The sequence below is a fragment of the Clarias gariepinus genome, chromosome 19, assembly GCF_024256425.1.
Source record: "Clarias gariepinus isolate MV-2021 ecotype Netherlands chromosome 19, CGAR_prim_01v2, whole genome shotgun sequence".
Taxonomy (NCBI): Eukaryota; Metazoa; Chordata; class Actinopteri; order Siluriformes; family Clariidae; genus Clarias; species Clarias gariepinus.
Genome location: NC_071118.1, coordinates 12,711,018 through 12,855,196, shown reverse-complemented (window position 1 = coordinate 12,855,196; position 144,179 = coordinate 12,711,018). Strand labels below are relative to the sequence as shown.

Here is a 144,179-nt window from a genome sequence, read left to right as displayed (position 1 = left end):
AAAATACCTTATTAATTATTTCCAAGACTTTTATCTGTATATTTGCGGTGGATCTATAAATATTTCTATTATGATTTTATAAAACAAATCTATTCTTACAGTTATATTTTATATTATTTTTATTGACAGATTACAATATATGCTGGTGTATTGAAATGCTCTGCCTGCTCAACTGCATTCCAGAAAAAATAAATTGAAAATATAATGCAATATTCAATAACGTGTGTTAACATTTTCTTGTACACTGTTTTGACATCGCGTACAGTAGTGTAAAGTATTTTAACTGAAATAGTATACTCATTCTAACCTTTACTGAAAGAAAATCTATTTTCTTTAAGTTGAAATCTGTGTAGGCAGCATGGTGGTTATCATTGTGGCCTCACATCTCTGGGGTTGAGGGTTCGATTCCTGCCTTGTTCTCCCTGTCCTTGGTGGGTTTTCCCATGCAGTCCAAAGACAGGCAGATGAGGCTAATTGGTGTTCCCAAATTGCCTGTAGTGTGTGTGTGTGCCCTGCAATAGATTGGCATTAAACCTGGTCACTTGGGCCTGGAGCCTTTCCCAGTCTCCTGGGATAGACTACAGACCCAAGCCACCCTGCACAGGATAAGCGTACAGGAATATTATTTTAAAAATATATATAAATTTTTTTATATAGAAGATAAATAGATGAAATCTTTGTCTTTCGGCTGCTCCTGTCAAGGGGTCGCCTCAGCGGACCATCCTATCCGCACACAACTTGGCACTGGTTTTGTGCCGGATGCCCTTCCTGGCACAACCCTCCTATTTTATCCGGGCATGGGACCGGCACTGCATCCAGTGGCTGGGATTTGGGCATTGACCCTGGGCCTTTCGTATGGTGAGAAACCTAACACTGGGCCACTAATGCCCTTTAATGAATGAAATCTCTGTACTGAATAGAATAATTAAATTAACATTATTCTCTTCATAAAAAAACACATTTCACAAATGAATAGTAATAATAAAAATTAAAATACAAATAATACAAAAAGCATCCCCCCTGTGTGCGTGTGTACGCGTGTGTATATGTTGTCCACTAGGGGGGGGTGTTTTCCCCTCAGTGGGTTTGACCCCCCTCCCCCCAGCCCCCCCTCTCCCAGAGGAATGGTTTGAGCCAAACGCGCAGAGTGACACAACGGCCGTCAAAACAGACACAAAGCGCGCGTGCACGCACACGCACGCACGCACGCAACGCGCGTGCACGACGCACCATCCAGAGCCGTCGTCTTTGTCTCTCGTGTCTTTATAAGTGAAATACAATCAGTTTATTATTAATATAATGAATGACACCGTGTATGAGTCTTAATAAAAGAGAGAGAGAGAGAGAGATAGAAAGATGACATTAATATGAAAACAGTGACCTCAATTGATTTAACTGCAGCTTTTTGCTCTGGAGAATCAACTCTCTCTCTCTCTCTCTCTCTGTCTCTCTCTCTCTCTGTCTGTCTGTCTGTCTGTTACCCTCTGTGTGTGGGTATTGATTACGAGTGACACTATGTTTGCATGTTTAAGAATGTTGAATTTGAAAATGTAAAAAAGTTGTAAAGACTAGCCGAAGCTGCTAGCTCCATGCTCAGCGCTGTTGGCACACGACTGGCTGATTAGATAACTGCTTGGATGTGTAGGTGTACAGGTGTTCCTAATAAAATGCTAGATGAGCTTATACTCACTGAACACTTTATTCGAAACATCTGTACAGCTAATCACTCTTGCGATATCTAATCAGGCAATCACGTGCCAAAGGTGGAATGCATAAAATCATGCAGATACAAGCCAGGAGCTTCAGGTGGTGATCACCAGAAAGGGAGTAATCGCAGTGATTTTGATCATGGCACCAAATGGGCTGCTTTGAGTTTTTCTGTACCTGCTAATCTCATCTCATACGGTGCAATAAAGAAAAAACATCCAGTCAGAGGCTGTTCTGTGGTTTGGAATAACTTGTTGATGAGAGATATCAGTGAAGAATGGCCACACTGGTTTAAACTGACAGTAACTCAGATAACCATTCTGTACAACCGTGGTAAGCAGAAAAACACATCAGAATGCACAGCACATCAAACCTTAAAGTAGATGTGCTACCACAACAGATTCCACTTCCGTCAGAAAGCTGAAGTCACAGTGGTCACACCAAAACTGGACAGTAGAAGACTTGAAAAATGTAGTCTGTTCAGAAGACTGTTGATTTCTCCTGAGGTAAATATAGGTAGTCAGGATTTGGCACCAACAGCGTGAAACCATTGACCTAACCTGCCTTATGTCAACAGTCGAGGCTGGTGGAGATGGTGTAATAGTGTGGAAATGATTTCTAGACACACACTTGCCTCATTATTATCAGTTATTGCTCATTAAGTGTATTTACAATAAGGATTGTGTATCCCTTCATGACCACAGCTCTGTTCTAATGGCTACTTTCAGCATGATAATGTTTAATGTCACAAAACAAATATCTTCTCAAATTTGTTACATGAACAAGACAACGAGTCTAGTGTCCTTTGGTGGCCTTCCCAGTCACCAGATATGAATCCAATAGACCACCTTTGGGATGTGTTAGAATGGCAAAATAAAAGTGCACCTGGAAAATCAGCTTGAATTGCATACTGAAATCAATTCAACATGAAACAAAATCTTGTTCATGTTTTGAACATCTTGTGGAATCCATGCTGTGAAGAACTGATCTTGTTTTGAGAACAAAATGAGCATTACCTAGTAATCCCCTACTCTGATGCACTTATCCCAGCATTTCACTAGAGCTGTGAAAGTATCAAGGTGGAAAGTTTTCTCAGTATGCCAGAGCCATGACCAGTCTGCCGACTTAATACCGGAAATGCTGGCCTCCCAGGAACCCCTTTAATAGTCCAATACAGTGGGGCATAAAAGTATTTAGACAGCCACCAATTGCAAATTCTCCCACTTAAAAAGATGAGAGAGGCCTGTAATTTTCATCATAGGTATACCTGAACTATAAGGTTTTTAAAGAATTTATTTGCAAATTATGGTGGAAAATAAGTATTTGTTTACCCACTGTACAAACAAGCAATATTTTTGGCTCTCACAGACCTGTAACTTCTTCTTTAAGAGGCTCCCCTGTCCTCCACTCGTTACTAGGGGCAATTTACATTAGCCCATGGTTAACCTGCGGAAAGGTTGCTGTCGTCATCATAATCGGCGGACTCCTTTTTGCTACGGTTGGTATGACCGGGGCTCGGCTCATCCACACCGATAGAGCCAGCTGTTGTCCGCAAGCTGTCAATCAGGGTGCATCCCTCTGCTTTTAAGTTAATTCCGTGTGCTCTCAAATGTTTCATTAGATTTGACGTGTTTCCCCCTTTACTGCTGTAAAACATTTGCTGCATGTAAATTTTTACTAGTGATCATGTGTGTTGATGAATCTGATGCTTATTACAACTGTTTCATTCAATCGACAGTTCAGGCATTTAAGTGGCACCGAAATGAGGTATCGAAATTCGCGTTCTGTTTCGGTCCGGTGCCGTATTGGCACTGTTTTTTTGATACCCAACTCTACTCTTTACCTGTATTAATGGCATCTGTTTGAACTCGTTATCAGTATAAAAGACACGTATCCACAACCTCAAACAGTCACACTCCAAACTCCACAATGGCCAAGACCAAAGAGCTGTCAAAGGACACCAGAAACTAAATTGTAGACCTGCACCAGGCTGGGAAGACTCAATCTGCAATAGGTAAGCAGCTTGGTGTGAAGAAATCAATTGTGGGAGCAATTATTAGAAAATGTAAGACATACAAGACCACTGATAATCTCCCTCAATCTGTGGCTCCATGCAAGATCTCACACCGTGGGGTCAAAATGATCACAAGAACTGTGAGTAAAACTCCCAGAACCACACGGGGGACCTAGTGAGTGACCTGCAGAGAGCTGGGACCAAAGTAACAAAGGCTACCATCAGTAACACACTGCGCCGCCAGGGACTCAAATCCTGCAGTGCCAGACGTGACCCCTGCTTAGGCCAGTACATGTCCAGCCCTGTCTGAAGTTTGCTAGAGAGCATTTGGATGATCCAAAAGAGAATTGGGAGAATGTTATATGGTCAGATGAAAACAAAATAGAACTTCGTGTTTGGAGGAGAAAGAATGCTGAGTTGTGTGCAAAGAACATCATATCTACTGTGAAGCATGGGGGTGGAAACATCATGCTTTGGGGCTGTTTTTCTGCAAAGGGACCAAGACGACTGATCCATGTGAAGGAAAGAATGACTGGGGCCATGTATCAGGAGATTTTGAGTAAAAACCTCCTTCCATCAGCAAGGGCATTGAAGATAAAAAACGTGGCTGGGTCTTTCAGCATGACAATGATTCCGAACACAATGAAGGCAATGAAGGAGTGGCTTCGTAAGAAGCATTTCAAGGTCCTGGAGTGGCCTAGCCAGTCTCCAGTTCTCAACTCCATAAAAAATCTTTGGAAGGAAGTTGAAAGTCTGTGTTGCCCAGCGACAGCCCCAAAACATCACTGCTCTAGAGGAGATCTGCATGGAGGAATGGGCCAAAATACCAGCAACAGTGTGTGAAAACTTACAGAAAACGTTTGTCCTCTGTCATTGCCAACAAAGGGTATATAACAAAGTATTGAGATGAAACTTTGTTATTTACCAAATACTTATTTTACACCATAATCTGCAAAGAAAGTCTTTAAAAATCCTACAATGTAATTTTCTGAATTTTTTCTTTCTTTCTTATTTTGTCTCCCATAGTTGAGGTATACCTATGATGAAAATTACAGGCCTCTCTCATCTTTTTAAGTGGGAGAACTTGCACAATTGGTGGCTGACTAAATACTTTTTTGCCCCACAGTATGTGTAAGCTTGGAGTGAGGTTAGGACTGTACAGGGGATATGACAATAACTCCCAGTTGAGTTCCTGTGATGTGCAAGTGTGGTTGGGTTATCCATTGATTTTCATGGAGCTGATGTTTCATTCGCTGAATGTTCACAGGAATGATTGCAGCGGGCTATGAGCCACCTCAGCCAGGGTATTTATAGACGTAAAGCCTTTTTTAAAACATTTGCAAAATTCAAATATTTTATCGGGACTAATAAAGTAGTCTCACCGCCGTACTGTGCTTGAAATCTTCTGTACATGTAAATTATTTTTGTTCATAAGAAATTTCATCACAAGTCCCCAGTAGAACACCCCTACTAGTTTACAAAAATATCACTGAGTATTCTTCCGAAAAACAATGATATAGTTTGACTGGTAGTCTGATGGGGAAATCCCTGTTGTAGGGTTTACCATAGAACCTTTAAGGGTTCCCTCGGAGGTTAGTAAAAAAATTCTAAAAGAAAAAAACTAAACTTGTATACCTGGGAAAGAACCTAGGAGCTTAGGCATCTGGAAAATGCGAAAACTGGATTTTCTTCCTTTTCACTGTCTGAATTTGACATGAAGGACAAAAAGCACTGTATTTATCTAATCTAGTTTTGATTTGAATCGACTACAGAATGATTACTTTACATAACCATGAATAATTATCAATATTATTAAATATCAATATTAAAGAATGATGATTAAAAGATAAAACAGCAGCCGTAACAGTGTTATAAATCAAGAGCTGTTCTGAGATCAGTGTTCAAACAGACTACCTGTCGGGTATTTTTTATTATTAATATTCTGTCTGTTTTCCCTCGCAGCGGCGAGACATCAGAGTCTCAGTAGATAATAAAAATAAGAAGGAGCTATTAATCTGAGGAAGATTACCGGCAAAGATTCTTTTATCCTGTTGGAATATGGGCAGCAAGTGAACATTTATTTACACCAAAAACCTCTTCAATACAAAAAAACAGACAAACAAATCAGGCATGTTTGTTTTATATATATGTATATATATATGGGTTTTTTAAATATGAAAACGTAAGAATCTACTAACTGTCGTTTCTCATTTCCTATAGTATTTGATTTGCGTGAGTATGTGTGTGTTTGTTCCATGCAATGGGTTGGCACCCCACTCAGGGTGTACCCTGCCTTATCCCTAAGTTCCTTCGGATAGGCTCCAGGCAAACTTAATTTTGTATAAAAACTATAATAATATAAAATTCCAGCAGATAAGAAAGTTGATATTTTGGCTTAGTGCTTAGGTTTGGGAGTTCAAATCTTACCTCCAGTCTCTGTGCAGGGAGTGGGCATGCTGTCCAGGTGCTCTGGTTTTCCCCAAAGACATGCGTTGTAGCCTGATTGGCATTACCAAATTGGCTGCAGTGTGTGTGTGTGAGTGTGTGTGTGTGTGTGCACATGGAGGTTGCAAGAAAATTGGGGTCTGCAAGATACCTTCCCCTTACAGCATTGATCAATGATGTGAAACCATAGGTCATTACAGCCAACCATCGTTCATCATGAAGGTTTGAATAGATAGAGCAGATAAAAATACAATCAAGTTCTTGAGGAAACAATCTTGGAGACTACATTTACGATAAAGGGCACTTCTTACATCTAGAGAGACTAGGGTTATGGTAAGCTGAGTATGTAGATGTTACAAACTTCTATGTTCTAGCAGATGACATTGTAAAATTGTTTGGAAACCAATTGTTAGCACTGCTTTTCTCAGCAGAAGACCCAGGCAGTTCCTTTCCTTTAAGCAGAGAAAAAAAGGGGGAAAAAAACTGATAAAAATGGTAGGATGGTTACAATGGGGAAACATTGCATGCTATTGCCTATTCTGTGAGTTTTCCTGCGCTCTAAAGCCTGGCTGAATGATAGGCATGTCTGTTTTTGAAAGGTTGGAGATAAGAAAGTGCCCTTAGGTATTAGATGTCATTCCTTTTTTTATTTATTTTAATTTTTTTTCTCAGTCAGGAGGAAGCAGTTAGAGGAGCTTCTGCAGAAGAAAAGAGAATTTCGCAACAACAAAAGCCCTTCGTTTCTCATTAATTCGCTCCGGAGAGCAGCGTATCTCAGACGCGTAAATCCCTCCTGCTCAAACCTCGCACTGCGGCAGAATTTCAAATGTCCATAATAAGCCAAGTTCAAAATGAAGGGCACACCTTCTCACACACACACACACACACACACACACACAAGCACAAACAGACTAGAGATGTATAATAGTAATACATTTCAGGTATGATATTCATCCCATGCAGAATACCATAGAATCTATTTACAGTTTTTTCTTTAAAAAATAAAACAAAATAAAATTTCAAAAATTGCAACATTTTATTCCGTTCATAAAACAGAAATCAAACTAATTTTAAAATAACATTTTGTTTGTTTTTAAACCTAAATTGTTTTTTTTTAAATAAACCAAACAAAGGGTATGATGCTGAAAACTTGTTAAGGTCAAAAAAGAACTTACTATTGGTCCTTACTAACTGGCTAAAATGAAACAGGAGGTATTTGCTGTAGTACCCGAGTAATGGTCCCCCATTATTTTTTTTTAAATGGAAAAAGAGAAAACGTACCCCATGAGGTATTAGCATATCAGAAGTTTACACAGACGCATCAAGAAAAAGAAAATCATTACAATATCGGGGAAACTTTTTTTTTTTTAACTGGTTTTCTCTTTGGCTAAGATCAAATGTACAACAACCTTTAATAAGACGAAGACCCCAACAATTTACTGCACAAGTTAAAATTTATTTAGCATTTTCTTAAATCAAAATGCAGGGTCAAAAAGATACATACAGCATTAAAATACAGCAAAAAATATTTACAGCACACATACTATTTGGTTGAATGCTGCTTGCATTCCTACCTACCTACTGTATCTTGGCAGGTTTGAGCTTCAGCAGATGCTTTTGTTTGTCATCAACAAGCTTCTGGAAGACTTGGTAGTGTAGGTAGTTTGGCATTTTATTCTGATGTCTTTTTTAGTTTTGGGTCCAAGAACTGTTGAGGCTTGTATTTGTGGTTTGGCCTGAACATTCCTACTTCCTGAAATACTTGATTTTTGGGACCTTCATACCTGCCCTTGGAGGTTGTTGACAATATCACTGATTATATAGAATTTCTTTTGCAGTTTTTACATTTTTTTTGTTACCAAGTAATTCTGTTTTTATCTGTTACATGCCTGGTGTTTAGTACAGTCCCAGTGTTTTCTTTCTTCTTTGAGACATTCCAAATTGTTGTATTTCTACTGTATGCTCAATGTCTGTATAAAACTTTCTTTTTTCATTTTTTTTTTTCTTTTCTCAGCTTCCAAATGGCTTGCTTTGCTCCCATAGACAGCCCTGTGGTCTTCATGTTGGTTTATGCTTCTTTTGTTTTTAAATTAACAAATGCAAATTTTACAAGAAAAAACTCAGGGCTCAAACCAAGGGTAGAAATTTAGAGCTACCATATACATTCTAACAGTTGCACCTGTCTAAAATCAGTCTAACAGATTTCACACAGGGGCAACAAGAAGCACAGATCAGTCCCATGGTTCACTATTCTTTTTTTTTTTCTTTCTTCTGAACAGTTAAAAATGGGTGAATTTAAACAAAAAGTACCATTAAATCAAATATCAGCAAATGAAAGCAAGAATTCGGACCCATTGTCTCATATTTATCTTCTGATCCCAAACTGTGTTTTTACTTATTTAACATATTTCACACCCAGACCTACATTAAGCTGCTGTAAGTGTTCCCAGATTGAGCGTATCTTGTTACAAGTGCCCTAATACTTGACCTGGCTTGTAATAGTCTGTGGAAGGGACGGGGCACTAGGGGCTGAGCCCTGGTTAACTGTCTCTCGTGCCAGTTGCATGATTGACAACTAAGGGTAACCAAATTATAGCAATACAATATAGGAATACCAACAAAGTACCTAATAGTTTCTAAATACTGATATTGCTCTGTAAGATTTCTACTGTGAATATTTTCCAAATGGGCATACAGCCTCACCTTACCTCACCTGTTTCTATTCCAATAGATCAAGAGAGAACACTTTTCTAAACCGCCTTTATTTAAAAACTTTGCTTGCCATCTGCTATTCTTGGACAGGAGAAACAGAGCCTCCTGAAGCGCATGTCCATGGAATGTGCCATGGTTAGAGATATGGATTATGAAAAGATTTTATCTTCTTTAAAGACCATGAAATGCAGCTAATAGAAAGATGCTGTACAGCACATGTTAAACTCACGTCCCTCTGCCTAAATCGTTTTGTTTGGCCCAAGCAAACTTAAAAAAAAAAAACTATTGAAAGAATTCTTTAGTACACCACAGCTGAACATTTTCATACCATTTGCTGAAAATCTGAGTAAAACTATACATCAATTTGCTGCACCTGATGCAAGTCACACTCACATCAAAAAATGAATCGGTGTGAGCAGAGCCTGGGAATTGATTTCAAGTGGGATAAGGAATTGTATTAAATAAAATCACTGTGCGATCTGGACAATTCAGTTGTTGAGAAGTGTGACCTGTTAGATTTTGAGAAGAAGCCACACAGAAATAAGAGCAGTGATAAAAGGATTTTTTTTTAAACTCATTCATTGCATAAGCTATTGTCAACCAATTTTACCCTAACATAATATATATATATATATATATATATATATATATATATATATATATATATATATATATATATATTATACATTGGAAGTTTAAATATATATGAACATTAGTCAAATATGGAATGTAAAAATGATTTTGTCAACCTTTTATGGATGTTATTACAGCAGTGCTACAGTGCAAATATTATGCATTTTGTTAGACCTGTTTTTCTGTAAACAGCATATTCTAGGCCTACTGTAGTTTCAGCACCTGTGGGGATTGGCTATTGCTAATAAAGCCTCAGTACAATAATTCATTAGTAGGGTGTAGGGCCTCCTTTTGCGGCCAGTACAGCATCAATTCGTCTTGAGAATGACAGATACAAGTCCTGCACAGTGGCCAGATGGATTGCAGAATAGTGGCCAGGTCACTACATGATGCTGGTGGAGAAAAACGTTTCCTGAATCGCTTCTCCAAAAACAACCCATAGTGGCTCAATAATATTTAGATCTGGTGACTGTTCAGGCCATGGGAGATGTACAACTTTACTTTCATGTTCATCAAACCACTCAGTCACCAGTCCTGCTGTGTGTATTGGTGTATTATCATCCTGATACATGGCACCGCCTTCAGGATACAATGTTTGAACCACTGTGTGCACATGGTCCTCCAGAATGGTTTGGTAGTCATTGGCAGTGACGCACCCATCTAGCACAAGTATTGGTCCTAGGGAATGCAATGATATTGCAGCCCAAACCATCACTGATCTACCCTCATGCTTCACTCTGGGAATGCAACAGTCTGGGTTGTAAAGGTGGACTCATCAGAGAACAATACATGTTTCACATTGTCCACAGCCCAACTGGATACAACTAGGGTTAGCACCCAGACCTCCTTTTCAGACAGCTTCCTCTTGCGTCCACAGGTACTCCAGTTGGATGTGGTTCGTCCTACTTGGTGGTATGCTGACATTACCATGGATACAGTGGCTTGATACATTACAAAGCCTTGCTGTTTAGGTCACAGATGCGGCATCGAGTCACGCAACAATAATTTGTCCTCGTTTGAACTCTTATATGTCACCCATAATGTTGTGTGCATTGCAATATTTCAAGCAAAACTGTGCTATTAGTCTGCTAATTAAACCTTTACACTCTGCTCTTGCTGGTGGAATGTGGTGGAATCAATGGAAATTTAGCTATGAAACCTCCAACATTAAATTGGCCAGTGTTTTAGTTTCATTGTCCAACCCCTGTATGTATATATACATATTCAAAAGTCTTGTCGCCTATACGGTACAAGTTGTAAGAACAACAAATAATAACTTAGTTTTTAGTAGATCATTTGGAATTAGAAGTGGCTTATATGAAAGGCAAAGGCCTTTAGATTATGCATATTTTACCAAAATAAAATCTTATCATGCCATGATTTTTAATTATTTTATTAGGACAGACAGATCAGACTTTGCTTAGACAAAGGTCTTGTCACATCTTTAAAGAATTTAACCAATCACAGATTAGAGCATGACCTATGATAAATACTGTAATTAACACATTCCCAGGAATGTAGATGAAGAACCCCAGCACACCCAACCTTCACTTAAAATGCATCCTGACCTGACAGCATGCCAAAGATTCAACCACAGACCAAAGTGCTGATCATCAAAAGCCTGAAGACCAAATCTCCTGCTGAGGTGGCAGACATCTTTAATGTATCTAAACATCAAGTGGAGAGGATAAAAAAGATTTGAAGAAATTGGTGAAGTTCATGATAGGCCCAGGTCAGGCCCATAAGACAACTGTTTGAGAGGATCATTTGTTAGTTAGACAGTCCTATTTTAACTGCAGCAGAGCTACATAAAAACTGGTCACCAGAAACCCCTGTATCTACAAGAACAGTTTGTCGACTTCTGTCATGCAGTGGTGAATTAGTGCTCAGAAACCAACATTAAACAGAAGACAACAAAAAAATTGTGTTGCATTTGCCAAGGCCCACAGCTTGCAGGAAGGATGGACTGTGGAAAAGTGGCAGAAGGTTGATTTTTCCGATGAATCATCTATTGAACTGAATCCTAATCGTCGCAAAGACTGCAGAAGACCTATTGGAACCCGCATGGACCCAAGATTCATACAGAAAACAATCAAGTTCTGTGGAGGAAAAATCATGGTTTGGGGTTCCATGCAGTATGGGGGCATGCGAGAGATGGATGGCAACATCAACAGCCTGATGTATCAAGACATTCTTGCTGCCCATTACATTCAGGAGAAAGCAAATTCTTCAACAGGATGGCGTTCCTTCTCATACTTCAGCCTCCACAACAAAGTTCCTGAAAGCAAAGAAGGTCAAGGTGCTCCAGGATTGGCCAGCCCAGTCAACATTATTGAGCATGTCTGGGGTAAGATGCAGGAGGAGGCCTTGAAGATTAAACCAAAGAATCTTGATGAACTCTGGGTGTCCTGGAAAAATGCTTTCTTTGCCATTCCAGGTTACTTTATTAATAAGTTATTTGAGTCATTGCCGAGACACATGGATGCAGTCCTCCAAGCTCATGGGAGTCATACACAATATTAATTCTTTTTCCACTGCACTATGACTTTATGTTCTGTACTGTACATTATTTCTGTTAAGTGACAAGACTTTTGTCTAAGCAAAGTCTGACCTTTCTGTCCTAATTAAATAATTAAAAATCACAGCATGATAACATTTTATTTTGGTAAAATAAGCATAATGTAGAAGCCTTTGACTTTCATCTAAACCACTTCTGAGTCACTAAGTAGCACAACTTAAATTGTAGCTCCAGTGAGGTGTGCAGATGATCAAGAAATGATTCTTTAGTATTTCCTAAGAGCTTGTTGTTATGGAAACAGAGATAACAGGATTTTCTAGTTGTTTATATGCATTTAATATTAATTTTATGCTGATCAACAATCATCTTTGTCTTTTTAGTCATTGTGATGGATGATGATGGGATTTTACATGTGTGTAGCTGATTTATATTGTAAGGAGACAAGACACAGGTGATGGCAGCAACATGGTTTCAGGTAAGAATAATTTAAAGACGATTTTTTAAAATGGATAATAGGTCCCTTGCATTTGTTTTGAGTATGATTTAATTATATTATTTCAACAAGGTTGTTTTTTTCCCATTCATGTAAGTAGAAAATTTAACTGAATGTGTTTTAACCCATCTTTTTTTTTTTTTGATACCAGTAATTTACACACATAGTGTGTGTGCGTGTGTGGAAAAGAATTGAAATAAAGATTGCGCTGTAGGATTGACCTTGTGTGATGTTTCGTTTCATCATGCCAGCGCCTGTCAAACCCTCCACTGAATCTACAGCATTAGTGTGTATATGCGTGTGTGTGTGTGTGTGTGTGTGTGAGAGAGAGAGAGAGAGAGAGAGAGAAAGTGCGTGGAGCACATGATGAGAGAGGGATGATGAATAAGAAGAAGAGATATAGGGAGGGGGGAGGAAGAGAGCAACGATGTCCTTGAGGTGGAGATTCCTCTTGAGTGTGTGTGGTCTTCAGGATTCAAGCTCTTTGTGCTGCTACAAGAAAGAACTCTCTTCTGTGTAGATTTAAAACAATCCATATTTTGGCACCCACCCTAGTTCTCCATGAAGGTACCTTATAAAAAGAGATCTATATTTTCTCTAATCAGGCTGTAAAATTTTCCCCGTGTCCCTGGTTGCCACCTCAAAGTCTCTGTGCTCAAAAAGCAACGTTGTTCTTTTATGTCAGCCATTATGCTGCTCAGTTCTTAATTTATTTCAAATCTTGAAAAATTGTACATGATTAGGAGATATTAGACGCCTTGTGTTAATACGAGTTGGTATCAGAAAGTTTAGAGGTTAGCTCTGTTTAAAAGATCTGTTTTTTCGTCCTCAGGCAGATGCCCTTAAAACCGAGCAGTAGAATTCCTTATGGACAGTTGCCGATGATCATTATGCACAATTAGCCGAATGGTTTCATTTTCAGGAGGTGTGCTTATGAAGGTCTTACTGATCTCTTGTTGTGTTCCACTGATGTTCTTCCGCTACTTAAAACACCTCAAGCGATTCAATGCAGCATCACCATAAACTTGTCAAATGTCTCTGTGGCAGATTTGCCCAGTTTCATGCCAAACTTCACGTTCGCTCTTTATTCTTGTTCTTGTTGTCCATGATGAAATAGCAGACATGGTCAGGATATCACCAGTTGCTCAGCTCCCAATGTACACAGGACGATATTATTTGGCACACTGACTTCTAAAGGTTGGTGCTCCATGTGACTGTGCGTGCAGCCATGTGATGGCATCTGTTGGTGTGTCACAAGACTATAATTGAAGCTTTTTGTTACCACCTTATACAAGATTTTTCTTTTTACATTGTACATAGCTAGCAAGTAGGATCTACAGGAAATAAGGAAAAATACGTGCACATCATTTCACAATGCATAATTTATACAATTCTTTGAACAGTTTTATGTTCACTTCTCATAAATAAGCAATTGGAAATGCCATAAAATATTTTATGTAGCTATGGCTCTGGTTAGTGCATACCCTAAAACATATAGTTCCTCTGTCCTTTTAATTATATTTAAGCACAGCATTATATAATTACGTTCTGCTACTTTTTAAGTGATTACAAAAATGTTAATCAAGTATTTATGTCCTAAGAATTATCTAAATAAAAAAGTAAAATAAAGTAAATAAAAAATTTAAAACACTTTGTTTTTACCACTTCAATGTGAATTCTCTTTTTGCAGCAATTACAGATTTCAGCTGTTTCGGGTGTGTCTCTCTGAGCTTTGACATTTACTTTTAAGATTTTCTTCCATTCCTTAACACAAATATTCTTCAACTCTGTCAAATTAGATGGAGAATGTTTGGGAAATTATATATTTGTTTTTTATATGTATATATACGGTAAGATGAATAGGTATTTGATCACCCTGCGATTTTGCAAGTTCTCTTACTTAGAAATCATGGAGGGGTCTACAATTATCAGCATAGGTGCATTTCCACTGTGAGAGACAGAATCTAAAAAGAAAAATCCAGAAATCACATTGTATGATTTTTGAACAATTTATTTGTGAATTATTGTGTCAAATAAGTATTTGATCACTTTCTTATCAGGCAGATTTCTGACCCTCAAAGACCTGTTATTTTGCTTTTAAATAGCTTTTAATCATCCCAGTAATACCATACCTACAGTGAAGCATGGGGCTGGAAGCATCATGCTCTGGGGGTGTTTTTCTGCACAGACGACTGCTCTGTATTAAGGAGAGAATGAACGGGGCCATGTATTGTGACATATTGGGCAAAAACCTCCTTCCCTCAGTCAGAGCATTAAAGATGGGTCGTGGCTGAGTCTTCCAGCATGACAATGACTCAAAGCACACAGCCAAATAACTGGTCTTTGAGGGTCAGAAATCTGGCTGATAAGCAAGTAATCAAATACTTATTTGACACAGTAATTCACAAATAAATTGTTAAAAAATCATACAATGTGATTTTCAGATTTTTGTTTTGAGATTCTGTCTCTCACAGTGAAAATGCACCTATGCTGAAAATTGTAGACCCCTCTACAATTAGTAGATTGTAGATTGGCATTTAGTGTGCAAATATAGATTGTAGATTGGCATATAGTGTGCAAATATATATATATATATACTGTATATACAGTGGTGTGAAAAACTATTTGCCCCCTTCCTGATTTCTTATTCTTTTGCATGTTTGTCACAAAAAAAGGTTTCTGATCATCAAACACATTTAACTATTAGTCAAAGATAACATAATTGAACACAAAATGCAGTTTTTAAATGATGGTTTTTATTATTTAGGGAGAAAAAAAATCCAAACCTACATGGCCCTGTGTGAAAAAGTAATTGCCCCACTTGTTAAAAAATAACTTAACTGTGGTTTATCACACCTGAGTTCAATTTCTGTAGTCACCCCCAGGCCTGATTACTGCCACACCTGTTTCAATCAAGAAATCACTTAAATAGGAGCTACCTGACACAGAGAAGTAGACCAAAAGCACCTCAAAAGCTAAACATCATGCCAAGATCCAAAGAAATTCAGGAACAAATGAGAACAAAAGTAATTCAGATCGATCAGTCTGGTAAATGTTATAAAGCCATTTCTAAAGCTTAGGGACTCCAGCGAACCACAGTGAGAGCCACTATCCACAAATGGCAAAAACATGGAACAGTGGTGAACCTTCCCAGGAGTGGCCGGCCGACCAAAATTACCCCAAGAGCGCAGAGACAACTCATCCGAGAGGCCACAAAAGACCCCAGAACAACATCTAAAGAACTGCAGGCCTCACTTGCCTCAATGAAGGTCAGTGTTCACGACTCCACCATAAGAAAGAGACTGGGCAAAAACAGCCTACATGGCAGATTTCCAAGGCGCAAACCACTTTTAAGCAAAATGAACATTAAGGCTCATCTCAATTTTGCTAAAAAAACATCTCAATGATTGCCAAGACTTTTGGGAAAATACCTTGTGGACCGACGAGACAAAAGTTGAACTTTTTGGAAGGTGCGTGTCTAGTTACATCTGGCGTAAAAGTAACACAGCATTTCAGAAAAAGAACATCATACCAACAGTAAAATATGGTGGTGGTAGTGTGATGGTCTGGGGTTGTTTTGCTGCTTCAGGACCTGGAAGGCTTGCTGTGATAGATGGAACCATGAATTCTACTGTCTACCAAAAAATCCTGAAGGAGAATGTCCGGCCATCTGTTCGAAAACTCAAGCTGAAGCGATCTTGGGTGCTGCAGCAGGACAATGACCCAAAACACACCAGCAAATCCACCTCTGAATGGCTGAAGAAAAACAAAATGAAGACTTTGGAGTGGCCTAGTCAAAGTCCTGACCTGAATCCTATTGAGATGTTGTGGCATGACCTTAAAAAGGCTGTTAATGCTAGAAAACCCTCAAATAAAGCTGAATTACAACAATTCTGCAAAGATGAGTGGGCCAAAATTCCTCCAGAGCGCTGTAAAAGACTCGTTGCAAGTTATCGCAAACGCTTGATTGCAGTTATTGCTGCTAAGGGTGGCCCAACCAGTTATTAGGTTCAGGGGGCAATTACTTTTTCACACAGGGCCATGTAGGTTTGGATTTTTTTTCTCCCTAAATAATAAAAACCATCATTTAAAAACTGCATTTTGTGTTTACTTGTGTTATCTTTGACTAATAGTTAAATGTGTTTGATGATCAGGAACATTTTGTGTGACAAACATGCAAAAGAATAAGAAATCAGGAAGGGAGCAAATAGTTTTTCACACCACTGTATATATATATATATATATATATATATATATATATATATAATATATATACTAAATATATTTGCACACTAAATGCCAGTGTTTGGCATACTGAAATATGTTCTACTTAAGAATTTTCCTACACAGTATTTAACATCACCCTATAGCATTATAGTATTACCACAATACGTGATCACATAAATGTTGTTACTTGTGTGTTGGCCTGTATTTGGTGTGTGCTAAACATTATTTTGTATGTTGGGACCAAAAAGTGTAAATTTTATCTCATCAGGCCTAACAATATTTTTCGAAAAAGATTTCTGATTTTCTCAGAACATTCTCAGGTTGCTCTGCCTTAGAAGCTGAATCTGTGAAGAACTGACACTATAGTTGGAGTTTGCACAGTTTCAGACAGAGAGCTCAATAACTCCTTTCCTGCTGTAGGTGGATTCTTAAACACATCTCTGTCAACTACCCTTCTCGCTAAACACCTCAGTCTGGGCAGTATCTGGATTCTCCCATACTTTTCCAGTTTGACATAATGGATTTAACAGTTCTTCCGAGCTTTTGTTAATGCTCTAATACGCTCTAAGTCTCCATTTTTTTCCTTTAACAACTTAATTTTGGAGCTTCATGGGAACTTCTGTGACCTTCACCACAAACTGATCTGATAGGCAATTTTAGCTGTGAGTCCTTAGAAATCAGAGATATTTAGAGTGCAAGCATACAAGTGGACACAAGGGAACTTAAAGTGAGTTGTGCCCTGTTTGACAAATGTAGAATGGACTTTATGGGTGATTTAAATACTAGTCTTAATTTTGATTTTAAAAATCAATTTATATATATATATATATATATATATATATATATATATATATATATATATATATATAAACACACATTGGTTTTCTTTCTTTTGATATTTTTTTTCAATATTGACTGAAGACATGCATACTATGAAAGAACACATATGGAACTGTTTAGTATATATATAAATATTTGGACTATATAATCAATATTTTATATTTATGTTAAATATATATTAGGTTTTAGGTTATCCAAAGTAGCTACATTTAGCTTTTATAACAGCTTGAAACACTGATGGCATTCTTTCATTAGACTTATGATTTCCAGTCACCTGAAAAGCTTTTCAGTTTACAGGCATGCATTGTTTAGAGTTAATCTGTGAAATTTCTTACCGTTTTATGACCACCAGTTGTCTTATGCAGAGGAAGGAAGGTACAGAGTCAAATTCAAATTCAAATTCAAATTTTATTTGTCACATACACAGTCATACACAGTACGAAATGTAGTGAAATGCTTACACGACCGCCAGTGACCTTAAAAAGAGAATTAAAGCTTATAATAGTAATAAATATGAATAAAAGAAATACGATAGAAAATTTTAATAATAAAAAAAAATAATAATAAAATTTAACTAGGAAAAATAGAACTAAAAATAGAAACTGAAAATAGAAATGTACTGTACAAATAGAAATATAATGGTGTGCAAATATGCATAGAAAAAGTGACTTTGTGCTAAGGTTATTAAAGTGTGCAATGGTCCAGAGTGTAAACGTAAACATGTAGTGTAGATGTGCGTGAAGTTGTCCATAGTGTCCATGGATGTAAAAAGATTGATTGATTGATTGTGAAAATTGTGAAAATATTGTGTTAATTCTGCATAGTGGTGTGGTTGAGAGACCTTATCGCCTGCGGGAAGAAGCTCCTCCTCAGTCTCTCTGTGTTGGCCTTCAGGGAGCGGAATCGCTTCCCAGACCGCAACAGAGAAAACAGTCCATTGTTGGGATGGCTGAGGTCCTTCACAATCTTCCTGGCCTTGGTCAAGCACCGCTTGCTGGAGATCGAGTGCAGGTCAGGGAGCTCGATGCGGATGATTCGCTCAGCTGATCACACCACCCTCTGTAGAGCTCGTCTGTCCTGCATGGTGCTGTTTCCAAACCAGGTCGTAATGTTTCCCGTCAGGATGCTCTCTATGGTGCAGGAGTAGAAATTCCTGAGCACCTTGGAGGGCAGTCTAAAGTCTCTCAAGCGTCTGAGGTGGTACAGACGCTGCCGGGCCTTTTTTATCACGGTGTTGATGTGACAGGACCATGTCAGGTCCTGCGTGATTTGAACACCGAGGTATCTGAAGCTGTCCACTCTCTCCACTGGGCTCCTGTTGATGATGGGGGTCTGGTAGTTCCTCACCTGCTTTGTACTGAAGTCCACTATCAGCTCCTTTGTCTTGCTGACGTTCAGGAGGAGATTGTTTCTCTGGCACCAGTTCTCCAGATTTCCAACCTCCTCCAGGTGGGCCGTCTCTTCGTTGTTGGTGATCAGGTCCACCACGACAGTGTCGTCAGCAAACTTGATGACGGTGGTGGAGTTGGTAGTGGCCACGCAGTCATAGGTGTACAGAAAGTACACCAGGGGGCTCAGAACACAACCCTGGGGGGCTCCAGTACTGAGAGTGATGGAGGCTGAGACATGTCCGCCCATCCTTACTGCCTGTGGTCTGCCAGTCAGAAAATTGGAGATCCACTGACACATGGATGAGCTGAGTCCCAGGTGCTCCAGCTTGGTGGTGAGTGTGGAGGGAATTATGGTATTGAATGCAGAACTGTAGTCGATGAAGAGCATTTTCACATAATTCCCCCTCCGAGTGTCCAGGTGAGTAAGAGATGTATGGAGGAGATGTGAGATTGCATCGTCCGTAGAACGGTTTGGACGGTATGCAAACTGTAGTGGGTCCAGTGTGTTTGGTAGTGAAGAAATGATGAAGTCTCTGACCAGGCGTTCAAAGCACTTCATCACTACTGAGGTAAGAGCTACAGGGCGATAGTCATTGAGGGAAGCAGGATGAGGTTTCTTTGGGACAGGAACAATAATGGACTCTTTGAAGCATGTGGGGATCACCGACTGAGATAAAGAGAGGTTGAATATCTCAGTGAACACAGGTGCTAGCTGGTCTGCGCAGGCTCTGAGGATACGGCCTGAGATGCCGTCTGGTCCTGCTGCTTTCCTGGTGTTTACTCTCTTGAAGGCTCTCCTCACGTCATGCTCTGTGATGATGAACGCGCTTCTGGTGCTGGCAGCCTTTGTTTGTATTTTAGCATGAGGAAGATGGCGGCGTGGTTGGATTTACCAAACGGTGGACGAAATTGTACCTTGTAGCCGTCCTTGACTGTAGTGTAACAGTGGCCCAGTGTCCTTTCGCCCCTGGTGGGGCAGGTGATATGCTGATAAAAGTTCGGCGCTGCGCGTTTGAGGTTGGCACTGTTAAAGTCCCCCGCCACAATAAGCGCAGCGTCCCGGTGTTGTGTTTGGTGCTGTGTGAGTGCCTTATGCAGCTCGCATAAGGCAGTGTCCGTGTCCGCTTGTGGTGGAATATAAATGGCACTGATTATGACCGATGTAAACTCCCGAGGTAGATAAAAAGGACGACACATGATGGACAGTAGTTCCATATTTGGTGTGCAGGAGTGTGTGAGAGGAACAACGCTCGCGCTGTTGCACCAGCTGCTGTTCACCATTAAACACACGCCGCCTCCCCTTGACTTCCCCCGAGTCCAGCGTTAGGCAGAGGTGTGCGGTGTGCATGGGCTCTCAGCCTGTTCCTGACGCCGGCTCGTTTCCCTCGGGGACGCCGCTTCGCGTCGCGTCCTTTGTTGTCCCTCAGGATCTCACTCGGCCAGCTCGTTCTGGAGTTAAAAAACGTAGAATTGTGAGTACATTGTATACCAATAGAAACAAGAGTGTCTCTATCATAACTAATGTACTCCATGGTGGTAATTTGACTGGTTTTAAAACGCTAAAAACTAACTTAAAGAACAAAAACAAAGAAAAGGTGGTCGGAGCAGTCGTGACGGCAGCCGACCTCATCGGCGCCATCTTGGACTTCTTGGAGTCTATAGCCTTATTAGAAGATTGAAACAGGCTGAGAACTATTCAAGGAATGGAAAACCAAGATCAGCTGCAGAGGATAAGTTTATTAGAATTCCCAACCTCAAAAACCACTAATGTATAGCACCTCAGATTAGAGCCCACATAAAAGATTCACAGACTTCAAGTGGCAGACATATTTCAACATCCACTGTTCAGAGGAGACCGTGAAAATCAGGCTTTTATGGTTGAATTGTGGTGAAACCATTACTTCTTCTTTTGGTCTGATAAGAAAATTGTCCTTGTTGGAAGTAGAGAAGGTGAACGGACGGTTTCTCAATGTGTGGTTCCCACTGTGAATGCATGGAGGAGGAGGTTTAGTGTGGAGGGGGGCTTTGCTGGTGACATTGGTGGTGACTTAGTCATCCAAATTGAAGGCAAACCTAACCAGCATGGCAGCACATGATTTTGCAGTGACATGCCATCTGGTTTGCACTTATTGGAACCATCATTTGTTTTTCAACAGGACAATGACCTCAGACACACATCAAGGTTATGTAAGAGCTATTTGTCCAAGAAGTAGAGTGATGGAGTGTTACTGTACATCAGATGACCTGGCCTCCACAATCACCCATACTAAATCAAATTGAGATGACTTGGGATCAAATGGTGAAACCCTTTCGAAATTGTTGGAAAACCTTTTCGGATGACTACCCCATAAGGCTGACGGTGAGAATGCCAAGAGTGTACAAAACTATGGAAGTATATTAGTGCCAAAATTCTTCAAAGCAAAATTGCAGGTTGAATTACATGAACTGAAAAAAAAAAACGTGTTGTTACCTGAATTTTGTTACCTGAATTTTGTCTACCTGAATTTGTAAGATTGAAAAATAATGAAGATTGTATTTTTAACACTTGAAAATATTTTTGAAGTGCAATTTAGTAACTTGATTTTTTTTTTGCATTGAATTTTAAATGCTTAAATTACAGTTTCACTTGAAATATACAACCACAATAAATTGCAGTGGCAAAAATTTCAAACATTGTAAATGCTCTACGGATTTTTTTCAATTCAGATTAAATTGCAATGCAGAAAAATTCAAACATTTTTATTGCAACGCGTTTTATTCAGTTCATGTAATTCAACCTGCTATTTTGCTTTGACAAATTTTGGCACTAATATACTTCCATAAACAGCTGTCATCAAAGAAAAAGGTGGCTACTTTTTTGGGGTATTTCATTTAACATGTATTTGTTGACTGGATAACTCTATATTTGTTCTGTCATAATTTTTGTGTCCTCAGTATTAATATACAATGTTAGAAACAATAAAAACAAAGAAAAAACATTGAATAAGTGTGTCCAAACTGGCTTTTGACTGGTAAAGTGTTTGTATCCATATTATTCAGCTTTTCCCAGTGTCTCTTAAGTCAGTTAAATTTTACCTACACTCGCCTCTCTTTAGCTACAACAAGCTAGACTTTTTTTATCCCCAGTATTCTAAAGGGTCTCCAGTATTATTACCCAGGAAAACCCATGCAGCCCATCTCGGCTGGGAGATTCCAGATCCTCCACCCCCTCTGCTGTCTCTAGAACATCAGAGGTTGGGATTTCCTCAGATATTGCCTATATATCTTTCCCATGCTGTCTTTTAAGGGCACTGTCAATTTTTGACACACAGTGACCACAATTTTCTCTGGAAATGTGAGCTGCCTTCTTAAGTCCACTTTCATCTCCCTGTCCCTACCCCCTCCCTGTGGCCACAGCCCATGGCACTTTAGATGCTTCTTTTTGCCAGGTCTTAAAAAAAAAATAGAGAAACCATGGTCAATTTACTAGATTTTTTTTTTTTGTTTATACCTGTTCTTGACTTTTTCCAACCCAACAGCACATGGCACATCCACTACCAGAATGCCCGATCTTTCTTGCTTGTTTGGTAGGAACAGAGAATGAGCTTCAGATTGTCTGTTTGCCTACAAATTGTGCGGCCAGGACTCCCCACCAACGGAGATTTGGTAGTATGTCATACATCATACAGAGTAAAAAAAACAAAACAAAAATCCTGCACACTTCCTGCCAGTTTAGTGACCTCTCCTGTGCATTTTCCCACTGAGTCCAGCTTCCCTGGTTACTGATCTGGAATGCCTTATTTTCTTTGCTCCCTATCTGAATCTTCCTTAGCACTCCTCTATGTCTCTCAATGCATTCCAACTTTTTTGCCTATACAAGATTTTAATAGGTGCCTAGCAAAGGGATCCTTCTTAACGTCATGAATCATTATTAAATGTCCTGCTTTAGCCACCTTGTATTCATTCACCACATACGTTTTTGGAAGTTACAGCCAGAGGAGCCTAGAAAGGATTCCAATCTGAACAATGAACTCAGTCCTGTATTACTTCAGAAGCTCTTCATAGACATTAAAAATAGAAATAGAGTGATTACCAATTTTGAATCACAACAGACTGAATTTTGATGTTTGAAACTCCATTAAAGCCTCTCTTTCATGATTTGACCCACATCTTCCAAGAGCGACCTGCTTCCCAGGACTGTCCTTTCTGTTATTCTCAAGACATCTGTAAAAGCCATTTTGCAAGCTTGATGTACATCACTTGCGACTTTAACTCTGTGTCTTGTTTTTTTTTTAACTGACTTAAGGGAAGAGGATATTTATTACTGCAAAGAAATGAATTAGTCAGACTGTGCTGCCAGTGACAAATACAATCTCCAGGCTCTGCCAGTCTGTAATAAAGTTGCTGCAGGTGAAATGTGTCTTATACTGGTAGGGGTAGGCCTGGACAAACTGCCCAAAATGGTGAGGTATGCATTGTTTCCACATGCTTGACTCCAGCTTTTTGGACTGCTGAAGTGTTAATGTAACTGTTGAGCAGCAGGAAGGTGGTCTTAGCAAGGATTCCAAATAAGATTTTCCTTTTCACATTCAGCAGCGGGATGGTTGCATATTACTATATTGCACATTCAGAAATCTTTAAATTTTGCTAACTTTCTTGAATGCCCAGACTTTGCACTCAATACTTGCTTGTACCATTGTTGGTGATGGGTGTCGTAACAGTAATCTGTAATAGAGGTTACTCCTTATGCTTTGGCTTGCCCACCCTCTGGACTCCCTCTGGACTTTCCCAGATGTCATCATCCCTCCTTAACGTGGCCATTCCTCCATGTGTGTCCCTTTCTAATAGTCACTGGACCTCCAGATGGGAATGTTTAAAATGCAACGGGCCATCACGCATTAAAAGTACAGATCAAGTTTAATGTTAAATTATTTGATGGTCATGAAGTGATTATGTATATGTGTGGAAAGGTGTTGAACACTAGAGTTTTTAACTCAGTACATGCCATAGACAATTGTTGTTTTGTTCACACTAGTAATTCTTTTTGAATTGTTTGCAAATAAAATGTGTCTAATAAAAACTAATTAATTCATCACTGACAGCGTATTACTGCAGGGTAAAATTCGTCGTTGTCTATACCGCGCTATCCTGTATACAGAGTCTCGGTGGTAAGCCTGAAGCATATCTCAGGAGACTGAGGGAACGAGTCAGAGGACACCCTGGATGGAGTGCCAATCCATCAAAGGGCACACACATACAGTATACTCACACTCATATGCTCATTCACAAATTACAGGAAAAGCCAGTTAACCTAATCTGAATGTCTTTGGACTGGAGGAAACCGGATCACTCAGAGGAAATCCACCAAGCATGAGTAGACTCCATGCACACAGACCCTGAGGCAAAAATCAAACCCAGACCCTGGAGGTGCAGACCGTTCTAACCATTAAGCCACTGTGCCGCCCAGGGTAAAATTTTTGGGTAAAAATGAATCCAACCACAGAACAAGTGTAAAATACAGTGGTGTGAAAAACTATTTGCCCCCTTCCTGATTTCTTATTCTTTTGCATGTTTGTCACACTTAAATGTTTCTGCTCATCAAAAACCGTTAACTATTAGTCAAAGATAACATAATTGAACACAAAATGCAGTTTTTAAATGAAGATTATGTTATTAAGGGAGAAAAAAAACTCCAAATCTACATGGCCCTGTGTGAAAAAGTAATTGCCCCCCCTTGTTAAAAAATAACTTAACTGTGGTTTATCACAGTTAAAAGTTCAATTTCTGTAGTCACCCCCAGGCCTGATTACTGCCACACCTGTTTCAATCAAAAAATCACTTAAATAGGAGCTACCTGACACAGAGAAGTAGACCAAAAGCACCTCAAAAGCTAGACATTATGCCAAGATCCAAAGAAATTCAGAAAAAAATGAGAACAAAAGTAATTGAGATCTATCAGTCTGGTAAAGGTTATAAAGCCATTTCCAAAGCCTTGGGACTCCAGCGAACCACAGTGAGAGCCATCATCCACAAATGGCAAAAACATGGAACAGTGGTGAACCTTCCCAGGAGTGGCCGGCCGACCAAAATTACCCCAAGAGCGCAGAGACAACTCATCCGAGAGGCCACAAAAGACCCTAGGACAACAACTAAAGAACTGCAGGCCTCACTTGCCTCAATTAAGGTCAGTGTTCACGACTCCACCAAAAGAAAGAGACTGGGCAAAAACGGCCTGCATGGCAGATTTCCAAGGCGCAAACCACTTAAGCAAAAAGAACATCAAGGCTCGTCTCAATTTTGCTAAAAAACATCTCAATGATTGCCAAGACTTTTGGGAAAATACCTTGTGGACCGACGAGACAAAAGTTGAACTTTTTGGAAGGTGTGTGTCCCGTTACATCTGGCGTAAAAGTAACACAGCATTTCAGAAAAACAACACCATACCAACAGTAAAATATGGGGGTGGTAGTGTGATGGTCTGGGGTTGTTTTGCTGCTTCAGGACCTGGAAGGCTTGCTGTGATAGATGGAACCATGAATTCTACTGTCTACCAAAAAATCCTGAAGGAGAATGTCCGGCCATCTGTTCGTCAACTCAAGCTGAAGCGATCTTGGGTGCTGCAGCAGGACAATGACCCAAAACACACCAGCAAATCCACCTCTGAATGGCTGAAGAAAAACAAAATGAAGACTTTGGAGTGGCCTAGTCAAAGTCCTGACCTGAATCCTATTGAGATGTTGTGGCATGACCTTAAAAAGGCGGTTCATGCTAGAAAACTCTCAAATAAAGCTGAATTACAACAATTCTGCAAAGATGAGTGGGCCAAAATTCCTCCAGAGCGCTGTAAAAGACTCGTTGCAAGTTATCGCAAACACTTGATTGCAGTTATTGCTGCTAAGGGTGGCCCAATCAGTTATTAGGTTCAGGGGGCAATTACTTTTTCACACAGGGCCATGTAAGTTTGGATTTTTTTTCTCCCTAAATAATAAAAACCATCATTTAAAAACTGCATTTTGTGTTTACTTGTGTTATCTTTGACTAATAGTTAAATGTGTTTGATGATCAGAAACATTTAAGTGTGACAAACATGCAAAAGAATATGAAATCAGGAAGGGGGCAAATAGTTTTTCACACCACTGTATGTTTAAGCTCATTTACACAGACTGAGCACAGGATACAGCTATTTGAAAACTTAATATTGTTGTTTTGTTTTGCTTTGGATTTACATAACATAAATAAAAGTTTGAGAGTTATGAGAGTTCATTATAAAATTAGCATTTGCCGGTAAAAAAACAAACAAACAAATCAGAGTTTGTCACTGGCTTCAGACAATTTCCATCTTGACATCACACACTCTGCAACATTTCATCTCCCCCTGCTTCATGGAGAAAACCCGAGCCAGGAGCAAATATAAGCAATGACTTCACCTATTGTTAAACACCCTAAGACACACACACACACACACACACACACACACACACACACACACACACACACACTGGGCACTGAAGGGGGAGAATACATTAACTCAAGAGCCAGGATGAGAGAGAAAAAGAGCACAATGTTGAAACCCAATGTGACGGAAAGAAGGAGCTGCCCACCATCATGGCAGCAAACGGAAAAAAGGAAAGAAAGACAGGAACGAAGCACAAAGGAGAAGGAGTGAAACCTCAGACATGTCAGAGGGCCTCTTTTCTCTCTGGCTGTCCATTCAGGAGGATGAAATGTGAAAAAAGAACTCTTCAAAAATGAGTAGTTTGATACTATGAAATCAGAAGCAGATACAGTGGAGCAAAAAAGTATTTAGTCAGCCACTAATTGTGCAAGTTCTCTCATTTAAAAAGACTTCAACTATGAGAGACAAAATAAAGAAAAAAATCCATAAAATCACATTGTAGGATTAAAAAATTTATTTGCAAATTATGGTGGAAAATAAGTATTTGGTCAATAACAAAATTTCATCTCAATACTTTGTTATATACCCTTTGTTGGCAATGACAGAGGTCAAACGTTTTCTGTAAGTCTTCACAAGGTTTTCACACACTGTTGCTGGTATTTTGGCCCATTCCTCCATGCAGATCTCCTCTAGAGCAGTGATGTTTTGGGGCTGTCGCTGGGCAACACAGACTTTTAACTCCCTCCAAAGATTTTCTATGGGGTTGAGAACTAGAGACTGGCTAGGCCACTCCAGGACCTTGAAAATGCATCTTATGAAGCCACTCCTTTGTTGCCCGGGTGGTGTGTTTGGGATCATTGTCATGCTAAAAGACCCAGCCACGTTTTATCTTCATTGCTCTTGCTGATGGAAGGAGGTTTTTACTCAAAATCTCACGATACATGGCCCCATTGATTCTTTTAATTTACACGGATCAGTCGTCCTGGTCCCCTGCAGAAAAACAGCCCCAAAGCATGATGTTTCCACCCCCATGCTTCACAGTAGGTACAGTATGGTGTTCTTTGGATGCAACTCAGCATTCTTTTTCCTCCAAACACAAAGTTCTATTTTGGTTTCATCTGACCATATGATATTCTCCCAATTCTCTTCTGGATCATCCAAATGCTCTCTAGCAAACTTTAGACAGGGCTGGACATGTACTGGCCTAAGCAGGGGTCACGTCTGGCACTGCAGGATTTGAGTCCCTGGTGGCGCAGTGTGTTACTAATGGTGGCCTTTGTTACTTCGGTCCCAGCTCTCTGCAGGTCACTCACTAGGTCCCCCCTCTTTTTGCTCACAGTTCTTGTGATCATTTTGACCCCATGGGGTGAGATCTTGCGTGGAGCCCCAGATCGAGGGAGATTATCAGTGGTCTTGTACTGTACAGTATGTCTTCCAGCCAGAAATATGGCTTGTTTGCAGGTGACCAAATACTTATTTTACTTATTTAAAGGAATTTACCAATTAATTCATTAAAAATCATAAAATGTAATTTTCTGAATGTTTTCTTTCTTTCTTATTTTGTCTCTCATAGTTGAGGTATACCTATGATGAAAATTTCAGGCCTCTCTCATCTTTTTAAGTGGGAGAACTTGCACAATTGGTGGCTAACTAAATACTTTTTTGCCCCACTGTAGGTATACATTATAGCCACAGTATATGATCTACAGCTGTTCTTAATCACTCTTTAAATCATGTATAATAAACCAAACAATATGATTTCTACAGTGTTAAAAACAAACTGAAGAAACAAACGGAACAACTTTTCACTGTGTAATTTAATATACAAAAGCTGTGCATCAGGCAGAAAAGCAGGTTGTTCATTTTTTTTTTTGTTCATAATGTCACCATATTGAATAGAACATTAATAAGATCTGCCAATCTTTTCCCAGACCTCTATTTTTACCCTCCATTCCCCTGCTCTCATCACCTCAACACATTTTCTCGTCTCCCTACAGATGAGATCCTCCGATTCTCCTATCCAGCACTTTTAGAAACCCATCTTCCCATCTTCCACAGAGCTTCAGACATTTTCTTAAAATCTCCTTGGTTATAATAAATTTGCTAGCAGAGCTATACTATAAAAAAGCATAAGTTTTTTTTTTTTGGCATCCAGATTATTTGCTGGAAATATAATGTCAAATATATGTTTAAAGTGAATTAGTTTAGAAGACACTACTCTTCAGATAATCTTTTTGAAAGTCATGCATATCAGGTGATTACATAACACACACACACACACACACACACACCTTAGATTTGATCTCTATTTGGCTATTTTATTGTTTTGAGAGACAACCTTAATGCACCATCAGCAGTGACTGTAAAGAACATATAAAACGTAAAGGTGTAAAAATAGGAATAAGCACACATTATTACACAAAAGCCTAAATAATTGTTTAAATAATATTTATGTTAAAAAAATGCCATACTTTAAATATTTAAAATCATCAATGCTTTGTAGTTCATTTGTCTCTTTATGCTAGTGGAAGCACTACCACAACATTTTTGATTATTCATTTTTGTTTTATATTAGACAACAATAGTAAAACAAGATTTTTTTTTATTGCACATAAGACATTTGGTTGGATATTACACTTATTATAATAATGATAATGTTATATAAAGATGGACAGGTTGTGGAGTTAGTGAACTTCAGTTGTTGTTTGTTTTGATGGGTTTCTCTTCACCTTCAGCAGATGAAATGCATGCTCAGTTGGGGTAAGGTCTGATGATTGATTTGGTCAGTTTACAACCTTCTCATTTTTTCCCCCTGATGAAGGTCTTTATTGTGTTGGCATTGTGTTGTAGGTCATTGTCTTGCCACATGATCTAGTTCCTCCCACTTAGAGGCATCTCTCTGTATACTGGCAGACAGAATGTTTCTGCGGACTGGATCTAATGAATTTATTCTGCTACTGCCATCTCTATATTGTACCATCATGTTAAATTATCCATAAATATCAGTGAGCCCGTTCACTAAGCAGCCATGCAAGCTCCGGACCAATGACCCCTCAGTTTTCAACACTCTGACCTTACCATCCCCTAGAAAGAGGTCAGTCTTAATTTCAGCAATTAAAGAAGTCCTGATTTTGTAGTGTAGCCTGAATATCTTTGCTCTTGAAGTCTTATTTTACAGTTAATTATAATATTTTTACCCCTTGTTGATGGTGTTGTGATTGGCTGTAATTATTTTGTTTGTTTTCTTCACAGCTCTTGTAATGTTTCTGTTTTCAACTGCTATTGATTTCTTTGGCTTATTTGTCCAATACCAGTGGGGTCTTTTTCATACTATAAGTTGCAGTATAAGCTTCTGATCTGATTGGCCTATTTTTTTAGTTTAAGAATGGTTTGTTTTTCTTCTATAGACAGCTCTCTTATGTTCATGCTGGTTTCTCCTTTTTAACAACAAATGTCATCACAAATAAAAATTATGGCTCAAACCATTAAAAGACATATGGCTCAATTATGGCTCAGACCATGAGTAAATGCATAGTTCCATAGAGGGTTGTAAGTATGCATTGTTGTTCATATTTAGCAGTTAAAAGCTCTTGTCTCTTAGTTTTTGACTTTCGGCAGACAAAGCGCATGCGTGCTACTCGTATATCAAGTCCTTACTCGTTTATTAAGTTAAAATGTATTTAAAATAATAGATTATAAAATAATTGATAATTATCAATTATTTATCATTATTTAGGTTATTATAAGGTCAGTATCTACTCTTTTAATTCTATGTTTTTTTGTCTAACAACTGTAATAAGAATCTTTTGATCATTGCGGGTCTTTGCATTAGGCAAATACAACCTTAGTCAAACAGCTTTTTTTTTTTTTTACCATGCAATTATTTGTATAACAAAAATGATGCCAAAAAAAAAAAATCTAAATAGCCCTTATTTTTTAAGATGAATTTAGAAAGTAAATTGCAGCCAGGTGCTGCTAATCATCAGCCCTTTTAATTAATCTTCAGCAGGTGTACAGACCTCTATAAAAGCTGAAATTTAGATGGTTTGCTGGTCTGGAGCATCCAGGTCTGTGTTAACAAAATGCCATGGGGGAAACCACAAGCAACAGTCAATTGATGCGCACATCAATTTGGAAAGGGGTTATAAAAAGTCACACCATACAGTGCTTAAATAATAATAATAATAATAAAAAAAGCAGTTCTTGACAGCACGATTAAAAGAAGACTACATAAGTAAGGTTAGTTTGAAAGGGTTGCCAGGAGAATGTCTGTTCAGTATTTAAACATACTCAGCATCTGAACAAAGCACAAGGCTTCTCATCGCATTTGAGCAGAAACATCTCATAACCACTGTCTAGCATGGCGATGGAGAGGTGATGATTTGGGCCTGTTTTGCAGTCCCAGCACCTGGGCACTTTGCAGTCAATACAATGAACTCCTCTGTATACCAGAGTATTCTAGGGGCAAATGTAAGGCCATCTGTCTGACAGCTAAAGCTTGGTTGAAATTGGGTCAACAGGACAATGATCTGAAGCACACTAGTAAATCTACATCAGAATGGCTGAAAAAAAGAGAGCTGTGCATATGCGAATTCCCAAAAACCAGAATGAAGCTGAAGCAATATTGTAAAGAAGAATGGGCTGAACTTCCTCCACAATGATGTGAGAGACTAATAAGGGCATACAAGAAATGATTATTCAAGTAGTTGCTGCTAAAAGATGGATCTACAAATTATTCAACCAAGGGGGTACTTAGTAATGCCCACATGGTTTTCTTTTTGACTTCATTTTTGTTAAATGAATATTTGTTAAATAAATAATTGGTCAAAAATATTCTTTGTTGTTTGTCAGAGATTGTATTTCCCTTAACCCTCAACCACTCACTGTAGTTGTGAAAATAAGATAAAAGTAAGTCACTCTGGGAAAGCTATTATTTGAGATGCCATAAACTATCTTATGTTAAGCAGGGAAGTGAACTGATTAGTCTTGAGAATTTGGATGTGACCCAGACACTTGACTCAAATCTTTCCACTTCTGTGGATGGTCCCACATCGATGCCCTAATGATTTGTACTTCCAAAAATCTCTTTATGCCCAAGGCTTACCCTTGCCTCAGTGGATAATCTCATCCGGGTACTGAAGACTTGTCCCTAAGACCTCCTGCTGTATTGATAAATCCTGTCCTGTTTTCATTCATGGACTTTAATCCACAACATCTTTATACTTTTCCATACATTTAATACTCTTTCAAACACCTTCAAACTGTAATGATTTATAATCTCACTGGTGTCTCGAAAAATTGTACAGGTCATCCAGTACAGGTCATCAGGTCTTCAGCTAACTTATTGTTATTGCCACATGACATTGCTGAGCATAGACCTGTCCACCTAAAGAAACCCCACATCATACCACTTCCTCCAGAGGCTTGTACAGTGGCCAACTGAACTAATCAGACCACATGACTTTTTTTTTCTATGGCTTCAAAGTCCAATCTTTATACTCCCTAGCAAATTCTATCCTTTTATTATTAGTCTCACTATCCAGTGGTTTTCCTATAGCCGCACAACTGTCTAGTTCCAATCCTGTGAATTCTCATAATGTTGTGTCATTTGGAAATATTCTAACTTAGACTATTCAAGATAGCTGATTTATTTACCATGGAACTTCACCAAGGGTTGAAGTGACCTCCATTGAACTTTCACTAGATCCTTCCAGGTTATGATAAGGACCTGTGTTGAAGGGTTCTTAAACCAGTTCCGGTAATTTTAAATCTCCTTAGTTGTTTTCTTTGCTTAATGCAGCCCTATATTTTTTGGGATATGTACTGTATATATTTATATTATATCTATTTTTTTTTAAAGCATGAGACTTTATACATGCATACACAAAAAAAAACTGAAAAAAGGAAAAAAGTATGTTGTATGTTTAATTTAATGTCCTTTCTCATAGAAAATATAACTGTGCTACTTATTTGTTAATCATTACAAGCCACAAAAACATCAATCTTTATTTTTCGGTGTTTGTGTTTTTACACCGAGCTGTGAGTCATTAGCATTCTGCGCTGATGCTGTGTGAGAGACAGAGATAGAGGAAAAGTCAATAATCAGTTTTTCCCTCAGTACAGTGGCAAGATGCTGAGATTTGGGGACTATTTATGAGATGGTGAATTATTGAGCTCAAATTAAAATGAAACAGCTGAGTGACCTAGTTCTTAACACCCTACTCTCTGTCTGTCTCTATTGACAAAATTACTGTCTCTATGGCCTACTACCTGAGGAGGGTCCCTATGTAATGTTCAATGTTTAGGGATAGGAGTGCATTTTAATGATTTTCTTTAAGATTGAAACTAATCTGTACTTTCAGCCATGTTCAGAATCTGACTGAAGTCAGGCTATGTCAATATTTTATATATGCTGTACTGTATGGTTTACTAAAACATGCCTGTATTTTAGACAAATGATTAAATTGTATAGAATTTTGTCTTTCGCCTTGACTAAGTGTCTACCACATTAGGATCTTGATTTGGCATTTAATTCCCTTATCAAAATGTAAACAGAGCTCCTGTGCACAGCCTCTTTAAGTCACACAGCTTTGATTTTTAAAACATTTTTTAGAAGCCAGTTCTTTTGTTAACTTTGTGCAATGGTTCATTTTTGTGCTGGAAGCTGTCTAACAGAATGTGCATTTTTAGGGCCAAAATAGAGCTATCCATGATTTCCTCTAATCTATTACTGAATAGTTGTCCCAGCTGATGAGAGCAGCCCCATTAATTTTGTAGCGTATCATAATTTTGTAGTGTATCATATCCATGCTCACCTAAAAATACAGGCAATTCAAAGCATGTGGCAAAATGTGTTATTAAAATGGGTCTGGTGAGACCAAGGCAGAACTTTATGGACATAATTCTAAAAGGTATGTTGGGGACAGAAACAAGACAGTTTATCTCCCTAATAAGACTGTACAACCTGTGGCATAACGCTATGGTGCTGCTTCAGTTCGCCTAGTTCTGGGTCTCTAGTCAAGTTGGAGAAAGTCGTGGATATACCAATGTATTTTGTAAAAAAAAAACTCTAGTCTAATGCTAAACAGCTGAATATGAAAAAAATCACCTTCAAGGACTCAAAGCACAAATCCAAGTTAACAAAGAAATGGCTTCGGAAGAAAAAGATTAATGTTTTGGAATGGATGAGTTATCTAAACACTACCGAAAACCTGTGGAATCACTTAAAGACTCCTGTACATTGGGGAAAAAAAAAAAAACTGACATGATTGATCTTTGGCATCACAAAAGCACGAACATTTCTAAGGGGTATTACTGCCTGGGGTTATGCTTCTTGTTTGATAAATTGCATCAAATATTGTGTAAATGTCCTTTTTAGACATTTGCATGCAGGGTAAATACTGTAAAAAAAAATCACTGACATTATGGATTTGGATGGAACTAAAGTCACAGGGATACTCCGGAATAAAAGTAAAAACCCATTAGTACAACTAATACAGGATTTTATTTGAAGTTCAGTTTTAAATGGAGTGCAAGGAATAGAATAAGGATCTGCTCTAATTTTAGTCATATGTCCCAGTATCAACAGGGTGTCTCTGTCGCACTCATTCTGTCTCATCCATGGTCTCAGAAGCTTCTTTCTGCCAGCCCCCCTCGAGGAAGCAAAAAGTGCTGAAAAAGTGCTGACACCATCTTCAGATCTTCAGCTCATTGCATTCCTGAATGGTGGCATTTTTTTTGCTGACATCCTGTCATGTCTTAAAAAAATCCAACAAAGTGCTGAAATTACATCTCTCTCTCTCTCTCTCTCTCTCTCTCTCTCTCTCTTTCTCTTTTTAGTATCAGAGATATCAGGTATTTCTGAGAAATATCTCAATAATTTTTTATTATGCACTTAAATCTGTTAAATGTAAGATTAGAATATTAAGAACAGATTAAACGATTTTGAATTTCAGCTTTAGCGTTCCAATATTTATTGTACATCTAAATGTTTTTTTACAACTTAGATCATGACTCCATTTTTCAAGTGAACAAAAGTATTACAACATGTGACAGATGGGAGGTGGCACAGTGGCTTAGTGATTAACAAATTCACCTTGCGCGTCCAGGATCTGGGTTTGATTCCTGCCTCGGGGTCTGTGTGCACTGTGGAGTTGGCATGTTCTACATGTGCTTAATGGGTTTCCTCCAGTACGCCGGGTTCCTCCCACAGTCCAAAGACATGCAAATTAAGCTAATTGGCAAATTGACTGTAATGTGTATGTGTCCCCTTTGATGGATTGGCACCCCGTCCAGGGTGTATGCCGCCTTGTGCTCTAAGTCTCCTGGGATAGGCTCCAGGCCCCCTGCGGCCCTGAATACAGGATAAAACGGGAATAGTACGATAAGTAAATGAGTGACTGACGGACAGATGTTTTCCTTTTACCCAGATGTGCCGTGTTAGTTTTGTTTGAAAAAAGTTAAATGCTCTGAATGAATATTAATGCTTGGTTTGAGATTGTGGTTTTGTCAGTGATAACTGCTTTTTTGTAAAAACAACAACAAAAAAGGATAAACACAACCTCCATGATGGTCCCCTTTTTTTTTCTCCCCTCTTCTTCTTCTTCTTTCAGCTATTCTCGTTTTCCCCTTCTTTTCAGTCCTGGTTGTGTTTTGCTTCTCACCAATGTGTTTCTCATTACTTAGGAGGGTTTGGGGCAGGTTTTTTATATATGACCGTTTTTATTATTGCTCATTAATGGATGTCTTTAACTTTGTATTAGGAGATTATTCGGAGATCTCTGCTGTAGACCCCAGAGCTCAGAGAGAGAGAGAGAGCTGATGGGCCAAGCTTTCTTGAGGGGAGAGATGCATTAGAGTTGGCTTGTATCCCATGTTAAAGAAAACATTTGAAAGCCTTTGCTCTCCCTGGTTGGCTGTTGTAGTCTTGATAGGGGGAGTGCCCGAGTGATAAGGGGGAATTGGGTACAACAATTAAGGAAAAAAAGCATAAACTCTGTATTATTACGGTAGGAGAAAATCTTCAATAAATAAACCATGGGAAAAAGAGATGAACCCTCATGAAGACCAGAGAACTATCTATGGAAGAAAATATTTTTTTCAGATTAACTAACAACTGGATATCAAACGAGTCTGCCAATGCAAACAACTGCATTTACACCAGTTAGTGACATCTCCAACAGGCACTACAAGGCAGAGGTGAATCCACCATTCAAAGACATGGAGAGTATAAATTTGGAGGCCAAATGATGCAAACCACTTATCAGTACTGAATGAATTACAGTACAGAATTATAAAGCCTCAAAAGTTTTTGAAGGAATATCAACCTATTCCAAAATGACGAAAATGGCAAACTGTAGAGAAATAAATATAATCTGCTCATGATCCAAAATATCCGAGCTCATCAGTCAAGCACAATAGGGTAGTGTCATGACTTGGACTTGCATGGCTGCTTTTGGAACAAGCTCACTAATCTTTATTGATGATGTAAATCATGATGGTCACAGTAGAATAATTTCAGAAGTCTACAGAAACATTCTGCCCATTCAACAGTGAAATACAGCCAGTTTGATTGAGAGGAAGTTGCAGCAAAACAGTGGTGCCAAATATACCACCAACACAACCGAGGACTTCTTCAGGAGAAAAATAGTGGAACGGTTCAGACAGCCCAAGTCATTCAGCAGATTTGCGTGCATTTCACATTCTGAAGGAAAAATCTTCCAAAACAACGGAGAGAAGAAGCCTGGAAAGGACAGGCTAAAATCAGAGCGTTGTGTCTGTGTATGTGTGTGTGTGTGTGTCTGTGCATCCATTTTTCTTTAGCATTTTTTGATCTGTTTTTATCTGAAATCATCACTCTTTTTAGGACAATAAAACACACACACATACACACACACACACACACACACACATTTATCCAGATGTGTCTAAAAGCTTTTCTGCATTTTCTGTCCCGTCATTTCTGACAGCAAAATGGATTAAATGTGAATCTCAGCCGGCATTCGAAACAAATCTGCAAAGTGACAGAACCTCCTGTATGTTTCTCTTTCTGTCCTTCTGTCTCTCTCCTTATTTCTGTCTGTCTGTCTGCCTGCCTGTCCATCTGTCTGTCCTTCTCTCTCTCTCTCTCTTGTTCAGTGAGTCACCTTGTAAATATATGAATATGAAATGTGGAGAGAAGAAAATGTAATCTGCCACTACATCACTGTGATTTGCATATCTGCCAGCCGTTGTTGTTTTTTCCCCCTGATGTTGTTCTTTCTTTTCCTTTTCTCTCCTTTTTTGGTCAGTGATGGAGGGATGACAGCCAATATGATCTCACCCCAATGCTCCCTCCTCCTCATTTTCCTTCCTTTTCATCCCTTCAGTCTTTTGTCTTTCTTTTGCTCTGATGAAAGTTCGATTAACGACAGGCAAAGTGAGCAGGTGGAAACTAAACAAATGACATGTGCCCTCATTCACCTTCTGTTTTTCACCTTTCCTTTCCTCTAGGTTTTTATTTTCTTGCCTTTGTCTATGGATAGATAAATGACTGACCAGCGCATATATCTCCAATATACCTTCATACTTTTTTTTTTTTTTTACAAAAATCTTTCCTTCCATCTTCTTCTCCATCATTCATCTTCATGCTGTTCTTATTCCCACTTCTTTTCCTTTTTGAAAATGAAGGGATGACAGATTAGTAGGTTGAAAGATAAATTAATCACACTGACATGCCCTATGCTCTTTTTCTCAAATAATTACCTCCACTCTTTTCTTATATGGTCAACGATGGAGACATGACAGTGTGGAGGTTTAATAAATTTAAAGACCTGTCAATGATGTGTCTTTCTTTTCCTTGCTTTTTTTTTTTTTACCCAATTTTGTCCATCTTTATTCTTTCTTCTTTCCTTCAATCACTATGCCCCCATCTTGTCTCCCTCCACCTGTTCTCTTCCCCTCTTTCCCCCACGGTGCCCCTCGTCCCCCCATCCAGACCCTCTGCTGCATTCATATTTAAATCCACTGAGTGTTCTACCCTTCTGAAAAAAGAAAAGAAAGAAAAGAAAGAGAGGAATGAAGATTTCAGTCAGCAACGCAACAAAGAGAGTTTATGCCCCTCCATTTTTTTTTCATATCATAAAACAATATCTACTGTTCTTTTGTGAAATTACCTGCCACTTTGTCTGCAGGAAATAAAGAACGATGCTGCGAAGAAAATTTATAAATGTTTAATTTGAGAAATTATTTAAATTGTTATAAAAAAAAAGAACAAAGAAATGTAATTTCTTTATATGGTGCAGATTTTTATCTTCATGAAATTAACTTCATTATTAAAGTTATTTATTTATTTATTTTGTTTTATTTGGTTATTTGTATTACTGTACATCAACCTCCATTCTAAATATCCATCTGCACTTATTTTTCTCATGCCACATGCATGGACCTCTCTTTATGTGCCTTTATTATATTCTTATATTTTACATCTAATCATGTCTTTACCTTTACTTACAGTGCCGCCATTATTTCCCTTTTTTCTGTATTGCAAGATTTTTAGCTTATCCATATGGAATTATTTTTCTGTTTGTTTTGAAAATACAAAAATAAAATATAATTATATTTTAAATGTTCTCAAAATAATTTAAAAATAATTTTTTTGAGCTGTCTGGAATGCGTTTATATTTCATTTATTTGCATTTTCCCAATACCATTTTTCAATATACACTGCCTGTATATATAGTATATACAGTATATATATAAATTCATTAAATAATGTAATTAGCTTTGCTTACAGCACACATTGTAGTAGCCAATTTATGTTTCCAGAGGCTTGTAAAGTTGGCTCTACGCATGATGGGTGCATTGTTTCATGCACCTCCATTCTTACCCTGATGCACCCATCACACTGAAATAGGATCAATCTGAACTCATCAGACCATATGACCTTTTCCATTACTCTTTATTCTCCCTAGCAAATAGAAGCTTTTTTTCTAACACATGGTTCTCCATTCATATTTTTTTTCGACCACATTTCTTCCACAAAATTGATGGTTCAGCAATGTCCTTACAGGTTTTGATAATGTATTGGGGTTCTTAAACAGATTCAAGTCATTTTAAATCTCCCCTTTATTGTTTTCTTTGCTTGATGCCACCCGATATTTGACACTTCTGAAATAACAACTTATTTTTGACCATGCAGTGTATCTCCAAATCTGTCATAATAGATAGAGAATGTTGGTGAGCAGCAACTTTCAGGACCCATCAGAAATTTCCAATCAAATTAAATTTTGTCTTGTAGGAACAAGGAAAGTCTTTAAAACAATTATATATATATACACTAAGTAAAAAAACACCCTTTAAAATAATCAGATTTTGTTGCTTTGTAGCCTGAAATAAAGAAAGACTGAATGAAGAGTTTTTGTTTTATTCAGCGGTATTTGCTCTATGCAACTTTTCATTCTGAGGCCACATAAAAAAGGTTATATGATCAGATGAGTCTAAAAAGTAACTACTGTATTTGGCCACAACACCAAACAATATCTGCAGTAAAGCATGGATGTCATAATTTCTTGTTATGGGGTTTCCTGGCATCCGCCATTGATGGGTGTGTATCTCAATCTGTTATCGCTACTTGCTCCCTCCGTAGACTCACTGGGTAGGCGGCCTCCCCTTCTGCAGGTGTGTGAAGGTGTGGAGCCGCTGGAAACAGGCATGGTTCCTGCGCTGAAGTTCTACAGAGCAGAGAGTGTGTAAATGGTGTAAGAGTAGCATGCTGAGCGTGTAAAGCACCCCAGCCACATCAAAGGAACGAAACTGAAAGTAGCCGTTTAATCGCCGTGAAGGACAGCCGTGAAAACACTACACGAGCTGCACTCATACTCCCACGTAGAACCAGACTTCAGCATCCTGGCACCAAGGAGAGAAAAAAGGGTTCTGTGCATCCACGTTCAGGCCCTCGTTCCAAGCCAGAAAGTTAAACTACTTTTAGCTCAAATGTAGTGGTCAGAAGTTTACGAAAGTCAAAAACTGGCATAGCATCAGTATTTATGATAAACGTATATGTAACCTTTTGACTGTAACTATAGCTTGTTAAAAGTGAGAAATAATAACTAGAGAGAGATGACGTGCAAAAAATGTCATTAAACCACATATTTCCAGTCAAGTACTGGAATGGCAAGATCAGTTGCTTGGTTTTTGCTGTAAAAAGCAGACATTTGGGTTGAAAAACTAAAAATTAATCCTTTTCAGAAGGTAAGAAGGCATGTATGGCAAGCAGGATTATGGGCTGGTGATGGCCGGTCTAAACTTCACACTTTTTCTCCTAATGAATTACATTATGTTGGTATTGTGCTTTGGGTCATTGTTTTTTGTATAATGATTCGAATGGGTGCATTTGACTGGAAATTAAATGGAAACTATATTTTTTGTAGAATTCTAATTACATTCTGTTGCCACCATCATGAGTTAGTCCGTCTATAAAAAATATTATAATCAAAAGGAATGGAGCAGCCGAAACAACACTGATAACTTTTTTAGTGGGAAATACCACATTTTAATCGATAATCAATTTTAGTTCCATTGTCATCTACATTGTTAGTTAACAAATTGTCGATATGTACTTTACTTTTAAAGTTCTCCTTTACCTAGTATTTAAAATTTTGTTACTGATAATTTTAATGAACTAATAAAGATATTACTGGTGGGCATGTTTATGTGGTCTTATTCTGATCTACAGTATTTTGTAAAAAGGTTCTTTTTAAGATAGAGAGATTCAGTGATCTAGCAGCACTTAGAGGTTTCTCAGAGTGTTGCATTGTCTGGCCTTGGAATGAATGTGCTGGGATGTCCTCTGGGAAGATTGGCAACTGTCTTGAATTCTTTCCACTTGTGAATAATCTTTTATTCTTATATAGAATGTTGACCTCCAAATAGTTTGAAAATGGTTTTATAACCCTTTCCAGAGTAATGTGCAGCAATTACTTTTTTAAAACCGCTGCTTATATGTTGTTTTTCGTCCAAGCTTGTATTTGCCTAATACTGAGACCAACAATCAAATGAGTTTTTATACGGGTATATACAGTGAGGTCAATAAGTATTTGATCACTTGCTTATCAGCCAGATTTCTGACCCTCAAAGACCTGGGGCCTCATGTATCAACGATGCGTACGCACAAAAACTTTGCTTAAGCCAGTTTTCACGCCCACGGTCGGACTTACTAACAGTGAAATTAATGTTAGAATGTGCGTTTTTCCACGCCAACTTCATGTCTGGCGTACGTGTATTTCTTGTGTGTGTTTGTTTTATTTCCGTTGGTGACTCCTATAGGCAATTATGTTAAATTGCACACTACAAAGTATCGCACCAACACATGTGAAAAATGTTTATAAGCCGTTTCAGATTTCCAAGAGCTATCCTCTTGGAGCTCTGTGCTGAGTTGGGTCCAAATTTGGAAAGAGAGACAGTGAGGAGCCACGCATTACCGGTTCCCTTACAGGTGCTGACAACGCTTGGTTTCCTGGCAACTGGTTCTTTCCAAAGCAAACTGGCAGACCGCTCGGGGTTAAGCCAGTCATCTTTGAGCCGTGCAATGCCAGCTGTATGGGACGGGATCATCCGCATGTCTAGCAGGTATATAAGGTTTCCATACCATGCCGTTGACCAGCCAAACATTAAAGCACAATTTGCAGCGATTTCAGATTTGCAGAGTTTTCCTAATGTAATCGGAGTGATCGACTACACGCACATTGCTATAAAGGCGCCATCCGAAGACGAATTAGCATAAGTGATTCGGAAACATTTCCATTCAATAAATGTTCAAATAATATGTGATGCTCAAATGCGCCTAACAAATATTGTGGCAAGGTGGCCTGGGTCAACCCATGATTCATTCATCCTTACAAACAGCATGGTTGGGATGAGGATCCAAGGTGGCAGGGTGCACGATGGGTGGCTTCTTGGTGAGTGATGTATTTAAAGATATTATTCCAGCTAAGTTTTTTTAAATATTTTGTTATTAATTCCGGAGGACAAACTTGCAAATAACACAGTTTTTCTCCGGTCTACCTCCGATAGGAGCACCTCCAATTCACATTCTGTGAAGTTTCTCTTCTTGCTTGTTTTTGCCATTGCTTTTTCGTTTGGTTTTGCCAAAGTGGAGTCATTACCATATTTATACGGAGGAGGAGGCAGGGAGGGGTTTTGCGCTCGTGCACGTGCGCTCAATTTCACGTTAATTCGGATGTACAAAGAGAATATGCGTGGGATTGTTTCATACATCAGATTTTTTTACTGCGTACGCACATTTACAGCTTTGTCCATACGCAATGTTTTAGTATGAATTCAACGCAAGTCTTTGTACATGAGACCCCTATTATTTTGCTTTTAACTAGTCCAGCTACACCCTGCTCATGATTCTAAATTAGTAGCGCCTGTTTGAGGTTGTTAGCTGTCATAAAGACACCTGTGCACCCCACAAACAGCCAAAGTCCAAGTAGCAACATGGGCAAAACCAAAGAGGTGTCAAAAGACACAAGAGACGAAATTGAAGACCTTCACAAAGCAGGAAAGGGCTACGGGGCAATTGCCAAGCAGTTGGTGAAAAAAGAACAACTGTTGGAGCAATTGTCAGAAAATGAAAGAGGCTAATGATGCCTGTCAATGTCCCTCGAACTGGGGCCCTACAGAAGATTTCTCCTCGTGGGGTATCAATGTTGCTAAGAATGGTGATGAATCAGCCCAGCACTACACAGGGGGAGCTGGTCAATGCCGTGAAGAGAGCTGGGTCCATCGTTTCCAAGGCTACTATCAGTAATACACTAAGACGTCATGGTTAAAAATCTTGCATCGCACCGGAAGTTCCCCTGCTTAAGTCAGCCCATGTCCAGGCTCATCTGAAGTTTGCCAGAGACCATCTGGATGATCCAGAGGAGTCATGGGAGAAAGTCCTGTGGTAAGATGAGACCAAAGTAGAACTTTTTGGTCTTAACTCCATTCGCCAATTTTGGAGGAAGAAGAATGATGAGTATCATCCCAATAATACCATACCTACAGTGAAGCATGGGGATGGAAGCATCCTGCTCTGGGGGTGTTTTTCTGCACAGGAGACAGGACGACTGCTCTGTATTAAGGAGAGGATGAACGGGGCCATGTATTGTGACATATTGGGCAAAAACCTCCTTCCCTCAGTCAGAGCATTAAAGATCGTGGTCATGGCTAGGTCTTCCAACATGACAATGACCCAAAGCACACAGCCAGGAAAACCAAGCAGTGGCTCCGTAAGAAGCATATCCAGGTTCCACGTACAATGTGATTTCTGGATTTTTCTTTTTAGATTCTGTCTCTCTCAGTGGAAATGCACCTATGCATATATATATATATATATATAAGAATCCAGGACAACTATTCCTTCACTTATATCCTTATTTACTATTATTAAATTGTTAAACATGCCACTGGGCATTCAGGCTAAACAACTCCACTTTAGTTTCATCTGTCCATAGGACGTTTTCCCAGAAATGCAGAAATTGCCTTCTTTAACTATTATTAAATAGTTAATTTAATTATTAATGAAATGCTACCTACTTAATCCATATTTCTGTTAAATACAGTGCATGAAACTCCTGATAAATAAAATATTAATTAACAAATGTCACTTTAATACAGTTTGCAAGTTTCACATTGGCCTACAAACATGGCTTTCTCAAACTATACTACAATTACCAGCATGACCCTGCACTGGCAAGCTCTCACATACCAGAGTTCTAATTATACTGACCTGATCAAAAACAAAGTAAAATATTCAATCACCCACACCACATTATAAACTTTGCAAAGTAAATATATTGCTCATTGGTGACAATCTATCTGAACATCCCCTGATCCACTGCCTGCCTGCCTAACCTCACACATACCCACTGTGTTTTGGATTTTTGCCCTGAATTATTCTGCAATTGCATCCAGCATCAGCTTCAGTTTCTGACACATTTCTTTTCAGATATCTATGGATACAGCAGAAGAGGCTCATTGGCCTGCTGTCAAGCCTGCCCAGGAAAAGTTAGTGGGAAACTAAGGCCAACAAATAAGTGAGATAACCAGTAACCAGGTAGAGGAGTACAACATTGATGCTAGGCCAGAAGGTAAGTTTCTTGGTTGTACTAACCCTCTCAGCAGGTAGCGAAAGAAGGTAATTTCTGCTGGGAACAAAATATGGACAACCATCTGAAATATGGGTGCTGGCCTGATTCTCATCCTCCATGACCCAGACCTGTCCAGAGCTATATTTCAATTGGTGGCCATATTTCAACTGTCAACTGGCTATTGGGTGGTCTTTATACTTCTACAGTGACCTCCTGGTGCTGTCTTGGGCCAAGGTCGATGCCATCATGTATCTAGCCCCCAACACCCCTTGGGGAGTCACATCAGGTGTAGCAAAATTCCATGGTTGATCCTGTTGTCCAGGCATGGATGCTGAAGTCATTTACTTATGCCAGCAATGCCGCCATCGTCAGCTTATATCACCTACACCAAAAACCTGCTCATTCTGCTCCCAATTATTAAAGTGCCCTTTGAGTGCATAGACATGGATCTGATCTGACCACTTTCCAAATCAGCCTGTGGACATGAATGTATCCTGGTTCTCATAGACTGATACCTGAGGCAATTCCTCTCAGCAAAGCCACCTCACAGGAACACTGCCCAGATCTGGCCAAAACTATTTGCACAGACCAAGGGACACCTTTATTGTCAAAGATAATGAAAGACATTTCAGTGCCTGATGGATGTAGTTCTTCCTCCACATCACCAGTTCACAGGTGCTTATCTTGACAATATTGATCTACTCTTAGACCTGGTCCGATGATTTGTTCCACCTCAAAGATATATTAAATGCTCTCCATCAGACTGTGCTCACTCTTAACTCCTGTACGTGCCACCTGGGGTTCACTAAGGCACAGTATCTAGGATACTCCTTAAGCAAGGTCTTCTAAAGCCCCAGGAAAAGAAGATAGAAGCTGTCTGAGATTACCCACACACAACTACCAGGAAAAGAAGTATGTACTGTTTTGTGGTTGGCTAGATATTATTATTGCTTTGTCCTTGATTTTTCCTCTTTATTGACATCACTTTCTGAGATAACAAAGAAGGAACATTCAGACAAGGTAAGGTTGACTGAAGCTGTAGAGGCCATTCCAGTTAGCGGTCACCAGTCAGCGCTGACCAGTTATCCATTCCTGCATAATCACACTTCAGATTAGCATTCATACACACAAATGTCTCACAGACAGGCCTGGACCTCTATGACAATGAACCATAGAGAAACTCATGTCTTGCCTTGTGTGTCACCATTTTACTCTAGTGAATGATAATGCCCCATTACAATGAATAGCAACACTAACACCGAGCAGGATCAGAGCATGGGTATGCCGAGAGACACTTTGGCGGTGGACCCTCAAAATTGTTGCACATTTGCAAATTGCTCCATATGCACCTGCCTGACAGGTAATGAAGAGATTGTGTTGTTTCAGCACCATTACTGTTTTGGATTTAGGAAAGCCACATGACAACAGGGTGGGGTGAAATAATAACATTTAGCTGGGAATGGATTATTCTGTACCTTTGGGCAGAAGACTGATAACTATAAAATGGACCCGTCGCACAAGAAAGGCAGTAATTGTTTCTGCAATTGATCACAAACTGATCAATTTACTTGTGGGAAGATTCTGCTGAATGTGCCTCAACAGACCTGTGAAGATTGCTTAGCACTGAGACTCTTTAGGGCACACTCTCTCGTTCAGCGGACCACTGCTCTCCTTGCCACCTTGCCTTTGCCACCTCAACATGAGCAAGAAAAGCTCAACCCAGCACTTCCTGTCCCCCTCTCTCCCTCCTTAAAAAAAGAGCATTTTTCCTCCTCCTGCTGCCTCATTATATCTGACACTCTGTCTGTTTGACCTCTTTTGGTTACTTGTGTTTTGAGCTGTGTGCCTTGAATTAAGTTCTTTTTTCCAATTAAAATTGCTCTAATTTTTTGCATTCTTAGTTTTAGATCAAAAATTTAGGGTGTGTATTTATTATGATCTACTTTCATGCTGATTAGGTTACTAAAACATTTTTGTTTAGCTCTAAGGAACAGACACAGTCCCAATAAGGTGCACCCTGAGAGATAACTTGGTGCATCTAGCATCCGGTCATTTTAGCCTGTTTGTCTGCTCCCTGGCCTGCCATGCTGCAAGAAATAAGAGCTATATATTTTTGGGTGGGAGAGATACTATGCTGGAGAGGATTATTTAGATCTTTCATTATTTAGATTATATGTGTGGTACAAGGCAAAAATAATAAAGTGAGCATCTAATCGGAAGTAAATTTTTGCAGTGCAAAATAATTTGCATATCTAAACATTATACAATGAAGTTAAACAAGAGTTATAAACAATTAGTGCAATGATTTTAGATGTATGCAATTAGGAATATTTTGTATAAATATACTTGTAATAATGTAAGAATAATATATTGTATACCATGATAAATAATTTGCATATGTAAACTGTACACAGAGAAGTTTATATACAAAAAAGTTTATATACACTGGGTGCAATGAAGGAAGGTACAGTATATGGCATGATAAAATAAGATATACTGTATACGTTGCATATGAAACAGTATGTGTTCATATTGTTTAATGCAAACAAATTAGCTGTGATTAATCCCAAAATTACAATTGGTTATTCATGCAACAACATACTGTCAACACAATCCTGTTGATTTCAATGCTTGCCCACATCTCAATCACTCACTCATTGTCTCATCTCATCGTACACAGGGTTGAGGGGGGCCTGGAGCCTATCCCAGGAGACTGGTTACACCCTGGACAGGGTGCCAATCTATCACATGGCACACACACACTCACACATTCACACAAATTAACCTAATCTGCATGTCTTTGGGTGGAAACAGGAGGAAACCCACCAAGCACAGGGAGAACATGCAATCTCCATGCACACTGGCAGTGCAAGGCAAGAGCGCTAACCACTAACCCACCCTGCCGCCCACATCTCAATCATATTAATCTTCATTTATTTATTAATTTTGTAAATATCCTTTTATATCATTTCATAGGAAAAAAAAAAAAGAAAAACACACTATTTCTTTCAACAGCGTACAATTTCAATAAATGTTTTAAGGTTTAATACAGTTGCTACTTTTAAAATGTGCTGGTCTATTTTAGTTTTGTATCTATAAAGTGAAGGGGAATTAATTTAATGTACTCAAGCAGCTGCGTAGCTGTATAACTTTTCCACACTGACATACTTAACATCCCATAATAAACGTATCATGGTAGTTACTGTAGCTAGCAAGTGTCATGTTATCAGATCTGTTATGGTAGTTGACTGTAGATGATACATGTTTAATTGCTGTTTTTGCATGTTTTTTATGTTTCTGGTTGTGAAAGAGTTAAAACTGGTTTGAAAACACACATGACAGTAGAGACAAAAAAAAAAAAAAAACATTCCCAATATTTTCTCTGAGAAAGTGTGACATGTTTCTTTAGAGAGATTTTTCTCTCAATTGTCAAAATAAATCAGGTGGAAAGTAGTAGTTTTCTCTGCAAAGCCTGAATGTGAAATTGCATTTAAATTACACAGCAGGAATCTCTTTTTTTGTTCCTGATGTAATTTATTTATGATTTGTCCCTCAAAATGTTTTCAAGGCTCCTTTTTTATGACTTTTTCATTTCTGCCATCAAAAGAAATCAACAAAACAACCTGACCATCTGATCGATACTGAGTATAAAACTTTTTTTTTTTAAACATTCATTTAAATAATTATTTATCTCTAAACATGGGAATAGCGATTATTTCAGTGAGAGCTTGGCTATTGTTCACATTTAATATATATATATATATATATATATATATATATATATATATATATATATATATTCCTTTTATATATATATATCACTTTTTCATACAGTCCTACGTTAGTTCATATTCAATTAAAATATATATTTTTTATTTTAATTTAATTTTCGAATTAATAAACTGATTAACAAATTGACAAAAGGATAAATAAGCTGTAACACGTATATATTAGTCATGGATGTGATCCCCTTAGATTTTATAATTTTTTTTTTTTACGAAAATAATGCAGCACTAAAATATATAACCTGACACCACATGCACAGTGTATTGTTAGGTATTTGGTAAAAAATTATAAAATATTAAATAATCAGACTGAGAATCCATTTCTCAATAAATAATATGTAAAAAGATTTGTCCTTGACTATATGAGTTGAGATATTAATGTTGTTAGAACAGCTGTCTGGATATTAATTCACTGAGAATAATGGTATTATGTGCTTTTTATCACATTTATGTTTGTGTTTTGTTAACATTAATCTCCAGTATAATTATGTAGTTTCCTATTAACACACGCACACACACACAAAAACACAAACGCATATACAGTACCGTTCAAAAGTTTGGGGTCACTTTCTAACTCCATGATCGTTCCTGATTTTTATTTCTTTCTACATTGTAAAGAAATGCTGAAGGCGTCCAAAAAATGCATTAATCTCCTTTGAACAGTTAATAGTGAGATGTGTCTGCTACTTATGCTCTGTAAAGACTTCATAACGCCTCTAATTTGAGGTGCTGTTAATTGGTCATTTTTCAGGCCTTCATGAGAGCCAGTTTCATTATGGTGCTGGACGGATTTTGCAAATGTACTTGACAATACTGTTCTTGCAAGAACTATTACAGAAAGCCTGACCTGTGTCTTAAAATAACAACTAACTGTTGTTTTTCTTGTTGTTACGTAATTACATAATCCCATATGTGATATTTTATAGTTTTAAAAATCCCCAGTATTGTTGTAGAATGTAGAAAAACAAAAACAAAAACAAAGAAATTTACAAGTGACCCCAAACCTTTAAACGGTAGTATATATTTTATCATGTTTTTTCACATTCAAACATAAATGTATTTTATTGTGATTTTATGTGATAGACCAACACAAAGTGGCACATAAATGTAACTTAAAAAGAAAATGATAAATGAGTTTACAATTTTTTACAAACAGATATCTAAAAAGCGTGCTGTGTGTCATTTTTCTTCCATTTTACAATTTGTCTTTACATGGCCTATCACATAAAATTCCAGTAAAATACATTTACATTTATGGTTGTAGTGTGACAAAATGAATACTTTCGCAAGACACTGTATTTCATACCACACATTTTATAAAGCATGATTTTATAAAACAGTTTATTCTCAGTAATACTGAAATAGTCTCATAAATGCATAAAAACATTAACCATGTAGAATATCTCCCTCCCTCTCTTTCTCTCTCTTTCTCGCTCGCTCGCTCTCTCTCTCTCTCTCTCTCTCGCTCTCTCTCTCTCTCTCTCTCTCTCTACAGTATATATATATATATATATATATATATATATATATATATATATATATATATATATACAGTATATATACAGTTTGTATACACACACATACATTATCCAACTATAATTGAGCACACAATCAAATGTTAGACTGATTTTATGTTAAAAATATTATGTGGGACTAAAGGCAACCATCTACAGTAGCTTACCATACTGTAGTAACTTAGTATGTGAAATACCCTATGTCTAAAAAAGTGTATCATCAAGTAAAAGGCTAGAATGAGGACAAGAAGTTTGTGTCTACTTAGCCTCATTCAAACCTTCAATTTGAAGAAAAGCTGCAGTGCAGGCAGAGCTTGTGCTCAGCTAACAGGCTAGGCTATGAAATCCTAGTGTAATTTTGAATTTCCTGCAGAATCTTAAATCTTAATTTTATTTATATAGCGCTTTTAACAATGGTCATTGCATCAAAGTAGTAAAGATATTCACTGTGCTGCTCAGAGGCAACTGGCAGCTTTTATGGTGCAGTGTTGTTGTTTTGCATGTAACATCTTATGATTTAGATTGTTCTATTTGTTTTCATTGGTTCTCTTGCAGTTATGAATTTGAATATTACATTTATGAATTTCCAAAAGATTATACAAATATTCTTTCTTCACACTTGTGAAAAAAATGGTGGCACATCATTCCTGAACTTGGCAGCAATATACGGCAATAGCCACAGGCTGTGGGGTTGCTCAGTTAAATTGTTTAAAGCGAAACAAAGACAAAATCCATATTCCTCCCTGGATAAATTAGCTCTTGGTTATTAAGCAAAAAGAAAATGGCATGAAATATAGATTCAGATCAGCCACAACATTATGACAACTTATCTTATATTGAGTAGCTCCCCCATTTTGCCATCAAAACACTGCAAGAAATTCTATTGGAACCAGCAGTTTGTGTTACAGTAGCTCTTCACTTGGATCAGACAACATAGGCCAGCGCCTTTCTCCCAATGTGCATCAGTGAGCCTTGGCTGCTTATGGCCTGGTCGCCGGCTTACCAGTTTTCTTCCTTTGGACCATTTTGGTAGGTCCTGACCACTGCAGACCGGGAACATTTCAAGAGCAACAAGAGCTGCTGTTTTGGAGTTGCTCTGACCCAGTCATTTGGCCATCACAATTTGGCCCTTATTACAGTGGCTCCATTCATCCATCCATCTAGGAGTTTAAAATATGTAGTCCAAATAGGGACCCTGGAGGCCAATGGTGATTTCCAATATATTTATTTGCATTTTATGACAGCAGTGGGACTGTTACAGTAGATAAAGGTACAATATCTTGTTACAATGGCAGTTGTTATAATGTCCTGACTCCAGGTGACTGTGTGAGATTTTGTATGTTGTTCTTGTGTATGTACCTGTGAAGAGATTGATAAATTGGTCTTATGTTTTAGCTGTTTTATTTTTGCCATAGCTTGATAAACAAAAAAAGCACTTCACTTTGTTTAAATTAGTTATTTAAATTCAACTGATTTATTAATTAAGTACATTACCAACTTATTATAGTAACATACACATATCATTATGTAAAAGCTACATAAATTTACAAAAAGGAATTTTAAAACTTAAGTGGTTTAAAGCAATCATTTTTTAACTTATTTGAGTAAAGTTTTTACAGGGGGTTTCCAACTGTTGAACAGCAGTCAGTATATAAACCCAGTAGAAACATCTGACCATAGTTCAGCAACTTCTGTTTTTTTTAACGTGAACTAGCTCAGATTCTGTAACAGATATTCTGTAATGGCAAATCTCCTTTTATAAAGCCCAGAAACTAAAATCATAATGGTTACAAGTCAATGTTTGAGTATATTGAGTTTATTCTTGCAAATCTCATCTGTTCAAAATTTTTGGAAAATCAAAAAGGCAACGTAAAAGCATCACTAATCATTCATTATTAAAAGGCAAATATTGTTTTCCGAACAGTCATGTTAGTTGCTTATTGTGTGTTTTATATAAAAAGTAACTTCTTAAAATGTCTGATTTTTAATCAAGTATGCCATTTTGCCTGGAAACATTCTTCAATCCTAATGTCTTGGCAGCCAAATATGTTAGATAATGTAATTGATGTTAGTCTGATGCCTGACATTAGCAAAGAAAACTGGCCAACTTAATGAAAAATAAACAGTAATTGTCGGCTAGTTGTTAGTGCAAATGACCTCATCATGCTTTTTCAAATTAAGTGTTAATGCATGCAGAAGACACCTTATTTTAAAGTCTTTGAGTCTTGCTTTTTACCCACTACCCACTTTTCCACTGTAAAAATACAAAAAAATAAAATAAAAAAATAAATAAAACAAAAAATTTCTAAACAAATTACTACAGTTTTGAAGCCAACTTAAACTGAGAGGAAATCGCCCATGTTATAACTGTATATAATTATAATTTAGCTTTCATATTAATAAAAAATATATATTTTAATATTTAATTTAGCATATTCCAACCAGGGACGGTAAAGTGCTTCCTCCAAGATGTAATGCCAGCAGACCCCATCTTTAACATCTCACACATCCTTAGGATATGGCCTGACTTTTCCTATTATTTTTGAGAGCATGGCCAACCCACTGAAAGGGGATTTGAACTTGCAATCTCTGGATGTCTGAAGAGATACTACACCACTCAGGAGCCCTTTCATGTCTATTTGACTATACACTAGTCATCCATTCTCACTATCACAGGTGGATCACACACCCATGGGATGCGCCAAGTCTGATCCACTGAGGTCCCACCCCACCACCACAACACCCAAAAGATCCACCACTAACGTCTTGATGCTAGACAGTATAGCGCACCCACAAAGGCTCTGCGGAGCCAAGACCCAAGGGGCCAGAGCCATCCCCGTGACATAAGGGAAAGTCAAAACCTAGGTGGTTTCAATGTGAATTAAAAGCTGACAGTATGGCTGATCGGTGTGCAAACACATGGACAAGCATCTTAAAAATTTTTTAATCTTAATTTACTGTTCAAAATTGCAAAATGTCTTTTTGGTCTCCAAAATGCAAAGCTAGGTTTAAAACAAACAAACAAACAAACAAACAAACAATCCCTATATCTCTTGTGTTAAATCTTTCAATGTAAAAGAAGCATGCTAATGTAAACTTTAACTGTATGATTGTAAAAAATAACAACAATGAACTTTTAATATGTGGCTTATTTAATTACACATACAACTTTGTAGCTTGTAATAATTTTAAGGCAAAATAATTTCCAGATTAATGAAATGAATGAATGAATGAATGACTAAATTAATGAATAAACAAATGATTGAATGAATAGGCTACAATTGTTGGGGTGTTAATATTTTAAAATACAATTGTGCTCCTGTTAAACATGAATGCCGCATTATTATGTATAAATACTGTATATAAACTCAAGTGACAACAACATTAAACTTTAAAAACAATATGTCCAAAATAAGTAGATCCAACATTTGGAAGCTACTGTACAGTAGGTGGGGAAAAATAAGTACACCTTTTCTAGTTAAGAGAGTAATTAGCAGTCAGGTGTTACTATGAAAACGCATAAGTAATTATCAGCTACAGTGACTATCTTAATAGACTACCTTTATAAAACCTTTATAAAAAGCACAACTGTTGGCAGTTTGGTGCTCTGGAGCACTTGAATTACATCATGCAAAGAACATTAACCATGACCATAGAAGGGTCCAGTTATATTGCCGATGACGTAGTAGAGGTATACAGTCAAACCAGAGCTTTAACTATAAAACAGGTGAAGATGCAATATTTTGGGTAGTCTTAAATCTGTATAAATGTATGTGCGTGAGTCTGTGTGTAAGAGTGAGTGTGTTGAGATGAAGCTCAGAGCTCAGCATTGATTCAGCAATTTGATTCAGCAGTTTTCAGTAAACTCCATGCATTGCACTGCACTTGGAATTTAAATAAACATCCAGTCCGTAGATCAGCTCTTTGTAAAATGGAACATATTTTATAAATACATGTACTATATCCTATAAATATTACCTTGTGATAGTATAATTCTATAAAGTTTTAAACATACACATAATAATTTATCTAGTGTGTTGTCATTTTTGTACCCTACCTACAGTATAAGCCTCAGGAGCCTACTATACATCACATGACTCCATCACATGCCCTCCTGATCACACTCACTTGTTTTGGGTTTGTCCTTGATTGATGTGCCTATGTACGTTTTTGTTCTTCCTCATTTTTTATAAAGAGCTGTGTAGCCACTTTTCTCTTGCTCTAGTTTCATTCTCTGTATTATTCTTACATTACCACAGTTTATTTTGTTTGCCCTCTAGGTAAATCCCTGTACTTCAGTCTCCATCATTTTGCATTGTTTACTTTAGATGAAAGAATATAGAATTAATATCTTATGATCATTGTATATTCTAATATTTCTTGCTATATAAAATGTTTTCTATTTTTGTGATCATTAAATGATTATTTTACTATTATTCAATTTCTCACTGAAATTAATTGACAATCAGTGGATATTTTTTTAATTATTTAATTATTTTTTCACTCTTTGTCCTACCTTTTACATTCATGTAATCTTAACATTGATCATCTACACACTTATAATATTCATAAATATGATTGTTTTTCAATCTTTCTGCCATTCCTTATCACTTCCATTTTCTAACCGGTGCGGGATTTTCTTTAGGAAGTGCACCTTTACTGCATATTAATAACATTCTGTTCCATCAGAGGATGTGACGTGTTTGTTTTTATCCAGAGAGATAGAGGAGACAGTTGGATTTTCCTGTTTCAGTTTAATCAGCTTTCCCCTCAGTGACCATATGCCATAACAGCATGAGTCTGGACGTGCTTCTGTACTGACCCAGGAGGAGTTTTATTTTATAAAATATATTTTTTAAGTATATTGTAACAAAACATACAACACTACCTATTCGGGCTCAGCTTTATGGGACTGAACCCTAATGTGAAGAACACGGTACTGAACCAGAATAAGCTTTATACTTTATAGTACAGTATGTTACAATAATTAGCACAAGAGATCAAAAATGATAATAAGAAGTAAATCACACCTGTGGAAAAAATAGCATTTAATAGATATTTATAATATTTATTCATCAATTCATAAGACTTTATTATGGTGTACAACCCTGCCCCCACTGACTGTAAACTGTCTGCATTCAAGTATTAAATTTACTTCTTGAATTTATTATCATTAGTGTGTCCTTTTATTTTTAAGTTTGGAAAAATAGAAGAACTTCTGAAAAAAATGGCTGTAATTCTCTAAATGATTAATGCAATATGTTTGTTAAACCTTTGAAATGAAGATGATGTTAACATTTAAATCACATCTTGATTGTAGTGGTTTACAGAGGCAAAACTGTGCCATTATCCAAATAATTAAGGACTTGACAATATTTTTTTATGATGACAATAATCAAAATCCACTGGCTAGACAAAAAAGGGTTACCCTTTCAGAAGGGTCAAATTATTGGGCTGCATCAAGTAAAGATTTTAAATTATTGGAACCGGTCTAAAAAAATCATGAAAGGAGATCGCTTAGCCACTTGGTAAAGTTGCATGGTAAAAAAGTCAACAATTGAAAACCATAGCTATGTTTAATAGTGAAAAGTACAGTATATACATATATACTGTTCATACAGTGGCGCGAAAAAGTATTTAGTCAGTCCACCAGTTCTCCCACTAAAAAAAGATAAGAGAGGCCTGTAATTTTCATCATAGGTGATGCAGTGATGTTTTGGGGCCGTCACTGGACACCACAGACTTTCAACTCCCTCCAAACATTTTTTATGGAGTCGAGATCTGGAGACTGGCTAGGCCACCCCAGGACCTTGAAATGCTTCTTACGAAGCCACTCCTTCATTTTCCGGATGGTGTGTTTGGGATCATTGTCATGCTGAAAGACCCAGCCACGTTTCATCTTCAATGCCCTTGCTGATGGAAGGAGGTTTTTTACTCAAAATCCCCTGATACATGGCCCCATTCATTATATTCTTTACACGGGTCAGTCGTCCTGGTCCCTTTGCAGAAAAACGTCCCCAAAGCATGATGTTTCCACCCCTGTGCTTCACAGTAGGTTGTTCTTTATCCTCCAAACACAAAGTTTTATTTTGGTTTCATCTGACCATATAACATTCTCCCAGTTCTCTTCTAGATCATCCAAATGCTCTCTAGCAAACTTTAGACGAGCCATGTACTGGCTTAAGCAGGGGGACATGTCTGGCACTGGCGGTGCAGTGTGTTACTGATGGTAGCCTTTGTTACTTTGGTCCTAGCTCTCACTAGGTCCCCCCCTGTGGTTCTGGGATTTTTGCTCAAAATTGCACCATAATTTCCACCATAATTTGCAAATAAATTCTTAAAAAATTTTACAATTTGATTTTCTCAAAAAAAAAATTCTTATTTTGTCTCTCACAGTTGAGGTATATCTACAGTATGATGAAAATTACAGGCCTCTCTCATATTTTTAAGTGGGAGAACTTGCAATTGTTGGCTGACAAATTATTATTTTTTTGCCCCACTGTATATAAATATAGTGGATATAAAAAGTCTACACAGTCAGGTTTTTATGATGTAAAAAATGTAAAGATAGATGAAAAGATAAATCATTTTAGAACTTTTGCCACCTTTAATGTGACCTATAAACTGTACAACATAATTCAAAAACAAACTGAAATCTTTTTTTCAGGGGTGGGTAAAAAAAAGTGTCTCTGGTTAACCACAAATAAAGTTCAGTTTTTTACTAACTAAAGTTCTAGTTGGCTTTTCCTGACATTTTTTTTAGTTGCATTTTACAGCAAAAGCCATGGTCTGCAGAGAGCTTCCAAAACATTTCATTGTTAATCATTGTTAAATGACATCACTTTCCAGTCAGGAGAAGGCTACACAAGAATTTCCAAGGCGTTAAGTATACCATGGAACACAGTGAAGACTGTTATCATCAAGTTGACAAAAAAATTACTAAGAACTGTATGTCCCTCCAAAATTGATTAAGGACAAGAGGAAAACTGGTCAGGGAGGCTGCCAAGGGGCCTACAGCGTTATTAAAGGAGCTGCAGGAATTTCTGGCAAGTATTGGCTGTGTATTACATGCAACAACAATCTTCCGTATTCTTCATATGTCTGGGCTATGAAGTAGGGTAAAGGAAAACATCCAAGCCTGTCTAACTTTTACAAAAACACATTTGAAGTCTTTAAAAGCATGTGGGAACAAGTATCATGGTCTGATAAGCCAAGGTTGAACTTTTTGGCTATAATTACAAAAGGTATGTTTGGCACAAAAACAACACTGTGCATCACCAAATGAACAACATACCCAAAGTGAAGCATGGAGGTGGCGGCATCATGCTTTGGAGCTGTTTTTCTTTCGATGGAACTGTGGCCTTAGTCAAGTTATAGGGAATTATGAACAGTTAGAAATACTAGTCAATGTTGGCACAAAAAGGCTTCGGCTAGAAAGTTAAAGATAAAGAGGATTTTCGTCTTTCAGCATAACAATGACCCAATGCATGCAGTACTGTACATCCAAATCAGTGCAAAGCCATCCAAAAGAATGGCTGCACCAGAAGAAGATTAAAGTTTTGGAATGGGCCAGCCACTGCCCAGACTTGTATCCGATTCAAAATCTGTGGGGTGACCTGATGAGGGCTGTGCACAGGAGATGCCATCGCAATCTGACAGATCTGGATCGTTTTTGCAAATAAGAGTGGGCAAATATTGCTAAGGCACGATGTGCCATGCTAATAGACTCCTACCCAAAAAGACTGAATGCTGTAATAAAATCAAAAGGTGTTTCAACAAAGTATGAGTTTAATGGTGTGCATATTTATGCATTACATCATTTCATTTTTTTTTTTACTTCACTCCCATTATTAAATTTTTTTAACTCTGTTGTACAGGTTATATGTCACATTAAAGGTGTAAAAAAATTGAAAATAAAATTATTTATCTTGGTCTCATCACAAAAACCAGGCGTTTTAACAGGTGGTGAGTATTTACTCAATTTGCTTTAGAATTAGTAATAAAATTTAAAAAAAAATTCCCCCGTTTTTTTATATTATAGTGTTTTTATATCCTTTTTTATAGACTTTATATATCCACTGTATATACAGATGGACACCAAATGTATACACACTTCAAAGTTGTTATCTATGCCCTTTTTTAAAAAGGCAAATTGCATTATGTTTCCTCTAGACGTCAATTGTAGTACCTTAGTTGATAAGAGAGTATACAGTATATATATTTCATGTTGAAGTATATACTCTATACATGTACTGTATATACTGTATATACAATATATTACATTTCTGTATGGGTTACCACTTGTAAATGCAGTTCTCTGTAAATTGGAAGACAGAATGTTTTGGAATTAATTCTGCTGCTTCCGTCATGAGTTACATCATCAATAAAGATTAATGAGCCTATTCCAGAAGCAGCCATAAGCCAAAGCCATGACATTGCCTTACCACGTTTGCCTGCAGAGCCTGGGTGTTTTATCATGAGCAAATTCTTTTTCCTTTCCATAGTTTGGCATTTATATCATTTTGCAATTTATTTTGTTTCAATATGGGTCTCATCCCTGTATTTCTTTGCAAATTCCAATCTTACCTTTGGTACTGTTGCATCATCTGGTTTGGCCTCTTTATTTCTCCTCTCTAAGTCTTCGAATGGTGGCTTGAGATACCTTCACCTCTGCGCTGTGGAACTTGCTGGTGCTGTCACTGATGTTGGGTTTTTCCTTCACAGCTCTTCCAGTCTTTCTGTCATCAACTGACATTGTTTTTATTGGCAGACCTGTTATATGTCTGCTTGTTAATACACCAGCGGCCTTTTTTTATGGCATTCCAAATTGTTGAACTGTCTATACCCAATGCTTGTGTAATGGCCCTGATCAATTTCTCACATTGGGCTTCCCTTTCCCCATAGACAGCTTTAGGGCTCAGAGTAGACATTCGATGGTATACATTGTTTACACAATCAATTTACCAGATTATTTGTACACATTGTCAACATCTGTCATTTACATCTTCACTGGAAAAAAATAGGTGGATGCAAACCAAAGGTGCCTGGATTAAATTCTGGTCCATTGTCTTTTTATCTTCAGTGTGTAGCAAAAATAACAAAAGCAAAACCCAGTATATACAGGTATACAAAACAATGCCCAAAGTCTTTAAGTAAAAGAAAACCCGCAAAGTAGAAATCTTGCCTGACAAGGTTTTCTAAGTATCTTAGAGAATCTGCCACAGATTTTTGGAGACCTTGAAGATCACAATTGCTTCTGTTTTTGCAGGTAAAACATAACAGCCAGCACTCACTTTGGTCGGGAAAGTGGTTTCCTTTTTCAGAGAGAACTAAAAATGTGGTACATCAGTCTTTAACTTTCACTTTAGCAAGAGGGCTTTTCATGTTTTTGTTAAAATAATGAAACAAATTATATTAAACAAATCAAAGAAACAGTTGAGAGTCTGTGCTAAAAAAGAAAAGAAAACATCTTTATGATGCTAATTCTTATCTTATTCTCTCTGGCATTTGGCATATCCCAACAGGACATCCTTTTTCCTTTTATTCTGTCACTTCCTGTTTTCTTAGTCTTTTTCATTTTTGTACATTTATACCCTTCATAAAAATGAACAAACATGGTTGTATAAAACATTTCTATTTAAAAAGACCATATTTTGAAAAACACTTTAAAAAATATTTATTCACTCATTTTGCTTTAGAATTTGAATTAAATATAAAATATATTTTTCTATCATTTAAAATTATAGGGTTTTCTCTTAAGAATATATTTTCTAAAATTGTTGAGCTCTCTGCAGGTCACTCACTAGGTCCCCCCGTGTGGTTCGGGGATTTTTGCTCACAGTTCTTGTGATCATTTTGACCCCACGAGATGAGATCTTGTGTGGAGCCCCAGATCGAGGGAGATTATCAGTGGTCTTGTATGTCTTACATTTTCTAATAATTGCTCCCACAGTTGATTTCTTTACACCAAGCTGCTTACCTATTGCAGATTGAGTCTTCCCAGCCTGGTGCAGGTCTACAATTTTGTTTCTGGTGTTGTTTGACAGCTCTTTGGTCTTGGCCATAGTGGAGTTTGGAGTGTGACTGTTTGAGGTTGTGGACACACGTCTTTTATACTGATAACGAGTTCAAACTGATTAATACAGGTAACGAGTGGAGGACAGAGGAGCCTCTTAAAGAAGAAATTACAGGTCTGTGAGAGCCAGAAATCTTTGTTTGTTTGTTGTTGACCAAATACTTATTTTACAGATAAATGTATCAATAACTTCATTAAAAATCCTACAATGTGATTTTCTGGATTTTTTTCTTATTTTGTCTGTCATAATGGAGGTATACCTATAATGAACATTACAGGCCTCTCACCTTTTTAAGTGGAAGAACTTGCACAATTGGTGGCTGACTAAATACTTTTTTGCCCCACTGTGTATCTCTGTTCTGCTTGCAGCTTCCTTCACATGAGAATCACTTGGTGCTACAGAGTACAGCCCCACATGACTGTCCTAATTTGTACCATCACACATTTATTAAATAAACAACTTCACATGCATACTACAGAGGTAAATTCACAGATCTTACAGAAAGCCTGAACCCGTGCTGAAGATGCTTTAAACATACTCAGTCTTGTTTGTGGAAAAGTAATGACTCATAATCACACTATTTGTTGTCACCAAGAGGAACATGGGTTCTCTTTTGAGTCTGGTTCCTCTTTTTTTTATTTATTTATTTATTTTTAATCATGGAGAATTTTTTTTCCAGTGTTATTTCTGGTTTGCTCATTAGTGAGCCAAATATAAATCAATACCTTAATATAAGTTAACGTCATAGTAATTGATCATCTAGAAATATCACTGATATTTAAACCACCCCCCCCCCCCCACACACACATCAGCTTTTAATTAAACACTTAAAAAATCTTTTTTAAATATAAATATATCATTATCAGTGTCAGTGAAAATAAACCATCACCAAATCATATCAGCTTACTGCTGGGTGCCAAGAGATTAGAAATACAGGCAGTAATTAATTACCTATAAATGGCCCGTATAAAAGAGCTGGATAAATTGCCAACTGAGAGTTGACTTAAACTTATTATAACAATATACAGTATACATATGAATATCAATAATAAATAAGTAACAAAAGTAACTTTATATAATAATTATGTTAATAGAATATGTACGTTCACATGCATTTGTAATAAATAATACATTATAGTATTGTAACACAATTATTGTGCAGATGCTGAACTGTACTGTATTACATTCTGCTGTGTATTTAGTGTAATGACCTTGAAGTCACTCTTTCTTTAATAAGTTTCTGCAATAGTAGGCAGCTATCCTTATCATGCTACAATATATATTGGAAAGAAATAATTAAAAACTCAGCATTTAATAAATAAACTCTATGTATAGATTATAAACTAATCTCTGATGACAGCTAATAATATCCACATTACAGTGTAAAACACTTCAGGCAGGAACACACTTTCACCAAGATGTTTTTTATGTAAATTATTAATGCCTTGTTCATGCCCTGTGGTCACTTAGAGAACAATTAACTAAACCCAGTCCATGCCACAGAACAAACCATGGCTCCTGAGACAATATAACCATGAGTCTGTGCTATGGAAGTTTCTTATTTAATTTTCAATTCATGTGTGAAATGACATCTGTTATAAAAGTTAACCAAAAATGTCCATAGCAAATTAGAAAATTATTCATTACATGTTCATTATCAATAATTAATATTTAAATGTTGTGAAATAACATTGCCTTTATGTAAATTTATTAATAGCACTTGTATCTTCTGTGTGTGTGTGTGTGTGTGTGTGTGTGTGTGTGTGTGTGTGTGTGCACATGCACATGTGTGTGTGCCTCTGCTCATGTGTGTATTTCCTGCCAGAGAGGTGAGCTAAGTAAACCACAGTTTCACTGCAGGAACCATTTCAAAAATAAAAGTGTGTTTCTGCTTGAGGAAGTAATGCAAATTTCCGTTCCTGATTCTCTGCAGACCAGGAACTACTGGGGGTGAAGCTTGTTATACTGAACAGAAAAAAAGTGTTAACAGGTTAAAGTGTAAAATTGTGTCTTGTGTTAATTAATATTTGTGCAATAATGCACAAAGCCGGGCAAAAAAAGGATTAAGGAGAAGCATAAAGGACATAAATAATCCACCTGTTGATGTACAGCACTGTGCAAAAGTCTTCAGCGATTTTTCATATTTTGCTACCAAAGAGTCAGACTGTCTTGTATTTCCAGTGTAGTTATAAAAAATAGTTTGTCTAGGCTTCCAGAAGGACGTTTTTTGATTCTCATTTTTGGCATGTTTTTAGCTCTTATTTTCTGTTCAGTCCCTGTACTTACCCAGTTTCAGGAGAGTGCTTTTTGGTTGTTTAGCCACACAATGACATATGGATCATTTGAGTATAAAAGTAAAACAGTAAAACATCAAACTAAACCAGTAAAAAACAGGTGCAGATGATAGATGATCAGGCCGGTGATTATTATTGATGCTGAATGCTGAGTTGTTGGAATAGACAAGAGGGTAAATGAGGCTGCTGCTGATGTTGTTACATAAAAATTTTAAATGGTATCTTCAGACACTTTGCAGCCTGTCATGATAAAAACATTAGTTTAATCTACAACAATTAACTTAATTTAAATGAGCACAGTCCTGTAAATGTGCCATGTGATGAAATAATTGTTTCACAAATTATTTATCCAGTGGTGTAAACAAGAATTTTCATAGGATAGATGTGTTAAGTGTGTTAAATGTGTTTAATAAAATTATTGCATGATGCACAATTAAATCAAGAAAATACTCATGTTGTAGGATTCTATATTAAACAACTTAGAACATGGCACCTATTGTTTGAACCTATGTACTGTATCTTTCAAGTTATCAAAAATATCAGAAGATTCTGGTGACAAATGTTTCTTTTCTTACCAGTTAAAATAATTAATAGAATATCTGAGTTTTGGTCCTGAGTCTTGGGTTTCACCTGTGTAAGATGCATTTATTGTAAACAAGGGTAAACCGCCATTAGACCAGTGAGCTATCTATGGCAGGGAAGCAAGCTATTTTTAAGGTGAGAAAATAGGGAGTAATCAACCACAACCATTGCACAAGAATTTGGCAAAGTGAACAAAACAATTTAAAAAAGGAAGAAACCACTGGTTTGTCAGAAATGGAACAGGTCTACCAACTAAAACAACAGAAGTTGACAACAGAAACACTGACAGCTTGAAAACCACACACAAAACAACAGTCGGTGACTTCACCAATAACCTTGACAGGGCAGAGCTGAAGAAATCACAATCCACTGGTTAAAGACTAACTTAAAGAGAAATAAAGAGGCCATAATACAGAAAGCAAACCACTCATCAGTGGCACGAAACAGAAGGTCTGATTGGAATTCCCAAATAAATACAGACAAAATGTTCTAGAACCAAGATTAGCCAAGTGATGAAAAGACCAAAATATAAAGGAAAAAAGGATCAGCTCATGCAGACCAAAACATACAAGTGCGGTGAATGGTAGTGTTGTGGCTTGGGCTTGCAAAATAACAGAACTGAAACAAGCTGCAGTACAAGTCTGGAAAAGCCTCACAAAATGAGAATGCAGCAGTTGGGTGATGTAAGTGGGTCACTGGCTTGATGTATTTATTTCTTACCTTTTGCTCACCTATAAATTGGGTGGTCTACTGCCTTTTCATCCAAATTTGCTAAATGTAAAGCAAATTGTGTTCTAATACGTTGTGTTCTAATACGTTTTGTTTACTATCATCACATAACAAGCAAGCTGAAAACATAATACAAAATGCTTTTGTGTTATGCTTTGTATTTTTATTTATCTAACCATAAAATGCTGTCCTATCAATCGTAAAGCATTTGAAGCATTTCTGCACTGAAAGGATATGTCTATTCACCTCAGAATCCATCCTACTACTTCTATCAGTGATCATATAATCAATAAACACTAGTGACTAAGTTTCACCTGCAGCCATACATGTTTGTGACATACCACTGCCTCCACCATGTTTGACAGATAATGTGCTGGTTTATGAGCCCTTCCTTTCCTTCTCCATACATCTCTTTTCCAATTCTTCTGTTAGAAATTATTCTTGTTTTATTTGTCATCAATTTATAGATGATAATCTATAGATTTTCAAGCTTGGCCATTTTGTTCCATTGTGTTACTTAATTTTTACAATAATTTTTTTAAATCAATTAAGTAGTTGAAATATGGTGGACATTTTGTAACAGCAAATATTTAGGCTGTATTTATTGTAGTAAGTGGCTCTTACACTGTCAAATATTTTAATTGTTTATTAAAAAAAAAAAAAAAAAGTCTACACACCACTGATAAAATTGCTAAAACTGAAGGTTTGAAGGTTTTTTTTTTTTTTTTTTTTTTGGTAATGTACAGTAGTAGAAGGACCCAAAATAAAAGAATAATGTAAAAAAAGGATAAAAAGGATAAAAACGATCCCTGGTTTCATATATGTGTATACCTCTTAAGCAATATTTTGTTTAAGCACATTTTTATTAATACACATTTTTGGGGATGAGTTTATTATGAGTGTCCACATGTATTTGTGCTGTGGGTCATTATTATTCTGGGCAGTCCAATTTTTGTTCATTATTACCTGCCTATCAGGCGCCTGTAGGTTTTTTTGACAAAATATATTTGCATTTAATGCCATATATTTTGAATAGAGCCCCAGAAGAAGAACAGCCCATAAGCATAATCTGGCCACCACCTTTTCTGTTGAACAACTCGTAGTGTCCTAACATACAGTATGACTGCAGATCAATCCTTGCTAATCAATATCACACAAATCAGGATGGGTTTTCTGTTAAGTCTAGTTCTTCTCATGGTTTCTTTCTATTGCCATCTCAGGGAGTTTTTCCTTGCCACAGTCGCTCCCGGCTTGCTCATCAGGGACAATCTGATAATTATGATTTATACATATTTCCTTACAGTTTTCAAACTCATTTCCATATTTTTTAACTTCCATTAAGCTGCTTTCAACAATGGCCATAGTTCAAAGCACTATATTTTATTCACAAGGATTTTCAGGACGTAGATGAGAAAATGTGTTAAATAAAATCATTACATGATATAAAAAAAATTCAATTGCCAGTTTCATTATTTAAGGTTTAAAAAAATACTCAGTTTTTAAGATTCTACACTGAACAACTTAGAACATGGCACCTATTGTGTGAACCCATGTATCTTTCAAATGATCAAAAATATTGCAAAAGTTTCTTAGTTTACCGGTTTAAATAATTAATGTAATGTCTACTCTTGGTTCAGAGTCCTGTTTTTTTTCTCTCTGTAAGACTGCATTTGTTGTTAAAAAGTCTTAAACACCATAAGACAAGAGAGTTGTCTTTGGGAGAACTGTTAACCCATTTTTAAGCTGAGAAAATGAAAACATTTGGCGAAGCTAATAAAACAATCTGAAACGTCCTGAAAAAGACACAAACCATTGGTGTTGCTGCTTTGCGACAATGGACATTGTTAAAAGCGCTATATAAATAAAACTGAAACTAATTTTTTTTTCATGAGAAAGAGCTTCTATCTAGCCACCTAACTCATAGCCCAAAACATATGAACAATAAGAGAGATCAGGCCAGAGTGATCAGTACTTGGCATATATTCCTGCAACTCTTTTAATGATGCCAAAGTTTTCTTTGCAGCATCTTGGTTAGGTTCTTATCGTAGTTTTGTCAATTTTTAAAGAAATGTTCTAGTCATTAGTACTGACACAGTGGTGCCTTGTTTTCTCCACTTGTTGATAATAGCCTTACAGTGTTTAATGGTACATATCCCACACATAAGTTGTAAGTAAGCTATTTGTGGACCATGGCTTCACAGTCAATTGAAACCAAGAAGAATCACTCACTCACCGTCTATACCACTTTATACTGTATATATGTTTGGAGGGTGCCTGGAGGCTATCCCAGGAGACTTAGGTCAAGAGGCAGGGTACACCTTGGAAGGGGTGCCAATCCAACGCAGGTGACATAGACATAGACAGAAACTGATATGGTTGTTCACACAGTACAAGCAATTTGGGAATGATTAACAGTTAGCCTAATCTGCAAATCTTTGGAAGGAAACCAAGCACAGGAAGAACATGCAAATTCCATGCACAAAGACCCCAAAGCGGGAATCAAACCCAGACCATGGAGGTGCAAGGCGACAGTGCTAACCACTAACCTGAAAACAGAACAGAAAGAAACAGATGATTTTTTTTTTTTTTTTTGGTAAGGGTTAATAAGAATCACCATATTTATCCATTTAGGGCATTATTATCATAATTGATGTTTATGCAACCAGATTATGGTAAAGTACTCAGTCACTTTTTATTTTGCCTCTAAAATTGTTGTTTTCCACTTGGGTTCTGTCTGACATGGAAATGGGATGATTTTTATTTTTTTTTTTACTTCAGAAACCTCTGATGGTGTGTAAACTTTTTTTTTTTTAAATATCCATTGTGCACTGGATGAAATCCTGAATGAAAAACTGGGTTGCTGAATTAAGAAACAACCCTCTCACTTGTAGCAAGAAAAAAAGATTATGAATACGTTTATATAGCCTATACATCTTTTAAGTAGATATAACGTGGTATCATACGATATCACAGAACTCCATTATCAGCTTTGCTTATTAATTATTCGCTAATTAATCTTGTTCTCATTAATGACTCCTCGTGCTGATTGTCTGCTGAACCTCGCGCGCTCCCTCTGCTGCCTGCTGCTGTCCAAAAAACTTCATGTCTGCTCTTCCTGCTTCTTCTCCTCCTTCTTCTTCACTGTGTGTGTGTGTGTGTGTGTGTGTACTGGGAACCGGACGGACGGATCTCGGGTCATCTGCAGCTGCGGCGCGCGCACGCGGAGGGCGCAGGAGGAGGCGGAGGGAAAAAATGGCGGCCATCAACTAGAGCAGGACACACGGGGACAAGTCGGGGAAGAAGATCCGAAATAGTGAGTAAAGCGGAGTAACCGGGTCTAAAAACACGACAATGTGAAGGAAGCCACGGTGTGTTTGGTGGTCCGTGACGCGCTCACGGTGTGTGTGTGTGTGTCTGTGTGTGTGTCTGTTTGCGGGCTTTATTTGGAAATTGAAGCTCGACGTGAAAGACCTGCGAAAGAGCTCCTGTCTGTCTGTCTGCTCGGCTGTCTCTCTCCTTCTTTATGGCTTTTTATTATTTTTTTTTTTTTTGACCAAATGGTGGAGATCTGCTGCGTGCTGGCGTTTGATGAAGATCTAGAGAAGGTTCAGATGATCAGGAGTGTGTGTGTGTGTGTGTGTGTGTGTAATTAAAGTGAAGCAGACGGACAGAGCTTCCTGTTCGGTTCTTCTTCCAACCCACTATTTATAAACCCTCACTAATGTGTGTGTTTTGTTTAGATCATCTAATGGACCTTTGCTTGAGGTCTTTGGAGAGGGAATTGTTCCAAAAGAGCTTTATTTGACTGGTGTGTGTGTGTGTGAGAGAGAGAAAGAGCGACAGAGAGAGAGACAGAGGAAGAGAAGAAGGAGAAGCCATTGCGCTTCTTTTCTGCTCTTTCTCTCCTGTGGGATCGTCCATTAAGCGACAGTCAGTGTGGCTGGCATTGCTGCAGCTCCTCTCCACGTCCACACACACATACACACACTCACACACTCTCTCTCACACACACAGAGAGAGAGACAGAGTACAAAAAAGCCAATGTTCTTGCTCTCTGACGTTCAGCTTGAACACGATCTGGATGTTTTTCATGCACTCGCTCATGTGGATGGATGGAAGTGGAGGTGAAAAGTGAAGTGTTTGGACTTCCTCCTCCTCCTTCTTCTTCTCCTTCTTCTTTTTAGTCTTCGTGTCTGTCCGTCTTCGGCGTCTTTTTTTTTTCTGGACGTGCTGTCAGGTACGGCATTATTCTCCATAAAATGGAGGGAGGCGGATGAGTCTCCGAGGAGAGAAAGAAAGAAAGGAAGGAGGAGGAGTGAGACAGGAGAACAAAGGTTGACTTCTCTTCTCTGGCTTCTACTCTCGCTTGGACAAGGAACCTCACATAGTGAGCTGTTAGAGTAAATATTTTCTTATTCGTTCGTTTTATCCGGGATTTCTGGTTCTTTTGTGGGTTAGGATGAACTCAGGTGGTTGTTGTTCTCGACGGGTTTGCTCGTGTCTGTGTGTTGGAGTTGTAGTTCCCCTTTTTTTGTGTGTGTGTGTGTGAGATTTTTTTTTTTTTGATTTGGGATGAATAGAAGCCGCGACGGTGGTTGTCACATTCAGTCGTGGATGAGAGGAGAATGTTAATGCCTCCACATTCATGCTAATGTTCTACCAGTAGTGGCCTTCACATGTCTAGGGAGAAGTTTTCAAAGTTCCTCGTCATACTTTTGGAGATTTAAAACCTCGTTTTGATGAATTTGAGGTTTCTCCTTGATGATAAAAACTATTTTTTTTGAAAGTGTTTCTTCATATTCACAATTTCAACCTCGGTTCCTGTCATGTTCTTTACACCATTTCAACATACCAGCATGACTATTAGATGGAATTTTGCTGGCCTATTCAGTTCCTATGATATGTTTTAACAGTTTTAAAAGATTTGGTCATTTATCTATTTAAATTGTCATATATATTTTACAGATTCTTTTTCAGTTGTATAGAGTTAGAGTAGTGCATACATGCTAATTTTTCATGTTTCCTTGACTTTTTTGGGATGCCATTACTGATACTTTAATGTAGTAAAAAGTTCCTACATGGGCTGTAAAAAATATTCTGGATTTATTTAAAGATTGCATAACTTTAATGGAGTATTTGTGGACATGTTTCCACCTAAAGTTCTTATTATGTTCTCAGGCTATTCTTTTAATGTATAAAATGGATTTTAAGATCATTTCCACATCTAGAAAGGTTTTGTGAAGCACTTGCTTGAGTTCTGGACGTGTTTAATATTCCATGAGGAGTTCTATTTCGTTTGTTTTCTAGGATTAAAAAGGCACTGCTGTTAATATGTTCTGTAATTCTTAGTTAATGTAAACCTGGATTTTATTTGTTTCAGAATTTTATCGCTTTGCACTTGAGAAAATTCATATCTGTACTTTTTTTTATTCTGGATTAAATTACAAAAAAAGCAGATTGTAATAGTTGAAAAAAAGTCTTTCAAATTCTTTCTTTCTATCTATTGTTTTATCTCATTCCCCTGTTTTTGCCAGCTAATCTGAAAGACTGAAGGGGTGTGTGTGTGTGTGTGTGTGTCGCTTGCTTCTGCAATAACTCCGGTCAGTGTAGAAACCTGCTGACACTGAGATCACTGCGACAACTGAGGAGGACGAGCTTTTAAAATTCAAAATGGAGGATGTGTGTGTGTGTAAGCTAAAACTGACTTTTACACATGAAACTTGATGCATGTGCTCAATCCAGTTTGTCAGATGAACGTGGATAGAGATCAAGGAGTTTTGCCGTGCCGTTCTGTTGAATTTAGGATTTGGTTCTCTTTGGTGATACTCTATAGCACAGCTATGAGGGACCTCGGTGTCTGATACAGACAAGGGTACATGTTGACGGTAGAAAATTTTGCAACGTTGTCCGTTTTAATTGAACTTGTCAACGGGCGCACACATACAACACGCTTACTTCAGTAAGGTGTGCGTGTTTGTCTCGTCAGCATAGCTTCATTCTGCCAACCTGCCAGTCCAGTTTGAACATGTTCTCCTGCAGCGTCTTCTTGTCCCTCACCTGTGTTTATGCAAATGTGGAATTTCAGCATAAGAGAAGCTGAAAGGAGACGTTAGAATAAAATTTAATGAGAGAGTCTTTCTTCTGCATGAGATGTAACAATGGATACACAGGAATAAGACGCAGTATATTCATTTAGACGAGTGCGAGTGGATGATTTTGTGCTTGCTAGTAGCCTTGAAGAACATGTCTAATGCAGAGATGTTTTTGGCCACATTGCACATGCAGCATACGTATATCTATACACTCTTTCTTAATGTAGTTTATGATTAAATTTGAGGTAGGTTTTGGACTATTGTCCTGTTGCAGAAGCCAAGCTCTTTTCAGCTTTTGTGTCTTGTCAGACTGTGATACATTTGCTTTCGGAATTTGGTGATATTTACTAGAATCCTGTATTTACTCTTCCATCTACCCATGAGTGTTTGTGTTGCAGCCAGTGGCATGGCAATATTAAAACGTTTTTACATTAGGGACCTGGGATCGTTTCCAAGATCACTTGACCCCAAAGTCAGTCATGCTCAGGAAACATGGCCGAGTCCAGTGGACAGGGTGCATTCAAGAACGATACAGCGTACTCAGTCATGGATCAGATTAGATATGGAAGTCAGTTGAACTTTAAAAAATATATATATACAGTATATAATATTAGGCATGTCCTCTTGTGTTGGCGGCTCACAAACCAAGTAGGTGCATCCTGCCACTTGCTGTATTGGAGTGTTGAACACGCAGGTGTACCCGAGTATGGAGAACAAAAATATGTGAACACTGGCCAGCAGGGGATTAGGGAGGAAGGAGCAGTCGTTCAGTGCATGGTACAAAGCAATCGTGCCTAATGTGTAAGCGCCCTAAAGCATAGTAGATTTACCCAGAGGCTTAATCTTTGGTTTTTGTTTTCCCCAAATGCTATCCCTGTTTCCTTCAAATGCACCTTTAGTGATTATGCCCACAGATGTCAATTTTTATTTCATCATTCCTCAGCATTTTTTTTTTTACTTTTCAAAAATGCCACTGGCAGGTCTAAATGTTGTTTTTAATACATATGATGTTGACTTTCGTCTTTCCTTTAGACCACTCCTCCATGCAGATCATGGGTTTGCACAAGCAGCGCTGCAGAGTAGAGCAGTGCACTGACGGTCATCTGTCAGCGAAACCTTACTGCAAGTGTTTAGTGTCATTTTGGGGATTTGACTTTGCCTTTTCCCCAACATACAGGCAAAATTTTTTTGGGTCTCCCAGATCATGTTTTGACAGCTTTCTTTAACGTCATTTAATTTTGAAAGCTGAAAATACATTTGATAGGTTTTCACTTTTTTGTAAGCATCAATTGGCTACAAGCTTGATGCTTTAAGAAGCATACGGTTGTTGGTGTTTGCACAAGATTTATAGAGTCAGAGAACACATTATATCATCATCTGATAGTTCCTAAAGACCATGTGTGACCTGGGGAATAAGTTCTAACAAGTAGGATTTTTTTCTTCTATTTTTAAGGTTTCTAAATGTAAACTGTTTATTAACATGTACAGGAAATTTTTTGCAGTTCTATTAAATATTTTATGTGCTATAGACTATAGACTGATTACTTTTAACAATAAAATCAACTGCGTGATATTGTGTCAGTAACTCAACATCAAGCCCTGGACTCCATTAGACCTTTGAAGGTGTGCTGTGGTATCTGGCACCAAGGTGTTAGCAGCAGATCCTTTAAGTCCCATAAGCTGAAAGGTAGGGTATTCATTTATCAGACTTGTTAGTCTAGTACAGCCTGCAGATGATCAATCAGACTGATATCTGGGGAATTTGGAGGCCAAGTCAACACCTTGAACCATTTGTCATTTTCCTGAACCCATTCCTAAAAAAATTTTTTTTGCATGTGGCAAGATGCACAGGATGGCAGGGTTATTCTGCTGAAAAAATGGTACTGCCATCAGCGAATCATTGGTCTTCAACAATTTTGGTAGGTGTTACGCCACATTGCATCCTGGAGCCATATTACCCGTGTAAATGGCACACACACCTGGCAGTCCACATGATCAATCGACCCAGGCCACTTTCTTTCATTGCTTCATGGACCAGTTCTGATGGTTACATGCCCGTTGCAGGACCTTTGACAGTGGTCATGGGTCAGCATGAGCACTCTGACCAGTCTGTGGCTACAGAGCTTCATACACAGCGAGCTGCAATGTTCTGATTTTCTTTCTCAAAGAATCAACATTAGGGTTTTCAGAAATTTAAGCTACAGTCGCTCTTCTATAGGATCAGAGTACACCAGCCAGCCATCCCCAAGTGTGTCGATCAGCTTTGACCTCCCATGACCCTTTCATCATTGTACTGGTTTTTCTTCCATGGACTGCTTTTTGGTAGGTTTCTAACCACTGCTTATCATGAACCTGCAGTTTTGTATATCCTTTTTAGCCATAACAATGTGGGCTTTCTTAAAGTCTCCCAGATTTTTCCTCTTGCACATTTTTCCTTCTTTGAGCACATTAACTTCAAGAACTGACTATTCACTTGCTGCCTAATACATCCCACAGGTGTCAGTATAAGGAGATAAATCACTGATATTTATTTCACCTATCAGTGCTTTTAATGTTAAATGTTAAACAGCCGTTCCTGCACTAACCACAGCTAGTTTTTTCTCTCTCTACAGTTCAACTCTATTCTGGAAACTTTCACATGCCAGAGATCTTAAAGTAAAAGCTTTACCTTTGACTCTTTGAAAAGCACTGACACTGGAGACTCCTTCCGTAAATGTTAAACGTTTTTTAAAACCAGATGCTTTCCATAGTAGTAATAACATAATAATAACAACAAAAACATTAATAATAAGGATGTAATAAAAACAAGCACATTAGTATAAACCTGTTTTTTTGCAGATTAAGATTAACTTACAGCACAATGAAATGATATTTTTTGGCATATCCCAGTTAAAGCTGGCTGGGGCTAAGAGTGCAATGTCAGCCCAGATACAGCGCCCCTAGAACAGATAGGGTTAGGGGCCTTGTGTAAGTGGCAGTATGTGGGTTTAAACCACAGACCCTCCGATCAGTAGCCCACAGCTTTAACCGATCGAGCCACCACTGGATAAACCACACAAATAGATACACTATTTTCAGAGCTTCTGTTACAGAAAGTTAATCAACACCTCCTTACCAATCGTTATTCAGAATTCATCCGGAACAGTGGGATAAACAATCATGTCTGCAGCTATTGCCCAGGTAACGCAGATCTTGTTGAATATCGCACTAGGCAAATGAGCTCTTAAACAAGCCACATTATTTGACTTTATTCGATTGGTTTTGTTTGAGGACTCTGACCACTCTGCGTTTAGGTTGTTGTGAGTGTTTATGTTTTATTATATTAATCTGATTAATATAATAAAACAACAATGAGTCTGAGTGCAATGGTGTCAGGTTGTTTTATTTAGTGGTTTAGGACACAGTCACATTATGTACCATTAGCATGACTGTAATTGAGAATTTATTTACAGTGCAGATGTTTCTTTGGTGGTTCTTCGCAAACCCTGAAAGCAACAAGGGTCTCCTTTTGAAAGGTTTCCAGCGTGAACCTGTTTCGAACACTACATTTGAAGAAGCATTTTTGTTTTCCCTACAGAGTCTAATTTGATTTTAGACATCATGTGTCTCTGTCTGTGTGTATGAACTAAATGATGTTGTACAGAGTATGTGTTCCTGTTTCTCTGCAACTCTGGCACTTTTTGATGACATCATCATTCTGCTCTGCTTCAGGACGTTAAACAGAGACAGGAGGTGATGGAAACACATGACTCTTCTTTTGTCTGTGTGTGTCTGTGTGTGTGTGTGTCTGTGTCTGTGTGTGTGTGTAAGTGTGTGAGAGTGTGTATGAGTGGGGCCTGGAAAAGCTAAAAGCTGTGTTATGTAACTGAGTAATAGCCAAAGGTTCAGTTTCACTGCTGACCCACATGTTCACTAATCCATAAATAACCACAGTAAGATAGTAAGACTATAGAATATACTTGTACATTTGAAAGAAATTATTGCATCATCACTTTTTTCCATTAACATGTGTGTAGTATCATGCCTAACACTTAAACAAGCTCATTCAGTGATTGTTACAGCTGTTTTTTTAGTTTTGCTTCAGCAGGAAGAATGAAGAATGTGTAGCACTGAAGTGATTTCCCAGAATGCAACACGTCATGTAAAGAAAGCAGCCAGTCGACCATTTCAATTGGCTTTTGTGTCATCCTTCTCCTACGAGGTTCTCCAGGTCTTCTTGACCCTGTGTGTGTGTGGGGGTGTGCGTGCATATGTATATGTATATAATATTATATGTGTGTATGTGAATATATGTGTGTACATATAAACTACTGCCTAGCTTTAGCATCATCGCATGCTGGCTTGCAACCTGCCGACTAAGCTAAAAAAATTATAAAATATACTTGTACATAGTTCTGCATGGATGCACGACGCTGAAGAATAGAAAAAAAGGACCATAAATGTGTATAACACAGCATTAACATATTATTTAAAGTTTAACATGAGAAATTGGTCGTTTTACCTAAACTTTACCGCTTAATGTTTAAATAATTTCCACCAGGATGCGGATTTTAATTATACAGATTTGTTGTTTTAGACAAATTTGTCAAGAGGTGACTGTCAGTGTCTGACTTGGAGGCAGGAGTATGTATGAGCTCAGTTTGTGACGTCATTAAATAAAACTCAATGGTTTGATCCCATCACTATCCAGTGTGTAAAAATCTGTGTTTTAAGCTAGTGTGCTAAACGGTCTGTAGTACTGTAAAATATGTCTACAGCATTTACATCAATTACTATGTACAGTGTAATTATGATGATGCATTAGATTAAAAAGTCAGAGATTGTCTTGATGATAATATTTTTAATAGGGTTTGCTGGTAAATAAGTCTGTGTTTAAATCAGTATTTAAATCATGACATCGTACTTTTAACCTAGTTCACTTGCAGTTGCCTAAGTACCTAGGTACACTACATGGGCAAAGGTTTTGGAACATCTAATCATTACACCCAGATGTGGGCCTCCCCCAGCTGTGGCTACTTGATATTTTGGTTTGTCTACGGACCATCCTGCACCTCGGGGGCGACGGATACTCCCCACCCTGGAGATATAGTCGTAGTTTCTATGGCAGTTACTTAGGGGGTCGGGCTACCAGCTTGATGCACAATTGTCATCCACACGGTGCGCAATTTGGCAACGCCAGCTAGCCGACCCTGCATGTCTTTGGACTGTGTAAAGAAACTAAGGTACCCAGAGGAAACCCACTAAGCGCAGGGACTAATGCTTTTGACACGCACATCCCCACAGCCATGCGGCACAAACTGGTGGAAATCCTTTATGGAAGAGTGGAGATTTATTATTATTATTATTATTATTATTATTATTATTATTATAGGAACAGATTCTAAAATGGGAAATTCATCAAGCACCTGACAATGTAAGTGTTATTGTCAGATGTACACAAACTTTTGGCCATATAGTTTGCAGGTAGTTAATGATATTTATATTAGGTGATTTTTGATGACAAAACAACATGGGTTTGCTTTATACTTTGCATATTATAATTCATAAGATTTCTTTTCTGAGTGAGATACAGTGGGGCAAAAAAAATTTTTGTCAGCCAACAATTGTGCAAGTTCTCCCACTTAAAAATATGAGAGAGGCCTGTAATTTTCATCATAGGTATACCTCAACTATGAGAGACAAAATAAGAAAAAAAAATCCAGAAAATCATATTGTAGGATTTTTAAAGAATTTATTTGCTAATTATGGTGGAAAATAAGTATTTGGTCTATAACAAAATTTCATCTCAATAGTGTCAAACATTTCTGTAAGTCTTCACAAGGTTTTCACACACTGTTGCTGGTATTTTGGCCCATTCCTCCATGCAGATCTCCTCTAGAGCAGTGATGTTTTGGAGCTGTCGCTGGGCAACACAGACTTTCAAGTCCCCCCAAAGGTTTGGGGGGGTGGGGGGGGGGTCTAATTCTGGAGGTTCATGGGGTTGAGAACTGGAGACTGGCTAGGCCACTCCAGGACCTTAAAATGCTTTTTACCAAGCCACTCCTTCATTGCCCGGGCGGTGTGTTTGGGATCATTGTCATGCTGAAAGACCCAGCCGCATTTCATCTTAAATGCCCTTGCTGATGGAAGGAGGTTTTTACTCACAATCTCATGATACATGGCCCCTTTCATTCTTTCCTTTACACTGATCAGTCATCCTGGTCCCTTTGCAAAAAAACGGCCCCAATGCATGATGTTTCCACCCCCATGCTTCACAGAAGGTATGGTGTTCTTTGGATGCAACTCAGCATTCTTTCTCCTCCAAACATGACAAGTTGCAATGTGCTCATTGTAGTATATTATCTATTCTAACTAACTTGTGAGAGTTTATATGGTGAATTTTTTTTTCATAAGCAGATTTTTCCTTCACATTTATGGAAGGAGACCCCAGTGTCAGGGGCAAACCTGTAACAGCAATGTTTTTAAAGTAGAGGCTCCAGAATACTGTATATATAATCCATGAAGAAAAAGTATGTCATTTTTTTAACAAAAACAAAAAAATCACTATGACATAAGAGGAACACAAAATTTGATCGTGTTGTTGTTGGAAAGTGATCAATTTCGGTTTGGTAACATTAATTCTGCTTCATCCCGATCTGAAGTGGATTGTTTTCACACATGCCCCGCCATGTGTTTTATTCATTATTAAATAACACTTTATTTTGTACAGATACAGGGTTTTTTTCTTTTTTAAATCACATGTTCCGGGCAGTTCATTAAACTGTACAGAAAAACCTGTGTACAGTCCTGTGAATAGTTTTGGTAAGATGAAAGTGAAAGGATGAGCGAGAGCATGTGCATGAGCCGGGGAGAACACTTGAGAGAGTTTTTAAACTCTGGATATCTAGGGACCTAAAAAATGGGGAGAGTACAACCCTGCTAGTGTGTGTTGCTGTGTGTTAGAGTTAGCATTAGCATGTTGCTGATTCACAAATTCTGAGGGTGAGAAGTGAGGCAGACAAGCTGAGACGTGGTCACACCAAGTGTGTGTGTGTACAGTATGTGTGCAAAACACACTTCCTAGTGTGTGTGTGTGCGAGAGAGAGAGAAGGTTTGATGTATCTTTTTATCTATGATTTTCCTTTTGTTTATGTACAGTATTTACAGTCCGCTCCACAAGTGTTGAAACGTTTAGTGAAAATAGGTAACTTTTCTTGACTTGAGCAAAGTGAGGTTAAACGTAGTACTAAATGCAGGGGCAACAATAAATATAACAACCGGCATTGTTAAATATACACAGATCAGCCATAAAATTAAAACACCAAATCCACCTAGGTTTTTGTTTCCCCTTGTCAACAAAATAGCGCTAGCGCCTTGCGGTATGACTCCACACGGATCAAGGTGTGATCTCTGTGGTATCTGGCAGCTGGACGTTAGCAGCAGATTCTTTAAGTGCTGTAAGTTGTGCAAAGTAGGACCTGACTTGTTTGTTCAGAATGCCATGAATGCTCAATTAAATTCATCAAACTTGAACTTTTTGCCTGATAAGTCCCATACACAGCCGGCTGTAATGCACTGGATGACCTGCTACTTTTCATTTATGGCTTTTCTGCCGGATCAGACCGAGTGGGCTAGCCCTTCCTCACCATAGGAACAGATGAGCCTTGGGTTCTCATAATCCTGTGGTTACTGGTACTGTGTATAATTGATAGTGTTGATCAGTGTTATAAACCCATGTGGTGGTGGTGTGGATGATCGGTGTACATTTGTGATGAATCTTCTCAGCTTACTTAAAGCTTTTTTGACTAATTCTTTCCAACTAAAAGTAAGATTTAGATAATTAGATTTGCTTTCATTTATTCAGTGTTGAATCTTATTAACCATGAAGATATATTTTTTTTATAAACGTTTTTTTGCCAGTATGTCTGACCACCTGTTTTTGCATCCTGCTTACTCATGTTACTAACACACATAATATTTGACTCGACACAAATACACACACACAAAAAATTATCCTGGATATTTACATTTAAATGATAAGATTTGTGAGCATGGGTGGGGTTACAATGTTTTCTGAGATGGACAACATCCACACTATGTTATACACCCTATTCTAAAAAACATTGACAGTTTGACTGCAGTATTGATATGCAAACTAATATTGAAGAGTCAATTGTGTAAGCTTTTTTTTTTTATCTTCTCGTTTACTTGGGTTTATGTGAAACTTGCATGGAACCGCACTGAGTTGGTCAGTAATCTCAGATACAGTCATGAAGGTCACAATGTGCTAAATTGGAAGTTCTCGGTTTCCATTACCTGTTAGCTCCAGTGTAAAACTTTGGAAGCAAACCTTAAACAGTAAAAAGGGGAAACGTGAGCTGTTGTAATAAGCAAAATGATGTAGAGGTAAGAAAGATGGGGGGAAAAAAAGATAAAATAACCGAGAGAGCTGAGTTTCTTAGATAAAACGAGATGCTGTGTGTGCGATTCTTTGCGCTTCTTAGTGTTGATGAATGGAGAAGTGGTGAAGACAAGCCGTCCTTTCAGAGAGAACAGCAGTGTTCTGTAGCAGAGGAACCCTCACCTCTCTCACTTCCTCTACACGGCCAAAAGACTTGCTGATCTCCAAAGCGATTAAACCTTGAACAGATTCACTTGCCGCTTTAGCCTTAATGAATTCATTCAGTCTTCAGGTGGAAAAGTGACAGTTTAGCTGTGATTATAAATAATTCGAAACATGACTGATGTAGCACCTTTTCAATATATGTCAAGGCATGAAGGGAAAACATAGGTCTAAGAGCTGGATTTAGTCTTTTGCTAAAAATAGGCTAGCTTACTGCAGAACATAAGTAGGTGTGTGTTTAATATGTGATGCCGTATCACCATGTGCCAGCATATGGGGTTTATAAATGTATAAGTCAGCATACACTGTTTTTGAGGTTAAGAATTTACTGTAAATACTGTTGAGCTTTACAACAACATGAGCACTGTTGTTTCTCATGCTAATTAACTAGTTCACCTCATTTTCAGTCCAAACGCAGTTCCGAGTTTCTGTTCTCACATGGCTTCTGATGAGTGCCTTAAGGTTCAATTTTTACACCTTTTGTTATTGAAACTAAACGCTGTCACTGAGCCAAATGACACACAACAAAAACATGCAAAAACAGCCACAAATGTGCATTCAAGCTACACTCCCACAGACTCACCGTGTAAAAGCATCAAGTCTATTGAGGATTAGATGCGGAGCGCTTCCAAAAAGACAAAACGGCTATGATTTTTATACTTGAAGTGATTAAGATCTAAACGTTCAGACTGATTTTGATATTAATCTTAGTAGCAAATAAAAAGCAACCAAATTTAGCAATAAAACAAACTATATCGGTTATATCCAGTAAATTTCCAACCATATCAATTATTTAGTTTCAGAATTTCTCATTTGGCAGATCATTAATTCAGGAAGCTTGGCTCCTAAAAACATTTTCTCCTACATCCTATTTGAATTACTCTTTTTATTCTGTATAGCCTTACACAGACATTAAAACCACAGTCAGGTAAGTGAATAACAAAGCTTTACACGCTGCAATGGCATCTCTGCAATGTGCTGGATAAACAACTCTGTGGAGGCCCTACCTCATAACTTACAGGACTTAAAGGATCTGGTGTTAACATCTTGGTGCCAGATACCACAGCGCACCTCAGGGGTCTTGTTGAGTCCATGTTTCAAGGGGTCAATGCACGACCAGTTAAAAATTTGGACATGGACTTTACAAATTTCAATTTTTTTTACACTGTAAAACAATCCCAAAGGCATCCAAAATATGTAATAATCTCTTTTGAAGTTTTGGTCTTGCTTTCCTGAGGGTCTTCATGAGAGACAGTTTCATCATGGTCCTTGATGGATGTTGCAGATGCACTCAACAATACTGTTCTTGCAAGAACTACTCCAGAACAGCTGATCTTCATGTCTTAAAATAACAACAGACTGTTGTTGTTACTACTTAATTACATAATGCAATATGTTATTACATATTTAAAAAAAAAACAATCCAAACTTGTGTCCAATCTTTTGACTAGTACTGTAAATGTTTTGAAATTGTTAACTAGAACTTGGTGTGAACATACCATTTGTGTTTGTTTAGAGCTATATTGTAAAATGTTGCACAGAATTTGTGGAACAAAATTTTAAATATATTAGATATACAGTTCTGTGCAAATGCCTTGAGCCTGATATTTAAATGAAATGAATAAATAGGAACAAATGATTTACTGCATGTTTAGACTGCGAGGCTTCTGTAATAAACTCAGCAGCAACCTCATTTTCACTCTCGTCTGTTCCAACCACTTAGTATTCAGCATCTCCGGGCTGATCATCTGTCATCATCTGTACCTGTTTCTCACTAAAGTTACTCTTAAGTTGGAGTTGTTGTTTTTTTTTACGCTGGAATGATTTCATGGGTCACTGCGTGGCTTAATAAACAAATAAAAATATTCATCTGAAACTGCTCAGGTACAGGGACTGGATTGAAAATGAGAGACAAAAAATGAGAGACAAAAAGTGCTTCAGGAAGCCTGTAGAACTATTTCTCAAGACTACATCAAAATATGCCAGAAAGTCTGGCTCTTTGGAAGCAAAATATGAAGAAATGAGGGGCGGCTTAAGACACTTGCCTAGTACTGTGTGTGTGTGTGTGTGTGTGTATATACTGTAACTAGTCCTATTTGCAGTCAGGTGAATTTTACAGCACTGTCTTGTTGTGTAGTAGGTTAAAGTAAAAACCGCTCAGCATGCAGGCGTGAGAAACATGAACCCTTGTTCCAGTGTGACTGGTTATTCTATGACTGAAACACACACACACACACACACACACACACACGTCCATCTCTTGAAGAGGGTCTCAGTTGTGTGGTGAGATGACCCGCCAGCTGCTATGATCTTCACGGCTTTCGTTTTTTAACTCCTCACTGCTTGTATTTATTTATTTTTTTATATCTAATTGTTAAATTTATGAAGTGCCAAATCCAAACCGCTAGTGAAGAAGCAAAAGAAGTGTTCAGACCAATTGAAATTTTGGTGACGTAGTGCCCTAGGGTATTTAGAGTAATTAGACCTCAAATACTGCATTTACCAAAGAACTTTGTGGGTTTGAGACTCAGCCAGAGGGACTGACTTGCTGTCACTGTAACGAAGCATCGCTGTGGCTTTGCTAAAGTATTCGCTCACTAACTAACTAGGTCATCCCGGGTCATACTGTTTTGAGAAACTATTTGTTGCAGTTGTGTGTGTGAGTGTGTGTCTGAATGAAATTTTCTGAAGCAGTGTCATAGCAAGTATATGTTTGTGGTGCGTGTTTTTTGTTGCTGTCATAAGTTGATATGTTTTGGATATGGTCCAACATATCATATCTTGTATAAACAGTATAACTCATTCTCTGTACAAGAAAATAGGTTACACAGGTATTTTTAATATCGTTATTCTGTCGTAATATCGATAGTCTGTCGTAAAAAAATGATAGCTAACAAGTACTGTACAAGTATAGTCACTTGTATAGCAAGGTGTGATAAATGTGTGTGTGTAAATCATCCTTGCGACAAAAATTATTTTGTTTATCTTCATCGAATTACTTCTAGACATAGGATAAGTATGCTATTAATCCAGGCAGTTATTAATAATTAACCTCGAGGAGAAAATCGTTCTTTCAAATCTTTGTCTGGAATCTCAGTAGGGGGAATGTGACTTTAAGCTCCTCTCATGTTCTTGAGCAAAACATTTTGGAGAAGCTTCTCCAGTGCTGTCGCTTTTAAAACAGATGCTCACAGAAAGATGATGTTAAATCAGGATCATTTTAACTCTCAAAAAAAAAAAAAAACCAAACGTCAAAGAAAAAAAAAAGAACAGGCAGATCCAAAGATCTTTGCTGAGGTTACTCCATGCCATGTGTGTAATAGGATAGCAAGCTTCAGGGAGGGAGTGTGGAGGAACAAAAAAAAGGAACAAGGCCCTCTTCATAGCCTTGAGGAGCACAAAATGGTGGACAGATGAATGCTAGGAGTGCTGAAATGGACTCGCTCTGAAGCGGAACAGGCTGAGGGTCACCTCCACTCCTGTTTTACAGATCTGTTTAAGCAGCGTTCCTGTCAAGAGGAAGCGGTGTGTGGAGGTGGGAATCATTCTGAGCAAATAAAACAAATCACATTTACCAGGAAGGAATAAGGACAGCTGTCTGCTGAAGGCCTTTATTTTTGGACAAGTCTGAAGGCTTGTGTTGTTGTAGTGTTCACTGGACGAGAGAACCGTTAATGTTTGACCACAGATGGTGCGATAATACGGAAAAACTGTCGCTGTGTTTTGACTTTATAGCTATATCACTACCTCTGCTTTTTTCTTACACTGGAAATGTTTGCTTGCGTGTTAGATGGTTGATGAATGAGTGGATTGGTGTATAGGTTAATAATCCTAGTGCAACATGCCTTATATAATAGTTCCATCTGTATATTAATGCGCTTGTCCTAAAACATTATTAGGTGCGTTGAAATAGATGCTGATTTTCCATTAATATCCTTAATAAGGGCAAATCAGAACAACAATGCATCATGAGAACATAGCAGTGAGAGCAGTCTTGCCTAAGGATGTAAACCTTTTGATAGTTCATACAGTATGTAAATATTAGCCAGTTAAACACTTAATCAGATTTTTTTTCTCTATTGTCGAAATAAATATATTCTTTCTGATCATAAGTCAGAAGGTGGGAAAAGATGTGAAGACTAACCTATGTTTGAGGAAAACCCTAAGTAACCCTAAGTTTAAGGAAAAATCTTTCTTCTGTTGTATAAGTAGAACCACTTTGCACATGTCAAAAAGTTGTATTCTGATTAAAGGCTTCGTGCATGTAAACACATCTTATTGGATCACCGTCCATGTAAACAAGTAAGTTGTAATCTCTAATCGGAATGCTCTTAGTCAGATTGAAGAAATATTGTTCCATGTAAACATAGCTAGCGTTTCTATAGTAGCCTGGTATAGACTTTAATTTAGGACTATCCAACACTTATCATCATAAAAATAGTTTTTAAATATATATACATATAAATATGTATGTCTAAGTTTTTAAGAGAGAGAGACAGAGAGGTGCTTGTGAGGAACAACTGCTTATGGCAGACATAATGTAAACTGATTTGTCTCTCATATGTTCCACAGCAGCAAATCTTAACCATGTATAAACCATTAAAACGCAATAAATTAACCGTTGTGATATGAGCAGAAGAACACGGATTCATTTCAGACTGTACGGTTATACAGAAATAATCCACCTCAAGGTGGTAACGGCACATTGTCACCCTGGTGTGGATTATTTTAAATTACCATATGGTCTGGACTACGTTATGCTCTAAAGTCAATCATTTTAATTGAACAGCCATTTTTATGTGCACAGCAATATGCACTTTTTACTCAATTAAAGTTGCATTTATTTTTATGGATCATCCACAAAATACATTTGTTCTAACTTGTGCAACCAAAAGCCCCTCACCAGCTTCTCTGTTTTCTGAATTTAATAAAACAAAAATGCAGCTTACTGAGAAACTCCTTTATCATGAAGACATTTCCTGTGTCTGGAAAAAAAAAAATAGACGTTACAGTTTTGACGGTTAAGATGCACTGACACTGGAGATTCCTTTCATGAAGGTTAAATAGACATCATGCACTACTACTAGCGTTAATGTGGTAAATGTGCATGATTTACACCAGTGAAAAGGAAGCAGACCTCAGGTACCCGAGGTCACAAATTTTAAACAGGAACTGTTTGTCTACTGAAATGTTTCTTTCAGGAAACTTGGCAAGAGAACGTCATCAAAACACATCCACTCCTGTCAGATTAACCCCACCCCTCAACCTCTTTTCAATCTCGGAGAGAAAAGTGTAGGCTTTATTAGTAGAAGTAGACCTGATACCTCCTTTTGTTTATTTATTTTGCATGCGTGTGCATATATGCATGCGCATGTGTGTTGGTGCTTCATTCAAATGTTGCAACTGGTTAATGGTTGACCCAGTTCAGGTCTGCTGCCATCTGCTCTAAGAGGGATTTGCTGGGGGAAGCAGAAGATTACAGCAGATACAGCAGGAGGGCCAGAACACTGGCTTACCAATATTAGAAGATCTTGAATTATTTGTAGATGTTTTGAGGTACTATACATAACTACTTTTCCTCTATGCCCTACTTTGATTCATCTACTTATTTCATATTAGACTTTATGCTTTTATCTAAAATATAAAAGGTTATCATATTTATGAAGAGGAAAATAAATAAAAGTCAATCTTATTTGTATACAGTCATCAAAAGTCAGTTGTATTCAAAAGTTAGTCGTTTTTTTTTAGTGTAAATACATTGTATTTGTATGTAATTGTAGGTGGTCTAAGTATTACAACTTCAACGACAATGTATAACTTTTTTCACCGTGCCATTATTTATTTAACAAAAATGAAGCCAAAAAGAAAAAAAACAAACATGTGGACAATACTTAGTACCACCATGATTCAATAGCTTGTCAATCTACCATTAATAGCAATAACATTAAGTAATCGTTTCCTGTAGGACTTTATCAGTCTCTCACATCATTGTGGAAGAATTTTGGCTGATTTCTTCTAAACAACATTGAGGTTTATAGGCATTTGCTTATGCACAGCCCTCTTAAGGTCTCGACACAGCATTTAAGTTGGGTTGAGGTCTGTACTTTGATTAGGCCATTCTAAAATCTTTATTCTTTTGTATTTTAGCCATTCTAATGTAAATTTACTGGTGTGCTTTGGTTCATTGTCCTCTTACATGACCCTATTTTGACCAAGCTTTAGCTGTTGGGCAGTTGGCCTCACAGTTGCCTCTAGAATACTCTGGAGTATACAGGAGAGTTCATCCTGGACTCAATGACTACAAGGTGCCCAGGTCCTGTGGTTGCTAAACAGGATTTGAGGTTATGAGGTGTTTTTGCTAAAATGCTGTTTGGTTTTTGCCAAAGATGTTAGGATATTAAGGCCAAACAATTCCACTTTAGTCTCATCTGTCTATAGGACATTGTTCCAGAAGTCTTGTGGTTTGTTCATGCAGTTTTGCAAACTTCAGTGGTGCTTCCATGTTCTTTTTTTTTTTTTTTTTAAACTAACCCTAACCCTTGTCCTGGCAACCTTTCAAACAAACTGTATTTGTTTAGTCTTCTTCTAATTGTGCTGTCATGGATTTTAAGGTTTAACAAGCTCAGTGAGGCCTGTAGGGTCTGAGATGTAGTTTTGGGGTTTTTGTATTTCTCTGAGCTTTGACCTTGAGGTGAATGTGTGCCGAGACATCCAGTCCTGGGAAGATATGCAGCTGTCTTGAATGCTTTCTACTGTAGAACATTGAACTCCAAATGCTTTGGAAATGGTTTAATAACCCTTTCCAGATTGATGTGCAGCAACAGTTGCTTCTCTAAGACCAATGTCTATGTTAAAACACACCTAAATGATCCAGACCATCAAACTGCCAAAACTTCTGCTTTTATAGAGGCCTGCACACCAGCTGAAGATGTGTCTTATTGGTTCTATAATGTGTGTTTACCTGCACTGTAATATTTCACAAATAATCATAATTAAAAATTCATTATGTAAACACCTTATTTAGAACAGTCTGACCCCATCCAGCCTAATCGGAATGAATTTTCCCTTATCTGTTCCTTAATAGTTCTTGCAAGAACAGTATTGTGGCAGTGGTGGCTCAGTTGGTTAAGGCTGTGGGTTACTGATCTGGGGGTTCAAACCCCAATACCCCCAAGTTGCCACTGTTGATCCCTTAAGCAAGACTCTTAACCCTATCTGCTCCAGCGTCTCTGTATCCCGGCTGACCCTGTACTCTGACCCTAGCATTCGAAGTGAGATTTTCGAGAAAATCATTTCACTGTGCTTTAAGGTACATGTGACAAATGATTGAATTTGAGTTACCAGCCTCAAAAATCACAGCAGACACATCTCAATATTAACTGATTAAATAGATTGCATATTTTGGATGCCTTCAGCATTGTTTTTTACGATGTTGGAAAAAAACAAAATCAGGAAAGACCATGGTTAGAAGTTCTGTCCAAACTTTTAACTGGTATTGTCTTTCCAGCAGATTAAAATTTCACAAGGGGCAGAACTGCTTTGCACAAGTTATATTCTGATTAAATGCTTCGTGAATGTAAACACACATCTCATTGGAACAGTGTGTCCATGTAAACAGGAATCTCTTGGGTTCACAAATTGGAATGTTGGTATCTCTTAATGATTTCAATCAGATTGAAGAAATATTGTGCATGTAAACATAGTTAGTGTTTAGGTTTTTTGTTGGTCCCAGCCTGCATAGCTCCGAATCTTATCCAGTCCCTGTCTTTAGAGGTCTAATTCTTTGCTAGTCCCAGTGTTTAGAGTATTGATTAAATCCAGACTTTAGGCCTTACTTGCTATACCACTCTTAAATAAGTTGTAAGAATATGAGTGAGGAGTATTCTCCACACCACGAAGTGACTCTGCCCGAGAGAATCCTTGCCTCTGATAATGCAAAAGCCCCAGTTTGCATGGTTAAATCACACCATGCAAAATGTGTGGTTTTTACTAGCAGCTACGTGCAGTCCACACTAATCCTAGGGCATTTTTCCTTTTTTTTTTTGGACAGAGTTTCAGTACACCTGGTTTAAACATTTCTGAACGCATGAAGAAAGACATCTGTAGGTATGTAAAGTAAAGGTCAAACTTCAAGGCAAATCTCAAAACCTTCGTTTGTAACAACTGTGAGTAAAATTATCTATTTTGAATAAACATAACTTCAGGATGAAGAAACCAAATCTGCAGAGTCACAGTTTCCTACAAAATTTTCACACTTTTTTTCCAATTACTTTTAAATTAAATTTTCTGGAAGACAAGGTTCTGAATTAAAGGGAGGAGTTCTGTGTCCCAACACAGAAACTGGAGTGTCTTCATCTGATTAGTCAAATTTTAAACGTTTGTAACCAACAAGTATAGAGGAGGTGTTGCCGTTGTGTGTCATTGTCTGCTGATAATATCTACCAAGTCCACTGAGCTTTTCTTTTTAGCCTTAGTGCAGTTCTGTTGGAATAGGGTGTAGTTGGCTCAGTGGTAGGCTTCTCATCTGCCATTCAAAGAACTAGGTTGTAGGGCACTCTCAAACATGGACTAGAAATGGAAGGGTTGCATCAGACCTGTGCCATAGATCAAACATGCGGCGCGGGTGATTTGCTGTGGCAATCCCTATTGGAAGCAGCTTGAAGAAAAACAACAACAACAAAAAAAAAAACCTACATTTATTAGATTTCTGTTTTATCAGACGCAAAACCTTGAGGAAAGGAGCTTTACTAATCAATATCAAAGCCTAAAGTTGTTGACTTCCAACAAAGACATTTCCTTTCTCCTCCGTTTGTGAGTTAACTGAAGGAGCCATTGTTAAAGAGGTGTATGATTTGCCCTATGTTCTGAACAAAGTAGCTAAAGTAATTTTTGTTCAGAGCAGACTTTTATTGCGTTTGTACATTAGGCACGATAGATGTGTAGCAAATATTGCTTCCTCCTCTCCACTCTCCCATTGGCCAGTGTTTCAGGTAATTTTTTTTCTCTGTACTTGGGTACGCTTACATATTCTCACTCTCCGATACACCAGGGGGAAGTATGTATGCATCTAGTTGGTTTGTGAGCCAATATAAAACACAACGAGGAGAAGAGGGTCAATTGTCACACTGTGCCTAATATTGTTGAGATTTCAGAAAGAATGTCGAAAGCAACGGTCTCGCGTGCCTTCCTATTTCATCAGCTATGGCTGTGTAGGTCAGACATGCGTGCAACTATTTCGGGGGAGACAGACGGTACTAACAATGTATGCAGCAAAAATTATGATTTTCTCTGTATTTTAGGGCCAATTATTGAAATATATTGCAATATCTTGTACGAAGTGGGCTAAGAAGGGTTGCTAGTCAAAGTCACATGTTAGGGGTCACAAGTACTTTCATTAAAACATCCCGTGATCAAAATGTAGAAAGCAGGGTTTGTCGTGGCAGAGTTTCAAAGACATAGTGATGTCGTGGTTAGCACTGTGGCTTTGCAATTCCACGGTGAAGGGTTCTGTTCCCTCTGGTGTCGGTATGTGTGTGGAGTTTGCCTGTTCTACCCATGGTTGGTGGGTTTCCTCACAGTACTCTGGTTTACTCCTACATTCCAGAGACATGCAGATTGGGCTTATGCGTGTTTGTGCCCTGTGATGGATTGGCCCCCCATGCAGGGCGTACCTCTCTTATTCCCCAGCGACCCCTGGGATGAGCCCCAGGCCTTCAACCACCCTAAATAGGATACGCGGTATATAAAATGTGTGAAGGAGAATTTCAAATATAGAAATTAAAAATGTATAAAATAAACATTTCATATTAAATAAAAATAGGCCACAAAGCTTCTGGAGTTGTCATAGAGAGAAATAAATACTAAGGGCATTTTGAATGTGCTTTTTTTCAGAGCACAAGACCTTTCTGCCTGTAAAGGCTTCACGGTACAAAGTATAACACATTCTTTGTACTGCAGTTTGCGGTGCTGTAAAATATATTATACATTGTATCTTCACTGATGCTGTTTTGACTTTGAAATGTAACGGCATCAGTTCACGCTTGACTTGTGGCATATTTTAAAAAGGCAACACAATTTATTAACACCTGGTTTGTGTGTAGCAAAGGGAGAGTTGCGCTGGGCTACATGCGGACGAAGACAGAGGGCGGAGCTACGTGGAGAGAGAGAGAGAGAGAGAGAGGTGAGGGGCTGCTTGGAGAGTGTGAGAGCAGAGTGTACACTGGCATGGAAGAAGAAGTGTGCCATGTAACATAACACATCAATGTATCTTAAAAGTCGATACATCACCCAGCCGCACCTCAGACCTGTACAGAAACTGTGGTAGACTAAACAATAATCATACAATCTTATTTACTTTTTAGCTTGAGGTTGGCATGGCACTTCATTACAGCTTGTTAAATAATCAGCTTGGTAAATGAATCTCCATTCTTCTTTAAGATACTAATCAAAGTTGACACACCTTAAAGTTGTGCAAGCACTTGATAAGGAACCAGTTGAAGGACAGACCTTCAGAACAAGCTGAACTGGCCGAGTCAGAAGCGTTCCAGTGAATTCTTCAAACAAATGTCTGGATATGAGTCCAGAACACATGGATAATAAATAGTTTTTGCTGTCAAAGATCTTTAGTTCTTAGTTTAGTTTTTCTACTCTCCGCTTTCTACATTGGTCGTTCTAATATTCTGCTTTTATTAGTAGTCCAGCTTTTATATTATTGTGTGTATATGTGTTTGGATGAATATGTTCTTCTTTATCTGGTAAAGTCCAAAAGAGGTGATTAGATACGTTTTAAAACCTCGTCTCAGTGCGAACATCAATCTTCATCCACATAATGTTAAATCTGCATGTAGCGTGCAACAGAGTGGAGTAAAAACCTCTGCGACTTAATCAGCTTAACCTCCTGTTCGTCTTTGTGCTTAACGATGTGCTGATCCATCACTTGACGCCATCGCGTCACTTTTCTGTACGATCGTTGCTTTTTTCTTTTAAATAATTATTCCATGTCCGCATGTTATTAGTGAACAGTTTAAATAGGAACATTTTGATTCAATAAGAAATAATTAAACAGTGAGACCTGAGATGATAATTTTAGCAATAATAAAATTTATAAATTAGTATATTACAGTTTTGTTTTAAGGAAAATTAATTATCAGCAGTAAACCTTAATTTAACGAATTGAAAAGATTATAGTTTATTCAGTTTTTATTATTTAATGTATTCGCTTTGGCTTAATCTAAGTGGGTTTACTTTCCCCTGGAAGTGTGGAATTTGTCTTGATGTAGTTAAGGATGTGGACAAACTGGTTGGTACTTACCATATGGCAAAATTCCAAATACTTAGTCCTTACAACAAGGAAAGAAACTTGTTTTATGTTCTTTGCATTTTTACAGTTGATAGGTTTGGATGAGCCTCTTAATTTTAAAGCATGAAAAAAAAGATGAGAAAAGAAAACAAACAAGCCATCATCAAAAGACAATATTATTAAAATGATCAATATCAATGAGTGACAAACACTGTTTCTAGCCCCGCCCCCATGCCCTAGATTGGTTATGGAGATAAGGACAACATCCAGGAAGGTAGTAGGACCTGAGCCATCTGTTGAGCAATAAAGGTGCTGCACATCTAGCACGTTAAAGTTTCTCATTTTGGAAAACGTTTCATCCTATGGAAAAGATCTCTAAGAAAACAGGACCAACCAAAGAACTGCAGAGAAACCTACTAGTGATTTCGTGTTACGTCGATGATGATAAAATCGTGTTACAGTTCTTTTTGCAATCATACTAGTGTAACATTACAGTCCTATCTGTCTTTCTCCGTCTCGTCGTTCCTCTCGTCAGTGCTGCAGATGTTTTTGAGCTCTGAGAGGGAGAAAAAGGACGTTTCAGGCATGCTTCGCATTTTTAGACCCTTTTGTAAAGCCGAGCTGGCACTTTCCTCCTCCAGCCTGCAGAAGATTTTTTTTTTTTTTAAGACACGATTGTCCTTGAGAACCTGCTCAGAGACTGTGTTTGCACTCTGTGTTTAATCCTGAGATGGGCTGAGGTTTCGTTCTGACATATAAAATGGCCAAGTCAGGCTGGCAGTAGTGAAGAGTTTCTGCTGAGCTGTGCGTTTGTAGGACACATTTTTTTGTCAGCACTTCTCTAGAGAAACATCATTCCTCATACATACCACATCATTAGCATTTACATTAGCATCTGTCTTTTATATATGTATCATAGCTGAATAGATTTTAGGGATATGAGGTTATAACCAATGGACTGAGATTTCACCAGAGACTTTGCGCGCACATGCGCACACTCGCACGGACACACACACGCACACACACACAACCGGCTGACTCTTAAAATGGCTGCTGTCCTTGAATCTCGAAGGACCTGCACTGCTCTTCACTTGTCACAGCAACAAAGACCTGGAAAATTTCTTTCTTATTAGTCATTAGCAGTTAGCTTAGCATGGCACAGAGGCGGAATCAGGTAATCACGGCTCTCGTGATTATTTTCACCTTCAAGTCTTTTGTTGTCAGACACAGAAAAACACCTTCCTTGACGCCATTTTGGAGGCAGAAGGTTGGGACAGAAGATGAACAACAAAAAAATGTTTTGGCTTAACATATTTTGCAGCATTTAGTATGTAGCTACAAATTTTATTGTAAGATTGGGGGAGGGGACCATTTACACTATATAGCCAAAAGTTTGTGGACACCTGACCATCACAGCTTTAGCTGGTTTTTGCTTAGATTGTTGTAGATTTGTAAGCTTCAAATGAATGTGGTGTCTTTGTATGCTGTAAGAATCTTACTTTAATGGAACTAAGCAGTCTGAACCTGATCCAGAATGTCAATAAAAAGCACAAAAATCAATTTAAAATCAATTTAAAAACAGTGTAATCTTTGCTTCCGACTCTAAAGAGTGTTAGAAATTCTAAACAGAATCGGTTTGGTGTCTGTGCCCATCAGTCCAAGGTACCAAACTGTGACCTTGGTGTGTCTATCCCAGTGAAGGAGATGTGGCATTTCCGTCAGTTCCTGTGGAGATGGATATACAATAGGTATGGCTTCCATATCTACCTGCCTGAGTGAAGAAGACATGGAATTTGTACCTGTCAATATCTGGAGGCGTGGCCTTTGTACTTGTCAGTCACAGGGAAGGAGGTGTAGTCTCTGTCTGTCAAAACCAATCAAAGACATGTTGCCTCTGTGCCTGTCAGTCCCTGTGAAAGAGGCGTAGCCGCTATGGCTTAGTCCCAGTTAACTAGGAATATCCTCTGTACTCGTTAATTTTCCTGAAAGAGTTATAAGCTATAAGACAGTCAGTCTCAGTAAAGGGGGCGTGGCCTCTCGGACAGGGAGTAGCATGTATTGAGAGAATTTAGTTCGATAGTTTAAAAAAAAAAACTTTAGTAATAAAGTTAATGTTTCTTTAACAGTGAACACACATGCTTTCTGTTCCACACATTGTTTTTATTTTGTTCACAGCTCTACATTTCCTCTGACCTTCACTCATCACTCAGCCTTGGACCACCGAGTCCTTCACTTACTGTCCTTGACTAGAAAAAAAAAAAAAAAAACCTGCACTTCTGTTTATCAGCCGTCAAGTCAGTTTGCCTTCAAGCTCTCGAGTGTGTGAGGTTCTGGAATGGGAATGGATCAGTGTTTTGTTTCTACAGATTTCAAGGTCTTCTGTGGAATCGTATCCTTATTATTTTTAAAGAGCTGATATGTGTGCAGTAGTTTTTGTTAGTTTTAAAAGTACCTTTCGTAGTAATACTAATTTATTCTTGTTCTTATGATAACTTTAAAACTGTATACTGCACATCATTCGTGGACACCATTACTGTATTGTACTGTAATATAGTATATCTTTCCAAAATCTTTCCTATTTCAGTGTAAAGAGGGTGTGCGTCAGTTCCTGTATGTGTATATAGTGTGTGTGTGTGTGTGTGTGTGTATATATATGTTTAAATTTCCGACTCATGTGGCCTTGTGTTAGTTATAATTTAGTATTAGTTATACCACATGGCTGTTGAATTCTGCAAGTCATGGATTTATTTTAGAGCTGCAACAAAATCAACAAAATCAATAATAACTTGATAAAAATAGTTGGCAATGGATTTTTTCATGGACTGTGGCAGACTACGTCACTCCATTTAGAAAGATTTGATGGAGGCGGCAGAGCAAGTTTCAACAGGGCAGCCCTTCTTTATGTACTGGAACACTTTTCATTACACCATGTTGTTGGACATAATGGCATAGGGCATAGTGTTTTCGTGTGATTAATATGTTTTCAATAATTCATCATTGGTCAATATGAGAAACAGTGGAAGCACAATATACCTGTTTGAACAATGCTTATTACGTGTATTTAGTGCTACTCAATCACTTTACGTATACTACAAGTGGACGTTCTAACAGTGGTTTAAAATTGAAAGTATTTTTTTTGTATTACATCTTCACAAATCATTTTTAGAAATGGTGTTCTATAATTATTACAGATTCAGTTGACCAGTAAATACACTTTATTGGTGTTAGCGTTTGGTGACAATAAAGGGCATGGTTGATGAGGTGATTTGACAGGTTTGGACATGTCATAAACGAGCACACTCTTTTCAACATGCACCTGAAATCTTGAATGTTCTTTAGCAAGGCCCACGGTTTGTTCTGCTCTGAATGGTTCTAACAGTCTTTTTGCACACATCTGGCAAACAAAATGAATTTAATATAATGAAGTTTCAGTTGGGACGTCAGCTACTGTCTATACATTTGTTTAGTCAGAATTGAGAAGATGTGGGTTTGAAGAGCTTTTTTAAACTGTAAATCTATTTTAAACTTGATCTTTTTACAGTTTAAAAATCAAGTTATGATTCTTTTGTGTAAAAAAATAGATTCAGTTATGATTCTTTTGCCATACTGACTCCAAAATCAAAAACACTATTTTTACATTTATAATACAGATTAACTGGTTGATTGGCTGGTTAATCCAATTTCTGTATCATCTTTATTTACAGAATTGGGGAAAATTTTAATATCGAATCAGTGTTGTATCTAATCGGGTGGTGACTGCTGATTCCCATCCCTAATACATACAACATATGTATGTGCAACTATATGCATCGTAAGAACACCATCCTGTCAGACACGGAGGTGGAATCATTATGCTTTGGGGCTGTTTCCCTGCTAAAGGTACAGGCCGACGTAGCCGCACTGAGGGGCTGAGGGGCGGGGCCATGTATTGTAAAATCTTGGACGAGAACCTCTTTCCCTCAGCCAGAACACTGAAGTTGGGTCATGGATGGGAAAGACCCCATCATGACAATGACCCCAAACATACCACCAAGGCAGCAAAGGAGTGGCTAAGGAAGAAGCACATTAAGGTCATGGAGAGGCCTAGCCAGTCTCCAGACCTTAATCCTATAGAAATTGTATAGAGGGAGCTGAAGCTTCGAGTTGCTAAGCGACAGATGAGAAACCTTAAGTATTTAGAGAAGATCTGTAAGGCACCAAAATCCCACCTGAGATGTCTGCAAACCTTAGAACCAATTACAAGACACGGCTTACCTCTGTGCTTGCCAACTAGTGTTTCCTCATCAAGTACTAAGTCAAGTACTTTACTCATTTCATGCAACTCTATCCATAATATTTTCTATAATGCGTTTTTTCTGGATTTTTCAGTTGATATTCTGTGTCTACCCTTTAAATTAAACTTATGATTAACCTTCATTTGTTTGTAAGTGGGCAAACGAACCCTTTTTTTATGGAAGGCTAAAGGAGACATTTATTTTATTTATGTAAGAAGTCTCTCGGTTCAGTGCATTTAAGTTACTAGCAAAGTCTTTAGGACAGAGAGGTTGACATGCATTGTAGTTTCTTCTCCACAAAGCGGTTTGTTTTTGTTTGTCTTAATAACTTTGAGAGGAAAACAGGGCTGGTGAGGCAAAGAATGTTTATAGTTGATATGATGTACGTGATAACATTGCAAATTGCTGTGGCATGAAAGGATTAAAACATTCAGGGATGCGCCGTTATAAAAAATAAAATAAAATAAAAAAATCAACTACAGTAACTGCTTCATATAATACTACGCTGTCACTCAATATTTTACTGTAACACTACACATTGTGTTTTATTACAACCTTTTGTGCTTTATTACATCATGTATGAAGTGTATCACTGGGAATGTTTCGGATTTGCTTCAGTAAACTCATCACTCTCACTCATCTTCTATACCGCTTTATCCTGTATTCAGGGTCGCAGGGGGCTTGGAGCCTATCCCAGGAGACTTAGGACACAAGGCAGGGTACACCCTGGACAGGGTGCCAATCCATCGCAGGGCACACATACATACACACACATCCATTTATATACTACGGGCAATTTGAAAACGCCAATTAGCCCAACTTGCATGTCTTTGGAATTTGGGAAGAAAACAGGAGTACCTGTGGGAAACCCACCAAGTACAGGGAGAACATGCAACATGCACACAGAGACGGGAATCGAGCCTGGCCGTGAATCGAACCCGGACCCTGGAGGTGCAATTGATAATTAACCATGGGTTCTGGGATAATTATGCCACCTCCAGTTGATTTTTCCCACAGTGCATTGCATTTGCATGGCTCAGTATAGTCCTTGTTGCTTCAGAAAGACCTGATGCTGCGTGACGAAGATGTGTGATGTAAATACGTAGACATACCGGTGTTTTCCAGCTGCGGCTTTATCCCAAGGTCATGAAGACAGAGAGTGAATCCAGACGTAATCCCTTCTCAGCAAGCGTTCCTGGAAACAAACCGTCTTTTGTGTCAGAACATAAGACTCGCCAAGCGTGAGGAGAGCTTTCAGTGCTGTTTCCATCAGCGATGGTCATATCGATCACGATGAGGTTGAAATTAAGAAGCACAGGGGATTTTAAAATAGTTGTGATTGTCTTATTGTTATAAACTCGTACTGAGGTGATGGGATGAGTCACTGCAGGATGAAGGATATATCTACACAACACCAATAAACATTGTTGGATTGTAAATTTCCTTTATTCTTTTTTTCTGTTCTTTGTAGGTTTCCCTGATTTTCCAGGGAGTGTTTAGTGATGGAGGTGCTACAGTGCGATGGCTGTGATTTCCGTGCAGAGTCCTGCGACGAGCTCAAGGCTCACATTCAGGATGTCCACACCATTTTCCTGCAGCCTGCAGACGTTGGGAACGAATCACCTCAAAGGTCAAGGTCCGATTCCTTAAACTCCTTCAGTCACACGGAGGAGGACGATGAAGACGTTGCCAGTAATGCATGTGACTTCCCACACAAGGAAGCAGGTAGAGATGAACCCTCTGCAACCCAGGGTTGTATGTTTTGTTTATTTTTATTTTATTTTTTTACTTGTATTAGTGTGTAATGAGCCTTAAAGATCCTGTACATTATTTATCTAAACCAGTCTTGGCAATAAAAAAATGTATAGACAGTAAAGGAGACCTTTTAGTTTCATCCTTTATTTTTTGTCGACATTCTTCACTTCATCTATTTTTATTACACTCGCCTCTTTATTCCACTTTCTCTACATTGTCCAGTTTCTTTTTACTTTTTTCACAAGCTCCAATTTCTTACATCTTTACATTATTCTTTACCTTATCTAATTCATCCAGCCTCCACACTTTTTTACTTTTATTTTGTCCATCATCTTCACTTTTCCACATCCTTCACTATTTCCACATTTTCCATCTTTTATGCCATTTTGCATTCTCCACATTCTGCACTTTCTATTTTCTTCACTTTCTCCACCTTCAGTACTTTCCCCATATTCTACATATTTTTATTTCTTCTTCTCCTTCACCGGTCCTCTTTTTATAGCTCTTTCAGTTCCTCTACATTCTATACCTTCTTCTCTAGTTACGTTTCTTCCTTTTCTGCCACCTTTTTTTTTTACTTTCTCCCCAACTCATTTCTTTACTTTCTTTACTTTTACTTTCTTATTTTCGCCTATGTTTATGCTGTTATAATTTCTCTTATTTTTTTCTGTGATAAATCATCTCCCCTTTTTTCTAGTGAGAAAACTAATTAATAAGTGGTTAGTTGAATTTGGTGTTTGAAATTACTAACAAATGTAAATGAAGACAGACAAACTGGCATGTGTAAAAGTGTAAATAAAATGAAATCTTGGCACCTAAAAATGAAAAGGATGGATTAAAAATGATGTTCTCAGAAGCTTCACTAGCTTTTGGCTCAGTTCCATCTGTCTGCTTCTGGTGTTATGGGTACATTGGAACTCATTCTGTTTAAGTCGCAGCAGTAAATGGAGCCAGAGTAAGAGTGTTAAGGCTGATTTATGCTGCTTCGTCAAGTTGAATTGAGTTGAACATCATACTGACAATCCCCTGGGACAGCTTCTCTTGTTTCTGGGTTGCACTAATTTGAGTAAAAGTAACCGTTTTTCGAAATCTATTAGCTCCAACTTCAGCTGGATCTGCTCGGTTTCATTCACCACTGTTTTGTAGTGCACAAAAAAAAAACAACTCACTGGCCAGAGAGTTGTAAATAGACTCGGAATGTAATATTCTTTGCACAGAGGCGTAGAAAGCCGACTGCTAACTAGCGGTTTGGCGGTGTAATTTCAGAGTAACACAAGTATAAATGCTCACAATGCCTTAGGCTCTGCATAGACTTAACGAAGGTGCATAAATCAGGCTTTACAGTGTTAGATTTTAGGTGGCATTAACTTAAATTATATGCTGTTAACAGTACCGATTTTAATATTCAGTACATTTCCTGCTTTAAGCAGAACACAGGTCTCAGGAGCAGCGTGATGTTGTACCAGCGGGGTGTGTGTTCCTACAAACAGTTTTGTGCCTGAGCCTCTAACAACAAAAGTGGACTTCATACTATCTTAGGCACATTTCCTGTTACACTAAACTTCTAGCCTTTTAACACACAGTATGACTGCTGATCAATTCCTGCTATCCGATATCACCCTGATGAGAATGGGTTCCCTGTTGAGTCTGGTTCTTCTCAAAGTTTCTTTCTATTGCCATCTCAAGGAGTTTTTTTCTTGCCACTGTTGCCCTGGGCTTGCTCATCAGGGAAAATCTGATATTTTTGATATATACTCATTTCTCAAATTTTCTTAGCTTTTAAAAGTCCAATCGGAAAAATGTTTATGTACTAGGTTTTGCTTAGAGAAGACTCAATCCTTATGTATAAGAAGAATTACTGGCACATACCTCTCGATCTGATTCAATCTTTTGACTGTGTAAAGCTGCTTTGCGGCAATGAAAATTGCTAAAAGCGCTATAGAAATAAAATTGAATTGAATTGAATTGAATCTGTAGAACTGGCAGCAAGAGTACACTTTCAAGTTTAAATCATTTAGTCTATTCACACCAGTTGAACATTTTGTGAAACTTGGTTGTTTCCTAATAATGACCTAAAAGCAAGCAATCAGAACATAAATCAAGACAAATATAAATAGAATTTCACATGATGTTCATATGATGTCCAACGCTATGCAAAGACTGAGATCCTTTACTAGATGATTTAGCATAGACCACACTTAAGAGGTACTTATTCATTTTTTGTTGTCATTTTGTCTTTTTCACTACTCTGTAAGATTTCTCTTTCTTTTCACTAAACAGCTGTGTTGTGGGATTTATCATTTAACATCAATTAACATCAACTGTTATACTGGAACCCATCCTAATTTGGGTGATAAAAGTTAGTGCACAAATAAACCATGACCGTATATAGCTGTGTGCTATGCAGTCAAAAAGTCTTTGTGTAACCAGGAAAGTCGTTATATTTTTGACAAAAAGTCTGATTTGTTGATGTTTTTAGCTGTTCGCTGTAAGAGACATAAGTGCAAATGACGTGAGTCCTAAGCCAGTTTAAAATGTTGAACCAGTTGGAGTATTTTTAGGCTGTCCGTATGGGGCCAATCTCAGAACAAGCATGTGGTTCCCAAGGGTTCAGTACTCCAACAGGAATGAGGGCATTAAGGACTCCTGAGATACCAGTCACCCTGACCTCTTCTTCTCTCTGGACCTGTCTGATACAGAGAGAAGAAGAGGTCAGGGTAACTGGTATCTCAGGAGTTACATGTGTAACTCAATAGATATATAATATTGTGTAAGTTCTCCTTGTACCATCTGGGTAGCTCTGGCCCCTTGGGGCATGACTCCACAAGATTTCTGGGGGTGTGCCATGGTGTCTGGCATGAGAACTTTGGCAGCGTATCCTTTGGGTGCTGGGTTTGCAGTGTGGGTCAGCAGTGGATCGGGCTTGTTTGTCCGCTGCATCACATGGGTGCTCGAATGAAATCCAACTAAATGAGGAGTTTGGAGGCCAGGTCATGAGGCTTGGGCTCTTTGAACAGCAGACTCTGGTGCACTGGGTGTCTTGGGGCCTTTCTTTCATGACTAGCATTGACTTTTTTTCACAAAGCTGCATTTGCTTCACTGGGATCTGAACAGGCTGGCTAGCTGATGTTCCCCACAGCCAAAATGATCCTTTACTGATTCCATCACTAGTTGAGTGGTATATATTTGATAACCGATGTTAAGCTTAGTGGGTTAAAACTCGCCGATACTGATCAGAAGCACGGCGGTTCAAGACCCAGCTCCACCAGGCTGCCACTGTTTGGTTCTTATCCATGTCTGCTCCAGGGGTGCCATGTCATGGCTGACCCTGTGCTCTGACCCCAGCTCCACATGTGTGATTCAAAGAAAAAAAAAAAAAACACTCTGCGGTAATGTATATGTGACCAAAATAGGCAAACCTATCTAAAGGTGCTATTGACATGCATTTTTCTTCAGATGTTGATAACAGTCCATGCAATCCATACATGCAAAGAAATTAAACCATAGATATTTAAATATGTATAAAAATGTAAAATGACACATGAAAAAAGTTGCCTCCTGTATGCAGTAACTACAAACCCGATTCCAAAAAAGTTGGGACACTGTACAAATTGTAAATTAAAAAAAGATTGCAATGAAGTGGAAGTTTCAAATTCCAATATTTTATTTAGAATAGAATATAGATAACATAAAATATTGGCTCATTTTGGATTTCATGAGAGCTACACATTCCAAAAAAGTTGGAATAATAAGCAATAAGAGGCCGGAAAAGTTAAATGTACATATAACAATCAGCTGGAGGACCAATTTGCAACTTATTAGGTCAATTAGCAATATGATTGGGTATTAAAAAAAAAATCTCTGGGTGGCTGTGTCTCTCAGAAGTCAAGATGGGCAGAGGATCACCAATTCCCTTGATGCTGCGGCGAAAAATATTAGCACAACATCAGAAAGGAGTTTCTCAGAGAAAAGTTGCGAAAAATGTGTGCGTAAGGGTCAAGGCCGGAAGACCATACTAGCTGCTTGTGATCTTCGGGCCCTTAGATGAAATGTAAATCACAACATGGGCTCAGGAATACTTCCAGAAAACATTGTCGGTGAGCACAATCCACTGTGCTGTTGCCGGCTAAAACTCTATAGGTTCTATACTCTATAAGTTCTTTTTGGGAAACTGGGACGCCATGTCATCTGGACTAAACAGGACAAGGAACAACCTAAGTTGTTATAAGCGCTCAGTTCAGAAGCCTGCATCTCTAATGGTATGGGGTTGCATCAGTGCGTGTGGCATGTGCAGCTTATACATCTGGAAAGGCACCATCAATGCTGAAAGGTATATCCAAGTTCTAGAACAACATATGCTCCCATTCAGATGTTGTCTCTTTCAGGGAAGACCTTGCATTTTTCAACATGACAATGCCAGACCACATACTGCATCAATTACGACATCATGGCTGAGTAGAAGAAGGGTCCAGACTGAAATGGCCAGCCTGCAGTCCAGATCTTTCACCTATAGAAAACATTTGGCACATCATAAAGAGAAAGATGCGACAAAGAAGACCTAAGACAGTTAAACAACTAGAAGCCTGTATTAGAGAAGAATGGAACAACATTCCAATTCCTAAACTTGAGCAACTTGTCTCCTCAGTCCCCAGATGTTTGTAGACTGTTATAAAAAGAAGAGGGGATTCCACACAGTGGTAAACATGGTCCCAACTTTTTTGAGATGTGTTGATGTCATGAAATTTAAAATCAACTTATTTTTCTCTTAAAATAATACATTTTCTGAGTTTAAACATTTGTCATCTATGTTGTATTCTAAAATTTGAAACTTTCACATCATTGCATTCTGTTTTTATTCACAATTGTACAGTGTCCCAAGTTTTTTGGAATCGGGTTTGTAGTTGCAATGCTCGGGTGTGATTTTTAGCCCATTCTTCCACACAAACAGTCTTTAAATCTTGTTCCGTGGGCTTCTTCTATGAACTCTGATCTTTAGTCCTTTTCATAGATTTTCAATAGGATTCAAGTCAGGTGCCTCTTGGGCCATTTTGAGAGTTTCCTTGGCTGTGTGTTTGGGATCATAGTCTTGCTGAAATATCCAGCCTTGTTTCATCTTCATCATCCCACATCGTGATGTTCCCACTTCCAAACTTTATTGTTGGTATGGTGTTTTGTAGTGCCATGTGTCCTCCAATCATGCTGTGTATTACGGCATGGCATCCAAAGAGTTCAGTTTTGGTCTCATTTGACTATACTATATTATATTTTACCAGTATTTCACAGGCTCATCCAAATGTTGTGCAGGAAATTTAAATTAGCTTCATCATGCTTTTTCTTCAGCAATGGAGTCTTGCTGGTGAGCATGCATACAGGCAATATTGTCTTCTTTCGAAACAATTGTACCTATTCCAGGTGTTTCTAAAGTTCTCCACAAGTGGTACAAAAGCACCCAGGCTCTTGGCTCTTGTCTCAACTCTTCTGATAATTCTTTTAACTCTACTGTCAAAAATATTGTGGCCAGTTTATAGTGAAATGATGTTATTTCCACTTCCAGATTATGACCCCAACAGGGCTTACTGAAACATTCAGAAGTTTTGAAATTCTTCTGTAACTAATGCCATTAGTATATTTTGCAACAGTAAGATTGCAAATGTCTGAGAGCTCTTTGCTTTTTCCCATCAGCATGTATGCATGTATACTGTATTTGTATGTGTGTTTATCTGTGTGCGTGTGTGTGTGTGTGGTAGGAGCAAATTATTTGTTAAGTATGTTTAGAATTATTACGATTAATAACCAGAATTATCATAAGTAAAAAAATGTAAAAGTAATGATATCTTTGGTTCAATACAACATATCAGAAAAACAACTGCACAGTGTGATGTCTGAAGCCTCCCCCGTCTACACACTGTGTTGCTTGAGTTTAAGTTAGGAAGAGCCGTTAACCATGTGAAACTCTGTGTCTCTGCACTATCATCAGTACGCCCTTCTTATTCTTTTTACTATCCGCGATCGATTCATTAGTAAAGGACATTACTTTGTTCTTACGCTACCTGCTCATGTACTTGTTCATCGTGCAAGCGCAAAAGCGGGGTAATGTCCACTGTTAACTGATCGATCGTGGATGGCAGCGTTATATACATATATGTATACTCTTATGTGTGAAGAAAAAGCTGGGATGCTTTAAAATCTCAAAGCAAAGTATGTTTTAAGTGTCGACAGTGTGGGCAGATGTGTGCGGATGTGCATTTTCATGCAAGATCTCAGCACCTTGGATAGCAGTCCTCCTTGTTTAATCCAAAGTTTCGGCTTCAGCTCTTTAATTACTATCTCACTGTAATGAGCACTACTGGACCTTTTTTCTGATAATGTTCCAATATTATTCCAATAATGTTCCAATAATATCACAGAGACCTGTAGGCATTAATTTTCCAGCTGATGGTTGTACTTTTTATTTGTCAGCCATTAAGGATGTTTCCATTCCATACTCTGCCGTTTACTCTCAGACTCATAGTTATAAATCAATGCGTTGTCACCAGTAATGATTCTCTTTAAGAAACTTTCCCATATTTTAGGAGTGTTTCCACACCAGGTACACACTCAGATCACAGAAAAAAATGAATCACTGCTCTTCTTTTGTGCCAACCACAAGTGGGGCATCCATTTTTGCTCACAATGCAGATATTAATGAACTGATGTAAGACATCCATCACATCTGCACAGCAGTGACTGGGAAGAAAGGTAGCATTGAATGGAAAGTGTGGATAAGACTATAATCAAATTGCGGATAATTTTTGACTCAGCCTCGTACAAATTAAATTCAACTAAAAATGAGGCTACAGCTACTAAATACAAAGGACAAAGCTGTTGAAACCAGCTGACGTCATTTTGCCGCTGTAGTCTTAATTATATAAGGAAACATCGTTTGATTGAATTAATCATAGTGCATCATAAAGGCCACAACTTTACTCAGGTGTTGTGGCACAAGTCAATGATAGAATTTTATAAACCATAGAAATGTTACTGGCAAACAATGCAGTGTGAATAAGACAGGAGTGATATCCTATTGTTTGCTGTTAGCGAGGACTCTGTAAAGGTTCTAGTAAGGCTGCTGCATTCTGGACTAACAGGAGCTTGTTTATGCTTCCAGTGGAACATTGATACAGTAAGCCGGAACCAAACGTTACCTTAGTCTTAATATGTGAAGTAAAGTTATCGTTTCTACAAAATCTACAAATCTGACTCAGGAGAGGGCTGTTCCCTTACCTCTTAGAACATTTTTAGAGTAAATGAACTATCAATGAAGTAAAAAGCTGCAATAAGCCTAAGCTAAAGATGCAAGAAGTGATCTCCAGTGTAGAGGTCATTTTTGTTCATCAGGGGTTTGATAACTGCTAGTTTAAAATATTAAATTAATTGTTAAGAGAAGAGTTTATTATTTTGATGTTGAGTTTAGTAAAAATCTGCATGGCTGAAACTTTTTCCAACCTGACAGATTTTTTTTTTTTACCTACATAAGCAGCCATTTTTTTTCTGCCAATGTGGCATTGACATTTTTGTGTGATAAACTCCACATGAATCCCAAATTGTCTCTTATATCTCTGGCCCTGATCACACTGCTGTTTATCTGAGTATTCACTTAACACAATTCCAGCCTGAAGTCTGCTTCAACTCTGCTGTTTCTCAGAATTAATGAATCACCATGGACTTCGTTTCACAACATTAGTCAGAAATATGTGCGCATCATATTGTGAATCCTGTTGATCTACATGTGGATGAAATGAAAATGCTTTATGGTAATATCTCTATATTCCTTGCACCATGTTTTCATTTGGACTGTTTAACCACAGTGTTAGCAAATGTTGGCATTTCAGTTGATGTACAGAATATACAGCCCCATACAGTTCACAGTGTGCAGGTCAAAAAAAGAAATTCTTTAGGTTTATGCATTTGGTCAAAATCTAAAGCATTGTGAGTAAAGTGTAATTCTTTAAGGTGGCCATGAGGAGGATAAGCACTTAGCACTTAGATATCAAAACCAGTGCATAACACAGGAATTTTGTTCAAAATAAAAAATAAATACATGCTTTGTCCAAATTGTGCAATTTGCTATATCATCTAACAGTGTTGACATCTTTTATGCATGCTTTCATTTCACACGTGTGTGTGTGTGTGTATATGCAAGGTTTACACACACAGCCCACACATGGAGTCCGTGCTTGCTTTGTTGTTAATTCTTGTTCTTCTATATTTTTCTTGCTTATGATAATGTTAAGTAACTTAGTAAATCATAAAAATCCCATTTGTCATAATTGATTCTTTTATTGATTCAAAATGCAGGAACTTATAGCCTTGTTTGCTTCAAGCACATATGCAAATAAACAGACTGCAAAAAATAACTGCTGTTTTCCTATGTTTACGTTTCAGGCCACAACTCCTTCACCACAAATTCAGGGCCCTTCTCCAGTTCAAACCAAACGATTTACAATCAGTCAGCCGACAAGACAACAAACCCATTTTTTCAATGCAAATTTTGTGTGCGCTACTTTAGATCAAAATCCCTCCTCATTGAGCACTCTAAGAAGGTCCACGGCATTGAAGGAGGATCATATTCAAATGACTATTCAAATTTACTTGACACCTCCAAGTCAAATACAGCGGATAAAGCTACAGCGCATCAGAGTGTAGAAAAAATGTACTCCTGTCAGTATTGTACATATAAATCTCCTCGCAGAGCAAAAATCTTGAAGCATCAGAGTATGCACCCTAAAGATAATTTTCAGGCCCAGTCAGTTTCACCTGTGGAAGCAGAAGCTGAAACAGATATTCTGGAAATGGACTCAGATGCCATGTCCTCAGAAGAACCATGTGAGGAATCACAAGATTTCACTGAACGTATAGTTTTGGAGTCCATGATTAAATCCCGGTCCAGAGGTGGCTTCAGCTGTGAGTGGTGTGGCTTCCAGACCTTGCAAAGACGACAGCTATGTGATCACATAATGAAGAAGCATCGAAACATGGACAAGATTATGGCATCGCTGCAAAAGCCTAAAGTAGATGGAAGTGCAGGATCTTCCAAATCCAATTCTCCTTCATCACCAAGAAGCACTCCAACATCCAACCTAATGTTAACTGATCTAAGTGGCAATGATTGTTCATCAGCATCTGTTAAACGCAGTGCCTCATTGAAGTCCCTATCAGGGCTGTCACATTTTCAGTATTCCCAGATTGCAGGAAAGATTCCCAATAGCACAGGATCTTCCATACTGTCAGAGAGGTCGACTTTTGCTATGTCTGACACGTCGCACTCAAGGGCAGATCTGGATACCAGTGTGCTGAACGCTTCTCAGAGCAGCTCGGATGATGAACTCTGTGACGTTGATGATACTGCTTACAATGACTCGTTGTGCACTAAGGATTCCACTAAGCTGCTTCTGCCAGAGGAGGGTAATAAACTGCTGGAGACAGAAGGAATTTCAATTGGAAGGCATCTGAATAGGTTTCAGTGCCCATTCTGCTCTTTTTTGGCAAAACATCATAGCAGTGTCTCTCGTCATATAGAAAACCTACACTTACCCAGCCAAACTACCTTGTATAAGTGTGACGAGTGTACGTTTCTTTGCATAAGTTCAGCAAAACTTGCCACGCATAAGCAGTGTCACCGTGGCTCCTCTTCTGAATGGGACATAATGGATCTAACTAATGAAAGCCAAGATGACCCAATTGAAGACTCAGTCAATGGAGGAAATGGCAGCTCTACCATGAATGGCCAGAAATCTATTGATGTAGAGGAGGAAGGCTCTCACCGTTGTTCACTTTGTAATTTTTCCACTATGACACTGAAAGGTTTACGTGTACACCAGCAACATAAGCACTCATACTGTGATGGGATGCAACCCACAAGTCAAGACAGTTTATTAAATGAGCAGCAGGATTCTGAAACTGAGTCATATAGCACATCAAACTTTGTGCAGAAAACTCAAACATCAATCCTTGGATTTTCCTCCAGAAAGCACCTTATGGGAAAGACAGCCAGGAAGTCCATAAATGACTTGCCTCTGGATCTGTCCCCGGTCAAGAAACGGACAAGAATTGATGAAATTGCAAGCAACCTTCAAAGTAAAATCAGTCAGAGTCAGCAGCAAGAGGATGTAATTAATCTTGATGATATGGAGGATGAGGAGGACGAAAATGAAAACCATGTCGATGAGAAAAAGGAGAAAGAGAACTCTGAGATTCAAAGTCAGCGTTTCACCTATAATACACAGCATTTGTATGTCAGAAACCCTGGTTTTGTTCAATCAGAGCGTGGTGTTGGCAAAAGAAAGCGTAGCTTGCAAGCCAAATTAACATCAAGAAACATTCCTATCCAAGTCACTGTCTCTGATGATGAGGACAGTTTTGGTGCAGATTGTAAAGATATCCAAGATCAAAGCAGTCAAGACAGCAGAGAGGCCTATCAAGAGAGCACGGAGTACTCAGATGAACCCGGTAACCTTTTCTACTGTAAACACTGTGAGTACCAAAACAAGTCTGCCCGCAGTGTTAGCACCCATTACCAGCGTATGCATCCGTATATTAAGTTTAGCTTTAAATACATTCTCGATCCAGAGGATCAGAGTGCTGTCTTCCGTTGCCTAGAGTGTTTCATAGAATACAACAACTTCAGTGACTTACACCAGCACTACATGGATCACCATCCAGAAGCTAGCAATGTTCTTAACTTTAACCAGCCAGATTTGGTGTACACCTGTCGCTTCTGCTCATACACCAGCCCAAATGTGAGAAGCCTAATGCCTCATTACCAAAGAATGCACCCCTCAGTGAAAATTAACAACGCCATGATCTTCTCAAGCTACGTGGTTGATCAACCTCAGAAAGGAAGTGCGGAATCACAGACACTGAGAGAAATCTTAAATTCAGGGCCTAAAAGCTTTGCGAACTCTGCCACAAGGTCCTCACCCAGTCCCATCATTAAAAACTCCAAAACACCTGACTCAAATATGGACTCTGAAGCCTTTAGAGAAATCGTAGATGGTAACGTTGTGGTGTACGACTGTGACATGTGCTCATTTGCTAGCCCCAACATGCACTCCGTACTGGTTCACTATCAGAAAAAACATCCTGAACAGAAGGCATCGTACTTTCGCATACAAAAAACCATGCGGGTCATATCAGTTGATCGAGCGCAGTCATCAACCAACTCCTCATTTAACCTGTCAAGTACTCCGAAGCCCTCAAAGGTTGTTGTGCCATTAACCTTGGATGATGAGCTTTACTACTGCAAACACTGTGTTTACAGCAACCGATCTGTGGTAGGCGTTCTAGTTCATTACCAAAAGCGCCACCCAGAAATCAAGGTGACAGCTAAGTATATAAAGCATGCACCCCCTACACTTGGGTTGATGAAGCTCATGGATGAGTTGCAGATTGCACCTCCTAAACAGTTTATGAAACAGTTAAGCACCAGTGCAACTGATGGATCCAATCATTTGAATCCTAAAGGAACTACAGACAAGGGCGAGGGGGAGATGTTGTTTTTCTGCCAACACTGCGACTACGGGAACCGCACTGTGAAAGGAGTGTTAATCCATTATCAGAAGAAGCACAGAGATGTAAAAGCGAATGCAGATTTGGTTCGAAGACATACTGCTGTGGTTCGCAGTCAAAGAGAAAGGGCTCAGATGATCCAAACAGGAAGTTCCACATCCACTGCAACCTCAGCAAGTGACGCAGAGAAATCCAGAGCACTTAGATCGTTAAAGTGCAGACAATGTGCCTACACATCTCCCTATGTGTATGCCTTGAAAAAGCATCTTAAGAAGGATCACCCCACTGTGAAGGCCACAGCCATGACCATCTTGCGCTGGGCTTATCAAGATGGGATCTTGGAGGCTGGTTATCACTGTGAATGGTGTATTTATTCCCATGCTGAGCCCAGTGGGCTGCTCATGCATTACCAAAGACGACACCCAGAGCACAACGTCGATTATGCTTACATGGCCAGCAAGTTGTGGGCCGGTCCTGATACATCCACCTCCAAGCAGGTGGGCAACTCTGAGATAAAGCATTACCAATGCAGAGATTGTGCCTTTGAGGCTTGTTCTGTTTGGGACATCACCAACCATTATCAAGCTGTTCATCCATGGGCTATCAAAGATGATGAGTCTGTTCTCATTGACATCATTAAAGGGAACCATGCATCAGATAAGCTTGTGTCTTCAGCAGCAAAGGGAAATGTCTCAACGTCTAGCCCGTTTAGCAGTCACCAATCTGATGAAGGCACTGTGGAGATTAGCAGGTCGGCACCTGAACATCATCCCCATCTTCCCTTCTCCACCAGTTCCTCCCTATCAAACAATCCCTACCAATGCACTGTGTGTCTGTCTGAGTACAATAGTCTTCATGGACTTCTTACTCACTATGGCAAGAAACACCCAGGCATGAAAGTGAAGGCTGCGGACTTTGCACAGGAAGCAGATATCAATCCTAGTTCAGTTTACAAGTGCAGGCACTGTCCATACGTGAACTCCCGCATCCATGGCGTTCTTACACATTACCAGAAACGGCATCCTCTAGTCAAGGTAACAGCTGAAGACTTTGCTGATGATATTGAGGAGGTCAAAGACTTGGTGCCAGATGGAGATGAAAGATCCAAAAACCAGAGGCAGGGATATGGTGCCTACAGGTGCAAGATGTGTCCTTATACCCATGGAACACTGGAGAAACTGAAGATTCATTATGAGAAATATCACAACCAGTCTGTTTCAGAAATATTTGCACCAACGCATGTGCAATCCTCTATTAGAAAAGAGGACACAGTTGCTGAATGCAGTGCCGGCAGTATGACTGAAACATCAGAGAGATGTGAGCTTGACCTTACCCTTTCAGAGCTTTCAAAAGGAGAGAAACATACTGTGTTCAGATGTCAGCTCTGCAAATACTTCTGCTCAACCAGGAAGGGTATTGCTCGGCACTACCGCATCAAGCACAACAATGTACGTGCTCAGCCCGAAGGTAAGAACAACGTCTTTAAATGTGCTCTGTGTTCTTACACCAACCCCATCCGAAAAGGTCTGGCTGCTCACTATCAGAAACGCCACGACATTGATGCTTACTATACACACTGTCTTGCTGCTTCCAGGACCTTGGGTGAAAAACCAAACAAAGTGACTGTACCTCTGGCCTCTGAAGAATACAAGTCAGCAATGAGTGAGGAGCTGAGGCAAGCAGTTGACCGAAGAAAGTGCTCACTTTGCGCTTTCCAGGCGTTCAGCAGGAAAAGCATTATCTCACACTATGTCAAGCGCCACCCGGGGGTTTTTCCAAAAAAGCAATCCTCCAGCAAACTCGGACGTTACTTCACTGTGATTTATCCTAAGGATCCAGAGACACCATCCGTTGTAGAGGATGTTGAACTGGTGGAAGTAAAATCAGAAGATAATGGGGGACACGTGAAAAATGATTTGGAATGGCCACAATTCAAGTGTATGAAGTGCACTAAGCTGACCTTTGACACCACGGACCTTCTTGTCTCACATTACAATGATTACCACAGCAATGACCTGAAGCGGGACTTTGTCACCATACAGAGCCCAGTGGAGGAAGGTGCTGAGCTCTATCAGTGTGCTTACTGTGAAATCAAGTTCCTTACACTTCCTGAGCTTAGCATCCACCTTACAAAGCACAACGAGATGTTTGAAAAAAGAACTGTGTGCCATGAACAGAGGAAGCAGCTCCAGAACAGACGGAAATCCACAGACGCACTTGAGACACAACCAGAAAACAAGGTGAGCACTATGATTTCACTTTATTTATGATTGTAAGAGTTTACATTGCATGCTAAAACTGACCAAAGCAAATAATCGTTTGTCTCTTTTACTTCACAGATGGATTGCTCAGCTGAAAAAGCTCCTATTGGCTACCGCTGCAACTTTTGTGTTGAGATCCACCCAACACTTAGAGCAATTTGCAACCATCTAAGAAAGCATGTTCAGTATGGTGAAGCCAAAGAAGGACACGTGGAGGTAAAAGTATGACACTGTTCATTGTTTACTTCCTTGCAGATGAATTGTATAAAAACTGCATCATGCTATCATTTTATTTGGATGTTTTTTCCATAAGCTACCATTATACTTTGTGTGTGTGTATGTGGGGTTACAAAAGCTTGTGATCATACACAAGTTTTATTTATTGAAATAACTGCAATTAAATATATGTATTAAATTTAATTACTGCAGCTAAAATAAAAATACTATAAATGCAATTATGAGAATACGAAAATAATATTCAAATCTGTTTCCTCTGACAGCAGGGAGTGATGGAAGTTTCTGATGCCGTCACCAACGTCAACATGGAGGACACAGTCACCACAGACAATGTGACCAATGAGACAGAGGACAGCGTGCTGGTCACCATGGCGACAGGCATCACAGAAAGGGTTCCGGAATACCGGTGCGACATGTGCGATCGTGTTTTCATGTCCATGCAGGGACTCCGATCTCATGAACGAAGTCACTCGGCCACAGCGATGCTCAGCAGAGACGACAAGTACAGTTGCCAGTACTGTCAGTTCCAATCGGCTTTCAGGCACAAGTATGGCGTGAAATATTCAAAACACACAAGCAGTTTCTTTATCGTGTCAGCTAAATGATAGCATCGAGCCAACTTTTTTCACCTTCAACTATCTTTTTTTTTATTTATTTTCTCTTTAGCCTGGATCGACATGTTCAGTCTCATCATGGACATCACAAACCATTCCGCTGTAAACTCTGTCCCTTTAAATCAGCCTACCTGAGCCGATTAAAAAATCATTTGCACAAATCACATGCAGGTACGCACATACACACATCTACACAAATTCCATGCAAACACACATGACACAAACCATTATTATTGTTGTGTGTTTGTTCGTTCTAGGTGAGAACACATATAAGTGCATCTCCTGTCCGTTCTCGACGATGACCATCAGTCAGCTGAAGGATCACTCACTACAAGAACACGGAGAAACTCTCACACTGCCCCGACTGAAAGCTCGAGCTGCCCTGCGCACCACACATACACTTACACAGAACAACGCGGAGCACATATCTAGCGATGCCACCACCACTGGTATGTAGCAACACTGTACTCAGGTCAAAGGGCACAGAGTAAGCCCATTAATGGCACACACAGACATGCCTTACTTTTATGCAGTAAATTGTGTATAGGGAGGAAAACACAATAGATCATTTGCATTTTAGTACAATACTTGACACCCAAGAATAAACTACCACTTTAGATCTATACTAATTGAGTAGTTCAGGCTGCTATCAGACCAGTGTTCCACTCTCTATGAGTATGGTATGTGACATGGATGCTAAAACACGCTCGTCACTTGCATCAACACATTTTATTCATGCACTGTAATTTTAAATAATATACTATAGTTTTAAGTACATGCTCTGTCTGTGTCTATATCTCTCTTTCTGTTGCTTTCTTACTCTCTCTCTCTCTCTTTCTCTCTCTCAGACTCTGTGGCATATTTGGAGCCGCCGGATGTTCAGCAACAGTTGAGTCATTACCAGTTGGCATCTCGTAATCAGGCACCACCCACTCTCTTATCAGTTTCCCCTGGCCCCTCCCCATCAACAGGGGCAGAGACATTGGGGACAGCTGTGTCCCGCCCTGACGCCACCCTAACTTGTGAATTCTGTGAGTTCAGCTCGGGTTACATGCAGAGTCTAAGAAGACATTACCGAGACCGCCACGGTGGAAAGAAACTCTTCAAGTGCAAAGATTGTTCCTTCTTTACCTGCTACAAGTAACTACATTATCATAACCATAGTAGTCAACATGATCACTGATAGTTTTTTTTTTGTTTTGTTTTTGTTTTGTTGCTGTAGTGTTTGTTTGCTTTGTTGTTTATTCTGCCGTTTTCGTTGCGTTCATTTTTGGTTGTGTTTTAGTGTCTGTTTTTGTGTTTGGTTTAGTGTTTATTTGGGTTTGCTTGAGATTTTGATTCTGATGTTTTGTTGTAGCGTTTATTTATTTGGTGTTTCTCTTTCAGGTCCACCTTCACACTGCACGTGGAGGCTGGACACAGCCCCCCCTCTGATGATGGACTGAGAGAACTGCGCTGTCCTTTCTGTCTCTATCACACCAAGTCCAAGAGTCACATGATAGACCATGTCCTCCTTCACCGTGGTATGGACACACCATCTACTATACCACCCTTCACCACAGTGTCTTCCTCAATATTATTGTCCACTACACCACTATACCGCCTTAATATATGTCCACTGCACCACTTTTCACTACAACACTCTAAACCCCTACTCACAACACCACTGTTCACAACCCCACTGTCCTCTTTACCACTGTATACTATTCGTCTTACCACTACTCCACTGTTAACTGCACATCTGTCCACTACACCACTGTCCAGTACATCACCAATCATTATACCAACATTCACTAAACATCTGTCAACAAGACTATCATCACCTCCTTTTTATCCACCACTAGCATGGTGTCTACAAAAAAAAAGAAATGCCAGAGACTTATTTCTCATAGCGATGTTGCCAGCAGAGGGACAAACATTTATTTGTACAGAGTCCTTGTTGGGTCTGACTCAGAATGCAGATCCTGGTGGAAATTATCATCTTGGGCTGTTCAATATACCATACCTAAGGCACTGCATTTGACATTGTTTTATTTGCTTGTGTTTTTAATGGTCCCTCTCATTTTTTAAACCTCTAAACACCTAGTGCAGTAGAAAACATGTTGGTCTTGTTGATACAATATAAATAAATGCAAGTCCTAGAGTTGGGAATGTAAAATGAACACTTTTCATCTAGTGTCTAGTAGATAGAGTTAAGCCTGACCCCAACAGTGGTAGCTTGGTGGTTTTTGGTGGGGTTTGAACCTGTGACCTTTTGATCAGTAGTCCAAAATCTTAACCAGGACACCACTGTCCTTTACATAACCGGTCTATACCACCATCCACTACACATTTGTACACTATGGCACTATTATTCATTGCACTTTTGTCATCTACACCACTGGCTTCTATTCACCACACCACACATCTGTCCTAACATTCTATTCACCACACATCTGTCCACTTCACTACACCACTATCCTCTATACCACATCTGTCTGTTATACCACTGTATTCTATATCGCTGTTCTCTACACTGCTGTTCACTATACCATTAAACACTAAACAGATGTCATCTTCACCACCATTCTCTCAACCACTCTCCACTTTATATCTGCCCCCCGCACTACTGTCAACTATATCACTGTCCACTAAACCAATGTCCATTTCACCACTTTCTTTGATACCACTGAAGATTACACTTCTGATGTTCAAAATCCTTTATACCACAATCCATTGCACATCTATCTATTACATGACTGTCCCCTATAGTACTGTTTGTTACACATCTGAGGTCTATACAGTCGTCCACTACAAGTACTGTAATACTGTAACACACTGTCCTTTACACCACCATTCACAAAAATCAGTTTAATTCACCACCATCCCAGTATACCACATCCTTGTTTTGGTGGACTACACTACTCTCTGTCCACTGCAACACCATCCATCACACCACTATCCACTATATTACACAAGAATATCCTACACAATTGACCACTTATTACACTACCATCCTTTACACCACTATGCTTTTATCCACTGTCCACTATATCATGGTACTGACAAGTAATTTTTCTCTATTTCCCTCCAGAAGAGCGAGTAATCCCTCTGGAAGTATCTCGCTCTAAACTGTCTCGTCACCTGGACGGTTTAATCTTCCGCTGTCATAAGTGCACGTTTACATGTTCAAATGGGGACAGTCTGCAGCAGCACATTGACAAACACAATGAGCCCAAACCATATGAGTGTCGACTGTGTTACTACGACACAAAACACCAGCAGCAGCTCGAGGATCACCTCCGAGACGAACACAAGGTCAGCCTACACCCCCGGTCCCAAACGGCACACTTTAACACTACATAGGGTGGCTTCGTCCTAAAACTAGAACACAGATGTTATTCTAAGATTGTTGCTTTTCCTTTTTTGCATGGTGATTGTAAATGTATTTATTCAAGTCCTGTATTTGCTAACAGGTGATCCGTAATTTTGAACTGATGGGTCGAGTTAATCTTGACCAGCTAGACGTTCTGAAAGAAAAAATAAACAGTGAAGAAGAAGAGGAAATAAGGGATGAAGAGGACGAAAAGGAGGAGCTGGTGACGATTGATGATGAAGAGCAAACCGAGGAGACAGAAAGAATAGAAGAGAAAGAGATGGAGGAGGAAGTGTCAGGCTCACCAGAAGAGAGTAAACAGGAAGCAGAGACGGCGGGTCAGTGCATTAAAATTACGTTCACATAAAAACGCTATATTGTGAACTATACATTTATTTAACTTTTTTACACAATTAAAAGTGAAAGGAAAAATAGTGTACAATGAAATGTTCTAATAAATTAATTAAAAATGTATATACTCTTGGATCCATACATATTTGGACACTGATTTTCATCTTTTCGTCTTTGTACAATTCCCCATTTGAAGTGTAGGCTTTCAGCTTTAATTCCAGAAATTAACAAAAAAATTAGAATGAACTATTTGGGAATTTCTGCTCACAAGTGCTGCGAAACTAATGGGACAGAGCTTCACAGTATGGCAAAGAACTAAAAAGTTCTTGAAGGACTGAGTCAGTCACCTGACCTCAAACCAGCTGACCATGCTTTTCACTTACTGAAAGACTAAACTGTCCCACAAACAAGCAGCAACTGAAGGCGGCAACATTGTAGGCCTGCCTAAGCACTCGGAAGAGAGGAAACTCAGCATTTGGTGAAGTCCATAGTACTGCAAAGGATATGCATTCAAAGGATTTATATATAAACCTTATATTTAATAATAATGATTTAATGCTGTTTAATTGCTTTTGACTAAAACTGTAAGGACTTTGGTATAAATGTCTGTAATTCCTTTTGCAGGAATACAAAAAAAAAATGTTAATACAGTATTTTTGTTAAACTATTTAAATCAAAGCTGAAAGACTGCACCTCAATCACATATTGACTGCTTTATTTCAAACCCATTGTGGTGGTGTACAGAGGTGTAAATATGAATGTGTCCCTGGCCAAATATCTATGGACTTAAGAGTGTCAATTAAACCTATATTCTTACTGACACACACTTTGTCTCTCGCTCGCTCTCGCTCTCTCTCTGTCTTCTTTTCTCTCTGGTTTGGGATGGTGTGCTGTAACAGAAATGATGATGGCATGTTCTCCAAGTGCAGGGAAAAAGTTTCCATGTGAGTTTTGTGGCCGAACTTTTTCTCTTAGTTTGGAATGGGAACGTCATGTTCTCCGCCATGGCATGTGAGTGTCTGGCTTTCAGTCATGCTTATGTCCAAGTACAATCAAAAGCACCACAGACAATATATTAACAGTATTATTAACATTATTTTTATTATTATTATACACTTTACTTGAGATATTTTTTTTCTTTTCAGGACTGTTAACAGCAACATGAGAGCTACGAGCCCAGTTGCCTCAGTAACAATAACAGAAGGAGGCATTGACCAATCAGCTAACACTACAGAAGTCGAGAGAGTGTATCAGTCCAGCCAATCTGAGAGTTCTGTTCAGAATGAAGAAGATTGAGAGACCAAAAATGACGTATAGAAATGTACTGTGTTATAATGGTGTACGGTTTGTTGTTAAAAAAAAAAAAAAAAAAATAGGCTGCTTCATGGACACTTGATTTTAAAAAGTGAGGAAAAAAAGCAAAACTGTTCATGGTTTTGAAGCATTGTTAGATTTTAAGTGTTAAACATGGGTTCTATAGGTTGTGTTACATCCTAGCTGTGTGTTAAATCGCTGATCCTTTAAAAAGTGTGACTTGGTCCCATAGGACAGACGCTAATAATATATTGGTAACCAATAGTGACAAATCTGTAAGGGCTCTGTTCAGGTCAAATAAACACTTCCTGTGAGGCGACTTCAAAAATGTCTGCCGTTTTACTTTTTTAAAAATGCTAAACCTGTTCAAACTTAGTAACATGCACTAGGCAAAATTTGGTCGGTGATTCATTGTATTAAAGGAAAAAATTGCATTTTAGCACCACAAACACCACATTACATTAATACAGAATTGTATGTGATTTTAATCCAAAAGATAATTAATTGAATTAAGTATAGGATTTGACACTATGGATATATTTTTCTTCAAAATATTTTTTGTAATGCAAAAAAAAATTCATTTTTTTACTGCTTTTTCAAGTCCAGTAATTACTAGATTAGTTGGCACGGTGGTTTGGTGGTTGGCACTGTCGCCTTGCACCTCCAGGGTGCGGGTTTGATTCCCGCCTCAGTTCTGTGTGCTCGCGTGTTCTCCCCTTGCTTAATGGGTTTCCTCCGGGTACTCCAGTTTCCTTTTACAGTCCAAACACATGCAGATTAGGCTAATTGGTGTTTCCAAATTACCTGTAGCGTGTGAATGAGCGTGTAATCGTGTTGTGTGTGCCCTGAAATGGATTGACAAAAGAATTACTAAAGGTTTTAAACACCAATGAACATGTGTAATATCCATTTGTTTATAAATACATTTATTTGGCATATTTATTAACATACATAAAAATTGCTCTTATGCATGTTCAGAACACTGAATTTAACAATATGTTAAATGTGTAATTACATTTTTATGAGCCAAACTTTTAAGGCTTTTTATAAGAACCCCAAGATTCTTTTAAACAGCTACATTTTTGTCCTGGTGTTTTACTGCAACCCATAAACACTGCTATTTTTACAACTTCCGTTGTAAACAGTAGAATTACAGTAGAATGACAGATATCATTCAGCGACTTAGTATAAAGCTGTGTAGATTCTGTGACGCATGCCGCACAGATCGTGTGATTTGACCTGAACGCTGGCTTACAGATTCAATATTTTTTTACATTTTTAGCCTTGTGTTAATCTTTAATCCTGTAGCTGAATTCCTTCAGGAATAGTCGCCATCTTATTTGTATCAGACGTTTGTTGATTTTATTTTTATTTAACTTTTTAGTATATGGACAAACACTGGGCCCCAAAGTTTTGTAGCAAATTGCTACTGTAGTTTTATTCTATTTTTAATTCTTATTTTTATTTCGTTTCTGCTGCTTTTTTTTAGGCATGTTCCTGCACTCCACCATGTATGAAAACAAAATACAAGGGAAAAAAAGAAACTGTTTATGTAATAACTTCAAGCACCTTTGACTCCACGGTTCCATTTTTTTTTTTTTGCATGATTACAGGAAACAAGAACTGAAGGTTTAGCTATTTTATATCGAGCAGCTCGTCCCAACAAGCAATTATGACAATAAAAATATTGTTTTATTTAAATAATTGTTTTTACGCTTCTTAATAAAGGAACAATGAATAGATTGTATGCGATGAAAATTGCTGCTCAAAAACCTTGAAGCCTTATTATTATTATTATTATTATTATTATTATTTAGGCAATTTTGCAATTACAGTACAATACAGCTACATGTCTCAAACCAAGGGAAATGTTTTTGGGCAGTGAGATAAACTTTTGTAGTGTTCTACAGCAATCCCATAATAAGTCAAAGAAATATTAGAATAACTTAGCGATAAAAAAAAAAGAATAACCAAAATATAATAATTGACTCTGCATGTAAAATTTTTATCGTCGTTTCACACAATTACATAATACAATTTTGATTTTGGCACATTTCCTTGTGCAGTGAAAAGTGAAAATCATTTAAAAAATAGTTCTTTAATAAAACATTTTTGGTAATGAAACACAGATCAGGAGCTGTGACATCACTCAATAAAAAACAAAATCTCCTACATTTACATTGTCTTTCCTGCATTGTCTAATTAGCAAGGAAGAAGAATCTAGGTATGTTCTAGGTAATCTGCTTTTCCCTTATTTATTTTCTTTATTTTCTTTCTTTTTCTTTTTTTTTTTACAGAAGCTTCATGTCAAGTGTTTGAAAATGTGGTGGGGGTTTTTCTGGTGTCGTCCATATTTAACAAAAAAAAAAGTCATTTTATGTGGTTATAGGAAATACTTTTTTTCTACCTTTAAAAGAATTTAAAAAATGTTTTTTTTTCTTTATAAGCAAAAACGTTTGTAAAAGACAGAAACCTGTTAAATTCTGAACACACTGGATTGTTGTACATATGATTTAGGATTTTGTTTGTTTGTTTGTTTGTTTTGTTTGGAGTTAGTTGGACAGTAGCCCCTCCATCTCGCCTTCTTCCTGTGAAACCCGTGATGTTGACTAGAAGTTTGTTGTTTACACTTTGATTTCTGGATATTCTGTAAATATTGTAATTCATCTGTTTTTTTTAACTTGTTAATAAAGTTATCAGATAACGAGAAATGCACAGGTCCGACTTAAACTTCTGTCTGACTTACACTTTGGTTTTACCCAAGACTAAGATAAATCACCATCATTCAGCATCGAGTAGGAGAAAGAAATTTAGGTCAATGTTTGTTTAAGCTCTATCCAAATCTATTTGGACAACTTGAGTTCTAAGGAATAAACCTCAACCGAAATTCCAAAAATGTCAGTGGTAATGTAGAAGCTTACCTTTGATATCACATCACAGTCTGTAAATATGAGAAGTAATTTAAATTAAAAATCAGCGCAATCATGCAATATTTAAAAAAAAAAAAAAACACTGATTGTTATAGTTGTAGAAGACATTTTACTTCCGACTTCTAGCAGAAGCTCCAGCAATTTCCTCATCCACCATATTGAATGATCATTTCCAACCAAAAAGATTCAATCTGCTGGTCACTGGCTTGGTAAGATCTGTTTTAGACAATTTGCATACAGACAATGGCAGAGTTCTCGGGAGTGAAAGTGCAGTGGGTTTAGGATAGTGTTGGTGTAAATTGAATTCTGCCTCTGGCTTTTTGTCTCCCACATGAATCTGATTTTTTTTTTTAATTGTAAAGATAAATCCTCACACTGTTTTGTTTTGTTTACAGTTACATGCAAAAGTTTGGAAGCGCCGCAACAATTGGCATTTTCAAATTAAAAGAAGTAAAGATAACCTCTGCAACAAGTTTTGTGTTTAAAGTAGACCAACAAGTCTGGTTCTCCACGCTACAAATTTATATGCATAAAATACCCTTAAAAATAGACTTCAAAGAGTAAAAAAAGCTATTGAAGAAGAACTATTTTAGACATTTGACCTTGCTGGTGCTTTGATCCTGTTTGGATCAATTTCAATATTTTATCAGTTCATCTACTGGATACAAGTATAATTTTATCTTAATACAACAAACATTCAACATGTTGTCCTTGAGATATCCCACTAATGAGAGTCTTGAATGGGCACGCTGGCTGGCAGACATGTGGATGATCCAAAAATATAATGCCACCTAGTGGTGGAGGTATATTTTTTGTCGAAAACTGTAATGAACTAATAAATAAATCTCCGTAAAAGTTTGGACACCCTAAAAAAATCTTTGTACTTTGTAATACCATCTTTGGCAGCTTGCAAAGGCTTTTTCTAGCCAGACAGAAATCTTTTGTAAGATTATTCAAGTTATGTTTCTTGCACCAAAGAATAGTTCTGAGATATACTCTGTCTGTCTTGCATGCACACCATGTTTAAGGTCTATCCACAGAATTTCAATTATGTTCAAATCAAGGAACGGTAACAGCCCTTCCAAAAGCTTCAGCTTGCATTTGTAGTTGGAGTTCATGCTGGAGTTTGATGTACAGTACTCACAGTACTTAAAAGTCTTGAAAATACTGTACTACTGTTAAATAGCCACCCTTTCTTTAGATTTATCATCCAGAGAGCCAGATTTTGTTGTATTCTTGAGGAATAGTTCGTCAGGCTTGCTGAAGGATTTCTTTTTAGCTCTCAGTTTCAGTCCAGCCCTGTACCTGATCAGTTTCATAGGAAACGATTTTGTTTGTTAAACCACACAGTGACCTATGACTCATTCAAGCATGAAAAAAAGCATCTAACTTTAGGCATGAACCAGTGAAAAACAGGTGCAGATGATGACAGATGATCCGGCTGGTGATTAATATACTAGTGATGCTGAATACTGAGTGGTTGAAACAGATAAGAGGGGAAATGAGGTTGCCGCTGAGGTTTTTACATAAATGTATTTTTTTTAATGGTATATTTAGGCACTTTGCAGCCTGTCACAGTAGATACTTTCCCTTATTCCCAGGATGGCTCAATTCTTTTACACAGTACTATATGTTTTGGATTGTTGTCCTGTTGTAGGAGCCAGTTTGTGTCAGTTTCTTGACTTATTGTCAGTTTTTGCTTTGAGCATAATATATTCACCCCATGCTTAAAATGCTGAGTGTGGTCAAAGAATTCTATTTTTAAACGCCTCTGGCTTAGTTACTTTTTTTGCATACTTCAGACACTGACTTTTGTAATAATATCACCAATAAAGTCTCCTGAGGATTTTTCCCTTGCAGATCATGTAGAACAGCGCACCACTCGTGTGTCAGCCAGACCTTCCTTCAAGCCTTTGCTGTCTTTCAGGGTTTTGCATCGCCTTTCTGCCCAGCATATGGACAGTTCTATTTAAAAGTTTTATTAGCCTTCCACATCTAGCCTTGACCTCCACAGTTCCCTTTCAGTGCATTCCTCCACTGTGTAGTCATCAATTAGCTTAATCTTTAGATCCTCAGTCATCTGCTTAGAGGAGCCTGTGGTTGTTAAGAGTTAGCAGTTTTAATGGTTTGAGGAGTTTCCTAATGATATTTCTTGACCTGAGTAATGAGTCCTTACAAGTAAATCAAGGCATAACATTATCACTCTATTAACATTTGCAGAAAATGCTATTTTTTAAAAAAACCTGCAGAAGTTGTTTTTACTTCTTTCTACTATGAAAATTAACAAAATGCATGATTTGGACAGAAGTACACAACGATATGCATACAATTATACACTTTATAATCAGGGCCCTGGTTATCCTGCCTAACGTATTGTTATTAGCACTTGAAGTTTGGCACTGAAATGTGTGGATTGGAGCCTCGGGGACACAGTGACGTGTTTTGGGGAATTTTTATCCGGGAAACCGTTCTGTTCCTGCAGGCCATCACCTCCCATCGCCTCTGCATCTGTCACCTTGTTAATCTGTCTTTCTGTTACACACACAAACACACAGCTATGGGGAGACATTATGAGCGGGAACAAGCTGAACTGGATATTTATACCATATAAAAGATATACAAAAGGTAAATTAAACGTATAATAAATTCATGCATTTCTATCATTTTAAATAAAGATTTTTTTTTTTTTACCATGAACCAGGAGCTCCGTTTCTGATCTTCAAGTTTTATTCATTCATTCATTTTCTATACTGCTTACCCTGTAGAGTGTCGCAGGGGGCCTGGAGCCTATCCCAGGATACTTGGACAGGGTGCTAATCCATCGCAGGGCACACAAGCAATCACACACTCATTCACACACTATGGGCAACTTGGAAATGCCAATTAGCCTAATTTGCATGTTTTTGGGCTGTGGGAGGCACGCAGACCCAAGGTGGAATCCGAATCCTTGACCGTGGAGGGACGATGCCACCTTGCCGCCTTTATTGATAAAAATATTTTGTAAATGTGAACAAGTCAAAATTAGGGTTTCAGAGTTTTTTCTAACTGCCCCGTAGGACAGTGTATACTACCGTTCAAAAGTTTTAGAACACTTGCAAATTTCTTTTTTCTTGTTTAGTGATTTATTTTCTACATTCTACAACAATACTGGGGATTTCAAAACTATAAAATAACACATATGGAATTAGGTAATTATGTAACAACAAGAAAAACAACAGTTAGTTGTTATTTTAAGACACAGAGGTCAGCCTTTCTGTAATAGTTCTTGCAAGAACAGGATTGTCAAGTGCATTTGCAAAATCTGTCAAGCACCATAATGCATATATATATATATGCATTTTTGGACGCCTTGAATTTCTACAATGTAGAAAGAAATAAAAATCAGAAACCATGATGGAGTTAGAAAGTGTTCTAAAACTTTTGAACAGTAGCGTGTATACAAAAACTGCACACAAATGTTTTGGAAATATTCTTATCTTAAAATGTTCTGCTGACTCTTTGGTACTAGACTTATGTCTGTCCAGTTAAATCCATACAGTATATGCCCTACACATGTTGGCACTGTATTGTTCCACAGTAATCAGTGTGTCTTCCTGCATGCTCTGTCCTTTTCCAACCATTGCTTTGTAGAAAAAAAATGATTGTAGTTTATTCTTTTTGAAGAGTGTGAAATTTTGAAAAGTTGCTGTTTTTTTTATAGGCATATTTCAGAGCAGAGTTTTGTACTGTTCTACTGTCTAACTTTCTACTGTTCAGGGCTGGAATGTTGTTACCTCAGACTGACAGAGAATGCGGTTCAATTTTACACACCGTCAGAGATTCTCCATCAGTGTCAGTAAGTAATATTCATTATACAAGTGAGAAACCTGCAGCTTATCCACACCATCAGTGTTACTACTACATACTGTCAGAGACACTAAGAAGTGAGAGGATGCAAGTGCTGGTAAAAGCACAGTTTATTTCAAAGTGGATCTGGCAGACAAAAAAAATAGGAGAATCCAAGATCAATCAGCACAAGGCTTGGAAGGAAACTAGAAGGTGATAAAAAAAAAAAAAAAAGAAATCATACTCGATTGGTTCAACAGGAAAAACAAGGCTTTGTATTATTCGGGATAAATCACAAAATAAATCACATAAACTTCACAACTGTTCCGTTCTGCTCCTTTCTACACAGTTCTAGTTCTACACAGTTGAGATTGGCTGCATGTGCATCTTGTTAGAACTCAGATGATCTTGACCACGTATACTGGAAGCTGAATTAAGTTTGCACCTGACTTGTTGGTGTGTATGGTTTCATCAGCTGCCAATTCTGCTGATGATAATCTGACAGATCGCCCTCTCAAGAAGCGACCTGTGGGAACGATTCTTTTCCTGGGTCTCTTTTTAAGGTGTGCATGTGGTTGGTTGAGACGGTTGGCATAAAACTCATCGATCATCTGAGATGAGTAGAGTAGCCAAAAAATGTACTCAAGTAAGAGTAAAAAGGATTCTGTGTAAAGACTATTCAAGTACTGAGTAACTGTTTCAATCACAATGTCTGATTTATTTTTTTTTTTTTTAGAAATTATGTTACTTATATATACACACAGTGTGCTGAAGTGTGTAGAGAAGACACCGCAGTATGAAACTGTTCTTTTGCAAGCGAAACATTGCTTTGTATATGATGCCAGGAATGCATAAAAATGAACAACACGTGTGTTGGCGATTAATTCTGTACTGAAATATACTTATATATTCATAGACTGTTAAAGTAACATATATCTACAATTAAAGCTAACATATAATCACACAAACATAAAAAGAAGCATTTTATACTCACCCCAGGATTGTACACTAACCGCATGGTTCCACTAGCAGCAGCATGGATTTATTGGCGTTCCGCAAAATAAGAGAAGGATGCAGAAACTTTTGTTTGCGCATCTGCAGTGAGCGTATGTAAAACGGATTCACAGGTAGGATGAATTTATAGGACACCGGCTAAATGCTTTTGTTCCCCACTATCCCGCATGACCTTATTGGTCGAACGGACTCATGTGATTATTGTTGCTGCGTTTGGTTGCTAAAACAGTCATGCGGTAGATCTACCAGCTGTATGTGTAGAATAAATGGATAGAAAAGTGACAAGTCGAGTGTAGGCAAATGTAGCGAAGTAAGAGTAGCGTTTCTTCTCCACAAATCTACTCAAGTAAAAGTGTTGTGCAGTAAAATTACTCAAAGAAATAAATTTTTTTTCCAAAAAGTTACTCAAGTAAATGTAACGGAGTAAATGTAACTCGTTTCTACCCAACTCTGTCAATCATTATTGCTGAGACGCAACTCTGTTTCTTCTGGTCTGTATCCCTCCCAGTGAGCTATTGCAGTCTTCTATGTCTGCGCTTGTCCAGAATGGCTCTTATATTGTAAACAGGCTGACCCTCAATCTGGAGGGGTTCTGACGGGGAGCCAAAAGAAAATTTTTCCTCCAAGGATGGTTTCAGTTTAAAGTGTTAGTCGGATGTGGCAAGGTAATTTCAGTTTATATGTCACCTCATTTATTTTTTAAAGGATCAAAGTACTTCCAGTGCTTCTCCCAGTTCATCGAGTGGTCTTCCCCGATCTGCAAATTCTTTGTTTACTGCTTCAGCTTGTTCTAATTGCTGGTGGGTTTGTTCCCATATTTCTTTGCTTTTTTTGGAACCATTCAACTGCTGGGAGAGGGGAATCGGTGGTATTCACATTTTCAAAAGAGAACAACAGCTTCCCACACATTATGTGTGTAGCGCATATCTGACCATTGCAGCATTCTCTCTCTGTTCAATTGTTTTGGAATTTGTTTACTGCAAAGTGCATCAGTGCTTCTAAATCAGCAAAAACAGTAATAGTGGTAGCAGCAGCAAGAGTCATTGTTCACAATTTGGACAATTGTTCACAATTTAGGCATGTTACACTCAGCTACACTGCAGTATTCCATATAGCTTTGCTAAGTATCTACACTACTGTACTGTAATATATGCAATGTCTGGTTTTACAGAATGAAGCTCAGACCGTAAGGGGTTTGTTTTTCCTTTCGAATGCTCCCAATTTTGGCAAATTGCAGTTGTCTAGCATTTTTACTTTGAGGAGATATAATGTGGCACTTACAATTTGACAAAGCAATGTACAGTATGTGCAAAAGCACTCCAGTTTCTCAATGTTGAGACCAGACTTTAAATCCTATCCAGACGATTAGTTTAGTTGCTGAAAGGAAAAAAAAATCTTGTATGGACTTTTTATGAATATATTTCATTTGGTTTAAAGTCCTATTTTTAGTTATTTATTGAGGTCACTCCTTCAATTTTATCATGTGGTTATTATTGGTCCAATGTCATTGTGATACTTATACACATGCACACACCCCTGACACCACATACCCCCACCACCCGTCTCAGGTTGGGGAGCATTCTGACCTACAGCATAGACAACTACCTCCCCCTTTGGCTGGACAGGAAGTAAACTACGATCATCTGCATCCCTGGCCTGTAGCTTGACTTAAATGTTAAGGGTTGGAGCACCAGATACCAAAAAGTGATTAACATTATAAATGCAGTAGAGCAACTGGAGTGAGCTGACCAAGAACAAAAGCCATCCCCAAAAGGCAATAGAAGTGAGAACTGCCCACTTAATGGCCAGACATTCTTTTTAAATAGTGCTATATTTGCTCTTTTACACTGAGAACTTATTCCTCATTTTACCTGAAATAACACTGCTTACTGCCTGGGACTCAACCGACCCACGTGGAAGCCCAGGTGCTGTAATTCCACCTGACCAACTGCACACTTCTTAGGGGTTATTGTGATTTTTGCCCATCTAATCTTGATCAACTTGTACAAAATATCAAGGAGCCCTTGGATTTTGTACATGCTGCTGACAGTAATTGCAAAAAATAGGAAGCAGCATAGCCGTTATGTGAACGGAGGATGCTGTGCATGAGATGTTGGAAAGTCACAGAATGTTACAAACTCTCTTTGTAATAGGTCTCCTTAGGGAATTTGGGACACGGTGAGGATTTATATTTTGAACTCTGCTCTATTGACAACTATTTCCTCTTTTCATGGTTTTTAAGATTAAAATGGTAAATCTGAAGTAAATCACCTCCATGTGTTCAATTTAGCTCATTGTCAACTTCTTCAGCTCTAAATGTGGTGTAAAGACTGGCCATGTTGCAAGTAATTTGGAGCTCAACGGCAGCAACATGAGCATTGTAAGTCATGTGGTTAAGTGCCTCTGTTGTACAGCTGGGATTACCATTCTTGTGCCTATAGCAAATTTTCCTGTGTACTGACTTTTACAGAAAAATGCCTTCACAACACTGCATGCAGAGACGTTATGCAGAGCCACTGCTTTCGGGTATTGCATTGTGTAGTTCACCAAGACTAGCACAATCTAATGCCCATGTGCAGTTTGGTTTAATGACCCAATCAGATGGCTTATTATTTCAATAAGAGCTAGAAAGAGAACGAGAGGATGACTGACCCCGAATATACCATCAGATGCTCCTCTGCCAACCAGATAGCCTTCAGCAACACCAGAAAGTAACACTGAACAAACTTGGAGGTTTGAGGCAGCAGCTTGACAACAAATTAATTCAGCACCACCAGGTAAAAAAACTCCCTTTGTGTTGTAGCCCAGCAACAGGCATCCCAAAGTTGCTGGCGAAAAGGAATGACTATGGGTACTTGTTGTAAGGCAGCATGTGGAATCTCAAACTCTTTGTTGCTTTGTTGTGCATCTTACTCTGCAGCACTGCACAGCACTTTTTAGGAAAGGATATTCCAGCATGTTGCTAACCAGCAAAAGCCAGGCCACTCACTGAGTCTCGGGCTAGCATCACATTGTTGCTGCATCCTCAGGGTTGTCATTTTGGCCCATTTACTTTTAGCATAAGCTAGCCTGTGGCCAGAGCATTAGCTGATTCCCCAGCTGGACAAGTCTAGGCATAAGCAGGGGGGGACCAAATTAAAAGACCTAAACTTACTGATTAAGAATATAAGATATTAAGAAGACAATTTAATGAGCATATAGGATGTGCTAAATGTTAAACTGTCACACTTTTTCAACATCTCCCAGTTAAAAAAGAAATGTGGGATGCCTTCTCTTATATCTATAAAAAATAATTGTCAAACCCTCTGTGCCATCACCCTGAGGTTTTCTGAAGAGCAATTTTCAAACTCAACTGTGGGAGCTCTAGCTGTCGATATCTTGGCAGGAGCTGACCTTAACGAACACCTGTTAATCCATAAATTTGTGGGACAAACAGAGCCTGGCTGTTAATTGGAACTTACCTCAGTTACCACAAGCTAGCTATTTTAGCTTTAGCTATGGTTGCCAACCGCCCTGTAAAATATGGAATCGCCCCTTAACTGGAATTGGAACTGTTCCATATATATTTGTTCAATATATATAAACAACTAACAAAGAGCAATATACATAATATATTTGAGAGTTAAAGTGAAATCTATAAGAAATAAATATCACAGGCCAGAGAACTAGGACACGGTGATTTATTTGAAAAAATCAGTGGACAGAAGGAAACCCCACCACTCCCTCGGGCTTTCTGTGATGTTTTTTAACAAAACAGATAACAGAGAGTGCACTTCTCATTGGCCAGAACTCAACCCAGGAGGACACCTTGCCAGGGCTGCACTGGGTACAAAATAAAGGCTTGAAAGAAAAATAAAGGCATGGGAGGCATCAGAATGATGATAACATTTGTTTAATCGATTTTCTATTGCTTGTTTGCACATTGCATCCTTTCATGTCACCGTGTGGGTTAATTAACCTCATTATTGCCCTGATTCTAGTTTGTGAGCGAGATTTGCCTAATCTGCATGTCTTTGGACTGTGAGAGGAAACCACAGAACCTGAAGGAAACCCACCAAGCACGGGGACAACATAAAAACACCATGTACACAGACCCTAAGGTGGGAATCGAACTAGAGGTGCAAGGTGACAGTGCTAACCACTAAGCCACCATGCCACAACACTATAAAATGCCAACCTCTGTTGAACAACAAAGAAGAAGAAATCACAGGTCTATAATAATACTGTAGATATATAATGTACTGTACAGTTTTAAATACATTTTTTTTCTTTATGTTTTGTGTGAATTGTTAGGAATAATATATTTCTCGTCTACATTATATTTCTTGTCTACGTACCCCAAGGTGACATGGTGTAGCGTTCTAATACTCAACACATAAAAGCAATAAATAAATACATAAATAAATAGGAATAGGTCAAATCCATTAGGGTCACATTTTAGCAAAAAAGGAGAAACAGGGAAATATAATGTTCGGTAGCTGTGATTTCTCTATAATTTTGTGTGCATAGTAAAATAGGCGAATATAACATTTACGTTAACTTATCTTGCTGTCTTACTAGCTAACATAATATTGGGTATAATTTAAAATTTCTTTTCATAATTTCACAAAGTTAAGGCAAAAGTTAAATCTGTGCAGTCAGGCAAATTAGTCTGCAGTAACTGATAGATACACTGTGATTATTTTTGTTTCAAAACTTAATGTTAACCAACCGAGTAGCAAATAATATTAACTATTTTATTAATGAGACATATGTTATACATAACTTTGACAAATATCTTACATGTCCAAACAGCTTATAAAGATATACTGTAGAATGACAAAATGATATACAAGGGGGTTCAAGTCAAACCGGGACAACTGGTGAAATTTCTCGTGAATAAATCAAACCAAATAAAAAACAATTATACCCTAATAAAAGGTAACACTTCTTCTTCTTTTACCCATTCCTTATTTCCATTTCACGGAGTTTCCAACCTTAGCTTTAGTTTATATAAAATGCTGAAGTGGCTAATATTAATTTATATGCTAATGTTACTTTGCATTTGATTGAAGTCCGTCATTCATGCCCTATACCTCGTCCCCTAAATAAGAATGCTCTGCAAGGTCTAAACAGCTAAGAAGTCAAGTTCACTGATTCCACTTAGCTGGATACCTAAGGCGATGCATATCAGACAGCTAGCAGTTTGATGCTTTATTTTTATGTATCCCATGAGTTAAAAGTACATTAAGTCATGGCTTCTGAGTAATTAGCTGCATGAGTGACAGATGCATTTATCACGCATACAACTAATTATTCAGAATGCCATGGCTTAATGTACTTTTGACTTACGCAATACATAAAAATTCACCCTGTACAGTTGTCATTTATGGGATTTTCTTTTTTAACCAGGGTGCAAACCTTTATTTCTGTTGTAAAGTTGGAAAGTAAAAAAAAAAACAAGCGGCACAGATCTTTGTCAGCAACACAGTGTAGGCCAATAAGGATTAAAATATAATAATAAAATAAAAAAAAGAAATGAAAAAAATATAGAAAAAATAATTGAATTATATAATAATGTATTAAATGTATCTATACTATTTATTTCCTGGTGTGTCTCATTTTTTTATTCTTTGTATAGTTGGTTAAAAAATAAAATTCAGTTAATAATATTGCATATGTAGTGCTAAAAAAATAGTATGTCCTTTTTTATGATTCTTTCTGCAGAATCATGATCCCTATAATGTACATGTTTTTTTTTGTTGTTGTTTTTTAAAGGCTAAAATACTGTGGAGTCTATGGGATTGACTCACTATTGGAGTTAGCTCCTAGTGGTCATTCAAGAAACTGTTTTGGCAGTTCCGCGTTGATTCTCGGAGAGTATTTGGCGCATGCGCAAGGGCTCTAATTTGGCGCATGCGTGGTATGTTCCTGGTTTGTTTATGCGCTGCAAAAAAAGGCTTGAGTGTAAATGGCGGCGAGCAGGCTGTGATGAGCTAGCGAAAATAGCCCGGACTCATTGTCACACCTTGGGAAAGATCATAGTCTCTCCTCACACGCTTTCGAAAACTGCTCAAAATGCAGATCACACTGAAAACCCTGCAGCAGCAGACGTTTAAAATCGACATCGACGCGGAGGAGACGGTGAGAGATATTCACTCGGCGGAAGGGCTCGAGACACGGGGCCGCCAAAGTTGGCTTGTACCTATGCTATGCTAAGCTAACGTTACACATGTTACCAAGGAGTCTGTGCTTGTGACAGCTATATGATGCTAAACTACCCTAGATATTAAAACAGAGTACTGTTTAGTCTGTCTTATTAAAAAATATTAATGAGTGACAAATAATGTCTAACGTTTAAGATGGTTTATTTATCAGAGAAAAAGTTGAGAACGCCCGCACAAGAGATGCTAAGCTAACGAGCCACCTCGCTCTATAATCCACGTTAACATGATGGCTAACTAGCATGCCTGACGTTAGCGTTTGTTATAGCTAATTAACTTGGTGTAAACGTCATAATGTAGTCTGGGAAGCAAACCCTGGTATGGTATTCAATTTAATTTAGTGTAATGTTATCCCTAACAAAAGTAGTTCCAAGTTCATATTAGTTAGTTTTCTATTCTGCCCTTCGGCTAATTGAATAGTCTGACGTTCAGGAACAAACTCCGCGTCGATTAGTCGTCAAGGAGGCACATTGATTAGCATGCTCATTCATTAAATAACTAATTACCTATATATATATAAAAAAAAAAACACTTTTTAAACTTAGTTGTGAGCACAGGGCTCAGAGTTGTGCCATCTGGCTAATTTGTTAAGTTAGCGTTGCTAGCATTGCGTGGCCTGCTGAATCACACGCAAGTTATCCTTATAATTAACGAACTTAAATCCGAGCGTTTGTTCTTGTTTGTTTTTAAGCACATCACGTAATATGGGTTGACTTATTCCATGTTGTTAGCCAGTTACCCCTGATACGAAGCACCGGTTGTCAGTTATATCGTTTTTATAAAAACTGGTGGGGGGGAGATAATGGTGAAAGAGTTGAACTCGGGCCTGAACCCGTGCAGCTGCAGTGACTACATTATTTTCACACCTCCATCTGCACTCAGAGACCCTGTCCTTTTCCATTAGCATTTTTTTAGCATAACTTTTTCGTATCCTACAGTTTCTGATTGGTTAAAAGAAGGTGATTAATTTTCTATAACAGCAGCCCCGTCTGTAGTGCAGCAGCACATCACAGGGTTACATTAATGAGCTCATTCTGATATGATGTCCAAAAAGTCTCCATCTATAGGGGAAACACTTTTTATATAGCACAATGTCCAAAATATTTCATACTTTGATTCACGTTAAGTTCGCCATGAACTTAACACTAGTGTGTGCTGACACCATCATGTTTACAACATGATGTACAGAATGTTATTTTAAATAAACTTGCTATTTTATTTTCCTCTATGTATGGAGACTTCTACACACACTGTAGTAACACCTATTTTGCAGAGACCCTCACAAACTCCATGTTGTGATTTTTATTTTTTTTGTCTGTAAAGAAATGTTTAACTTTGTACAGTCTCCAGGTCAGTCCTTTATTAAAACTCATTTGGTTCTCCAGTGTTAATGGTGATAACTGTAAACAGATTAATAGTGAATAGTAATAAAGTTTTACTGTAGAAAATTTGCTTTGTCATGAGAAGAATAAAAACAACTGAACAATGCTGTGCTTAAAAAGTCACCTACTGCTTGGTTACAAGTAGTCTGATTTATCACACACCCTCGTCACTCAGTATTTAATGACACCTCTGTGGCCTAAGGGCATGCAGACTTTTGCAGTATGGCATATATATAATTTGAACACAATTTATAACTCATTGTCTTTTAGTTGCTAAATGTAACCAAACAAAATGAGGGCTAAGTGCCCATAAGTCAAATCAAATCCTTTCTACCATCAGTGTGTGTGTGTAGACTTGCATAGAAACATGAGCTGTTTTTTAAGCTGTGTGGTCACTCTGTGAGCAATAGTACACTGGTACTAGCTAGATATATGCTAAAACCAGTGATTAGCATTTTTCTTTTTAGTGCTCTTCAAATATCTATCTACTGTATAGTCAGCTTTTAAGTGTATAGTGTTAGACTGAAGTGCTTAGTGTGTGATAATGGCACAGCTTCCACTATGCACACAATAGATCATCCATGATATGAATATTGTGCGATGGGTATAATGTATTGGGGCATGTGTTTTTGTACTGTTCGATGACATGACAGTCATTTGTTTGTGTCTTTGTAGTGTATATTATAACGGTTAAAAATAAATATACAAATTACTTGTATAAATTATTTCTCTGCAGACCTAATCTAAAATTTTCTAGTTCAATCAATTTTGATATTTTGATAGAATGTATTGGGGCATTAATCAAATGTCAATGTGGTTGGTGTAACCATAAAAACTTTATACCACAAAGGTGAAATTCATAATAAAACACTCAGTTAAATAGCTTGGCATAATCTTACAGTGGGTTAATTTTTTAAATAAATTAAGGTAATAAAGCGACCGTGCTTTTGGTATAATTAATAATTTGGGTAACTATGTCAATCAAGTCAACTTGCTGAAATGTCATGGGGCGGCGTAACTAATATTTATGGAGCCATTTTATTGATAATATGCACAACGTCCACTCGACAATTTTTTTTAAAGAGGACCCATGATTGCTATAGCTGCTGCATGCCAAGTCTGGCAACCGTCTTTAGAATATAAAAAAAAGTAAACTTCTTGGGCATTTATAGTTTGGAATAATCAGAGAAATGGATGCTTACTTGTAAAGTTATGTTTAATAGGTTTAGATCAAGGTCAAATGCATTGATGCGACTCAAACTTCATCTCTTTCTGTTAGAAGCCTTTTTTCATTCTTCAAATACCAGTAGTTTATGATAATCACAGCTTTATTATTGGCATAAATTACTATGTAAATATTATTTAAGTGTTGTGTTGCATTTAAAACAAAATGGTAATTTCCACTGTAAAAATGCATTATAAGGAGATGGTAAAGTAATTTTGCTTCTTAGTGTTATTTCATAATTAATAAAAATGTAACCCATCTTCCTTTGTTTTGAAATCATAAATTTCAAACAAGAAAGTCGCTTGTCACAAAAAAGAAAAAAAATGCATACCTATCCTGATGCAAGTGCATCTTCCCCTTGCCAAAAGACATGAGACATAGTTTTGTTTGATGTCTTAAAAAGTTAGCCAGAGGAAATGAGAGGGAAATGTGGGAATAGAAATAACAGTTTAAAACATATATAGTTATTAATAGAAGAAATAAGGAAAAGGTAAAAAAAAAAATCAAAAGCTTAGCTTACAAAAAGCAGATGAGGGGAAAGAATTGAGAAAGTACCTGGGAACCCACAGAAAGAAAAAAAAATGGGATTGCTTGCTAAATATCGATTCAACTCCACTGTCTACAGACATTTCAGCAAATGAGCAAATTCATGTAGCCAAGCTAATGCAAAATACCCTTGATGATCACAGATAGGTGCAGCCAGTTGAGTAAAAAGTAAATAAAGAACAACTATTACAGGCTCTGCTTAAAGACAGTGAGATGATAAGGTCTGAACTTTGCAAACTACAGACAGCAAAGAAAAATGCAAGAAAGACAGAAAAAATACTGTAAGAGGCAGAAGAGTGAATGAAAATGTCAACAAAAATTAACAAATTTATCTTGACTGCAAGTAGCGTCAATTGTTGTAACCAGTATTTTCTCTCAAAAAAAAAAATTTCCAGGAGATTTTATGTGGACAAAATTGTAAGCCTCTGTTAAAGTGGAATCCTATGACTGTATCAGTTTTCACAAAATCTTTCAAGTAATCAAGTAATGCTTAAGAAACAAATGTAGCTTTTGCTTTTTGTCTGTCAATATTTGAATGTATAGATGTAAAATCCTGCCACTTTATATATACGTACATGTACACTTTCATATGTTGCATAAAATATTACAAACAATATTATTCTCTTGGGTCAGTCATTCTCAATGTTTTTTGTTAGAGAAAGTATTGCATAAAACAAACAAAAAAAGTGTGTCCACAGAATCTCTAATCTCTCCGTTTATTTTCCAGGTAAAGGCGTTAAAGGAGAAAATTGAGAATGAGAAAGGCAAAGAGAGTTTTCCTGTCGCTGGACAGAAGCTGATCTATGCAGGTTAGTCTTTTACTGTGTCTGTATACTGAGGGGACAAAGTGTTTGGAGTAAATGATGTAGATGCAAAGAATGAACTGTTTATGCATTTTACCTGGCCATTCTCCAGCCAGTTCTTATTTATGCAAGTTGTTAGTAATGAGATGCAAAGTTAAATATATGAATGTGTTAACTAAGGTTTCCTGTACATATTATTTATTAGTTCGGCTTCAGCTGGAACTCTGGCTCTCGGATAAAATCTCTGTAGCCATACAAAAGTTTTGGATAATGTTTAACACTAAAATTTCTGTAGTCAAGCGATGTCCTGCATCTGTCCCAAAATGTTGCTCATCAAATCATAAATAATAATATTTAACTCAAATAAAGTAAGTGTTATTCATATATATATATATATATATATATATATATAAACACATACAGTGGAACCTTGGATTACGAGCATTATTTAAGTAACCCAAAAATATTAAGTAAAAATTAAACAAATTAACTTGCACTTTAACTTTAAAATAAAAAAAACTCCAGACAGATAAGTGTTTCCGTTTGTCCGTGCAGGCGCTGTGTGTGTAAGAATCTAAAGTAAGCTCCACTCTCCCGCTTCTTGTCTTACACAGTTACCCTTTTTCCACTCTTTTCACACACGCGCACACACAACAGAAACACTGTTTTATCTGGGAAAAATCACGGAACCTCTCTAATGACACTCGATGAATGGAATCACTGCTGTAAAGTAAAAATAAAACAAATCAACCTTTGAAAAGAATCGCGACAGAGCAGTGTTTTTGTGTAGAGCGAAGAGAAAGTGTGTGTGTCTGTAAAGGCAAAAGTAGAAGGTGTGTGTGTGTGTGGGGTGCATGTTGATTATACCAGTAAGGGACACGCATTAAGACCCAGCAGGGGAGACGATTACCCACAATTCCGCAGCACAAAAGAGAAAAACTGTTGGCTCATCTGTGATCACAACATGATACATTAAACTCGGTACATGTAAACCAGAACTTGCTTGTTTCCCAAGTCAGAATTTATAAAAAATATTTGTGCGTAAACTGCGTTACTCACAATCCGAGGTTTGTGTGTTTGTGTGTGTGTATAGGGTATATATGATTTTATTCAGAGCAAAGTTTGACATAAATACACATGCTTATAAATTAACATCAGTGAGTTTGCTTTTTTTTTTTTTACTGTAATATCTACAAAAACTTTTTTGATCAAGCAGTCCTATTAATAACAGATTATTATGTGCTTGTAAACATTGCTGTTAATAGAGAGGGAGAGAGACCATGAGGGAGGGATTGTAAAAGAGAAAGCAGTGAGACAGGAAGAATTACAGGGGGCAAGAGACAGGCAGGGATGAAAATGTGGCTAATAAATTGTCTAATATTTTTTTATGATTTACTCTGCAGGTAAAATCCTAAATGATGACACTGCACTGAAGGAGTATAAGATAGATGAGAAGAACTTTGTGGTTGTCATGGTAGCAAAGGTAAGAAATCAGTCTCTCTCATCGAATTGAATACTTTTTATTCTATTAGTAATAAGGAGAGTAGAGCTGTAGTGTTCCTTACAGATCTGAGGAAAAATTAAATGTCTGTTTTGTTCCTTTTTTCAAAACACGGTGGATCAGCTGCAAAGGTGTCTGTGTGTGAAGGTTTATTTATCTATTTATTGTTTAGCACAAGTCATTGGGCTAAAATATCTTACACAATGGGTTTAGTATTACTGCATGCCGCTATCAGACTCAGGCAGGGGGTATATAGGGGCAAAGAAGGTTTTTGCTGTTTTCTAAAACTGCACTAACTATATTTGAGACAATTGTTTTTTTCATTTATAGTTTATAATTTTTTTAAATTCTAATAGTATAAAGATTATCACTGCACTATGTTTCTACAGGTTAATACTCTAAAGAATTTTAGCATGAAGCATCTCGTTGTATAGGTATAAATGCTGCTGTTACTATAGCTACCACTGTTCCAGATCCTCTAAAACATTGTCCAGGTTTAAGCCTTCTTAGTATATATGAATGAGTAACTGTAAATGTACATTTACTGTAAATGTTTTTTAGCCTAAAGCTGCTCCTGCTGCCGCTCAGTCTCCAACAACTGCAGCGTCATCGAGTAGTTCCACTTCTAGCACTACGACTCCCACAATCCCCACTGCTGCTGCTGCCGCCGCCGCCACTACTACCACCACCACCACCACCACCACTGACACCACATCCGAAAGCAGCGTCAAAGAAGAGAAAGCAGCAGAGGAAAAACCACCATCTTCTACACCTGCTAGGTACATTACACACCTCACGCACCCATCATACACAAGTGATGACGTTTCACATACCTAAAACATGACTCAACTCTTAGCCACATCACGCATACAGTACTTTATATGGATACGTGGTGGACGCCTGATGTGTCTGTCTTTATCTTGTAGTTCTGGTATCCTGACAAACGTCAACATATTCGAGGAGGCGACTTCCGCTCTGGGTAATGACCACTCTATCACCACTAGGAGATTTCTTTAAAAAAAAAGCTGTCTTTTACAATTAGGTTGTTTAATGTACACATGGATGATCATTTTTTTTATACATATATATATAGAGTCATACATCTATATAATAACATAATAGTAATTTTTAAATAATTAATTATCCCAGTTAACATTATTTGTAAGGTGTAATTTGACAGATTTCGTCATTATATCGAAAAACACTTTTGATTAGCCAACATCATTGGGATTTATAATACATAATCCACAGAGAAATGTACTTGGCCAATTTAAAGCTTTAATAGGCAATAACAGAGGACAGTGTTTAATATCAAATGAGAGGTGTACCTGTTGATTTTACTTGCTATAATAAGGACAATTGTGTGTATTTGACAGTGACTGGACAATCGTATGAGAACATGGTGACTGAGATCATGTTAATGGGCTATGAGAGGGAGCAGGTGGTGGCAGCGCTGCGTGCCAGTTTCAACAACCCAGACCGAGCTGTTGAGTACCTGCTCACGGTGAGAGGGGTGTGGCAGGGAAGCGGGCTTCTACAAGGGGATGCGAGATAAACAGATTACAGAAGACAAATTGGTGACAAGCAATAGAGCAATTAGGAATGAAGGATCTAAAGAAATTAGTTAGATATGATGGAAATATTTATAAAAGGATTGGAAACGATAGGGTAAAGAGTGATGTGGAAGGAGAGTATGTTCATGATACAATGGAAATAAGAGAGGATAATGGGGGGTGGGTTATGGCGAGATTAGGAATGAGGAAGGAATTATAATGGGATTTGGAATATGAAGGTGGTATGTCATGGTTGGGAAGAAGGGAGAAATCATGGCATTTGTAATGAAAAAAGGATTGATTGTATAATGAATAGAGGTTTTATAGATGTTAAACTCGCTAATTTCTAAATTGGCATCATGAAGGGGGTGATCGAGTAAAGATTGGGAATAAGATTGGGGTCAGGAATGAGTATAAGTAAGTGGAATTTAGGTTAATTGGGATTTAGAAAGCCAATATGGACAGTAGGAATGAGGTATAGATCATGGAGGGATTAGTGATGAGGAAGGGATTATGGGTAGATTAACAATGAAGGAGGTCTTGTGGTGATTTTAAGAATGAGGAAAGTATTGTGTGGGACTGGGTTGGGGTCATGGAACCTTTTTTGGATGAGGAAGAGGCTTGGAATGCTGTGGATATCTAAGAAAGGAAGAATTGTGGGATTAGGTGTGAAATTGATCAGATTAGGGTAATTGGGAGTGAGGGATAAGAGTTTAGGTATGATAAAAATTAATGCATTGGGATTAGGTATGATGTGTGCGCTTGTTCCCAGATAAAGGACTGCTGCAGCATTACACATAAAGTAAAGCTGAATGTAAGTTATTAAGTAATTTTAAGTCAGTCTTGAAAGTTTATTTAATTTTGTGTATAGGGAATTCCAGTGGAGAGTGAGGGGAACGTGGGGGCTTCTGATCCTGCAGCTCCAGTAGGGCGTGCACCGACTGCTTCCACAGGACTCTCGTCTCCATCCAGCACAACACCTACACAACCCACTGCTGGATCAGCAGGTATGCAAACCTAGTGCTATATTATCATCTATTCTTGTCAATACCAAAAATTTTGTTTTAATCCCATCATTCCAGCAGGTCTCTGTATAAACTTGCGTGTGTGTCTTTGCTATATAGAAATACACTACAGACGATGTAGTGATAGGCATGATTAGAAGGTCTCTTCAACACTGTCACTTGCATACACCATCATGGATAAGACTTGCAGCACTAAACAAAAATGTAGACAGTGTATGAATATTTACACGGTACATTACAAGGCTTTTCTTTGCTCACCCTGTTTCTTTAAATTCTTTGAAAATATTAGGATGTTTGCTTGACAGAGGTTTGGCGCACACACTGCTTTTGCCTTTTTTGGTTACTTTATAGCCCAAATATCTACATATTTTACTTTGGACTGCTGCTGTTATCTCAAGTCCAGTCTTTGAGCAGAATGAAAAAAATTTTTGTTCTCTCCTCTTGCTTGCCCATCACTTCATGCTCCCTGGTTGTTTTTGTCCTGCTCCATCAACTACTGTCAACACTCAGGGTTGTGCTTCAGGAGACAAATACCCGTTAGCCAGATCAAACAGTTGTAATAAAAGTATGAAAAAACAAAATTTTAAGTATCAAAGCAGGTATTGTATTATTTTTAAAATTAAATACTGTCTTAATTCTTTAGTGCGAGCATGCCATGCAACGCTAGTATCAGCATTTTAACTTTTACCTTGAGAACAACACAGTATTTATTCAAGTTCAACAGGCTTTTAAAACAGATGAAGGTGAAATGTATAAAAATATATTTGTCTATATATTAAATATATATTTTATGTAATTTGTAAGTTACATTTAGGGGTCGAAGCACAAATAGCTGCTTTTTGCATGTTCTTTTTTCTCCCCATAATGATATACAGACTATTGTCAGTCATAAGGACATAAAACTTGAACATTAGATATTACTCTCCTCTGATGCTCAAGAAAGGCAGTCCTATCTGCCTGATTTTGGCTGTAGTTTAACATTGTATGTAGGGTTCATAAAGACAAGTTATTTCATGTCTAATTCTGCAGTCTGGTACCTTTTATTTTGATTTTGAGATAATTTGCTCCACTTGTTTAGCCAACTTTTCTAAACACATTCTGGGTAAGTTTCATGTTTTAACAAATTTGGTATTAAAAAACATTCATTGTTTCATAAACTATAAGGCTGCCAAGCCCCAATCATGTTTAGGGGCCTGGTCTACAGGAACAGATTGAGTTCATGTGCAAATTTTGATGCAAGATCAAATTTCTTTCAAATGTTGACATGCCATAGCATCATAATTCTTGAACAGTAGGTCCTAAGTAAGTCTCCATTTAGTTGTAGGATTTGTCCAATTTTCTTTCAGCCACTTTAACTTAAAATATATGGAAATTATTTAAATTATAATATATAAAAACTGAATTCATTAATTATTCTCTCTAGCTAATCCTCTGGAGTTTCTGAGGAATCAACCTCAGTTCCTGCAGATGAGGCAGATCATCCAACAGAACCCCTCACTGCTGCCTGCCCTACTGCAACAGATCGGCCAAGAGAACCCCCAGTTACTGCAGGTGGGTGTACACACACACACACACACACACACACACACACACGCAATCAGTTACTGTAGCTACAGACATACAACTCCAGCTGTAGGTTTCATATTAACCTTTTTTCCAATGTGACTCATTTTGAAATAAGTTAATCTCTTTCTGAGTTTATGTAGTGGCTCGTCATCCATATCACCTTTTTATGTACATTGCTTCCATCAGCAAATCAGCAGCCACCAGGAGCAGTTTATTCAGATGCTGAATGAACCAGCACAGGAGGCAGGGCAAGGAGGCGGTGGGGGTGTGTCTGAGGCTGGCGGTGGGCACATGAGCTACATCCAGGTCACACCACAGGAAAAGGAAGCAATTGAGAGGGTGAGTCACACTGAGCTATTTTCATTACACAGTGCACTATTTCATAGCATAGGAACAGAAATCCGGGATCTGAGATTTACTACACTGAATTTTTTTTTGGTCAGACCAGAATATCATAAAATGATTAAGCAAATCGATAGATTTAATATATTAAAGTTTTCAGTTATTTACGTAAACTTGCAACTGTTAAATGGCCTAAAATTTATGAATTCTTAAAAAATGTACCACAGATTTTTGGGAAAATAAAAAGTAATTGCAGCATACATAGTTTTGTGAGATTGTCACTTCTTCTGAGTAATTGGCAGTTGGTGGATTACTGCTGCCTTTGGGAACGGAGTGTGGAGCAGGAGACTGGCAGGAAGAAAAATTATTGCTTCGTAGGAGACCTGACATTTAAACATTTAGCAATAGGTTACACAACATTTTAGTGTTTTATTAAATACAGTTAGTAGATTTAAAATTAGTACTTCAAAATCTGTAGAAAACAGGAACAAACAGTTGAATCAAACAGAGAATAATAATGCCCTAAAAACGGAACTAATCAGTAGTATGTAAATTTTACCTTCATAGCAACTGAGGAAAATCATTACTGAAAGAGCCTTTGCAAATACTGCAGCATATGAGCAAGTGTGATTTCTGTTTAAAACACTTTTGAAATAAAATAAGCATATACTTAATTTTAGATTGTTTATAGTTATCATTTTACTGGGTAATTATTCTTTTTCTAGCAATCTTGTTTTTCCTCCACATTTTCCAGTGTCAGCATGGGTTCATGTTTAATAATAATAATCTTTCTTACTTCTGATTTAAAAACAGATATTGTATTATAGACTTTGTCTGTCTGGACCAGTGATGAAACACTAGCCCCTTCTCTTTCTCTCATGTCTGTAGCTAAAGGCGCTTGGATTCCCAGAAGGACTTGTTATTCAGGCCTACTTTGCTTGTGAGAAGAACGAGAACCTGGCTGCCAATTTCCTTTTACAACAGAACTTCGATGATGACTAAGTTCTTTTTGGTTTTGTTTTTTGTTTTTTTGTTCCCCTCCCGATTTACCCTTGGTTATTTTTGTTTCTTTATTTCAGTTAATCATACTGCAAAAATCGATAAAATGATATTCATATATAAACCCCTCCACAGGCAGTCTTGGTCTATTTTTCTTTACACACTGGATAACTCGTCTGTTTCATCAACACCTTCTTTGTGAAGGCGAGCATGTTCGTTTGCTCAATTGGGGGGAAAAAAAGCATAATCGCATGAAGTCTTCTGATGATGCCCTGAATAATCTTTTGGCTTCTGTTCATTATTTTATTTTTGCTAAATGCAGGTTTAAAGGGTTCATCCCCATTTTTTTTCCTCCTTCAGATCGAGGTTTTGTGGCTGAGCTACGCATTCATTTACGTTCATTGTTTAATTATTTTTATTTTCTTTCATCCTTCACTCATGTTCATGCCTTCCTTCACAGTTGAACGGTATAGGGACCCGAAACACAGTTTTAAACATTAAAAAGATTTTTAAAGCATCCCAGTTGCCGTATATATTTTGTTTTAGTTAAAATACAACCAACTTTTCTTTCTAGTGCATGAAATGCAGGAAAGTTTCTGTGCAAAACCCATTAACTCATTTCAAAGGTTAACGTCATGTCTACATGCTCCACATTGATTAGTGTGGACAGCTCCATGTTCTGCAGATTTACTGTTCTTTTTACAGGAAGAAATAAAAGTTTTCAACATAAATACACCTGTCTGCAAACCTGTTATAAGTGTGAACATAAGGGTGCAAATGACTTGCTTTTAGCTATGTGTATGCACACACTTGATGGCTGCCTCACGTATCCTCAGACATTTAAAGTGTTGTAACCATAAGTCAGCAAGTATAAAAATAGGAGATGGAAGGCTGTTTATCTCCAGGGTGGAATACATGTGCTGAAGAATTCCATTACTGTGTTAAAATCTGATTTATATATATATATATATATATATATATATATATATATATATATATATATATATATCATCTTTAATCTGATTGAGAGATTATGACATAAGTACCTTGATTAGCGGCGACATAATGTCAAAAATCATGTTATCAGGTCACTGAGTTTTATGCAAAGACTAGCTTTATGAAAAAGAAAGAAGTGTGATTTCAGCAAGTGTATGATTCCAGCGAATGCAATTTTAATCAAGTGAAGCTGCTGATTAGTCAGCAGTTGTAATGCTGAGATGCAGTTCTCATAAAATTCCAACAGTGAGTTTCAATGTGAAGGTTTTACACTACAATCTAAATGTTTAAACCCATTTATAAAAAGACAAGGCACAGGGGGAAGAAGGATTAACAGTGCTGTACTCGTCTCAAGTTCAATACCCAACAACAATCAGAGGGCCAGCAATAGGATTTGGGTGAGCACCCCATAACCTGGAATCAGCTTTACAGGATGCTTCAGTTTTCAACAGGAAAGGGGGGAAAGCTGAAATAAAAAATATATATAAAGCCCTGTGGAGGATAAGAACTACTGAAGTAATTTTACTGTGACTTTTCTTAAAAAAAAAAAAAAAAGTCTCTAAATAAAATTGCAGAATGATTTCATAGTAAGGTTGTAGCTCATTCAGTTGCAACGTTAAAGCCAATGACGGGTAAAGTAGAAATGGTCGTGGCTCTTTTTAAGAATTGGGGTATGTTCATTCAGCAGCAAGTAAACCATTTGTGCTTAAGGGGTAAAAATAGAAGAAGAAAAAAAGTAGGCGTAAAGGTCTGAGCGACTTAAACAAAGCTTAATGCTGATGGATAGATTACTTGATCAGAGCATCTCGAAAACAACAGGCCATGTGGTAGTTTCTGTTTATGCAGAATGACTCAAGGAATCTGTTGCTAACTTGTTTTTGCCAGCTACGAGAACACCTCGTGTGGAGTCCATGACTAGATGAATCCGAACTGTTTGGCAGAACAAGGGGGGGACCTACAAAATATCAGGCACACATGACATTAAAATTAAACAAATGTGGCAACTATACTTAGCAAAAAAAGAAACGTCCTCTTTCAACTGTTTTTACTTTCAGTAAACTTAATGTGTAAATATTTGTATGAACACTAAAAGAGTCAACACCATTAGACATAAACTAAAAATGTTTCCCAATGTGTCCCTGAATGAAGGGAGGCTCAAAACCAAAAGTACCAGTCAGTATCTGGTGTGGCCACCAGCTGCTTGAAGTACTGCAGTGCATCTCCTCCTCATGGACTGCCTATTGCAGTCTGAGCACTGATGGAGGGATTGTGTGTTCCTGGTGTGACTCTGGCAGTTGTTGTGGCCATCCTGTACCTGTCACGCAGGTGTGATATTCGGTTGTACCGTTCCTGTGCTGGTGGTGTTACACGTGGTCTTGCACTGCGAGGATGATCAGCAGTCCTCATGCCTCCCTGCAGCATGCCTAATGCACGTTCACGCAGATGAGCAGGGACCCTGGGCATTTTTCTTTGGGTGTTTTTCACAGTCGGTAGACAAGTCTCTTTAGTGTCCTGCGTTTTTAGAACTGTGACCTTAAATGCCTACTTTCTGTAAGCTGTTTAGGTCTTAACGACCATTCCACAGGTGCATGTTAATTAATTGATTATGGTTAATTGAACATGCATGGAAAACATTGTTTAAACCCTTTACAATGAAGATCTGTAAAGTTATTTGGATTTTCACAACATTATTGTTGAAATACACAGTCCTGAAAAAGGGGACGTTTCTTTTGTTGCTGAGTATATTTTAAACAGCAGCTTCACTAAACGAACGAAAATAAAATTATTTCTTTTCACTTGGCTTTCATCTTTTGGCAGAATTGAAGGCTCAAAATTACCAAATAGTTTTTCTAAAGGAAATGTGGACTCCGTACAACTATCTCTACAAATTTGTTGTAAACACAAATTGGCTTACCTGTGGGATCAACAGGATGGAATCGCGTTTTTGTCCTTGTAGCCACGTGTACCCATCATCCTGGTATCCTAGTTTACTTGTACATAATTAATAATCAGTGTTATTTCGAGTCAATCCACATGGTGATTTTGGCAAAAGAGGCAATGCAGCAAACTGCTGGGGAAAAAAGTGGTGATTAAAGGTATGACAACACCTTGTCAGAGCCTGCCATGCATGGGGTTAGCAAGTAAAAAGTTTAAGGTTGTTGATCCATTTTCCAAATTCTCAACATCTCAATCTGAATGAGCATCCATGAAATGCACTGGACAAACAAGCCTGATCCACAAATTCCTATGCCACAACCCACAGCAACCGATCTGCTACCAAAATATTGGTGCCAGATATCACAGCACATCTCCAGAGGTCTTGTAGAGTCATGGCACAAGGAGGACCTACACAATGTTCTACTTGTGCCATTGTCTCTATCAATGTTCTTGATGTTTTTCCCTTTATATACACAAAATGGAACTACACTCAACAAAAATATAAACGCAACACCTTTGTTTCTGCTCCGATTTTTCATGAGATGGATTTAAAGATCTAAAATTCATTCCAGATACACAATATTACCATTTCTCTCAAACATTGTTCACAAATCAATCTAAATGTGTGATAGTGAGCACTTCTGCTTTGCTGAGATAATCCATCCCACCTCACAGGTGTGCCACATCAAGATGCTGATCTGACATCATGAGTAGTGCACAGGTGTTCCTTATACTGCCCACAATAAAAGGCCACCCTGGAATGTGCAGTTTTGTCTCACAGCAAAATGCCACAGATGCCACAGGCATTGAGGGACGGTGCAATTGGCATGCTGACAGCAGGAATGTCAACCAGATTGAATGTTTATTTCTCCACCATAAGCCGTCTCCAAAGGCGTTTCAGAGAATATGGAAGTACATCCAACCGGCCTCACAACCGCAGACCACGTGTAACCACACCAGCCCAGGACCTTCACATCCAGCAGGTTCACCTCCAAGATCATCTGAGACCAGCCACTCAGACAGCTGCTGAAACAATTGGTTTGCATAACCAAACAATTTCTGCACAAACTGTCAGAAACCGTCTCAGGGAAGCTCAACTGCATGCTTGTCGTCCTCATCGAGGTCTTGACCTGACTCCAGCTCGTCACCGTAACAGACTAGAGTGGGCAAATGCTCACATTCGATGGCGTCTGGCACGTTGGAGAGGTGTTCTCTTCACGGATGAATCTCGGTTTACATTGTTCAGGGCAGATGACAGACAGCGTGTGTGGCGTCGTGTGGGTGAGCGCTTTGCTGATGTCAATGTTGTGGATCGAGTGGCCCATGGTGGTGGTGGGGTTATGGTATGGGCAGGCATCTGTTATGGACGAGGAACACAGGTACATTTTATTGATGGCATTTTGAATGCACAGAGATACCGTGATGAGATCATGAGGCCCATTGTTGTGCCATACATCCATGAACATCACCTCATGTTTCAGCAAGATAATGCACGGCCCCATGTTGCAATGATCTGTACACAGTTCTTGGAAGCTGAAAATGTCCCAGTTCCTGCATGGCCAGCATACTTACCGGACATGTCACCCGGTGAGCATGTTTGGGATGTGCTTGACCGGCGTATACGACAGCGTGTACCAGTTCCCACTAATATCCAACAACTTCGCACAGCCATAGAAGAGGAGTGGACCAACATTCCACAGGCCACAATTGACAATCTGATAAACTCTATGCGAAGAAGATGTGTTGCACTGCATGAGGCAAATGGTGGTCACACCAGATACTGACCGGTTCTAAGTCCCCAGACCCCCAATAAAGCAAAAAACTGCACATTCCAGGGTGGCCTTTTATTGTGGGCAGTATAAGGTACACCTGTGCACTACTCATGATGTCAGATCAGCATCTTGATGTGGCACACCTGTGAGGTGGAATGGATTATCTCAGCAAAGCAGAAGTGCTTACTATCACACATTTAGACTGATTTGTGAACAATGTTTGAGAGAAATGGTAATATTGTGTATCTGAAATGAATTTTAGATCTTTAAGTCCATCTCATGAAAAATCGGAGCAGAAACAAAGGTGTTGCGTTTATATTTTTGTTGAGCATATATAAAGTTGAAGCTCATGTGTTAATAAAAATAAATTGAAACTGCTGAACTCTAATCAGAATTACATGTCTCACTC

The 144,179-nt window shown here is 38.1% G+C and overlaps 3 protein-coding genes across 7 annotated transcripts in view; all 3 read left to right on the top strand.

Annotated features, from left to right (window-relative positions):
• Nucleotides 1-220, top strand: part of tmem38b (transmembrane protein 38B) — a 19,371-nt gene extending 19,151 nt beyond the window's left edge. The window contains exon 6 of the mRNA XM_053479206.1: nt 1-220. This exon is cut by the window's left edge and continues 433 nt beyond it. The gene's annotated coding sequence lies outside the window, so the exon portion shown is untranslated.
• A 65,409-nt stretch (nt 221-65,629) lies between these two features.
• On the top strand, nt 65,630-116,861 carry znf462 (zinc finger protein 462). Of its 5 annotated transcripts, none has more exons than XM_053478142.1 (13): nt 65,630-65,762; nt 94,188-94,441; nt 102,896-108,258; nt 108,358-108,495; nt 108,783-109,063; nt 109,183-109,301; nt 109,388-109,579; nt 109,979-110,270; nt 110,517-110,653; nt 112,204-112,427; nt 112,586-112,823; nt 113,736-113,847; nt 113,982-116,861. In XM_053478142.1, the coding sequence occupies exons 2-13, from the start codon at nt 94,219-94,221 to the stop codon at nt 114,130-114,132; spliced, it is 7,470 nt and encodes a 2,489-aa protein (XP_053334117.1). In that variant the 5' UTR covers nt 65,630-65,762; nt 94,188-94,218; the 3' UTR covers nt 114,133-116,861. The 5 variants fall into 5 exon arrangements, with proteins under 5 accessions (XP_053334117.1, XP_053334115.1, XP_053334114.1 ...); XM_053478140.1 differs by having other exon boundaries at nt 108,780-109,063; XM_053478139.1 differs by having other exon boundaries at nt 108,358-108,501; nt 108,780-109,063; nt 112,207-112,427.
• A 10,975-nt stretch (nt 116,862-127,836) lies between these two features.
• Nucleotides 127,837-139,797, top strand: rad23b (RAD23 homolog B, nucleotide excision repair protein). The gene is made up of 10 exons (XM_053478752.1): nt 127,837-128,042; nt 132,003-132,084; nt 133,482-133,561; nt 134,141-134,358; nt 134,506-134,558; nt 134,956-135,083; nt 136,004-136,139; nt 137,581-137,708; nt 137,910-138,062; nt 138,954-139,797. Exons 1-10 carry the CDS (start codon nt 127,977-127,979, stop codon nt 139,065-139,067), a joined length of 1,158 nt encoding a protein of 385 aa, XP_053334727.1. The 5' UTR covers nt 127,837-127,976; the 3' UTR covers nt 139,068-139,797.
• The last annotated feature ends 4,382 nt before the right edge of the window (nt 139,798-144,179 follow it).

Coding starts and splice junctions, on each gene's coding strand:
- znf462 (XM_053478138.1), top strand. CDS start 94,219: ATGGAGGTGCTACAGTGCGATGGCTGTGATTTCCGTGCAGAGTCCTGC. Junction 110,271..110,516: donor TCCTTCTTTACCTGCTACAA/GTAACTACATTA, acceptor TTTCTCTTTCAG/GTCCACCTTCACACTGCACG. Junction 110,654..112,203: donor CCATGTCCTCCTTCACCGTG/GTATGGACACAC, acceptor ATTTCCCTCCAG/AAGAGCGAGTAATCCCTCTG.
- rad23b (XM_053478752.1), top strand. CDS start 127,977: ATGCAGATCACACTGAAAACCCTGCAGCAGCAGACGTTTAAAATCGAC. Junction 134,559..134,955: donor GGAGGCGACTTCCGCTCTGG/GTAATGACCACT, acceptor TGTATTTGACAG/TGACTGGACAATCGTATGAG. Junction 137,709..137,909: donor AGAACCCCCAGTTACTGCAG/GTGGGTGTACAC, acceptor TGCTTCCATCAG/CAAATCAGCAGCCACCAGGA.